A 143,856-nucleotide genomic window follows, 5' to 3' on the forward strand; every position below is an offset into this window, starting at 1 on the left:
CTCCCATCTCGATTTCATTTACACAGGATTTTTAATAAAAAAATGTTGATAAAAATCAAAGCAACATAATCAAAATAGAAAAACTTGACATTTATAGATGTTGTTTATTGCTTCAGTGTTTTAAAGTATTAAAGAGGCACACCAAAATTAGTTTCTTATCGAATGTCAAATTTTCATCAAGTTCTCGCCTACAAACTATTTCAACTTGGTTCTTTGGAAGCAAGTTGAGTGTCTGCAGGAGAATGTGGGGGAGGGTCCCCACAGACTTTAAACGACGTTTTTCTCTGCATCATGTCCCCACTGACAAAATGATTGTCCTGTTGTCTTCCTAGTAAGCTTTGAGAAGAAGTCAGCTTTTCTGGTTCTTTTTTTTTTCCACAGGCATAACTGTTGCTGTTTTTGTGTTTCCAGTAAAACATAAGGTAGATGGAAACTGCAGAGGTGGGAAGGTCCTCTGACCTTGGCTGAGCCCAGCTTTCTTCCAATGAATCTGAACTTGGCCCTGAACCTGCTGAGCCTTTCTGCATGTATAGCTCCCTATGCCGGGCAGAGAAAGCCGCTCTTTTGCTGGATGTAACAGCAGCCCTCGTGGGAGGAAGAAAGGCTGGAGGGTCTGAGTTCTTGGAACAGAGACGAAGTTAAACGGGCATCGGCAGGAAGGGGGGCACGCTTGGGAGGAAATGGGGTTCTTGAGGGCACAGTGAGCACAGAGCATCTAGAACAAAGCCCAGAAGTTGAGTGTGGCTGGGTCTCCCCTTCTTAAAGACGGAGGGCGGGGTTCTAGCCCCTTGACTGCCATGAACACGTTGCCAGGGGACGAGGCAGGGCATTCAGAGGAGGTGGGTTTGTAGCCATTTGGTACCACCCGTACACGCCCTCAGCCAAATCCCTTCTCCCCCGGCGTCTTAGTGTCCCAGTGACATGACCTTCCTGGTCTCTGTTTTGTCATCTGCAACGTGAGCAGAATCACTCCCCACCCCCAGCCGGAAGGCTTTCTGAGGTCTCCCTCAGTTTGGGGATCCCGCCAACCTGCAGTCAAAGCAGGCTGTGACCCTGGAGCCCAAATCTGATGGAGTCTCCCAAGGCCAGCAGAGTTGGGGTGCTCAGGGGCCAAGCTCTGAGCCTTGCTTCTCTCTCCCCATGAACAGCCCCAAGGAAAGTCTGCCTTCCAAATTCCAGAACTTTCTAAAAGGGGGTTGTCTCCTCCTCCAGAGGCACATCTCTCCACGATGCTGGGAGCTGGACAGCCGGAGGATGGAAGACAAGGGAGACAGAGGTGCCAAGAGACACAGCATTTCCAGATGATTAGAGAAGAGGAGATAATGAGACTACTTGTCTGGGAAAGAAAAAAAAAAAAAAAAACTGCTCAAACAGCTGTCAGGGAAATTTCTTCCCATCAAAGTCACAAGAAGAAGGAGACAAGAGGAAGGGGAGCCCACTAGCCCCCGGGGGTAGACAGGAGAAACGCAGCAAAGATGAAGATGGATCCCTTGGCATAAGTTGCCTCTTTGATAAACAGCCACCCTGGGAAGCCTGTGCCGAGCCCTTGGCTGCCGCCTCCGGTCTGTGGGACCCTCCAGTGCAGGCAGGGAAACCAGTGCACAAACACTGGGGTCTAGAAAGTCGCATGTCCCCCCTGGGGAAAAGCCACAGCTGAAGAGGTCCAGAGAGATGGGAACAAATGCCAGCTGGGGGGTTTAGAAAACACACTGACCCATGATTTATGCGGTGCCACAGTAATGAAATTAGAACAGGTCGGAACAAACCACACGTCTCCGTTTCCGTGACCTGCTTTCACACAGCCCTGCCTGGCTCCTGAACGGCTCAAAGCCCAGTGCTCCTCTTGCAGTCAGTGGGCCACCTTCCTCCATGATGGCTCAGGGGCCCGGGCCCCTTCTGTCTTGTGGCTCTGCCATCCCTTGGGGCATCAGAAACCTCTGTGAGCAGCTGGCTGATAGGGCAAGGGACAGTGGGGAAGGCGTCACCGTCTCAGAAACCCCAGCCTGGAAGTCACCTGCATCCCTCCCACTCAGAAGCCTTTGGAGTACGAGCTTGCGTCTATACCCGCTGGGAGCTGGAAATGGCGGCAGGTGGGAGGTGGAGACTCAGCAGGACGGGCTACCAGGAGGATGGAGCCGGAGGCACCCAGAGGGTGGAGTGCAGCGTGGGGCTGGGAAAGTTGTGGGGGCCCGGAAGCCCATGCCCAGGGACCCGAGGCTGCTCGCTGTGCCCCTTTGCCCGCCGCGCCAGGCAACAGCCTGTGGAAGTCTCCAGGCTGGGTCAGCCAGTGCCAGGGAAGTCAAGAGAGCAGTTGAGTCCTCGGGGCCGTGAATCCGCCTGCCCGGTGGGGGTGGGAGGGGCAGGACCCCCTTCTGCCACTAGCAGGGACCCTTCCTGGCCAACGTTCAGCCAGGCTCCTCTGAAGCCCCCTCTCTTCTAAGCATGGGCCTAAGAGCCCAGGCGGAGAAGCTGTGAGCCATTTAGTGAGACTCCCCGCAGCACGTTGCACCTTTGCTGTATCTGACTCACTTTCTCCCGGTAACTTTTCACCCTCTGACCCTCTCACTCTGCTCAAGGACGGCTGTAGGTCTCCGGCTGCCTCTGCTGCATTCAGAGCTCATTCCCTCACCCCTTTTGCAATAGTCTTTTTTTTTTTAGGGCCCCACTCACAGCACAGGGAGGTTCCCAGGCTAGGAGTCGAATCAGAGCTGCTACAGCTGCCAGCCTAGGCCACAGCCACAGCCACACCAGATCCAAGCTGCATCTGTGACCTACATTGCAGCGCACGGCAGTGCCAAATGCTTAACCAGTGCTGGAGACCAAAGATCAAACCCAGACCCTCCTGGATACTAGTCAGGTTCTGAACCCGCTGAGCCACCACAGGAACTCCTGCAAGAGTCTTGAATAAAGACTTCCTTGCAAGTTTTAACTGATCTGGTGCAAAGATTTCTCTCTAACCCCACCCAGCGTCTGAGACAATCTCTTCATCTAGAACATCCTTCCAGAACCTACCTTGCCTGTAAGGCGTTACAGGGCTCTGAGGAGGACTCTGGTCCGGGAGCTCGGAAGGTCATGGCCACCCAGCTGGAGGGGAGGGGGGCTTCCAGCCTGAGGAGGGGCTGTCGGGGAGGGTCTGGGAGCTGCCGTGGCTCGTGTTCCAGGTGGTTGGGGTGCCAGAAATCCACCTGGAGAAATTCTGGCCGAGCCTGAGGCTGCCCACTGGCCGGGCGGAAGGAGGGTGTGCACAGAAGGGGCGTGAGTGGGAAAGACACTCAGCCCAGGTTCCTCACCCACCCCGGAGCCCACGCTGCCCTCTGCCAGGCAGGGTGCAAGAGCCCGCATCCTCCTGCCCCACCTCCCCCTCCCACTGCTGGGGACATGACCGGGTAAGGTTCCCTGGGGAACAGGTCCCCGGGCCCTGGCATGAGAGCACTTCGGGCTGGGCACCGTGGCATCCTTCTTTGATGATTCTTTATGTTTTCAAACCTCTCCTACCCAAGTGCCAACTTGACTACTTTTGTGGCTATTTTTCAGCATCAACTATTCACCCTCGGGCAGTCCTGGCCCTTCGGAATGGCCTCATTAAAGCGTTCATCAGCAGAAACAAACAAACACAAAAACTTGGCCCCGGGGCACCCGGGTTTCTTGAGAGCTCCGCTCCCTAGTTGATCTGGCCTCCTCATCCAGGCCCTCGCCGAAGAGGCCAGCGGGGGACCTTGGCCGGCCACCGAGATCTTATTAGTGTCTCTCCCCTCAGAAACCCAGGTCTGTCTTCCAAACCCTCTGTCCCCCGGAGTTCGTGAACATTCCTTCTTTGACGCACAAATCCCCAGGCACACGGTACCCTTGCCCCTCCGCCCATCCGCCACTCCAGGGCGGGGATGGCTTCCAGTAAGTAAGTAATCACACAATGGTCCAAGGTCATGACCTTGGAAGGGGATGGGAGGCTTGTTTGTGGGTGATGGGGGTGTGTAGCTCCAAGGGCCAGGACATAGGTGGCCCCCCAGCCTCTCTGCCTTCCTGAGGACCCCCAGAGAGCTGGAGTCGGCCTGGCCCCCCGTTGGCCCCCGGTCCTCTGCCGGGTCGGACAGGAGAAACCCACGGTCTTAGCTGCCCGAGGGAGGGTTGTGGGGAGCACTGAATTTGAAGTCGAAGCCGTTTTGATTTGCTGTGGGAATTACTGAGTCAACTGTTCAAACTTTCTCTAGAATGAGGGGGAATATGAGGTGGTGAGCACAGTCCTGGGCAGGGGTGTTCTTCAGAGGAAAGAATCTGACTCCTGCGGAATTTGCAGAAGGACCAGAGGGGAGCTGGCGTGCCGTGCCAGGCCCTGTGCGGAGCACTTTCAAATGGCACGCCGTTTAATTTCATGGTCATCGCAATGATACCCACTTTCCAGATGGAGAAACTGAACTCGAAGGGTCAAGAACCCGCCCTTGGTCCCCTGCTCCTCCGTGAGGCACTCTGCTCTGACCGCGAGTGCCAGCTAACAGCTGGGGCCTGGGCACAGAGGCTTCTCTACTTCTCCAGTGACAAGTGTGACCCAGAAACCCCAGAGTTCCTAGAATGGGGCGGGAGGGGGTCTGAATTCCAGGGCTTTCCTCTCGGAGACCCTGTGGGAGGCCATCCTAGGGCTAGGACAGAGGGAAGGACAGGCTGCCTCAGGGGGCTCCAGGGACCCCCCCCACTGGTCAGCACCTGGCCTCTCTCTGCATCTCTCAAGCCCCAAACTTCTGGGTGGGGGTCCTTCGGTCTGGTGAGGAGCCACCCGTTTGGTTTGATTCCCCTCCACCTGGACACAGAGGGTCTCCAGGTCCACGAGCATCTGCTTTTCTCTGTGAGCACCTGCTCAGGCAGGGGGGCAAAGCTCTGACCAGAGAGAGTGGAATGCTGGAGAGAGCACTGGCTGCATGTTCTCTGAACCCAGCACAGGCAAATACATCACAGTAGATCCACCAGTGGAATACTACGCAGCAAGGAAAAAGGAATGCCGTACAGACAGGCAACCACACAGAAGAATCTCCAGGACCTGCTTATTGAGCTAAAGAAGCTGACCCCAGAAAAGACCATTGCCCGAGGCCATTTATACTCAAAACCAAGCGTTAGTGATGACTTCCTTGTTACGTTTGTGGAGCATATTAACTGAGAGGGGCAGGGGTCCTCCAGGGGAATGGGGATGGCTCTGTGCTTGGATGGAAGTTTCCTGAGAGTCCGTGGATGTGAAATTCAACAGCTTCACTGCGAAAAGTCTGCATTATGTCTCAACCTTTGCAAGCGCTGAAACATTTAATCCCAAGCAACCCCACAAAAGGAACAAACAATGAAACATCCCTAGGCTCTTGATGACTCCTCTCGGTCACCCACCACCACCCGGGCCTCTGAATTTTCTAGAAGTCAGCCCTGAGACCCCTGCCTCCACCAAAGAGGAGATTTGAAGTCCTGTCTCCAGCTTGGGGGGGGGGCGGATGCTCCTTCCTACTCAGGGGGCCTTAAATCTTCCAGATCCTGAGTTTCCTTGAAGAGAGCTTTCTGGAATGTCTTCCCATCACATAGGACAGCTGCTTATGTCAGCCTGTGCTATGGGAGAAAAATCATCACGCTGAAAGACTCATGCAGCGGGGCAGGGGCGGGGGCGCTGCCAGCACGGTCCCTCCCCGCCCCAGGGCCCCTGCCCTGCGACGAGAGCCATCTCGCACATCTGGACACACGCCCTCGCCGTTACCTCATGTTTTCCTCTGCAGCCTTCCAGGCTGGGGTCCCGAGCGCCCAAGACACTGCTGGGCCGGTCAGTGTCCCAAGCAGGACTTTGGTGGGGCCCCAGTGCAGAAGCAGGACCCCGTTTGTGGCCTGTGACCATGGAACTGAAGTGGTACTTGCCCCATGCACCCCAAGCTCCCAGCCCTACCATGCAAGAGGCCCCCAGAATAAGACCCCAGACCTCAGCTCTGGACGGTGTCTCCTGACATCCTATGCCAGCTCCCTCTGCTCTGGGAACCTGCGAGAGCTGAAGATTGGGGAGGGGACATGAACTTTTAGCCTCCTGGGGGCATGGGGAGATCAGAGGCTCAGAACACAGAGGTAACTGATCACTGCATCAGGCCCAGCTGGTCCCAGAGTCCAGGGCTCCTACCTCAATGTGAAAGCCCTACCCCAAAGCCCCATCTCCTCCAGCAGAGTCTACTTAACCGCCACTCCCAACAGATTCCCGTGGGGATGTGTAGACCTCCAAGTCCAGCCCCCGTTCCACAGCCTGGATGACAGATGGAGGGCAGCATGGGTCCTCGGGGACACCACACACCTGGTTGGAGCAGCGCACGTAGCATCTTCTGGCCATGTGGAGGCAGGGAGCCTGCAGGGCTCGCAGGCAGTGGGCTTGGAGCTGAACTTCTACGAGGCTCTGCTCTGCTCCTCTGTTGGCCACTAAAACCACAGCCATGCCCTGGGCATCAGCCCCTTTGTACGCCCATCCCCAACTCCCCCCAAGCCAAAGGCTAGAAACTGCCGGGGGCCGGGAAGGGGGCGAGGATCCTTGGGGAGGGCCGGGGGGCGGGGGCAGTGAGGAAGAGTCCATCGGCCTCTGCCCCCGCCAGCTCACTGGAGCTTTTCTCTAGAACCTAGACGCTCTTCCTCCCGACCGAAGTGGGTTCTAACGGGGGCACAGGCATGGGAGATGCGGCGGGTTAGATAGTGGCCCCGAAAAGACAAGTCTCCAAAGCAGAGAGTGACTGTGACCTTCTTTGGAAGCTGGGTCTTTGCAGGTGCAAGAAACACTCTTGAGAGGAGGCCGTCCTGGACCTCACTGGGACCGACTCCTGCACCCCATGTCGGGTGCCTTTATAAGGGACAGAAGAGGAGACACAGACAGAGGAAGCGGCCCTCTGGAGACAGAGGCTGAGATCGGAGTCCTGCTGCCACAAGCCAAGGGACGCTGGTGCCCCCAGAAGCTGGAGGAGGCCAGGAAGGGTCCTCCCCCGTAGCCTGAGGAAGGAGCGAGGCCCCCTCGACCCCTCGACTCCAGGCTGCTGGCCTCCAGAGCCTTTGGAAAACACACTTGGGTCGTTTTAGGCCCCCAGCGTGTCGTCATTTCTTAGGAAAGTCGCAGGACAACGCAGGAGGCCGGCAGATCGTGGTTTCGACCCAGGCTCTGATAATGATTCCTGCGGGACCCTGAAGAAGTCCCTTGGCCTCTGTGGTCGCAGCCTTCTCGGCTGAGGGCTCCCTCCCCCGTCTCCCTACGTCGGGAAGAGGAAACAAGCCGTGTGCCCTGTGGGTCCCCGCAAGCCTTTGTGCAGTGGCCTGTGCGGAAGAGGCCTCTCTGTGAAGCTGCGGCAGCTGTGCTCGTGAACTTGGGGGAGCGCTCATCTAGGACAGAGCCTTGCTGTGGCCCCACAGCGACAGCTTTCTCCCAGAGCTTGGCCGGCGGCCGCAGCCGTGGCCGTGATGGACAGCCCGGCAGGAAGATGGTTCCAGATGGCTGAAGTGATGTTTATTGTATATGCGCCATAGATACTGTCCTGTGGTCAATTAGCCGCCCATGCGGCCAGGGGAAGGGGAGACGGGGCCTCCTTCTCCGTTCCAGCCTGGCCCCGCGCCCCGAGCTGTTTGCTTGGAAAGCAAAGGCCAGTGCGTGCGGGATCGGCAGGCACGGCCAGGGCCATGTGGTCCCCGGACCCTCTTTGCTCTCAGGGAGTGGGGGGCGCAGTGAGGGTATGGAGAGTACCCGACTCTTCCTTGGACCCTGTGGCCTGAGAAAGTCCCCCCGCTTTGTGGAATCTGAGAATAAGAGCATCCGAAGGAGCTTCAGAGGCCACCTTGCCCCCTCCCCATGATTTTTCGGACAGAGAAGCTGAGACTCCGCTGGGGAAGGGGCCTTGGGGGCTACACGCAGCCAGCAAGGTCAGAGGGGCTCACAGCCGCCCCCGCCACTGGCCCTAAACACGAGGACCCAAGACCCTCAGCCTAGGCCAGGGTTCCCAGGCAGCAAGGCCTTTCTGCAGAGTCTGAGTTGGGGGTGGGGGACTGCTCTCTGCCTGGCAAGGCTGCCTGTCCATTTCTGAGAGAACAACGCCTAGTGACAGGAAGTCCTTCGTTGTACCAGCCAAAGTCCCTTTCTTGGGGACCCCTCTTCCCCATCAGCTCCACAGAGCAAACCATGTTCCCCTTCTCTGGCCTGTGCCCGTGAAAGAGACCCTGGAGGTGGCCATCTCGGCCGCTGTGGCCCCGTCCGGCCCACACCCCCTCCCCGGGCCCAGCCTCTGGACACCCTTGGCCACCTCCTTGGGCTGTTGGACATGGACCCAAGGCGAAAGGAAACCTCATCTGAACCATAGCTGTTTACGGTAAGGACGGTTCTCGTAAGCTGAGCTCATTCTCCCATCAAATGAGACGCTAGCTGGGGAAACACTTCATACGCTATAAAGAGGTTACGGATTCTTATTCAATTATATATGTCCTGCCAGATGTCCACAGAAACATTCGCCATCAGATCTTACGTAACTAATCGTGTCAGTAGCCGTGTCCAGCCTCAGTCCCTTCCTAACCAGCCCCATATGTCAAATACACACACGCTGGTAACAAGAGCTGACGCATCCAGAGCCCTCCATGGTGCGGGCCCAGTTCTCAGCCGCTGCCAGTGTTCACTCCATCCCCCCAGCACTCAGAGGAAGGGATTGCTGGGATTCCTGTTTTGCTAAGATGAACACCGAGGCATGGAGATGTTAAATCATTTTCTGCACACACACACACACACACACACACACACTCACACACCGCACAATCATGTTAGACAAACCACGGATAGGATAGCAAAAGGCACAGAGTTGTCAGATGTAGATGCGTTCATATCTGAACCGACTAATTCATTTCTTTATTTCAGGGATGGACTTCAGGAAGGGTGTGCACAAGGTTACCTAAACTATGTAGGTAGCGGCAAGGCCTGCAAAGTCCCTGCTGACACCTCTGTCCTCTTTTCTCCTTGGCTCTGGCCACATGAGTCTCCCTACGCTTTCCAGAACATTTGAGGTCTTTTCCGGGCATGAGGCTTTGTCATCCGTGGCTCCTTCTCGTGAATCAGCTCTCTTCAAAGAGAGCTCCCCGGCTTCCATTTCCTCACCACTATAAAGCAGCTCCTGTCCCTGTCCGTTAATATCACCCGTTCCTGTTTTATCCTTGTCTCAGCACTCATCACTGATGGTCTTGCTCATTTACTTGTTGTCACTAGACTATAACTTTCCTGAGCACCATCTTGCTTGGTCATTGCTATGATCCTAGCACGGTGACTGGCATGAGGTCGTGCTCAGGGAGGGCATGAAGGAGAGAAGGAATGAGCATAATGAGACACGAAGAAGGAAGGAAACACTAGGGGAAGACATGGGAAGGGGCAGCCAGCGAAGCCAGATTTGAGGCTGGGCTCACTAAATGCCTGCCTTGGAGACTTATTTGCTGAGCTTCCTGGTAGCCAAGAAGAAGAGAGACACACAATCAGTTTTATGTGAGTGAAATGATGGCAAGATGGGCCAAACCAAAGGGTCAGGAGGCACAGGGCTGTTTTCTGTCCTGAGACCAGTTGGATGCCTTCCCTAAGAGTCCTGCTAAAGGGCCCCCCACTGCAGTGGCGCCCCAGGTCTGCACCGACCTCCTCACGGGGAGCACGGGGATGTTTTGGTGCAGCTGATTTCAGCACAGACTGACAGCTCATCTCACAGAACAGTTAAGACAAAGGCAGAGGCGTCAGGGGTGACTGAGCGCATCGGAGGAGGGTGGCCAAGGCAGAGGGTACCCTGCCCACGCTCGGGGAGAGGCGGACCAGGGGTTCTGGCGAGAGCTGGGCCTGGCTTCTCTGAGTGGCATCCTAGAGCTCGGGAACAGACAAAGGGGGCTGAACACACCCCCCATCCCATCCACAGCAGCAGTTCTTGCCCTGGGAACAAAGGTTCCCACGCACCCGGGAGCTCCGGGCAGGTAGGATCACGGGGCAGGTCGTACGCGAGTCAGCCTCGCTCTGTGCTGCAGCCCGCCCCATCGGTAACGAATCCCTCTCCGGAGAGGCAGAGGCGGGGGCGGTCGATACAAACTGAAAGCAGTCTGGAGTGTTTTTGACAGATTTCTCCTCACAGTGGTAAAAAGTCTAACAAGACCTTCAGTGTCTTGGCCGTGTTGAAATCCTGTCTGCTAAAAGCGGGCACCGGGGCGCTGGTGTTGACTGCGCCGAGGCTTCCCAAGGCCCCCTTATGCCCATCACGGTCCGTGCCCTTCACCCCTGTTGTTTCCTGACTTCTGCTGCTTCCCACACATTTCTGGACCTGACCTCCTAATGAGGGAGGCAGCGATACAGGGAGGCATAGAAGGGGCAAAGGGCACCATCGGAGCAAGGCAGAGAAACCATCCCACTGAAGGTCCAAAAAATCATCCTGGTGTGGCACCATCCAGGTGTGCAGGAGATCGGAGCCCGGGGGAGCCTGCGTCTAGCACCCCCCAATGCTACAGTAACATTTGAGGCTGGAAACATGTGTTAATTTACACTTGGAGCCCACAGGATTGAAGTCTGGGGAGTGAATAAAATAGAGAGTAATTACAAGCCAGTACAGAAAGTCCCAAAGATATTCTTGCCTCAATGAAAGGGGCCAGGAAGAAAATTGACATCAGCAAGATAATGAAAGCTCATCAAGTGTCTAATCCCCATACTCACCTCTGGGCAGATCAAATGGTTTAAAAAAAAAAAAAAGAAATTGACGGTAGTTCTAAAATTGCTTATTGATGAAACCATGGAATTATGTGATAGAAGAAATCAATTAAATACTAAGAGGTGAGGCCCCTGCTGAAAGAAGCGGCTTGGAAATTAACAAAGGAAATTGACATGGGTGGTGAGAAAAGGGCTAGAAATTACCTCCCAAAGCAAAAGTAAAAATAGAAGGCTATTTTGAAAGACTCTTATCATTAAAAAGAAAAGCAGGATGGAAGAGAGAAACTTGAAAATTGCATTGACCAGAGAAGGAAGGCCTCTCAAAAAAAAAAAAGATTGGGAACACATTTGCTGACCAGGCTCCAAAACAAAACTAAAAAAAGGCACAGAGAACCACAGCCAGAGGGTCCACCCTGGCGGATCCATGCTGGTGTCTTTCAGATGGAGAGACTGAGGCCAGAGAAGGGCAGGTCCTGTGGCCAAGAACTTCCACTCCAGCCCGCCTTCCAGGGCTCCGTGGCAACGGCAGACAGTCCAATTTAGAAGTGAGAGATGGGGTCCAGCCCACGTGGTCAAGTGGAGGGGCCATCAAGCCCCTCTCAGAGGGCAAGAGCAGCAACCCCCCAAAGCCCCACGTCCCAGACTTCCTAGGATAAAAACAGAGGACCCCTCATCAGCCAGCCCCCCTACACCCCCTTCCTACTCAGTTTTCCCATTACAGCAAGTGGCACCACCACCACCCATTTTTGCTCAGACTGAAAATCCAGGCGGTGTTCCTGATGGCCCCTTGCTACTCGCATGCCATTACCAGCCTTGACTTCAAGGCATAGCCATGGCCAGAGCAGCTCTGTCCCTTGTCATCCCACAAGGCCCTCCGTGACTACCCCCTTTAGAGGGGCACCGTGCCCCACCAGCCGCGTCGCAAACGTCGCAGGTTTTGTTTTCTTCATGACATGATTGACTGTGGTCTGCTCGTCTCTGATTGGCTCATTTCTGTGCTGTTCTATTGCCTCTCGGCCTCTAGAATATCATCTCTCGGAGCCCAGGGGTCTTGTCCACTGCTGTTTATTGCCTCTTGAGATACTCAATAAGTGCTTGTTGAGTGAATAAGTGACAGCCTCTGTCTTTCTCAGAGCTCCCTCTGCAGCCTGCACTCTGCATACTGCCCCCTGTCCTTACCACTCAGTGTGGGCAGCCCTGGGTCAGCCTTATATATGAGACCCAGAACCCAGCTTCGTGCCTGGTACAGAGGAGCGCCAGGAGTTTACGGAATGTTTTAAGCTCAGAGCAGCCTGGAGGTAGGGGTGGTCTCAGAGCAGGATTGCAGGGCTTGGAGGGTTCACGAAGCCCCTCCGTTTTACAGGCGTGGAAACCAAGACCCTTGGAGCAGCCGGGGAGCTTCGGAGGGTGAGATGCTGGCACCCCTTCCACTCAGCTGAGCCAGGAGATGGGTAGCCTGTGGCCCTTCAGACACAACTGGGGGAGCCTGGCACTTTAAGAGGCGGCACCCCTCCCTCCTTCCACTCTTTCCCAGGTGAAAATTGGATCTTCCCACCGGGAGGCTCAACCAATTTGGAGCCCCTGCAGGGGCTGTTCTGCCAATAACGTCCAGCGGTCCAGCGGGAAAAGGCAGCCCCAGGCCTGAGGGCCAGCCCTCTGGGGCTGGGGCAGAAGCAGCCCCAGCTACTGTGTCCTGAGCCCCCAGGGAATGGGCAGGAAGGAGATACGCATCCTGGGGCTGGGCTGTTGCTACAGAGTCAGGACGTCCCAGGACCCCCGAGTCCAACTCAGCCACCAGGAGTCAGTCCACACCAGGTGTGGCACTTACTCCCTGGACCAGACTGGGCACGGGGGAGACACGCAAGTCAGAGAGTTGCCCTCTGTCCTGGATGCCCATCCTGGACCTCCCGTTGTGCCAGGGCTGGTGTCTGTGTGACTGTGATTCTGCCTCCCAGGAGTGCATGAGGGCTCGGAGCGGGCCCTGTGTTCCGGCTGGCTTCTCCTGTTGAGCTTAAAACTGGTATTTGAAGTCGCGTGGGACCGCTGAGGATGCAGATGGGCTTCTGTGGACCTCAGTCTTCCCATTCGAAGAATGGACGTCAGCCTCCAGGAGAGGAGGCCTCTAAGCGGTAACTCTACCGAGCGGGCTGGGACCCTCCGTCTGGGAGATGGGCAGCATCCCTCCCACCAAGCCTCACCAGGAGGCCACCTTCTGCTAAAATCGGCCTGGCCAGAGTCTCCCCAGCTCCCAGCACAGGGGGTCCAGGCATGTGGCAGAGGCAGGAGTTGGCTCAGGTCCCCCGGCATCTTTGCCTTCCCCTCCCTGCAGAGGGGCTTGGTCTGGGTCCCCTACCCACCCACGTAGTTGTAACTGAGCAGGACCCTCTGGGCCTCCAGAGGCAGGTCCTTCTCCCAGACCCTCTGCTTTAGCTTCTCTCTGAAGGACAACATGTGTCTCATTGGAGGTTTGCAGGAGCGTCACGACCAGACTCCCGTGGACAGCTCCCAGAAGAGAGGATTTCTGCCCAAGTTTGCAACAACCAATGAACCCCTCCCTGACCCTGCCTTTAAAAATGCTCTGCAGGAGCTCCCGTCGTGGCACAGCGGGAACAAATCCAACTAGGATCCACGAGGATGCGGGTTCAGTCCCTGGCCTTGCTCAGTGGGTGGGGGATCCGGCGTTGCCACGAGCTGTGGTCTGGATCCCATGTAGCTGTGGCTGTGGTGTAGGCTGGCAGAGGTAGCTCTGACTTGACCCCGAGCCTGGGAATTTCCATACGCCATGGGTGCAGCCCTAGAAAGCAAAAAAAAAAAAAAAAAAAAGAAAAAAAGAAAATGCTTTGCAGTTTGGGTCTGGAGGGTTCAGGATATCTGGGGGGCATGAGTGACCCATCTCTTTGCATGCCCCTGCTGAAACCTTTCTCTGCTCCAAACTCCGACACTTCGGCGTGTCTGGCCTCCCTGCGCGTCGGGCAGATGGCCTTACACTCACACAGCCAGGTGCCCAGCCAGCACGGTCCCTCCTGCGTCACCGCACAGCCCCTGTCCTCAGACCACTGGTGCACCTGCCACCAAAGAGAGCGCAGCGGGGTCTGGGAGCGGGGGCCAAGGCTGGTGCACGGATGAAATAAAGGGGGGAAATGGAAAGTGAAGGCCTGCGAGCCCGGACGGTGACGGCATGACCCAATCAGACGGGTATTTTATGGCACAGCAGGGAGCCTGTGTTACACAATTGATAAGAATGTTTCACGATTGGCGGGCCCGTGGGCATTTACCAAAAAAGTTTATTTTTCTTTCTCTGGTGGTGAGAACCATCTGGAGTGGATGGATTTTCTCCGTTTTGTAGGAAAGGAAACCAACATTCCAAGCGGCAGAAGCAAGGATTCCTTGAGTCTCCAGCCCACTGGTGTCTGCAGGGGCTTCAGCGCAGGTGGTCCCTGGAGGCCCCCGCCTCAAAATTTCTGGAACCAGCCTCTGAGTAGCTGGGGGAGTGGGGCAGAGGCCTTGGAAGGTGAGCTCGGGATGGAGGGGACACAGGTTTAGTCCTGATGTCTTTTGGCCACTCGGATTCACTCCCCCTGGACCGCTCTTGAAATTTGCAAGTCTTCAGCCGGAACCCAGAACCCAGACCCTCTGGGGCAGGCACCACGTCATCCCGTTTCCCGAGAGATTTTAGCTTTTGGCTCTTTCTTTGTTCTTAATGTTTAAGACTCACAGATCACATTTATTTCACAAAGGTCACTCTAGCTGGAGTATGGGAGCTCGATGCAAAGGACAGATTGGAGGGATTTTACCAAATAGATGATTCCATCTTGTGCGAAAGCGCCTTTTTTTCACTTGTGGACATGTTTTCATGTCCCTACGGCTCGACCACATTTTAATTGACTGTGTCATATTCCATTGGAGGGAAATATGATTTTATCAAATGATTCCTCTGTTGAAGAATGTTTTTTTTTTTCTCTCACAAATAACTCTCTGGCAAACATTCTCGTAAATATACCCTCACATACACATTTCTACAACTATTTCTATTGGGTGGATTCTTAGAAGCATTATTGCTTGGTTGAGGAACTGCATGTTTTATTTTATTTCATTTTAATTTTTGGCCACGGCATGTGGAAATGGCTGGGCCAGGGAATGACCCCCCCCCCACACACACACAATATTAACTGCTAGGCCACCAGGGAACTCCCAGGAACATACGAATTTACCTCCCACATCTTAAAATATGCATGTTTCTGGGAGTTCCCTGGTGGCCTAGTGGTTAAATATCCAATGTCGTTACTCCTGTGGCACAGGGGTCCAATCTCTCACAGCAGGAGGGGGCAACTCGGCTCACTGGGGTCCAATCAGAGCTGCAGCTGCCAGCCTACACCACAGTCACAGCAACGTCAGATCCTTAACCCACTGAGAGAGACCAGGGATTGAACCCGCATCTTCATGGATGCTAGTCAAGTTCATTACCACTGAGCCATGATGGGAACTCCCTGAACTTTTCTTAAATGACTTTTGGGTGCACTCACCTCTGAGATGGAGTCTGGTGCTGAGGGTGGGGACGGGGGATGGAACTTGGGGTGCTCTTGTGTGTGTGTGTGTGTGTGCATGCACACGTGCCCCTTCACTTGATGACAGCTGTGGAAGTGGGAAAGGCACAGCCGAGGAGAAAGAAAGATCAGGCTGACGCCTCCTTGAGGAAGCCCCTACGCCCCTCCCCGCCCCCTCCTGGGCTCTCACAGGCTCCGCAGTCATGAAGAGGTGGTCCCAGGGCAGCTGGTGGCAGGAACGCTCACGGCTGAAATCTTACTGACACCTCTGAGGATGGAGGCTGATCAGGAATGGATCTGGGAATTATCAAATGAAAGACAGGCCTTGTTTTGCCTTCACGGTTTGTTGACTTTTTTTTTTGGAAAAAAAAAAAAAGCCCGACCACAAAACATGAGCTCATGTGGGCATTTGCTGGAAAGGCGGCGTGCAGGGCCCGGGGGACACGGTTTGCAGAATGGATGTTTCCACTGTACCTGGAGGGAAAGCCAGGAGCTCTGAGACGGGGCTTCGTGCAGGAGGTGAAATAGAGCACGGTGACGGGGGCTGGGGTGGACCCAGTCGGATGGACGGGAGCAAATAAATAAAGTAGAAGGGTTGCAATAGACACCCTAGAATGGAAACGATACAGCAGGATGGAATGAACGGATAAAATACCTTTCGCTGAGGTCGACGGGGGAGGCTCAATGGGAAATACAAGGCGGTGGGGAGAACCGGCTGGCGTGAAGCAGGCAAAGGGAATTAGGTCGGAATTGGACAGCCAGAGGAGAACAGAAGGGCCTCGGCAAAGGACGGGCCCGCTCTCTTACAGCAGGAGGGGCGCTTGGCTCACTGAGGACCCTGAGCCCTGAGACGGGCGGGACCCCCCGTCCTGCATCTTCACTGCCAGGCCCGTGTTTGTGGTGCCTGCGGCTGTAGTTTGCAAAGTTCCAAGGTGGGGAGCACCCTGGCGGGGTGGGAGGGGATGGCTCCTTGTGGGTGGGTAGGGGGGGTAATTTATGTGCAGACCCCAGAGAAAGCCCTCACCTGCCCGGACCTCTAATTCCGCCACTGTTGGAAGAGCAGCTCTGCTAAGATGGCTTTGAAGAGCGTTCCGTCCCTAAACTCCAAGTTCCTCTATTTCACGGTTCTTGCACTTGACCGTGGGCTGCAGACCCAAAACATGCACAGGAGAAGGGCACAGAACCTGTGAGCCAGGCCACCATGGGCCAGGTCCTCATGGCTGACACATGACGTAATGGCCCAGACCCCCCGGGAGGGCCCACCACCTAGGACAGGCTGCGCTGTGCCGGGGACATTGGGGCTTGAAGCCAAAGAAAACCTCAGATGTACTGGTTCTACCTTCACTTACAATTCTGGTATTTTGTTCATCGTGGATATATTTGCATTGATTTTGACTTTTTATAGATGGTATTAAAAAGTCGTATTTATCTGGATTACTGAGTTTGGGGCACCCCTTTACATGCTGCACCCCAGGCCAGCACTACACCGGCCTCATCCTAGTCCCAGCCCTGCTGGTCGGGGCTGTCATGACCCCATTCCACAGACGAAGAAACAGAGGTTCCGAGAGTTTCCCTGACTGGTAAGATACGGAGAAGGCCTGTGGGAGGAGCCGCTTACTCTGCTGGAAGACAAGTGACAATGGCCATGCTTGGTGGGCTCACGCGTGTGGCCGTCTTCTGACACTGGGTCTTTCTGGCGCTGGGAAGACCTGAGACTCCACTGGGAGGGCACGCCAGACAAAAGGAGCAGCGTTTGCAAAGAAGCAGGGAGTTCTGGAGCCAGAGTGCAGGCCAGCGTGGCCGATGGGGGTGCGGGGTGTCGGAGCCTCTCTAGCGCCCCATCTGCCTCTTGGCTGCATCCCCTTCTTGTATCCTCTGGCCAAAACACCAGGCGTGCTTGGACGATACATGACAAGCAACTGTCAGCCGCTCCCAGCAGCAGTGGAAGTGAAAAGCCCCAGCGGAGACGCGCACATCTGGGGAAACTGCTTTCCGTGCATACACGGTCCCGGCCCCTTGGGAGCTCTGGGTTGTCAGCGTTGATGGAAGAAAATCCTTCCCAGCCTCAGCTTGCAGGCAGATTTATTTGGAATACATAGGGTTTACTCAAATCCTTGCCAGGGGCAAAGCCCCGAAATGCAAACAGGAGATCTGAGCCACGTGTTCTCTGCTCAGTTATGGGTCGAGATTGGGGATCAACAGGGAAGCCCCTGCTTCTTCTCAGTCTTGGGCAGCTCCCGAGGCTTCGGGTCATGGCCCCTCCACAGCCCCACCTGCTCAGCCAGCCCCACCTGGCCGCAGACCCCCGGGGAACTTCATCGCATCTGCAAAGCTCCTTTTCCCAAAAGAGGCCATATTCACAGGTTCTGGGGCTTCGGGTGGGGACACAGGTTTTCTTTTTTGGGGGGGGGGCACCATTCAAGCCACTGCAGCAGGGAACACAGCCGCTCCTGCCTCTGCTTCCATGGGTGTAAGTGGGAGGGAGTGACGGGACCTGCCCCACTTGGCTGCGGGGACAGGTACCACACCTGTCCTCTGGAAAGCCCCGGGGAAAGGACCTGGCAGGAGAAGGAAGACCTCCCCAAGGGTCTGTCCTGGCTTATGGAGTGGGAAGAGAAATGGGCTTTTTCTCGGTTGGTTGGTCTTCATTTATTTCCACAATCTCATGACCCTGTCCTGCAGGACACCACAGCCCTAAACCATGGCACTGCTGTAACGGAACTCGTCTTAAGGGATCTGAGACCCCAAAGCCGGGACCCTTTCCCAAGGGAGCTCAGAGCCCTGAGAGCACAAACGTGTCCCACAGGAGCGCACAGCCCTAAAGCCACTAAAGCCACAGCCCTCCTTGTAGGGAATGCATGGCCCAAATACTCCTCCCAGGAGAGTTTCAGGTCTTAGACGTCTGGACCCCCTCGGTGTTTCTCCTCGGCTGCCGCCCTCCCGCGGATGCAGGTGGCTCCCTCTGTTCCCGCCTACCCACCGCTCCCCTGTTCACCAGCGTGGCCTTCCCAAGAGTCCCTTTCTGAGCCCTGTCACCTGTCAGGCCCAGGCCATCAGCCTGGCTTCTGCTGACAACTTCGTTCACCTCCGTGGCTCCTCCCCACCGGACGGTCCCCTGAAAATGGGCCAGGTTTGGCTTTCTGCTTCGGTGGAGGGTGCAGAACATGGAAAAGAATGTTCTTCCCACCCTACTATCGAGAAAAAGCCAGAAAAATCCAACCAGCCAGTCATGTCACCTGAATTCCAGAGTGTGATGCCCTGCAGAGGAGACCCAGGCGGACCTCGCGTGGCAGAACCTGGCAGGAAGTGGTGGCCACCAGGCAACCAGGTAAGAAGAAAGCGGCTAAAATCTCAATGAGGCTTGAGTGCTAGCTTGGGAAGAGCTGCGGGGCTGCGAGGGGGCTTGAACCAGACGGGAGGGTGGCTCACGCTCACTCACAACTCTTTCTCTAGGACTCCGCCAGGTGTGAGGCAGGAAGGCTGGGACCGCAGGGAGGCCCTTTCACGGAGTGGGAAATAGATGCTTCCGTGTAGGCAGTAGGGGGAAGGCTGCTGTGGGCTGGGCGTCAAGCCCCACCCACTTTCCCAGGCTCTTCTTTCCTAAGAAGCAAAAGCCTTAAGCTGCTGGCAGAGCGGTAGCAAAATCTACCACCTCCTGGGCACAAGCGGGCATCCCTTGTGAATGGACAGAAAGAAGACAAACCTCTCCCCGGGGCGCAGGGCAGGAACCCACCTCAGGCTCGGGATCCTACACTGAAACCAAACAGAACTCGGCGGCTGCCAGAAAAGGACAGGAAAGGCCCACAGCTGGTCCATCCAGCTGTGGACTCAAGGCAGAGCTACAGGTGTCGGTTAACCCCTCGCCCAAGCCTGGGTGCACAGAGCCTGCCTGAGACAAAGATTTTGTGGGAAATCAATTGATCATAAACAGAAGGATTCCTCTCTGGACTTTCCATTCTGTTCTGTGGATCTCCGTGGCTGTCTCTGGACCAGGGTTCTCATTGCCTGGATAAGGCCATGGCTTTACCCTAAGATTTGAAATGGGCATCTGAAAGTTCTCTGTAGCAGAATGAATGTAGGTCCGTATCCTCATCCCTGACCCTGCCTTATTTGTAAAATGGGTCTTTGCAGATGTGATTACACGGAAGATCTTGAAATGACATCATCCTGGCTTCCCCAAGTCAGCTTTAAACCCAGTGACTAGTGTCCTTAAAAGGGAGGAGAGAAGAGAGATTGATTGTGCGAAGCTGGAGGCAGAGGTTGGGGTGAGGTGGCCACAAGCTGCAGGAGCCACCAGGAGCTGGAAGGGACAAGAGACATAACCTCCCCAGGCGCTCCTGACACCTTGATTTCAGACTTCAGGCCTCTAGTGTGGAGTTCCCTGGTGGTGCAGTGAGTTAAGGGTCTGGCATTGGCACAGCTGTGGCTCAGATGGAAGTTGTGGCAAGGGTGTGAGATCCCTTCTTCTGTGTGCTATGGGCACAGCTAAAAAAAAAAAAAAAAAGCAAACTTCCAGCGTCTGGAACTGTGATGAATACATTTAATGATCATTCATAATTTAGTAATAATAAATAAATCTGCTGTTTTCAAGGCACCCATCTATGGTATTTTGTTATGGCAAGCCTAGCAGACTCATACAGTATGCTCCAACTTTGGTCTTCTTTTTCAGAATGATTTTGGACACTCTGGGATCAGCTTCCGAGTTTGGGGGAAAAAAAACCTCGGCTGCAGTTGTGACAGGAATAGTGCTGAAATCTGTAGATCAGTTTCAGGAGAACCGCCACCGTCATGGTACCCATCCATGAACATGGGACACAGCTCCATCTACCCAGATCTCGAACTGCCAGCAGCCGGTTTTGTCAATTTCAGGACAAGTCTCTCACCTCTTTGACTAAATTTATTTCAGAATATTTTACGTTTCTGATGCTTCTGTGAAAGGTATTGCAGTCCTAACATTTCACTTCAGATGGTTCACGGCTAGTGTATAGAGATACAACTTGCTTTTGCACATTGATCTGGTACCTTTGCCGAATTCACTTATTAGCTCCAGCAGTTTTCTTTACAGGTTCGTTAGGGTGAGTTACACATAAGGTCATGTTATCTGCAAACAGAGAGGGTTTTCCTTCTCCCTTTCCAGTCTGGATGCCTTGTATTTCTTTCTCTTGCTTAATTTTCCTGGCTAGAACCTCCAGGTGAAGCGTGAGTAGGAGGAATGCTTGTCTTGTTCTTGATCTCAAAGGGAAAACATCCAATCTTTCCTCATTAAGGTCAATGTCAGGGAAGGTTTCTCCTAGATGCTCTTTACCAGGCTGAAAAGAGTTCCTTCACTTCCAATTTTATTCAGAAGTTTTTTTTTTTAATCACCGATGGGCGTTAGATTTTGTCAAATGATCTTTTCAGTATCTATTGAGATGATGCTGTCATTTCAATCTTTCGTCTGTTAATATAAGGTATGGCATTAATTGAATTTCTTGTTGTTTAACCAGTCTCATTTCCTGGGATAAATCCCACTTGGGCAGGGTGTCTAAGGCTTTTTATGTTTATGCCGTTGGACTCATAGTGGTTGTATTTCGTTGGACATTTTTGCCTCTTTATTCACAAGAGATATTGGTTTTCTTTTTATGTGATGTGTTTAGTCTGGTATGGGTATCAGGACAATGCTGGCAGCATAAAATGCATTGGGAAATATCGCCACCTCTTCTGCTCTTTTGGTTTTGGTTTGGTTTAGTTTGGACCAGTGTGAATTCTCCTTTAATCATTTGTTAGAATTCACCAGTAAGGTCAGCCAGTGCTTGGCCTTTCTCCGTGGGAGGTGTTGTGATTCCTAGCTCAATTCCTTTGTAAATGTATTCACATTTTCTATTTTTTCCATCTTGGTATTTTGTGCTTTCTAAGAAATAATTTCATCTAGGTTATCGAATTTGTTGTCATATGCCGTCATTCATAGCATTTCTTTATAGTACTTTTTACTTCTGTGAGTTCAGAAGTCGTGGCACCTTTCACTCCTGATTTTACTAACGTGAGTTCTCGGACTTTTTCTCTTGATCGGTCTAGCTAAGGCTTGTCAATTTTGTTAATCTCTTCTAAGAACTGACTTTGGGTTTCATTGATCGTCTCTACAGTTTTCCTAGTCTCTTGCTAATTTTTACTCTAGTCTTTATTATTTTCTTCTTCTTTGGGTTGAATTTGCTCCTATTTTTCCAGTTTCTTAAGGTAGAAGGTGAGCTTGTAGTTCTGAAATCTTTCTTACTTTTTAATGTAGCCATTTCCAACTATGCATTTTCCTTTGAGCCTTATTTATTTATTTTTTGCATCCCATAAGTTTCGGTATGTTGTGGTTCTGTTTTCATTCAGCTCACCATGAGTTCTAGTTTCCCTTATGATTTATTCTTTGACTCGTTATTTAGGGGTATATTGTTTAATTTCAAATATGTGTGAATTTCCCAAATGTCCTCTTGTCATTGACTTCTAATTTCATTCCACTGTCATCAGAGAACGTGCTTTGTATGATCTCAGTCCTTATAAATTTACTGAGCCTTGTTTTATGGCCTAGTATATGTTCTATTCTGGAAAATGCTCTGACATGTCTATAGATTTCTAGATCTAGTGCATTGACAGTGTTGTTCAAGTCTTATGTTTCCTTTTTTAAAATTAATTTATTTTTTTATTACTCAAATGAATTTATCACATCTGTAGTTGTATAACGTTCATCACAATCCAATTTCACAGGCTTTCCATCCCATAATCCAAGCACATCCCCCCACCCCCAAACTGTCTCATTTGGAAACCATAAGTTTTTCAATGTCTGTGAGTCAGCATCTGTTCTGCAAAGAAGTTCCGTCTGTCCTTTTTTCAGATTCCACATGTCAGTGAAAGCATTTGATGTTGGTGTCTCATTGTATGGCTGACTTCACTTAGCATGATAGTTTCTAGGTCCATCCATGTTGCTAAAAATGCTGGTATTTCGTTCCTTTTAATGGCTGAGTAATATTCCATTGTGTATATGGACCACATCCTCTTGATCCACTCCTCTGTCGATGGACATTTAGGTTGTTTCCATGTCTTGGCTATTGCAAATAGTGCTGCAATGAACATCAGAGTACATGTGTCTTTGCCAGTCGTGGTTTTCTCTGGATAGATGCCCAGGAGTGGGATTGCTGGATCAAATGGTAGTTCTATGTTTAGTTTTCTGAGGAATCTCCATACTGCTTTCCACAGTTGTTGCACCAATTTACAATCCTACCAACAGTGTAAATATTTCCTTGTTCCATCTAGATGTTCCATCAATTATTGAAAGTGGAATTTTGAAATCTCCAACTATTTTCGTTGAATTGTCTCTTCCCATCTTCAATTCTGAGGCTTTTTCCTTCATGTATTTTGGGTGCATAGATATTTATGATTGGTACTTCTTGATGAATTGACTTTTATAATTAGAAAATATCATCTCTCTAGTAACATTTATCTCTCTCTCTCTTTTTTTTTTTTTTTGGTCTTTTAGGGCCGCACCTGCGGCATATGGAGGTTCCCAGGCTAGGGGTCGAATCAGAGCTGCAGGTGCCGTCTTCAAGTAACATTTATCTTGGGTGATCCTGTTGTGGCACAGTGGTTAACGAATCCGACTAGGAACCATGAGGTCACGGGTTCGATCCCTGGCCTCTCTCAGTGGGTTAAGATCTGGTGTTTCCGTGAGCTGTGGTGTAGGTCACAGATGCAGCCCAGATCCCGTGTTGCTATGGCTCTGGCGTAGGCTGGCGGCTACAGCTCCAATTAGACCCCTAGCCTGGGAACCTCCATATGCCGAGGTTGTGACCCTAGAAAAGGCAAAAAACAAAAAAAGTAACATTTATCTTAAAGTTCCTTTTGTCTGATATTAAAATAGCCACTCCAGCTCCCTGTTACTAATTGCAACGTGTGTCTTTTTTCCACCCATTTGCTTTTGAGCTATTTGTGTCTTTGTATGTTAAGATGCATGTCCTTCCCAAACATATAAAACAAACCAAAGAGGAAAGGGGAGGGGAAAGCTTAAGCGTGGTGTTTGGGATTAGCAGACACAAACTACTATACATGCAATAGATAAACAACAAAGACGTACCGTATGGCACAGGAAACTATAGTCAATATCTTATAATCACCTAGAAAAGAATCTGAAAAGGAATACGTATATATATTACTCTGCTGTACACCTGAAAGTAATACAACACGTAAATCAACTCCACGTAAATAAAAAGTTTTTTTTTAGTGAACATTTTGTAGATCAAATATAGCCAGGTCTTACTTTTTTTATCCATTCCTCCAATCCCTTCATTTTAATTGGAGTGTTTAACCTACTGATATTTAATGTAAACAAATAGGATTTACATATGCCATTATCTATTTGTTTTTTTTTCTATTTGTATGCATTTTTTGTTTTTCTCTTCCACCATTTCTGATTTATTTTGTTTTAGATGGATATTTTCTAGTGTACCATTTAAAACCCTTGTCATGGAGTTCCCGTGGTGGCGCGGTGGTTAACGAATCCGACTAGGAACCATGAGGTTGCAGGTTTGACCCCTGGCCTCGCTCAGTGGGTTAAGGATCTGGCGTTGCCGTGAGCTGTAGTGTAGGTCACAGATGCGGCTCGGATCTGGCATTGCTGTGCTTCTGGCATAGGCCGGCGGCAACAGCTCTGATTGGACCCCTAGCCTGGGAACCTCCATATGCGTTGGGTGCAGCCCTCCAAAAGACAAAAAGACAAAATAAAATAAAATAAAATAAAATAAAATAAAATAAAATAAAATAAAATAAAATAAAATACACTTGTCATTTCTTTAACCGTATGTATTTATTTTCTCACTGATTACTTGCGGATTAAAAGTATCTTACTTATGACAATTTAGTGCAGATTAATGCAAACTTCTTGTCAATACGGTACAAAATATTTGCTTCTCTGTAGCCCCATTTCCTTGTCTCACCGCTGTGCTGTTATTGTCACACAAATTACAACGATACACATCGTGTGCCCGCCAGCACAGATTTGCAATTATTGCTTTACGCAATTGTCTTTTTAATTGGATAGAAGGGAAAAAATCATTACGAAGGAAAGTACGTTTATACTGTTTGTTTTTGCCTGTGTGGTTACCTCTGCTGGTGCCCTGTGTTCCTTCCTACGGATCTGAGTTACCGTCTAGTGTCCTTCCCTTTCAGCCTGAAGGTTAGTATTTCTTGTAAGGCTGAAAGGATGGCTATGCATTCTCTCTGGGAGTGCCTCTATTTTTATTTCTACTTGTTTTCATTTTTGAAAGACACTTTCGCTGAGTATAATGCTATTATTGACCGTCTTTAATTTCAACATTTTGCCGATATCATCCTTTTGTCCTCCACACCTTCCGAGGTGAAGTCAGCATTTAATCTTATTGAAGATCCTTTGTCCACGGTAAGTATATTTTTCTTGTTGCCTCCAATGTGTTCTTGTTCTCTCTGTTTTTTACTTTTGTCTGTTTGACTACTGCTGCTTTGCGGTTCGTTTTGAAATCAGGAAGTATGAGTCTTCCTACTTTGTTCTTCTTTTTACAGACTGTTTCAGCTACGTTGTATTCTGAGTCCCTTGAATTGCGTATGAATTTTAGATCCAGCCTGTCCCTCTTTACAAAGAAGTCAGCTGGGATTCTTTGAACAAGGTGTGTTGCACCCATAGATCAATTTGGGGAGTATACCATTGTAATATTATTATTAACCCTTTCAATCCATGAACATAGGATTTTTCAAAACTTTATTTAGAGCTGCCAAATTGTTTTCAACAACTTTTATAGTTTTTCGGAGTATCAGTTTTGCACTTTTTTTTTTTAAGGACCGCACTTGGAGCACATGGAGGTTCCCAGGGTAGGTGTCAAATCAAAGCTATAGCTGCTGGCCTAGGCCACAGCCTCAGTAATGCAGATCCCAGATGTGTCTGCGACCTACACTACAGCTCATGGCAACGCTGGATCCTTAACCCCCTGAGTGAGGCCAGGGATCGAAACTGCATCCTCATGGTTCCTAGTCGGATTCGTTTCCACTGAGCCACAATGGGAACTCCAAGTTTTGCACTTTTACTGGTAAATTTATTTCTAAGTGTTGTAATTTTTGATGCTATTATACGTGGATTTGTTTTTGTAATGTCATTTTTGGATTATTTTATTGCAAGTGTGTAGAAATGCAACTGATGTTTTTATACATTGATCTTTGTGCTGCAACCTTGCTGAATTAGTTTATAGGTTCTAGTAGTTTTTGGAGTGCATTCCTTAGAGATTTCTGTATACCAGAGTGTGTCTGCTGCGAAGAGAGATATAGTTATACTTCTTCCGTTCTGACATGCGTTTTATTTAATTGCCATGACTGGACCCTCCAGTATAATTCTGAATAAAAATGATGAGAACAGACACTCTTGTCTTGGTCCTGATCTTTTGAGAATGTCTCCCAGGATTCTGCCATTAAGCATAATGTGGCTTTTCACTCATCCCCTTTGTCAGTTTCAGGAAATTCCCATCTACTCCTTGTTTTGCTGAGTGTTTTCATTGTGAAGGATGATGCATTTGGGGGGGGTGCTTTTTAGGGCGGCACCCACAGCATATGGAGGTTCCCAGGCTAAGGGGCGAATTGGAGCTGCAGCTGCCAGCCTACACCACAGCCACAGCCAAGCGAGATCTGAGCCATGTCTGCGACCTACACCACAGCTCACGGCAACACCGGATCCTTCACCCACTGAGTGAGGCCAGGGATCAAGCCTGCAACCTCGTGGTTCCTCATTGGATTCGCTTCTGCTGCGCCACAATGGGAACTCTGAAGGATGCTGGCTTTTGTTATATGCTTTTTTTCTGCATATATTGAGATGATCATGTGCTTTGGGGATTTTTTATTTTATTGATGTGTATTATATTAATTGATTTTTGAATGTTAAATCAACTTTGCATTCCTGGGATTAATCCTCCTTTGTTATGCTGTATATATGTTTTTCTTAGCTGCACCTGTGGCGTACGGAAGTTCCCGGCCAGGAATTGAATCCATACCACAGCAGCGACCCAAGCCACTGTAGTGACAATTCCAGCTCCTTGACTCGTGCACCACAAGAGAACTGCATGCACATTTTTTGAAATATGTTGCTGGATTTGGTTTGCCAGTGTTCTATTGCGGGTTTTTACGTACATATTCTTAAGGAATATTGATCTAGAGTTTTCTTGTCGTCTTTTTCTGGTTTTGGCAATCAGGATAATGCTGGCCTCACAGAATGATTTTCGAAATGTTTCCTCCTCTTCTAGTCTGTATAAGAGTTTGTGAACAATTAGTTTCTTCTACAATCGGGGGAGTTCCCCTCGTGGCTCAGTGGTTAACAAATCCAAGTAGGAACCGTGAGGTTTTGGGTGGGTTCGATCCCTGGCCTCGCTCAGTGGGTTAAGGATCCAGCGTTGCCATGAGCTGTGGTGTAGGTTGCAGACATGGCTCAGATCTGGCGTGGCTGTGGCGGTGGTGTAGGCTGGCAGCTTCAGTTCTGATTAAACCCCTAGCCTGGGAACCTCCATATGCCACGGGCACAGGCCTAGAAAAGACAAAAATAAATAAATTAAATAAATAAATAAATAAAATTGTTTGGGAATTCCTGTCGTGGCTCAGCAGCTAACGAACCATGGGGATGTGGGTTTGATCCCTGGCCTCGCTCAGTGGGTTAAGGATACGATGTCGCCGTGAGCCGTGGTGTATGTAGATCACAGACTCTGCTCAGATCCTGTGCTGCTGTGGCTGTGGTGTAGGCCGGCAGCTGCAGCTCCGATTCGACCCCTAGCCTGGGAACCTCCATATGCCACAGGTGCAGCCCTAAAAAGAAAAAAAAAAAAAATTATGTGGTTCCTGATTCTTTCTTCCGAGTTCAAAGTTGTTGTTGAGCTTCTTCATTCCAGGTATTGTCCTTTTGAACCCTGGAATTTCTACTTAATTCTTTTCTTTTTTATTCCCTTTAATTTAATTCTTTAAACATAGTTTTACAAGTTCTTTGAACATATTTACACGAACTGATTTAAATTGTTTGTCTCTTAAGTCCAACATCTGGGTCGCCTCAGGGATATTTTCCGTCGGCTGCTTTCTTTCCCCAAATATGCACTATATTTTCCTGCTTCGTTGCCTGGGTCATAGTTTTTTGTTTGAAAACTGGAAATTTTAAGTAACAGTTTGTAACAGTTCTGTCATCAGCGCCTCTCCCTCTAGGAATTAGTGTTGGTGCTGGGGCTTTTTGGTGTCTGTTTGCTCTTGTTTTTCTCTTTGCTGCCTATGGGCTTAGTGGCGTTTCTAGATACTTCTGTGGTCCCTGTGGTGTGCAGCCAGAGTTCTCTGCTTCTTTTTTCTTTTCTTTTTTTTTTTTTTTTTTCAAAGTGCTTGTTTATATTTTAAAGCTTGGCTTCCTGGGGTTCAGCCCTGGTCAGCACAATTTAGTGCTCAGCCGGTGATCAATGAGAGAACCTTCCTCAACTGCCTTAACCCTTTTCAGGGTTACCTGTGAGTGTCCATAGTTTCTGCTTCCTGCCGTGCAGGGCCTCAGAGGCAGCCAGAGGTTTGCGACAGGCTCTTGGCCTTTTGCTCTTCTTATCTGGTTTTAGTACAGCCCTGCGCCTTCGCACAGCATCTGAGAGCCTCGGGAACAGGTTGGAGCCCTTCAAAGTTCCCTTTGGTTTTCAAGGGCTTCCTTTGCAATTGTTGGCCCGGCTTCTTGTTGGCACCAACTGAAATCATAGCCTCGGGCGACTGTGATGTTACCAGCAGATTCTTTTTTTCTTCAGCGACACCGTGGACATAAGGCTTTATGCACAGAGCTGAGCTCACCGTCAAAGAGCAACAGCGCCCTGGGAACAGAGAAGTTCCTGCAAATTCTTGTTCCAGGTCAAGGTGCTGACCGAGCTCTGGGTCTGAACCTTTCTCAGCACCGCGCCACCGAGCTGGGGATGGAGCGAGGATGGGAGCAGCTCCCGACTCACGGCTTTCTGAGGCTCAGTCATTTTCCTTGAGGTATTTTCAGGGTGTTTTCTGCTGAGAGTTAATTTCTATAGTTCCAAAAGGGCTGGATGTTATTGTCTGGCCAGACTTTTTTGTTGTTTTTGCCGGGGGGCTTGGGTCCCCAGCAAAGGCTTTCGAGTCTCACCACGTTGCTCCATTGATCAATTACTTGTTTCCACTGGGCACGTACCAATCCATCTTCCAGCTGAACCTCCGTTTGTTTATGCATGCACTGGTTGAGTGGTTCTTGTGTCACTTCCAATGTGGGGGGAATGAGAATCACGTGAATCACATCACCCCCCAACTCTCCCACACAGGTTTCTGCGTGACCAGACATTCAATACCTGAAAGTTAAGTTGCCAGGTGATGTAAGCATATATTTAAACCTGTGAGAAACTGCTGAACACTTTTGCAAAGTGGATAGAACAGTTTGCATTCCAACCAGCAAAAACGAGGCTTCTATGGCTTCACACCCTCTCCAGCATCATGGCATTAAGTTGGGTTTGTTTTTTTTTTTTCCTTCATTTAAAGATTGTAGCCATTCCAGGAGTTCCCTGCTGGCTCAGTGGGTTAAGGACCCAACTTTGTCACTGCTGTGGCTCTAGTTACAGCTGTGGCATGGGTTTGATCTCTGGCTCAGGAACTTCCTCAGACCAAAGGTGTGGCCAAAAAAATAAAAATAAAAAATAAAAAAACAAAGATTGTAGCCATTCTAATAAGTGCATGGCGGCATCAGATTGTGGTTTTAAGTTCCATTTTCCTAACGCTCAGTGATGCTGAATATCTTTTTTTTTTTTGCTATTTCTTGGGCCACTCCCGCGGCATATGGAGGTTCCCAGGCTAGGGGTCGAATCGGAGCTGTAGCCACCGGCCTACGCCAGAGCCACAGCAACGCGGGATCCGAGCTGTGTCTGCAACCTACACCACAGCTCACGGCAACGCCGGATCCTTAACCCACTGAGCAAGGGCAGGGACCGAACCCGCAACCTCATGATTCCTAGTCGGATTCGTTAACCACTGCGCCACGACGGGAACTCCCTGAATATCTTTATCTGTTCTTATTTGCCATCTATATGTCTTCTCTGTTGAAGTATATCTGTTCAAATCTTCTGAAAACTTAAAAATTATGGTTTTTTTTTTTTTAATTTCAAGAGTATATATTTGGGACACAAGCCATTATCAGAAATGTGCTTATCAAATATTTTATCCAAAATCTATAGCTTTTTTTTTTTGTATTAACAGCCTTTCAAATACTAGAACTACCAATTTTGAGGCATTCCAAACTATTAATTTTATTCTTTTACAAAAGTTGTGCTTTTGGTGTCATGTATAAACTATCTTTGACTAATTCAAGAAAGGCCATAAAGATTTTCTCCTCTATTTTCTTCTGAAAGTTGTTTAGCTTTAGGTTTTGCGTTTAGGTCTAGGATCCACTCTAAGCTATTTTTTGTGTGAGGTATGCTGTTTGAGGCAAGGTTCGTTGTTCTCATTTCGATGTCCAATTATGCCACCACCATTTGCTGAAAAGACAATTTTTTCCTCCATTGAATTGCCTTTGCACCTGTATCAAAGTTGGCCAGATGTGTGGCTTTATTCCTAGAGTCTCTGTTCTTCATGGATCCAAATGTCTATTTTTTTCCCCTAATACCACACCGTCTTAATTACCGTAGTTCATAATAAATCGTGAGCTCAGGCAGTATAAGCCATCCAGCTTTGCTCTTCTTTTTCAAAACTATTTTGGCTCCTCTAGTGTCTCTGCCTTCCCATAAAAATATCAGGATAAGCCTATGAATAATCTAGAAAATATACTTTGGAGATTTATAGATCAATTTAGGGAGATTTGAGGTCTTAACAGTAATTGGTCCTCCAATCAATGGGCATTATTTTATTTATGTATATCATTATTTTTTTCCATCAGTGTTTTCAAGTTTTTTTATGCGGATCTTGCACATATTTTGATAGATTTTACCTAAGCACTTCACTTTTGGATGATATTAATTATGCTGTTTTAAAATTTTCTCAATTTCCACATGCTAGTAGATAGAAATACTATTGTATTTTGGGGTTTTTGTTTTTTGGTTTGGGGGATTTTTTTTTTTTTTTTTTGGTCTTTTTAGGGCCACACCCACAGCATAAGGAAGTTCCCAGGCTAGGGGTCAAATCATAGCTGCAGCTGCCAGCCTACACCTCAACCACAGCCACGCAGAATCCAAACCATGTTTGTCTGCAACCTACACCACAGCTCACGGCAATGCCGGATCCTTTAACCCACTGAGCGAGGCCAGGGATCGAACCCATGTCCTCATGGATCCTAGTACAGTTCGTTACTGCTGAGCCACGGCAGGACCTCTATTGATTTTTGTATGTTAACCTCATAACCTGCATCCTTAGTAAATTCACTTAATTCTAGCAGCTTGGTTGTAGATTCCTTGGGACTCTCTACGTAAATACATTGTTGGCGATACATGCTTTTGTCTTTTCACTCAACCTGTATGTCTGCTCTGTCTCCCTGTCTTTCTGCCCTGAGTAGGGCCTCCAGCACATGCTGTGACTAGGCATGATGAGGGTGGGTTTCCTCGCTTTGTTCTTGATTTCAGAGGAAAAACATTCAGTCTCTTGCCCAGTCGAGTGTGCTGGTAGCTCTAGACAACGAATCTAGGCCCCGCCAACTTACATCTCAGATTAGACGCTTGTATTTTTCAGTTCTAGAATTTCCATTTTACTCTTTTGAACCATTTTCTTTTCTCTTTTGACATCCTGCATTAGTTTCCTCACGATGTAAGTATTTTTCCTTAAATCCAAAATCGTGTTCCTTATAATTTAAAACAGTTTTTTCTTTACTCATTCCATATTTAGGGGTCTATTTTGACTAGTGATTTTATGAGTCATCTTTTGCTTTTTTTTTTTTAATTCTGGACATTCTGGTGCTATTTTGCTAAATGTCTAGTTTTTGTTGTTTCCTTCACTTAAAACATTGTTTTATAATAACTATAAATGAAGTATAACCTTTACAAGTGTGAATTACTAGATTGCACCTCTGTAGCATGTAATCTTGTACATCAACTAGACTTCAATTGAATATATATATTAAGAAATAAAATAAGGAGTTCCCGTCATGGCTCAGTGGTTAATGAACCCGACGAGGATCCATGAGGAGGCGGGTTCAATCCCTGGCCTCGCTCAGTGGGTTAAGGATCTGGCATTGCCATGAGCTGTGGTGTAGGTTGCAGATGAAGCGGCTCAGATCCTGCATGGCTGTGGCTGTGACTGTGGCCGGTAGCCACAGCTTCCATTCGACCCCTAGCCTGGGAACCTCCATATGCTGCAGGTGCGGCCCTAAAACGACAAAAGACAAAATAATAAAATAAAATGTTATTTTGTTTCAATCGGTGATTAATTTTCTTGGGGATAAACTTATTCTTTTGAAGATGCTTCTTAAAAAAAAAAAGAAAGCAGATGCTTCTGTAGTCTTTACTCTGGGGCCTGGCTTGTAAAGTGCGTCCTATCCAGCATCTCCACTCCAGCCAGTAGAAATGTGTGTGAACATCTCTTAGCCCCGCGTGAGCGCTGGACACGGGCTTGCCCACGGCTGCCCCCCAGTCCTCTTCCCCACCAGCTTCGTGGAGCCTCGCCAGGCACAGGCACAGGTTCGCTTCCGGAGACCCAAAAGGATTCCCCCTTCGGCTTCCCGGAGCTGCTGGTCCACAGGAAGCCCTTCTCTCCTGAACTGGTCCTGCCAGCTCCAGCTGCCTCAGGAGCCCGGAGCTGCAGTCCTGGCCCGCTCATCTCTGGGAGACCACTGTGCCCTTCCTTGATGGTAGACCAGACCGGAAGGGGTTCTAAGCACAGAGCTGCTTCCCCTCCTTGTGTGTTTCTTTCAGGCATCACGGGCCCGCCCTGCTTCTCGACCAGAAAACCACTGCAGCAGTCACCTAGGGCTGCTGCATCCAATCGCCGCAAACTCGGTGGCTTAAAGCAATACAACAGGAGTTCCCTCCCGGACCAGTGAGTTAAGGAGCCAGGGTTGCCACTGCTGTGGGGCAGATCCAATCCCTGGCGCAGGAACTTCCACATGCCACAGCAAAAAAAAAACAAAAACAAAAACAAATGAACAACAACAAAAACCCCCAAAACAAACAAGCCAAAAACCCCACAACTGTCGTCTCCTGCACATCGCAAGGCCAGACCTCCCTAAGGCCACGGTGGTTCCACTGGGCCACAACCAACGTGTGGGCCCGCTGGAAGCTCTCGGAGAATCTGTGCCCTGGGCTCCTCCGACTTCTAGAGGCCACCTGCTTCCCCTGGTTCCCACTTCCTCCTGCACCTTCAAAGCCAGCCCTGTGGCATTTCATCCGGGGGTCACGTTGCCTGCCTTCTCTCTATCAAGTCTTCCATTCAGGAGGACACTTAGGAGAGCCTTTAGGGGTCACCTGGGTAACCCCAGCAATATGTCCCCATCTCAGGATCCTTGGGCTAATCGAATGTGCAGTCTTAGGAACAAGTCCGTGAGCCCAAGCGCAAGGAGCTGGATCAAGCTTCATTGAGGGGCCTTGAGTCTTGGTGTGAATGGAGCCATGGAGGCTGCAGGATGCTCTTTGGGGGCATATGGCTGGGAAGTGCCCGTCCAGTGAGTGCCACTCTCTCAGAACCCTTTTCCCAAGCCTGTGCTCCTCTGGGCACCTGGCCCGCCACTCATCAATGTCCCATGATGCTGACTGTGGGATCCTGGCTCCAGCCTGCTTCCCACACCCCATCCAGCCTGATTTTCAAACCTTTTTCTCCATCTTATTCCCAACCGGGTCCTTACCAATCCCCAAGGAGGAGGCTCTTCGGTGGGGAATCAGACGTGGCCCCACCAAAACTCTAATTAGACTTAGAATCGAGAAGGCTGATCCCTCCCCCAACAACGAGCTGCCTTGGAGATCCGTGAAACGTAAACAGTCTTTGGTCCTGGGATGTTTCTTTAAAACTTCCCTCTACCCCTTACCCCAAACCATTGTCAGCATTCCTAAGGAGACTGCCTCGCACTACCCCTGAACACTGACTTAGCCCAGGAACAAACCTGAGCGAAAAGTACAAACTACCCCTTTTCCTGTATAACTAACTGCTCCCTAAGCGGCAGGGAGCCTGAGTTCTCTCTCATTGCTCCTGGCCAGTCCCTTGGTCAATAAAACCCCTTTGATTTTCTGCTCTAACAGAGGCCTGTTGACCTCATGGACTCGAGATCAGCTCCCGCCCCCCAGCAGCCAGCCCCTGCCTGCCCCCGCTGTCTGCCTTGTCTGCAACCACCCGCAGCCTTCCTCGAGGGACGCCCCCCGCCCCCGCCCCCGCCATTTCCAGGCCACCGCTGCAGGGAACACATGCCCCAGACCTGGGACCACCTGTCTCTTGGCCCCTCCTCAACTTCCAGGAGCCCTTGAGGGCTTATTTCTCACTTCCCTGTGCTCCACCTCTGCGGACCCAGAGCAGGGCCCTGGGCTCACTTGCAGGTGGAAGAAGGAAGAGATTAAAGGAGAAACCCATCCAAGGAAGTAGGACCCCTCCTCGCCTCGTCTGGTCCTGCGCGGAGGGCAGGCGCTGGGTGCAGGCCGGAGGGCGGCCTGACTCGGGGGCAGTGCACTGAGCCCGGGCCCCTCCCCTCCGTGCACGCCTGCATCTCCCGGCGCAGAGGGGCCGCTGCAGAGGATGGATGTACAGGGTTCAGACCAACACGGTCATTCCTACGTGGACAGGGTGTGCAGAGCTGAGCTGGGCACCCAGGGTCCCAGCCTGGCCCTGCCGCACACCCCAGTGCAGTCGGCGACAGCACCCACCCCCTTCAGGCTCTGCAGGGTGGGTGGGGAGCAGGCCCAGGTGCCTTCTGGCCAGGACAGCCCAAGTTCAGATTCTCCGCCTGGCATCTGCCCCTTGGTCCCTCTTCTGGATGGAGAGAAGCTCCTGGAGTGAAAGCCCTTGGATCAGAACCAGTTCAGAACCCTTGGAGGGTTTCTCATGGCTTCCTCGAGCTTCAGTTTTCCCACCAGTAGAATGGAAATAATCCTTGCACCAAAGTAAGGCCTGGCTGCCAGTCTTAATTTCTTCCTTCCTCTCCTCCCCCCTCCCCCATGCTCTCCCCCTCCTCCTACCCCTTCTTCCCCCCCACCCCGCCCCATCTCCCTCTTTCTTTCTCCTTCAAGGAGGTAAGGTGGGGATTTCATTGAGGGGACCTGCCCCCTCCGCCCCGACCCACCGCGCCTCCACTGGGGTCTGAGCGGGCCTCCCCCAGGGGACAGGAGGACCATGGCCGTGAGCCCTGAACTCTGACGCCTCCATCAGAAGAACTGAGGACGGGAAAAGTGACCAACCTCAGAGCAAGAAAGACCCTGGCCAGCGAGCACAGGGAGGTCACAGCAGCCCTGGACCCCTGACTGCTCCTGACAACAGGGCCCCCGAAGCCTCATCAACCTTCCCAGAAAAACGTGGGCTGCGGCCCCCGGGGGGGAAGAGGCTGTGTAAGGAGAGCAGCAGGCGGGGGGAGGCTTGCATCCTCACTCACGGCAACTTGGGGGTCACGTTTTCTGTCTCAGACCACGGGGAGGACGCTGGGACGCCCAAGCTGCCTCCTTGTCCTTGGCGAGGGATTTTGATGGAGGCGAAGCCAGATTCAGGCTGGAGGGGCCAGTGAGTCATGAGAACAGCCCAGGGCAGCGCCGGCCTCCGTGGTGGGGACCCTGGCTGGGCTCCACGAGGCCGGGGGACCAGCAACCGCCCCCTCCCCCTCGGGGTCTCTGCTTCCCTTCCCACTGTGTCTCCTCCCACACCATCTGCCCCCTCCCCATCTCCCACCACCAGGTCTCTGCCCTCCTGCCCTTGCCCCTGCCCCCCAACAGGGAGCTCTCCCACACTCTAAGCTGCATGGCCATGGGATGGCGAGAAGGCTGGCCAGACCGCCAGGTGGTGGGCTTTCAAAGAAACAGCAAATCAGTTCTGCTGGCTGCGTCTGGTGGCTTTGCCAGCCCCAAAGAAAACAAGCTTTTTTTTTTTTTTTTTTTTTGAAAGCCATTTGGAACATGGATGGAGCTCCCCCACACGCCCCCTCTTAGCACAAGCTCCCGGGCACACGCTCGTGTGTTTCAAAACTCACTCGGAGGCTATTTTCAAAAGCTCGGTGCCAGGGCCAGCGAGCAGGGCCAATTCTTTTAGCCTTAAGTGACCCTGGGGTTCGAGGCTCCCCATCCAGGGCCTGTGGTTGGAGGGAAAGAGTGAGCAGTGGGTCGTGGGCAGGAGGAGGGCACCCAGAGCAGGGAGACCCATGGTCACCTGTGAGGGTGCCGTCTGAGAGCCTGGCCTCCGGGACCGGGGTGGAGACTGGCCTGGGCACCCCTGCTGGGGGAAGGTGGGACGTCTTCGACTTGGTGATGGAACCCGCAGGCATCCGGGCAGACTCCCCACAGGAGGGGAAAACTCACCTCCCAGGGCTGTCATCCTGAGAGGCCCAGGAGATCTGGCCCACAGGCGTCCTGGGCACACGGAGGCCTAGGGGCCTGGCCGGGAGCAGAACGCCCTCCAGCATCCAGGCAGCCTCACTGTGAGCAGTAATGGGGAGCCCAGCCGGTGCCCCCCAGCTCATGGAGAGACGCTTGGGAATACTGGAATATTCTTCCTTCGATGCAGCCAAATCTGTCTCTCTGGTACTTCACACAAGGGGCAGTCATGGAATCAGGGGTATTTTTTCAGCTGGCAGGGATCTTGCCTACCATCTGCTTCCTCTTCCTCATGTCCAAGATGGAGAAACTAAGGCCCAGAGAAGGGCAGCGACTTAGCTGTGGTCACACAGCAAAGCGGGTCCCAGGCCAACTCAAGAGCCTGACCTCTGGCCCTGAACACAGCCTAGAATCAGCAGACCCAACATGTTGGCAGAGGAGGGGCCTGAGCTCCTGCCGCTCCGTTTCTGGCCAGCTCACCACCCTGGAGGCACCTCCAGAAAAATCTCAGCAGCCCTCTGATGCAGCCAGGCCTCCAAGCCCCCCGGAGCTGCGTGCCTGGGCTCCCACCCTTCAGGTGGCCCTAGCTGGGGGTAGAGGGCACCAGTCACCTCCAGCAGCATCCTCAGGCCCCCTCCCTGTCTTCCTGCCCCCTCTTGTTACCCCAGATACAGAGCCGACATTTTTCTTAGCTGGGGCCGGCTCTTCACGGCCTGTGGCCGCTTCCTGTCGCCATGGCTGCTGGGACCCCTGGACCCTGTCCTGGGTCCCGGGGTGCAGTAGAGACCAGCTGGGGACAAACCCCAAACCGAACATAATGGGGGCCAGCTTGCTTTGCTCTGCGGGCCGGGGCGCTGTCTGACCTCTGACAGGGAACAGCTCCTCTCCCAAGACAGCAGATAAGGGGTCACCGAGCTTTGAGGTCACAAGCTCATATTCTGTGGGAAAGCAAGACGAGGAAGCAAGAATGGCCTCTCTGCACAAAGGATGGCAAACAAGAAGCACCTTTGGGCGCCTTCATCTTGGGCCTGGCCTGGGAAGGGAAGTGGTGGAGCAAGAAGACCCGGGGGCCCCCGCCAAGGATGGCCAGGCCCATGGTTGGGTTGACAGCCCATGGCAGGTGAGCCAGCTCTGTTTCCAGGGCCCGCGAGGGCCTGGGAAGGTAGGTTGGCCTCAGGGTCCTGCTTCCTGCCCCTGGCCCAGCGGACAGCATTTCAAATGAGCCATTCGGACTCTTAATTTCTTTTAATGTATGATTTTATTGTAGAAATCCCTGGTTCTTTTTTTTTTTTTTTTTTTTTAAGTTTTTAGAATGGAAGTACAATTTACATGCAGCAAAAAAGATCTCAAGTGAACAGCTTGAGGCGTTTGGGAAACGCGTACACCCATGGGTAAGTGACACACAAATCAAGACAGAACATTTCTGTCGCCCTGGAAAGTTCCCTCATCCCTTCCCAGCCAAAATACTCCCCCTCCCAGTGGCAGTCCTTGTTCCGATTTCTGTCACCGCAAGTTGGCTTGACGGGTTCTAGAACTTCCCCGGCTCCACCCATTCATCTGTCTGCTGCTGATGTCGCCCGCTCGGCAGGTTGTTTGGAGGCTCATGGGCGTGTGTAATGTTTCCTACCACGCTTCGTGGCATTTCCCGGTAGGAATGCAGCCCATGCGGTTATCCTGCTGATGGGCATTTGAGTTGTTTCCCGAGGGCATTATGCTCAGATACGCAGCTGGGAACGTTTGTGTAAAATCCTCCTGCGGATGTCTGTTTTTAACCTCTCTTGGGTAAAATACCCCCAAACGGGACTTGCTAGGTCACAGGGAAACGGTATGGTTAACTTTATAAGAAACTGTCGATTTTCCAAAATGCTTTTGCCAGTTTCCTCCCCTGCAGAAATGAAGGAGAGTTCCAGGTGCTCCTTGTGCTCGCAAATAATCGACACCATCAGCCTTGGTCTGGTTCGCATGCATCGCTGTCTAGGGCCTAAGAGCATATCTCGTGGTGGTTTTAACTTCCATTTTCCTGACGAATGCTCTGGGGCACCCTTTTACGTGTTAGCCGGCCCTCCGAATATCTTCTTTAGTGAAGTGTGTGTGTCTGAATCTTTTGCTCATTTACGTCTTTTTTATTATTATGGAATCGTAGACGTTGCTACGATATTCCGGGTCACGTTTATTTCCAGATCCTTCTTTCGCGAATGCCTCCTCCCCGTGTGTGGCTTTCCTTTTCGCTTTTTAACATTTTCTTTCGCGGTAAGTTTCAAATCAGATCGCAGGGCGAGTGCAAAGGACTGTATGCCCTTCGCTCGGATCCATGAACTGTTTTCATGTTCTTGCGGTCACTCGATTATTCTTGCCTTTCTCCCTCTTTCTCCCTCGTGTATGTGTGACGATGCACACAGGCACGTATGTGTGTTTATATGTATATCCTCACATACAAGGTTATATGGTTGTGCACGTGTAGAAAGACATAGAAAATATAACGGATAAACACATAAGCACACATACAGATGTGCGTGTGCGTGCGTGTGTGTGTGTGTGTTTCTCTGCACCGTTTGTGGGGAAGTTGGGGATATCAGGACCCCTTCTACTAGGCAATGTATGTCCCAAGGACAAGTGTTAAAACAGTATTAAAATGAAAAAATGTTGATACTGACTCTCCTCCAGGAGCCAATCCACAGCCCATATTCACCTTTCATTCGTTGCTACTATGTGTCCATGGCAGCTGCCTCCTGGCAGGTCCGCATCTAACACAGGGGTGGAGAGCAGGTGGGTGCCACGTCTCTTTAGTTTCCTGCTGTCTGGATCAGCTTCTCCGCCTTTCTTTGCCGTTCAGGTCCTTGACACTTTGATGCATGCAAGCCAGTTAATTTGTAGGGATTCTCTCAGTTAGGGATCGCCCTACGTGTCCCCACGGGTAGACTCAGCTCGTGCACTCCAGGGGGATGTTGTTGGAAAGACGTGACCTTAATGCATCACAGCCGAAGGAAGGCAAGAGGTGTTGGTTTGATACGAATGACATGGACCGGGAACTTGCTGGGACGCTGGCATTCGTCAAGCTCTCTGTTTAAAGTTATGATTGCTCCTTTTTAAAATTTAAACAAATTTTTAAAAGTTTTTTAATTTTAAAAACGTATTTACTTTTTTTCACCGTTGCTCCTGTGGCTTATGGAAGTCCCCCGGCTAGGGGTCAGAGCAGCGGCTGCTGGTCCACACCATGGTTTGAGGCAACACCAGATCCTTAACCCACTGAGCGAGGCCAGGGATCGAACCCTCATCCTCACAGAGACAAGTCAGCTTTCTAACCCCCTGAACCACAATAGGAAATCCTCGGATTGTCCTTTTTAAGTTACAAGTAGTTTGTGGGGAGACTCAGGCTGCCATAACAGGGTGGCTTAAACAGCAAATACACTGTCTCATCATCGGAAGTCAAAGATCAAGGTGCAAGGAAGTTAGATTCTCCAAAGGCCTCTCTCGTTTCGCTGGCGGCCACCTCCTCCCGTGTCCTCAAGGACCTTTTTTGTCTGTGCATGCATCCCTGGTGAATCTTTCTTGTCTGGTAGGGACGCCAGTCCTGTGGGATTAGGGCACCACTCATACGACTTCATTGAACCCCAGGGGCCCCTTGAAAGCATCACATTCTAAGGTACTGGGGTGAGGGTTTCAACACACGGATTTTGGAGGGAGTGCAATCCACGCAATAACAGAGACCCAGACATTGTAAATACTCTGTTTCTCATCAAGCTTCAGCAGGTTTAGCACGAGCCGATGCTTTTCGAGCTGCATCTTTCCTTTATGTTTATTCATTGCCATTCTTCTGAGGGAAGCGTTTTCCTCTCCCCATGTTTATTTATTTACTTATTCATTTTTAAAATAGCTCTGTGTATTTTTACTCTGTTTCATGGATTATAAACCATGTCGGCTGTTGTTTGTTTTTGTGCTCCAGTTGTCCTAAATTTGGCTAACAAGGACTCCTTGGAGCTGGGTCCTATGTCCTTTTTGACATGTGCCCATGGCTCTTGTTTCTGTTTTTCGCTGCATTTTGTAGAGCAGTTTTAGGTGCACAGCACAACTGAGCAGAAAGTTCAGGGGTTCCCATGTTCCCCCATTCCACCCCTACAAGCTCTCTATTGTCAATATTCACAACGCATGCTCCCATGGTCAATATTCTGAGTGTTTCTGCGTCTGCTCTCATTCCCTAGTCCCTTCAGCCTTGTATTGCGTCCAAGCCTTGGCGTTGTCTTCTGGCGGTATGTGTAGCAGGGAGGAGATTGTCTTTACAGGGTGTTACTTCACCGGGCCCCCCCCGAAGCAGAATTCCTACGTCTTTCTTTTGTTGTCTGAACTACTCATCTTTGCCTTCGCCTTGAGAGTCTGATCCATTTGCAGTTAATGAAATGATTCATACGGTTGGGTTCAAGGCTACTCTCTTGGTGCTTGTTTTCTATTTTCGCCTCCTTAATTGTTTCGTTTGTTTCTTTTTCCCCTACCTTCTTTTGGGTTAATTGATTACTTTTTACATTCCATTTTATTTCCTGCGATAGGTTTTCAGCTATACGTCTTTGTGTTATTTTTACTTGATTCTCTCTAGGATTATATGTATGCTTAACCCATCATAGTCCACTTTGAGTGAATAGGCTAGTTCGCATATAACATAAGATATACTTATGACAATGTAATTCCATTTAGGCTCTGGACTACTACTGTCATAATTTTTACTTCTCTATATGTTTTAAGCCCTATTGTTTATCCGCTAAACATTAATTGTCTTTTAAGGAATTAGAAAAATACTATTTTCTATTTACTCACATATTAACCTTTGCCAAGGCACCAAATGTTGGAACTTCCATCTATTATCATTGGCCTTCAGCCTAAAGAATTCCCTTTAGCATTTCTTAAGGTACGAGGCTATTGGCAATGAATTTTCTTGGATGTCACTTGTCCAACCATGTCATTATTTCTCCTTATTTTTTAAAAGATACTTTTGCTGGATACAAAATTCTAGAATGAAATATTCTTTTCCTTTCAGCACTTTAACTGCATTGTTCTGTTACCTGTGACCTCTATTATTTCTGATAAGTCAGTTCATGCTGTCTTTTTTCTCCATGTAATCAATGAACCTCTTTTCTTTGGCTCCTTTTATGGTATTTCTTTTTTATCTTTCATTTTCACAAGTTTTACCATGTTATACATCAGTGTAGATTCTTCTGTATTTACTCTCCTTTGGCCTGCTGAGATTCTTAGATCTGTGGGGTAATGCTTTCAATTAAAATTTGAATGTTTTGAAGCACCCGTTGTGGCTCAGAAGTAATGAGCCTGACTGGTATCCATGAGGATGTAGGTTCGATCCCTTGTCCCACTCCGTGGAATAAGGATCTGGCATTGCCATGACTGTGGTATAGGTTGTAGACACAGCTCCGATCTGGCTTTGCTGTGCTGTGGCATAGACTGGCAGCTGCAATCCTGATTCGACCCCTAGTCCAGGAACTTCCATGTGCTGCAGCTGTGGCCCTAAAAAAAATGTTTAGGGTTTTGCTATTATTATTTAATATATTTTTTCTGCCCCATTTGGCTTTCTTTTGCTCTTTGGACTCTGATCACATAAATATTAGATTGCTTGAAACTGTCCCCCAGTTAGTTGAGGCTTTGTCCCATGTTTTGAACATCTTTTTCTCTCTGGGCTTCAGTTTGGTTAATTTCTATGGCCCTGTTTACAAGTTCACTAATGCTTTCTTCTGCGGCATCCAATCTGCCACTCAACCCATTTTTTCTCTTCAGACATTGCATTTTCGAGTTCTAAAATTTTCATTTCTTTCTTCTTTAGAGTGTTCATTTCTCTCTTGTTATTTGCTATCACAGTGAGAATATATACACAATCAATCAATCTTTGCCTGTAATTAATATATATAGACAATACTTATTTTACAAAGTCTAGTGAAATAATTCTGATAGCTGGATCCTCTGTCCATTTGCTTCTGCTGAATGATTTTTTCTTTCGATTATGGGTCACTTTCCCTTGCTTCCTTGTATGCCTAGCAATTTTAAATTAAATAGTGCATGTCGTGTACGGTCATCATAGAGGCTCTGGATTCTGTTATTTTCCTCTGGAAAAATGTTGCCTTTTGTTGTAGTGTCAACTAAACTACCAGCAAGCCCCTTGACCTTGTGAAGGTTTGGGTTTAATCTTGGACAGGGCAAGTTTATCCCAGTTTTTCTCTTAGCCTTACAGTGCCCCCCTAAGTCCTGGGACAAGGACCCTGAGCCCAAGCCCAAAGCCTTTCTTTGGCTTCAGTTGAAGGATTAACACTGTAGGAATTGGATTTCTGTATCCCCTGAACTGAGAAGATGATTAAAGTTCTGCTTTCGTCTTAAAGGCTGCTAGCATTGCCTTTCACGGATACTTTTGGAGGGTAACCCTTGCATGCACTGATTGTGAGGCAGCCGGGTTTTGAAGAGGCACTTTCATGCACATCTCAGGACACCTCTTCCACCTCTCCTTTGCTGCATTCCCTCCCTCACTTTCCAGCTCCTCTTGTTTCTCTGATCTCAGACTTTGACTCCTCAGCCTCTGCAGACAGCCTCTTTCTGCTTTCTGCTTTCCTTGTGCCGTGTAAACTGGAGTGTACCTCCAGGGCAAAGGCCCACTGAACCTCTATCTCAACAACTGTTGCCCTTGTTTTAAGTGTCACATCCTCTCAAGTCTGAACTCACTTTTGATTGTTCTTAAGTGTCTTCAAAGAGCTGTTTTTAGGTTTTGTGCAGAGTGTACTTATTGTCAGAAAAATAGCATGGTCCATTATAAGCTAGTCCACTACTATTAGACTATTCTGCCTGTTAACTTTTTAACTTATAAAATTCTTGTAGACTCACTGGGAAGTTGCCAAAATAGTACATAGAGTCCAATATATCGTTCTCCCAGCGTCCCCTAATGGTAATAGCTCTAGCGCAATATCAAAAAAGAAAAGAAAAGAAAAAAAAGGAATCTGACATTGGCACAGTGCTGTTAACTAGACCACAGATCTTGCTTAGTTTTCACCTCTATTCATCACGGTGTGCGTGTGTAGTTCTGTGCACTGTGATCCTGTGTATAACTCATGTAACCGGTTATTACACAAAGGACTTTCTGATGCTATCCCTTCATATTCTCACAACCCCTTCTATTCTTATCCCTTGGAAACCATTAATATGGTCTTGGTTTCTCTGTCTTTGTCACTTTAATAATGTTATGTACATGAACCTACATACCAAGTGGGATTTTGAGATTGACTTTTTGCATTGAACACAATGCCCTTGAGATTCATCGAGGCTGTTGTGTGTACCAACCATTGTTTTGTTTTTTTTTTTCTTTTTAAATTTTTTTATTTTTAAAAATAAACTTTTAATTTTAGCACAGTTTTAGATTTACAGGATTATTCCCAATGGTGACCCAAAGAGCTCTCATATATCCCACACCCAGCGTCTCCTATCATTAACGTCTTAAAATTAGCATGGCAATTTGCCATAGTAATTATTCAGGCAACATTGATAGGTTATTAACTAGATATGATTCAGATTTCCTTACTTTTCCCTTAATGTCCTTTTTCTGTTCCAGGATCCCATCCAAGACACCATGTGATGCTTAGATGCCATGTCTCTGAGGGCTCCTCTTGGCTGACGGTGTCTCAGATTTTCCTTCCCTTTCCTTTTATTTTCTTTATTTGGTATCCTGGAGAGTTTTGAGGAGTACTTGCCAGGTATTTCGTAGAATGTTCCCAAATGGGGATTTGTCTGATGCCTTTCTCATGACTAGAACAAGATAATGTGTTTGGGGAAGAAGATCATGGAGGTAAAGTGACATTCTCATCAATTCATATCGAGGGCACGAAATATCAATGTATCTCATCAGCACTGATGTTGACCTTGATCACCTGGCTTAGGGTAGTGTTTGTCCGGTTTCTTCCCTGGGGGACTTACTCTTTTGACTCCCTTCCATCCTGTCTTCTTTGGAAGAAAGTCACTATGTGCAGCCCATATTTGAGGACTGGGAAATGTTCTCCTCTTCCTGAGAGCTGAATGTCTACATAGTTATTTGGAGTCCTCCTGTGCAGGAGATTGCCTGTATCCATTCATTCCATCAGTCATTCATTTATTTAGTCAATCATTTATTTACGTCCGTATGGGCTCCTGGGCATTTATTTTATACTTTAGGTCAAAGTCCAACACTACATTTTTATTTTGTTACTCAGATTGTTCCAGCTTTGACCGTTGGGAGCTTTTCAGTTGGCCACTTTATCCCGCTGACATACTGCAGGTCATCGTGAGGTTTTCTGGGTTGGTTTGGTTTTTAAGCACTTTCTTACTTTCCAGCACTGCGAGATGCTCCAGGCACATCTTGTCCTTCCTTGACTCAGTCCTACCATCAGTCATTTTCCCAAGGAGCCCTGGTTCCTTTCATTGGCTAATGTTACTAGCAGGCAACATCTGGGTGCAAGATGTGTGCTCATTGCTACTGGAGAGCACTGCCTCTTGGCTTTCTAAGAAGACAGAGTAAGGAGATAGGTTTGCTTATACCGACTCATGTATATGCACATCTATACATATCTGTATGTGACCATCTGTGTTTGTATTCCATTAAACAGGAGTTCCCGCTGTGTCTACTGTGTTAGCACATGGATCATCCCTGACTCCCTTACTCATCCATAACCTCCCACTCGAACAATGAGAAATTTGGTTTCTATCATCCACCATCCATTTTTAACTCTTCTTTTCCAGTGTATATGCACAGTGGTTTCATCATGTTTAACCTGCTTGCTCCCCCACAGAAAACAGCTCCTTGAACCAGACTATTGTGCAATTCTCTTTGCCTTCAGTCTAACAGACTCCACTCGGTTCAAAGTGACTTACCCCCACCCCATTCTCTTCAGCGAGAACATGTCAGATTTTTATAATGTATTGACAGTATTTGTCCTGAGATGCCCTAACCTCCTAAGTGATCTTTTAAAATTTGCATATATTACACTTTGCTCTTTGTGCTATAAAGTTCTATGGGTTTTGATAAATGTTTAGCCTCATGCCTCCACCATTACAATGTAATACAAAATAATTTCATTGCCTAAAATACCCCTTGTGCTTCACTTAATCAACCCCTCTCTCCAATCTCCTAGCAACCACGGAGTTTTCAGGATCCCTATAGTTTTATCTTTCCTGGAATGTCATATAATTGGAACCCTATAAGGTACAGACTTTTTAAACAACATAAATTAAATGTGCTAAATTGTGTACATTCTCCTACTTAGAAATGGGCGTTTGCTATCCATCCATGTCTTTTTGTGACTCAATAGGCCAGTTGTTTTTATTTTTGAATAATATTCCACTGTGTGGATGAAGCACAGTTTGTTCTCCTACGAAAGACACTTGGGATGCTTCCAGTTTGGAGCAATTATGAAGGAGGTTTCTACCAACATTTATATGCAGGTTTTTGTGTGGACCTAGGTTTTCAACTTGTTGGGGTAAATACCAAGGAATTGGATGGATCCTATAGCAAGACTATATTTAACTTTTTAAGAAACTTTCAAACTATCTTCCTAAGTGGCTGTGCCGTTTTGCATTCTGACTGGCAATGACTGGGATTTCCTGCTCCTCTGCACCCTCACCAGCAGTCAGGGAGGGTGTTGCATCTTGGCGACCTAATGGGCATGTTGGGATCTCCTTGTTGTTTTAATTTGCAAATCCCCTAATAACATGTGGCATTGAGCACCTTTTCGTATGCTTACTTACTAGGTATGTATCTTCCTTGATCAGAGATTCTCCATATCTTTTTTCTATTTTTTTATGTAGGTGTTCTTTTTTCCCTATTGTTAATTTTAACCATCCTTTATTTCGGATATGAGTCCTTAAGCAGATACATGTTGTGCAAATATTTCTTGTCAATACGGGGACTGTATTTCTATTCTCTTAACAGTGTTTTTCACAGAAGAGAAGTTTTCTATTTTAATAATGTCCAGTTTATCCTCTTTTCCCTTTACAGAGTATGTAGGCTGTTGGTGTTGCGCATAAAAACGCATCACCAAACCCAAGGTCAGGTGGGATTCTCCCTGTGTTTTCTTCTAGGAGTTTTATAGTTTCCTATTTTATTTATTTATTTATTTAATTTATATTTCTTTTCTCCCTTTCTTTTTCTTTTTCTTTTTTTTTTTTTTTTTTTGGCCTTTTTGTCTTTTTAGGGCCGCACCTGTGGCACATGGAGGTTCCCAGGCTAGGGATCAATTGAAGCTGTAGCCACCGGCCTACACCACAGCCACAGCAACATCAGATCCAAGTCATGTCTCTTACCTACACCACAGCTCACGGCAACATCTGATCCCCCACCCACTGAGTGAAGCCAGGGATTGAACCTGCATCCTATTGGATGCTAGTCAGGTTCAATAACTGCTGAGTCACAACAGGAACTCCTGTTTATCTATTTATTTATTTTTGCTTTTTATGGCCACACCCACAGCATATGGAAATTCCCAGGCTAGGGGTCAAATTGGAGCTACAGCTGCTGGCCTATGCCACAGCCACAACAATGTGAGATCTGATCGGTGTCTGTGACCTACACAACAGCTCACAGAGATGCCCGATCGATCCCCCACCCACTGAGTGAAGCCAGGGATTGAACCTGCATAGATGCTTCTTGGATTGGTTTCTGCTGCGTCACAATAGGAGCTCTCTAGTTTCCTATATTAAATGTAGGTCTGTGATCTATTTCCCTTTTATTCCTGAAGGATGTATTTTTTTGTTTGTTTGTCTGTTCTCTGGCTAAAAGATTTGGGGATTGGCAGTTCTCTTCTTTCAGCGCTTGAAAAATGTACCACTTTCTCTTGACTCTCTTGAGAAATCTGCCTTCATTTGCACTGGGGTTCCCCCAAATGTGGTACGTACTGCTCTCTGGTTGAGCTCAGGAATTCTTTGTCTCTAGTTTTCAGAAGTTTGACTATGATGTTTCTTGACATGGGTTTCTTTGGGTTCATCATATTTGGGATTTACTCAGCTTCTTGAATCTGGAGGTTACCTTCTGTCAATTTAGGGGAATTTTCAGCAATTTTTCTTTAGATCTTTTTTCAGCCCCACCTTGTGGTCTTCTCCTTCTGCGACTCCAGTGACATGAGTGTGGTGACATTTGTAGTAGTCTCATAGGTCATTGAGTTTCAGCTTATTTATTTGTTTCTTTTTTGTTTGTTTCAGTCTGTTTTCTCTCTGTGGCTCAGACTGGTCCTTCTTTGAATTCTGCTGATTTCTTTGAATCCATGGCTTCCCTCCTTTGTTGTCACCCATCTACCAATGAGCCCATCCAGCGACTTTAAAATCTCAGTTACTGTATTTTTCTTAATTTCAAAATTTCCCCTGACATCATTTTGTATCTTTTATTGCTTTGCTGAGATTTTTCTGTTTTTTCCTTTGTTTCAAGTGGGTTCATATTTGTTCTTGAAGCATTTTTGTGATTGCTGCTCTATAGCCCTTGTCAGATAATTTCAACCTCTGATTCATCTCAACATTGGCATCTCAACACTGTGGTGGCCCTGGTTCTTGTAGGATGAGTGCTTTTTTAAAAATTCCATCCAGGATCTTTGGGGTATTTTTAACGAGACTGTGGCCCTGTGTAGTTTGTGTTTGGTTCCCTCTGTTTAGGTGCCACATGCAGGCCCAAGGAGGGGTGAATGTTCACGTTCCTGCCTGATGCCCATAATACCACCAGAGCGAGTGATTCTCCAGTTCATGCCACCTATTGCCAGATGGTGAGGCTGGAAATTTGGTTTCACTCTCAACCCTGCTGACACATCCTTGTCCAAATCATACACTCCCGTGAACTGCCTGCTAGCCACTGGGCGGAGGTAGGGGCTCATCTCCCTGTGGGCCCCACTAGCACCAACCGGGGGGACATCAAATTCCAGCTGGTGCTGTCTCACGCTGCCTTACGCCGCCTCATTCTGCCTCATGGACTCTGAGTCAGAGGGACGTTTGGCCCTCACCTGGACCCACTGACAGTCATGGGAGATGGGCATTCACTGAGGGTTTGGGCTGCTGCTGCTGCAGTGAAGGGTCACTCCTTGCTTGCTCCGCCTGGCAGGGAGGCACCTTTTTAATTGGTATCTGGCTCCACAAGGGCTGGTATCTTCAACACAATTTCCTGTTCTGCTCATCTGCCCTGTTCCCGTTGGCTGCAGGAAGCTGGCTCTTTGGGAGCGTCTCTGTCCAGGACGGTGGATGGTGAGTGTGGTGCCAGTGCAGGATGGATGAGAGGCAGAAAGAAAGCCCAGTGACCTACTGCCACCTTGTCCCTCAGTCCCTCAGCTGTCCTTCCTTCCATCTCCCAGAATCTTCCCACCTTTCTTACATTACGTCCAGGTATTGTTTTGTTTCGTTTTCCATTGTAAAGGGAACAAGGAAGAATGGGGCCACTCCACCTTGGCTAGCACTGGAAATTCATGTTTTAACTGCTCCCCCCAAGCCTTTTAGAAGGAAATGGAGCTCTTTGCAAATAGGCCAGTGAACCCTCTCAGGGGCCACAATCCTTACTTTTATTTTATTTTATTTTGTGGCCTTTTTAGGGCTGCACCCACAGCATATGGAGGTTCCCAGGCTAGGGGTCTACCCAGAACTACAGCTGCCAGCCTTTGCTACAACCAGAGCAAGGTGAGATCCGAGCCACATCTGCAACCCACACCAGAGCTCACGGCAATACCAGATCCTTAACCCACTGAGTGAGGTCAGGGATGGAACCTGCAACCTCAAGGTTCCTGTAGGATTCCTTTCTGCTGTGCCATGATGGGAACTCCAGGGGGGCCACAATCTTTGGTACAGAAAACACTTGAGAGGTCTCTACAAAGAGAGACCTTTACAACTGGTGAAAAGTTTTGGATGGTTATTAAAAGGAACACATGTTAAAAATATTCTCTTAGAATGTGCAGGCTCCTGAAGCCCTATGCCCAGACCTAGAAACCTGGGCTTGGGTTGAGGAGTGAGATGTGGGCTCAGGTGCATGCTCCCCTCCCTCTCTCCCTCTCTCTCACTCTCCCCTCGCCAGGTCTCTGCAGCTGTTGTCTTCCTATATCTGACCCTCCTTCTGCTTCCAAATTCTGATACTTAGCTCTCCTCAATGTGGCCAAGAAGTGATGCAGACCTGGGTTCAATTCCTGCCCCTGCTGCTCACTGGCTGATAATCATCACGTTAGATCAGCAAAAACGGGATGACACCTGAACAGACCTTAGCAGGTAGCGGTGATGATTGAATTAAATGATGTAGGTAAAGATGAGACTGCAAGATCAAACAGTAGGTGCTCAACAAGAGTCTGGCACGGCAGCTGGCCTTCAACGTTGCCTCATAACCTAATACGTATTTCTGCCTGGATGCACCTTGAGCCACCTGAGAGGTCCACACCCCTACAGACCTCCATGTCACCTGTCTGGCAGCTTGAAAAGGTGTGGCATCTCCCCGGCCAAATCCCCACCCGGGCCTGAACTCTCACAGGCTGTGCTGACTCCAGGCCTGAGTAATTACTAAGTGAGGTTACAAGTTTCCTGCCGCTGTAAAATTTAACAAGTTGGAGCTCACTCACAAAAAGGGAACTCTGCCCACACAGATGTGCGAGCTCTGTGCCGCAAGCTGCATCCAGAGCTGCAGCCTTGGCCCCACCTAGCCCTCAGTTCTGGATCGTTCCAGGAACCCCGGACACAGGGTACTTTACGGTGAGGCCAGGAGCGAGGAAGGGGCTTTTCTGAGCTCGAGATTGGCAGACCCTCTTTGAACACTCTTGGACGTTGCTTTTTCCAAATGTCAGTCAGCCAGGCTAAGGCAGGAGGCCAGCACCACCCAGCCAGGGGAAGGGGGTGGACAGACTTTGGAAAAGGCCGGTTAGGAATGCCAGCCGTGTTGCTGGCCTCGTGAGCCTGCAGGTAGGGGTCAACGAGGTGCCGGCTGGCCTGCGGGCTGGCCGCCACGTGTCTGGGTGAGGGCTCCCCAAGGACAGAACTGGTGGGGGTGGTCCTTGACCGCTTGGCGTCCACCGCCCATGAGAGGTCCTGGTTTCTGCACTGCCCACGGTGATGGGGCTGCCATTTCCTCTCAGCCCCTCGGACCTGCCTATATTTGTCTACAGGCCCTCTTCCAGACCATATACACAGGGGGCTCATTTCTTCTCATTTTTTTTAAAGAAGGGGGAAATGTTGGGATTTTTTCCTGCAAAAACTACAAGCCTTGGGGGCTAGGAAAGGCAGAAGTGGGGGTGCCAGCGTTGAGCCCCAGCCTGTCCTTCCCTCTGACTCCCTGGCCACCATGCTCCACCCTCTGTCATTGTCAGGGTCTAAGAATCCATCCCCTCCCCCCACCAAGTCACATTGTGTCTACTGTGCAGGTGAGACACTGAGCACCCCCCCGCCAATCTGCCACCTCCCTCTCACCGCAGGGAGGACTTGGGCCCAGAGAAGGTGAATGACTTCCCCAAAGTCACAAAGAGGAGCAGGCCCAGAATGGAAGTGTGGATATGAGAAGGGTGGGAGGGATTGTGCTTGTTTAAAGACAGGCCCTGGACTTGCTTCTAGCCAAGAGTATGACCAAGGGAAAAGATTTTGCATATACACCTGAAGCCCCAAATTGGTTGATTCTGAGTTCATCCAAAGGAATATTACACTGGGTGGGCCTGGCTTAAGTAGGTTAAATCCCTAAAAAAGAGGTTAGGCCCTCTCCTGCTGGCCTTGAAAGCAAGCCACCAGGAGTCCCAGAGCTGCAAGGAAGTGAGGTTTGCCAGCAGCCTAGAGTCTGGAAAAGGTCCCACCTCCCCCATCGAGCCTTAGATGAGAACACAGCCCCTTGACTGCAGCCTCATGAGACCCATGCAAAGGACTCAGCTCAGTGGGAACTGGACTTCTGCCCCCCCTGGAAACTGTAAGAGATGTGTGTTATTTAAAGCCCTTAAGTCATGGGGATTTGTTACACAGCATTGATAGCTGATGCATGAGGAGGGAGCTGGCCTTTCCTCCAGGGCATCAATTGTGGAGCCAGGTCAGCTCTGTCAACTCACCAGCAAGGTGACCTCAACCTTCACCTGTGAAGTGGAGTCACTGGGCCTGATTCTCCACAGCTGCCATACAGATTAGATCACCGAAGGCAGGAGGCTGCCCAGCTGGGGCACCGGCTGTGAAGGAGGGGGGCCGTAGTGCCACAGGGTCCACAACTGGGACCCTGCATTTCCTCCCGCACCTGGACCCTCCTCTGGGGCCGGGAGCCTTGGCCACACAGGGTGTGCTGGGGGTCCTTTCCAGAACTTTAGGCCAACCTGGGCCACATCTTGCACCACGGAGTCCCAGGCCATCCCTGGCCCTCTGCACATCACGAGCCACTCCACCGTCCTTGCCTGATGTTCAAGACCCCAGCCTGGCCTTGAACATCCCGGACATGCCTGACCCAGGGCACGGTGCATGTGGTGCCATACTGTGCCCTGGAGGGTGAGACATAGGGACGCCTCAGGCCTGCCCGGGTCAACGGCTTTTTGATGCCCTGAGCCTATATACACCAGGCACCAAGGAAACCCAGGCAGCTCACAGAGATTAGTGTCATGGCCGTGCCTATGACTTCCCAACAGCCCGGACCCTTCTCTGTCCATCGCACATGGAGTCGCTTTGCCAGCCAGTGCTTCAGGGGACCAGATCTGCATGTGGCAGCAGGCTGGGCACTGGCCGGCAGGCAAAGATGTCAACACAGCCAGAACAGACGCACTGGGCCCACTGCTCTTCACCTCCTTGGATCTAACATTTCCGAGCGTGCCAGGTGGCCTTGCAGCTGCCAGCAGCTGCGTCTCTGCCCGAGGGCTCTTTTGGAAGCTGCGAATGCCTGCTGTACTCATGCACGGCTGGCCTGGAATACTGGGGGCCTGACATCACAGGGAGCAGCCCAGGCACCACAGGGCAAGTCCGCCAGCTCCCTGCCCCTGACTCCTCTCCAGTGACTCGCAGAGACCCCAGGCGGATGGTGCCCTCCTCATGGGGAGCTGCCTTAGAAATGCACCCTGCCCCCTTTCTTGGTGTTTCGGGGTTCCCCGTTCAAATAAACTGCTAGCATTGATACCACATCCAGAGTCAGCTTCTGAGCAACCCAAACTAGGAAACACCCCTGCCTCAGGAGGCCCCCCACCTGGTGGAAGGGACTGGCAGTGGCCCTGGACACGGGGGGCAGGTGCAAAGCCCCTGAGTCGCACAAGAGGCCCACTGCCCGGCTCTGGGACAAGGCGTCCCAGGCTGATGTCCCAGGGCCTCTGAGGATGTTGTCAGCAGAGTCACAGAAGGAGAAGAGTGGTGTTTCCTGGAAAACAGGCTGGCCTGCCAGCACACTAATCACAGGAAAAATGACAGTCATCCCAGCCAACCTTCGATCGTTGATTGGGGTAAACACAGTGGGATTAAAAGAAAAACCACCGAAATTCCAGCTCATTAGAGCTAAAATGTTTCTAAGCTTGAAACATCATCTTGTCAGGTCCCTCCAGACCCAGCCAGCCGGTGGAAAATCCGGCTAATTTAAAAATGAGTGTGGGAGCCTGCTCTGTCCCAGGCCCTGCAAGTCACAGATCTGGCTGGAGGGAGAGTGGGCCCCAGGCTGCCCCTGCGCAGGCCTGTGACAGCCATGACCTCAGCCAGCCTCCCCACCCCCTGCGAGAGAGGGGCGCCCACCCCCGGGAGACATCTGGGGTCACCCAGAGAGGCCCAGGGGCCAGCCCGGTGACCCAGCCATGGGCTCTTGGCCCACGTGCCAATCAGCATCCGCCCCATCCTCACCAGTGGTAGTGGAGGGACTGCCCCGCATGCAACACTACCCCTCACCCCCAACCTTCATACGGAAAGGAGTCCCCAGACTTTTCTATAAAGGCCTGGAGAGTAATCCTTTTAGATTTCGCCAGCTGCGTGTGGTCCCCGTTGCCTATTCCTTTTTATTTATTTGTCTATAAGCCCTGAAAAAATGTAAAAACCACCCTTAGCTCACAGGCCATGCAAAAGTAGATCTCAGGCAGAATTTGGCCACCAGGCTGTCATTTGCCTGACATCTGTTCACATGGCACTGATGTCTCCACTTTTGCTTCTCATAGACTCCTATGCATCCTTCACGACCCAGCTCAAATGGCCCTGTCTGCATGAGGTCTTCCCCAGCTTCTCTCCTCCAGGCACCTGCACCCTGGAACAGCCCTCAGGCCCAGCACAGCTTCAGCCAGTGATGCCACGACTCAGGCACCATCCTGATCCACCCTGCTCTCCAGCACCTGCACAGGGCATCTTCTGGGCCCCAGCCCTAGAAGGGCATGCTCAGTGGCAACACTATTCAGTCTCAACGTCACAGGTTTCCAGAAGGGCCCCTGTGCTGGAAAGCTGGCACCCATCAGCTCACACCTGAGTGATTGTCCGAGGTGTGATCCAGGGTTCTGAGAACCAAGGACAGTGTCGGGGGCTGGCGGTGGGGTGGGGGGGGGGGAAATGCAGTGACTCAGGAAAGAGTCAGTCCCAGAAAAGACTCGAGGAGGAAGGTCCATGGTGGCCAAGGCCAGGCAGGGCTGGGCTGGGGCTGGGGGAGGGAGCAAAGTCCCCAGGTGGGAAACTCGCAGTGTGGCTTCGGAAACAGTGAAACATCCAAGCAGGGCGTGGATGTCTCGGTGGGTGTCAGCCGGTCCTCAGGGGCCGGGATCTGTATGTGTGCTCATCTCTGAGGGTGCCTGGGCTCCCAGCGCGGGACCACGGCAATGCCCTTTGCACCAGGGAAGGTCTGCGCGTGCGCGGGGCGGGGAGGGGGCAGGGCTGTGTTTGGTGAGAGGCAGATGGGGGCGGGGTGGAGGTGTGGCAGCCTTGGGCATCGGCATCGCATCATCGCTTAGCTGCAGGAGGCCGCTTTGGGCAGGAAAGTGTGATGGCGGAGAAGGTGGGACAGGCCCCGTGGAGGGTGGAGAACGGCTGGAGGGTAGTGCAAGGGGCCGGCGGGAGATGGTGGAGGCGGCCAGGACCAGATGGAGCACAGGATGGAGAAAAGGGTTTGAGAATCGGGCTGGACAGGGTGTGGAAACAGGAGCTCTTCTTTGGGGGCCCAGAGCCCACAGTCAGCATGATGGGGCGTGGGTGAGGGCCTCCAGCATCCTCTCGGACCCAGAGAACCCGGCAGAGCCTGCGTGTCTGGAATCTGACCCTTGGCAAAGGTCAAAGATGTCCACTTGGCAAAGGTCAAAGATGTCCCCTTGGCAAAGGTCAAAGACGGCCAGGCGCACAGAGCAGGAAAGGGCAGCCCCCCCACCCCGCCCCGCCCCAGGCTAAACCCTGAACCTTCCACCCTGCAGACCCCGAAAAGCCACCTTCCCATCTCACCGGTGACCTTGGCTCGACCTTCCCATCTAGCAGGGTTGCGGTCAGCACCCTCCTGTGGGCTGCGTTCCCTCGACAGGGACGGAGTGAGCTCAGACCTTGCCGGGGTGGCCGGGGTGGCTGGGGACAGGGTGACTTCATGCCCGGGCCCCTCCTCCCTCCCTCCTACCTCATCAGCTGCACAGGCCTCCTCTCCGCAGGCAGAGCTCACAGCCTCGGAATTCCAAGGCAGCCGCTCAGCCCCTCCAGGACGGTTTGCAGCGGGCGGCCCTCCTGCGCCAACCCCGGATGCAAACATACTGTTAGGGCCTTAATGTAACGCATGTGTTCCCAGCTGCTCGCAGCAGGGGCCTTGGAGGGGGCCGGCGACCCCCAGCCCAGATCCAGCTGCAGCCACTCACGGGGATCGGGCCCAGCCACACCGGGGGCACGGGGAGCTCAGGCCACCCTCCCCCCACCCACCCGCACCCCTCTAACCAGGCCGACCCGATGCAGACATTATGTCTGGGGCCCCGGAGAGGGTCCAGGCTTAAAACCCGCCAGCGGCTCCCCAGGGCCTCCAGAAAACATCCCAGCCACTGAGACTAGACTTCGCAACCATCCATCCCCACTGGGCCCCTCCTACCGCAGCCTTGCTGCTGCCTTGCTTGAGAAAATCATAGGGTTTACGGAGAAAATCCAGGGCCCCAAAGATGCCTGTGTTTGGAACCTGTGACTGTGGCCTCACGTGGCAAAGGGACCGTGTAGATGGGAGTTAAGGACCTCAAGCTGGGGGGTGAATTTAGATTATCCAGGTGGGTCCAATGTCATCCCAGGTCCAGATTCAGGAAGCGGGGGGCGGGGGGGGGCAGAGTTTGAGAAGATACCAGAATGGATGTGAATTCAGAGTGACCCAGTCACCAGCCAAGGAGAGCAGGTGGCCTCTGGAAGCTGGAAAGGGCAAATGGCTGATCCTCCCACCTGCCCCCCAGCTTCCAGAAAGAGCTGGCTCTGCTGACACCTTGATTCTAGCTCCACGTGGGATTTCTGACCTCCAGAACGCTAGGATAATAAACTTCTGTGTTTCAAGTCGCTACATGTGATGATTTGTCCCAGCAGCAGTAAGGAGCTCATACACCCTCCCATCTATATCTGGTACCTGCCCCTCCAGCTCCCGAGCCCGCTGTCCCCTCCTTCTGGGCTCCCCAGGGTGCAGGCTCTGCTCCAAGGTCAGCCCTCAGCAGGCAGGTCCTCGGTCAAGGCAAGAACGTCCCCCAGTCTCACTGGTCACCTGAGTGGCTTATAGACTCCTCTTCTGCCACCATCACATCCTCAGCTCTGTCCAGCACTCCTGCCGAGTGCCAGCACTGGGATACCTCCTATGATGGGGAGCTCATCACCTCTCATGACAGCCCAACCTACCTCATCCTCCCAGGACCACACAGCTTGTTCCTGCTCAGGCTAGAGAGGTGAGTGAGGCCAAAACCCAGCTCCATGTGGCCATGGAGACAAGGGGTTAATTATCAGGCTCTAGTTTTCTAGTTGTGTCCAACCCACATCTTCCCCTTATGGAGTCCATCTGCCCTTGTCATAGAATTGCCAAATTTAGCAAATGAGAAAAAGGACCTGACACATTAAAACTTCGGATTAACCCTTTTTTTTTTTTTTTTTTTTTTTAAGTACAAGCGTGTCCCCAGTACTGCATGGATAATGTTCTATAAAACATTACTTGTTAGTTACCTGTCATTCAAACCCAGCTGGGTTCCTGTGTCTTACCTGGCAGCCCCACAGTGTCATTCTTCCAGCAAGCTGGGCGCAGGACACCATGCCCCACGGCCCACCCCAAACTGGAGCCCCAAGGGCATGGGCAAGGCACTGGGGATACCCACTGGCCCCAGAGTTGGGGTGTAGGTTCCTCTCTGATCCCCCCTTCATGGGACTCCAGAGGGTACCTCCAGGGCCGCTCTGGTCTCCATGTTGAGTGAGGGTTGATGGTCAAGTCCTGGGGGCAGCCCTCCTGGTTTGGGGGCGCCTGCCCTGCCTGCTCATCTCTCTACAGAGACCCTGCCCCGGCCCCACCCTTCCCGCTCTGCCTGGTTCCAGACCCTCCCTCGCAGCGGTGGGGGCTGGAATCAAAACCTTCTTGGCCACCTGTGAGGTTGCAGTGACCCTGTCCATTTAGACAGAACTGGGAGACTAGCATCTCACACAAGATGCCCACCCCACCCCCACCTGCCAGGCCCCACACCTGCCAGCCCCAGACCTACCTGCCCCCACACCTGCTTCCCCCACACCTGCCTGCCCCAACGTCTGCCTACCACCCACCAAGAAGGGCCATGCACTTCACATTATGGAACATTCTGCCAAAGTACCCACCTCCAGGAGTTCCCGTCGTGGCTCATTGGTTGGTGAATGCGACTAGGAACTACAAGGTTGCAGGTTTGATCCCTGGCCTCACTCAGTGGGTTAAGGATCAGGCGTTGCCCTGAGCTGTGGTGTAGGCTGGCAGCGGTAGCTCCAATTAGACCTCTAGCCTGGGAACCTCCATATGCCACGGGTGTGGGCCTAAAAAGACAAAAAAACCCACAAAGTACCCGCCCCCAGACGTGTCCCAGTGCACAGGCTGTGGACGCGTCCGCCTGCTCCACCCCACGCGCTCTCGATAGCTCTGGATGTTGGGCCACTGTCACAGGCAAAAAAAAAGAACCTCCAAAAAATCTCATCATTTCATTTTGTCATTTAAATTTCCCTGGTTGAGAAGCTTTTCAGACATTTATTGCTGTTTTTACTCCTCTTCCGTGAATTGCTTACTCAGAGTCTCTGTCCGTTTTTCTATTGAGAGCAATTTCCAATTAATTTGGAGGAGACTTTGTTTATGGAGTAGCGCCCCTTTGTCTCTCAGACACATTATAAATATTTCCTGCAGCCCGCCATTCAGCTGTTCATTTTTGTCTGCCTGTGAGCTCTTGCGATTTTCCTGGGTGGCATCTGGGGTTTTCAGTTTTCGTGGGAAGCCCCTCCCCGCCCCCAGCACCCAGCATTTTCCCTCTTTTCTGATGTTCTGGTTATTTGTGACTTGTGTCATCTTCGGCGCATTTAGGACACTGGTGGGTGTGAAGCAAGGGGCCATAGCAGGTGCAGGTTTGGGCCAGCTGGGTGACTGGCGGCCCCCGCCTCTCCCCCGCTGGTCAGGTGCTCCAGGTCCTCACAGGAGCTGCAGGCCCTGGACCAGGAGATGAGGCTGACGCACAAGAGGGAGATAGGTCTCTGGGCCTCCCCAGTCACTGACCTCAGTGAGGCTGCGGCTGAGAGAGGCTTCCTGGGGGACCATGCACCTGCTGGAGTGACCAGGCCTCAGGTCTGGGCCAAGCTGGGTTCTGAGGCTCCCTGCAGCCCCCGAACAGTTTCTAGGACTTCTCTCCCCACCGGGCCATCCTGGTCCCTGGAGTGGGGGTGCTGGGCACGGCCAGGGCCGCCGAATCTCTGCCCTCCCTGCCCTGGGCAAGAGCGCTTGCCTCCGACCAGGTCTGAAGAAAATGGGTGGTCCCTGCTCCGTGCGGGGGCTGCGGGAGACAGTCTCTTGGGTCACCGCCAGCGGGGTTGATAAAGGTGAGAAAACGGGTTCTGGGTGTGAGAATGAACATATGCCTTTTCCATCAGAGGAAGCCTTGCTGACTCCATTTTTTCCTGCTTCGTCTGAGACCCCCTCCTCCTCCCTCTTCTCCCAGGAACAATTTGTTTCAAATGAGCCAGCCGAGAAGAATGTGCGCCCTGACCCGACCCATGGGAAGGGGACAGGGATGCCACCTGCCTTAGGGATAAATGGGAGGGGGCTTCCCGCTTTGGCGCGCTTTGTGGGCACTCTCGCCCTTCTGCAGAGATAAAGAGCCTTGCCTCGATCTCCCCGTGTCCGCGTGTCTCCCTTTCCGACACTGCCGATCCGAGCCAGAGTCACTTTTCCCCAACATGGGGATCCTGGGAGGCTGCTACTGGGGATGCGAGAAGCTTCCTGGAGGAAAGAGCGTTTGCGACTTTCTGCTTTTCTTCAAGGCCTGAAGCAGACAGGGCAGAAGGAGAAGACAGCGCTGTGACCATGCAGCCCCCTCCCCCAAAAAAGCAATAACTGGTAAAAAAAAAAAAAAATAGACATCAGGATACTCATCAATGGATCACCCCCTGGAGCCAGGGGGTCACTCACCAGAAGGGAGGCGTGGCGTGGTGGTGGGTTTCTGGGGTTGCTGGCGAGATTGTGCTTCTTCATCTGGAGGGGGCTGGCTGAAGAGGTGTGCCTGTGACTTTTTGCAAGTGGGATGGGAACCCCATGATCCGTGCACTTCTCCGCGTGTATTCTACTCCAATAAAAAGTTAACGTCTGCTGGAACGTGGGCTCGGGGGACGAGAGAGTTGGAACATGAAGCTGGCGGCTGCGGGCAGCTCCAGAAGGACTCTGGGCAGTGGCGGTTCGTGACCAGAGCCGTGGTTTTGGAGGATGGATCTGGCAGGCTGTGCAGACGGATTGGGGGGGGGGGGGTAGTACCTGCCTGGGGCCGTGGCGGCGCAGGTGAAAGGTAATTCACAGCCCCCCTGAAGGAGCCAAGCGCCAGCTGTCTGGGGCTTCATTAACCACCAGAAAGAGAAATGAACCAATTTCGCGGCCCTGGTCGGTGCCTTCTCCCAGGACGCAGAGTCAAAGCCTCGGCGACTGCAGGCCGGTAGCAATCCGATTAATTCCCCTGGATAGAGCCTTTAATCTAACACATAACAGCAAATTCTTGTTTTTCCATTAAAAACAATACCTCAGCCCCCACGTCGTCCGCGGCTGCCAGGGCCTTAATGAGAGATCCCTTTCCCACCCCGGGAGGCTGAATTGGATCTCTGTTCCTCACAGCACGGGGTTCAGAAGATTGCTAGTCTGGCGGGAGGACCAGTTGGGGGGATTTGCATTGATGGGGAGCGGGAGGCGGGAGGTGACAGAGCAGCGTGACGGTCTCGGCGACCTCAGCTGAACCACAAGTTGGCCTAACTTGTTGGACGAAGGCGCGGGGAGGCCTGGGCACAGGATGAGGTGGAAAAAGCCAGGGGCAGGGAGGTCAGAGACCTGGGGTCTGTTAAAGCCACTAACTCACCTAGTCACCTTGGGCAGGTCTCTCTGGCTTCTGTCTCTTCCCACATCCACTAAGACGCCTGGCCCCTGTAGAATCAGGGTCCAGGTCGCTGGTCCCCTGATGTTGAGGGATGAACATGACCGTGAGCAGGTCTGCTGTCCAGCTCCAGGGGGCAGAAAAGGTGGGCGCAGGTCCCCTGGCACTTGGAAGCCGCTGGTGGAATCTTGATGGTGTGGCAGTGATGGGTGCCCGGGAGAATGGAGGAAGCCCGCGCCCTGGGAATGCAGCCGTTTGAAGCTGGACAGAGAGAGACAATTGTCTACAGCAAACAAGTGCCTGCAAAGATTGACCACCTGTAAAGATGAACTGGCCCCTAACTCGGTTCCTGTTACTGCACTTGCCTGGTCGAGAGCCTCAGGTCCCAACCATCCTTCCTCATTGTGCTAACTTTTCCCTTCCCTATCATTTTCCCCGCCACAAACACTCAGTCGTGGGACGCGCCCCCCGACCCCTTCCCCACACTGGGTAACCTGCCTGTCCTTGTCCTTGTCCCAAGGTCCCACCACAGACCCTCCTCTCAGACTCCCACCAGGACCCTTTGTAAGACTAGCTTCTCCTCACGGTCGGTGCTGATGCTGTCCTGGGCTCAGCCCATCCCTGTCAGATGCATGAATGCATCTCTCAGGGAGTTCCCCTTGTGGCTCAGCAGCTTAGGAATCTAACTAGTGTCCACGAGGAGGCATGTTCGATCCCTGGCCTCGCTCAGTGGGTTAAGGATCCAGGGTTGCCGTGAGCTGTAGTGTCCGTCGCAGAGGCGGCTCGGATCTGGCACGGCTGTGGCTGTGCGGTAGGCTGGCAGCGGCAGCTCCGATTCAACCCCTCCCCTGGAAGTTTCCATATGCCCCACATGCTGCCCTCAAAACAAGAAAAAAAAAGAATCTCTCTGGCTTTACCGACTTGGCCTCATGAGTTCCTCCTTCAGCAGCCCTAACACGGGAGGGGCTCTGGTGCCCAGGTTCCTGCAAAACCCCAGGGTCTGAGAGAGCCATTCCACTTGGACCCAAGAGAAAGTGACTTGCCACCAGAAAGGTGGCAGAGACACGGCCTGCCTCCAGGATGAGGGGACCACCACTCCCCTGTCTGCCCAGGACCTTCCTGGCATTAGTTCTGAAAGGTCTGCCTCCCGGGAACCCCCTACCCCGGCTCACCGGGATGTGGATCCCTCTCCTGACAGATGGCCAAACAGAATGGGACTCCCCCTGGACGCTGCCTCTTGTTGGGATGTTGGCCATGAAGGCCCAGAGGCGCTAGTGCCCTTCCTAAGCCATGGCCCCATCCTCCCCACCCAATCCTCCTTCCGTCTCTAGAGCTCCCCGTTAGGGAGATGCCCTCCAGGGGAGCCCTGGAGGTGCTGGCTTCCTGGCCTCAAGGCCCTACCTGACTTCTGCAGCCAGGCTTCGGAAGCCAGAAGGGCCAAACCAGGTGAGTGGCCCGCCTCCAGAACTTTGGCTCAGCCAGGCTGAATTCCACCTGGACATGTGCCTGTCACAACCTTGCCAGCTGGGGCCTCAGGGCCTGGCCCACCCCACCAGGCTCCCCAAGCTCCAGCTGCCTCTGCTTCCAACGTGGAGTAAGGCCTGTGGTCCCTGGGTGGCCACCAAGCCAGAGCAGAGGATCTTAGACGTGAGAAATCACTTTCGAGGGAGTGTTTTGGAAGTTTTTTGCCCAGTCATAGTTTCTGGTGCTGGAAGTCTCACCCTTGTTAACGAGGTGTCCCTGGAGAGGTGTCCAGCACAGGCCTGGGCGCTGGACGAGCAGACAGAGCCCCGAACAGATTCCACAGTGCGTGGTGCAAAGCCAACCCGGACACCGCCGATCTCACACCCGGTGGATAGAGGGAACTGCTCTCGTGGGAAATGGCAGTAAGCAGTGAGCGGTGACATCAGGAGCAGCAGCATAGAAACGTTTGTCACCAAGAAAATATGTTGATGCCTATTAGAACAACATTCTTTGGGCTCGAGTAAAATAAACATATTGGGTTGAATGTTGCTACAAGTCCCACATTTACAGAGAGGCCAGGAAGGTATGAAATTGTGGTCGGGAGTTGGCAAGAATGAAAAATTACAGTGGGATTAGCTTCTTGTGCTGTAAATTGGAAAATTCAGAGATGTGTGGCATGGCTGTGGAGGCCCAAACTTCTAAATGAAATTTATTATTTCTGTAAAATCTGGAAACAACATCTTCAGGGATAACAGAGAAAACATGATTTCTGCCTTGATATTTGGCCTCCTAGCAGACGGTTTTCATTAAAAAGGGCTTTATAAAAATGATAAAAATGTTATAGTTTGCTAAATTAAGTCAGAAACAGTTCTATTTAATAATCTGGTGCATTTTAATTGTTTTTGTGAAAAGCTTGATATATTAAAAAAAAAAAAAAAAAAACCTCAGTCTTGGGCACCACTAGAAAAAAAGAGAGAAAGAGAGTAAGAATGAAAGGAAGGAAGGAAGGAAGAAAAAAAGAAAGAGGGAAAGAAAGAAAGAAAGAAAGAAAGAAAGAAAGAAAGAAAGAAGAAAGAAAGAAAGAAAGAAAGAAAGAAATAAGGAAAGAAAGAAAGAGGGAAAGAAAGGTGGAGGGAAAGAAAGGTGGCGGGAAGAAGGAAGGAAGGAAAAAAGGAGCAAGAAAAGGAAAAAGAAATCATCTCCCCTCGTCTTGGCCATCTTGTTTTGCACATTTCTCAACTTAAATTTATCCTCCTCAATAAAAGTTGGTGCCAAGGTAGTAAACATCCGAGGCCCAGGGCGCCAGACCTCCAGAGCTTTTGTAGCTGTGACAAGGGCCAAATGACAATGGGTTTTCTTTGCTCTGTTTTCTCTCAGGAACCAGACTAGAAGAGGACGCCCACTCTGTTTCCATCTCTTGGCCCCACAATGTAAAACTGAGGAATGCAGGGGGGCCACGGAAGAGGTAGAAGGAACAAACCATAGTTGGAAGGCTAGTACATAGCTCTCATGCAAAGTCTTTTGCCAAAGAGCAATGGAAAGGGCCTTCCAGGGGGACCTTAGCAGAGGTCTCAGTTTTGGAGGCAGAAGGTGAATTTGAGAGGCAGCTGTGAGGAGTTATATAAGAGCACTGGGCTCAGACTACAGAAATCCAGAGCTGTGACACCATTTAAGGACAAGGATTGGCTGGATGGGTGGATGGGTGGATAGATGGATAAATGGATAGATGCGTGAATGGATGAATAGATGGATGAGTGAGTGGATAGATAAATGTGTGATAGATGAGTGGATGGATGGATGAGTGGATGATGGATGATGACTAGATGGATAGGTGGAAGTTTGAGAGGATGGATCAATAAAAGGCTGTATAGGTGGATGAATGGATAGATGGATAGGTGGAAGGATGGATGGATGGATAGATGTGTGGATGGATGGATGGATAGATGTGTGGATGGATGGATGGATAGATGTGTGGATGGATGGCTGGATGGATAGATGTGTGGATGGATGGCTGGATGGATGGATGGATAGATGTGTGGATGGATGGATGGATGGATAGATGTGTGGATGGATGGATGGATAGATGTGTGGATGGATGGATGGATGGACAGATGGATGGATGGATGGATGGATGGATGGATGGATGGATGGATAGATGTATGGATGGATGGATGGGTGGATGGATGGGTGAATGGATGGATGGATGTATAGATGGATGGATAGATGTGTGGATGGATGGATGGATGGGTGGATGGATGGATGGATGGATAGATGTATGGATGGATGGATGGATGGATGGATGGATGGATGGATGGATGGGTGGATGGATGGATGGATGGATGGGTAGATGGACGGATGGATGGATGGATGGATGGATGGATGGATGGATGTGTGGATGGATGGATGGATAGATGTGTGGATGGATGGATGGATGGGTGGATGGATGGGTGGATGGATGGATGGATGGATAGATGTGTGGATGGATGGATGGATGGGTGGATGGATGTATGGATGGATAGATGTGTGGATGGATGGATGGATGGATGTGTGGATGGATGGATGATGTGGATGGATGGATGGATGGGTGGATGGATGGATGGATGGATGGATGGATGGATGGATGGATGGATGGATGGATGGATGTGTAGATGGATGGATAGATGTGTGGATGGATGGATAGAAGGGTGGATAGATGGGTGAATGCATGGATAGATGGATGGAAGGATGGGAGTTTGGGGTCTTTAATTACCGTCATAGGGCTCATATTGACAATGTGCTGACCCTTGCCAAGGACAGAGTACAGCATCACATCATCTTGCTTTGTCTTCATCACAATGACCTCCATCTTATGTGAGAAGATAAGGGCTCAGAGGGGCAGTGTGCACGGGCAGCATGACACAGCCAGGGAGAGACTGACCTGGGCTTCCAAAGCCAGTGTCCTGTTTTGAGACACCACAGTTTTCTGTGACACTGTCCTCAAACCTGTAATTATTTTTATTGTTAATGTTTCTGATTGGTGGGAAAGTTCTAGAACTCGTCTTTCTTAACCTCCATCCTATGAATCTTCCCACAGCCTTTCTGATTATCTGGGTCAAAGGACTAGGAGAGGTGAGCTTTGATGAAGAGCCAGTTGAAGTAGCACTGGAAAGAAGTTCCAGAACACTGTGGGTTGTAAGAAAGGAGGGACAGAGCAGCTAAGCCACCAGGGCCTGATGCTGGGCGCTGGGTCCTAGGGAAAGGCCTGCAGTAGGTATGGGATCCAAGACATCGCGGTTGGAAGAGGAAGGTAGAGACCTTCTCCCAGAAGTGGAGATCCTTGTCTGGGATTTTCTTCAGAAACGCCACTGGGAAGAGGCTCAGGCACAGAACATGGCCCAGGAGGCATCAGGGTGCAGAGGGAGCAGCCAGGGTGGGAGCCAGAAGGAGTGTGCCAGCCCTGACCACATCCCCCTGCCGGATATCCCCTCGGAAAGCCACTCTACTTCCCTGGGCCTCAACTCCCAACTCCCTAACATGGCATCAACTGTGTCTACACCCTGGATCCACTCTACGGAGGGGTGAGAGTGGACAGGGTTTGTCACTGTGATGCTGTAAGGGACTCGTCGTGCAGAGAAGGGCCTGGGACTCTCACCAAGCCCCAGAGCCCACCTTTGAGAACCCACCCCCTTCTGCAACCTCCTGGCCCTGAGCACAGCTGTGGCTCAGAACCTGCCTCCTGTCCCACCTTCCTGCTGTTCTTAGACTCACCAAAGTGCCTCTCAGACCACTGACAGCTTCCGGGGCAGGAAGCAGACAGACCCCAGCTCTGGCAAGTTTGGATGAACCGACTCTGGAACAGTGTCACCTGGGGGTACTTTGGAAGGGCTCTTAGGGTAGGGGGGCCAAAACCTGGAAGGGATGACATCATCTCAGGCCAGCCCCTCCCCCACCAGAGCTCGCTGTCTTAGGGTTACCTCTTGCTGTCTCCCTTTTTTCTTTTCAACCACCTCATTAAATGTTGTTTAACTGCGAAGTAAAATTATCCCCTAGCTTCTAAGTAGGGTGTGAGTCAGTCCCCAAAAGCAGGGTGTCCTGTGGGTGGGCAGCTTCTACAAGGGCCATCCACTCTTGGAGTAGAGTCAAGGCCAGTCGCCAGGAACTGGGACAGGTCTCCCAGGACTGGTTCCCCTTCATCTCCTTCGGAGAGCCAGGGCAATGTTCTCACCTCAGTTCATCAAGGTGGAGAGTCCAGGTTCATCACCACAGGTGTAGACCTGCTCAATCCACCAGCCCACTTGTACACAGTTGGCCAGTCACCCATGAGATGAGGTTCCCTCTGGCTCTGGGCACTGTCTTCTCCCAAATGATGGGGGGAAACCACTGGACAGAGCAGGGCAGCAAGTATCCTTGGACATAGCCATGCATCTACAATTCCTTTCTGTGATTTTATGAAAAGACCCTATGTCTCCATCCTAGTTCCATGGCTGCCCCAAGGACTCTGTCAATTCAATCCCCCACTAAAAGCCAGAAATTACCTGGGTTTCTCCATCCACTGGCTACCAGTGTGGCAATCAAGTTAAAGCAGAAAACCAGCTTGATTCTTGGGGAACCCATGCTGGGTCCCAGGACCACCATTTTTTTGGCCCTGATATTCCCAGGCCCTCTGTAATAAAGTCTCTTCTGTGATTTGGTTCGGAACCATCAGGAAGCTTTGCCACATGGACCTCCTGGGATCTGTGGGATTCCTATTTAAAACTTCAACTTTGGTTCCACAGTCTTGAGACACCTGTCTTGACCTGAAAGACTCTTGTCCTTGGTGTCCAGAGCGGGTGGATCCAAGTTGATTCACCTAAGAGGGGCTCCCAGGAGGCCCCAGGGATTGGGAAAAGGGAAGGGCCAATCTGGAAGGGAGGGCCAGATGTGGGAGCCACTTTCTGAAGGAGACGGTCTCTGAGCTGAGTCTTCAGGGGATAGAAGAGGAGCTTTCTAGGTCTAAACTCACCCGGCGAACACATCTAGGCAGCTACACATTCACAGAGGGGAACCGGCCAGCCTGGAGCAGCTTCCTATAGCTGTGGGGGCAGGGGGTCGTATTCGTACAGGGTCAGCTCACGCACTCCCTGGGTGCAGGAGCTGCGGCAAAGAAGAGAATTTCCAATAAACCCCAGGGCTCTCTGTGCTCTTTGTCCCTAAGGGGAAGGCTCCAAAGAGTCACTCAGAGAAGCTGCCCCAGGAGTCTGGGACCCACCTTTACTAGAAGTTCATTTAAAAAGGGCTCCACCCTCCTACACTGTTGGTGGGAAGGTAAATTGGTACAACCACTGTGGAAAACCGTATGGCATTTCCTCAAAAAAACTAAATATAGAACTGCCACTCCTGGGCATATATTTGGACAAAACTACAAGTCAAAAAGATCCATGCACCTGTATGTTCACGGCAGCCCTATTCACAACAGCCAAGACATGGAAACAACCTAAATGTCCATCAACAGATGACTGGATTAAGAAGATGTGGTCCATATACACAATGGAATATCCCTCAGCCATAAGAGAAATGCAGTAATGCCATTCGCAGCAACATGGATGGAACTAGAGACGCTCATACTAAGTGAAGTACGTCAGAAAGAGAAAGACAAATACCATATGATAGCACTTATAGGCGGAATCTAAAATATGGAGCAAATTAACCTGTCTATGAAACAGACTCACAGGCACAGACAACAGACGTGGGGTTGCCAAGGGGAGGGGGGAGGGCGGGGCGGGACGGGGCGTTTGGGGTTCGTAGATGCAAACTCTTCCATTTAGAATGGATGAGCAATGAGGTCCTGCTGTACAGCACAGGGAACTGTATCCAGTCTCCTGGGATAGACAATGATGGAAAATAATAAATATAAAAAAGAATGTGTGTATCTATACACACACACACACACACACACACGTGTGTATACATGTATGACTGGGTCACTTTGCTGTACAGCAGAAATTGGCACAATATTGTAAATCAACTATACTTTAATTAAAAAAATATATTAAATAAAAATGGCTCGGCGTGCCCATGGTGGCGCAGTAGTACCAAATCTGACGCGTATCCGTGAGGACACTGGTTCGATCCTGGCCTTGCTCAGTGCGTTAAGGATCCGGCGTTGCTGTGAGCTGTGGTGTAGGTCAAAGATGTGGCTCGTATCTGGTGTTGCTGTGGCTGGGGTGTAGGCCAGCAGCTATAGCTCCAATTCAACCCTTAGCCTGGGAACCTCCATATGCTGCTAGTGCAGCCCTAAAAAAGACCAAAAAAAAAAAAAAAAAAGCCTCAAGTTAGTTTGTCATCAGTTGTCTGGATTTAATAAATTGTAATGAAAAACGCAAGTCCTCCCTCTCCCTGCGAGAAGCGCGCTGCCCTCGGCCCCCCATGCACGGGGGGTCGCAGCTGCAGGTGGATCGCCCTGACCTGGCCCAAGCCCGGATCCATCCTGCAGAAGTTTCTAGCTTGGGAAGGTTGTGCTGAGACGCCTCTGATTACACCGAGAAAGTCTTATTTATCTGAAGTCTATTTCATCTTTCGCCAGACACATACATATTCCCTTTATTCCATCTCCACCGAAGCAGAAGCAAAGGCTCAGCGCCTTGCAAGCAGCAGCCGGGAGAGGCTTGTTAGGGAGCCAGGCCTCTGGCTGGTATAATGAGAGGTTATCAGCAGTGGCCCCGCGGCCTCGGCATCAGGCTGCCAGCCTTGAGTGTTCCCACCATGTGCCCGGCCCCCTGCCAAGGGGCCGCGACAGGCAGTGTGGCAGCTGCTGCCTCCCGCGCGCCGGGTACCCGGAACAGGCGGGGGGTCCCAGCTGCCTGACAAGGGCAGGCCCGCAATGCCAATCAGCCGGCAAGCCCAGCTGCAGCACCGCCACCTCACAGAGCACATGGAGGTGGGAGCCTCGTGGATGTGTGAGCTCCGGAGCTCTGCGAGGCCCCTCGAGTCTGCCAGGTGGACAGAAGCGGAGCTGCAAGGCCATGCTGGGTCTGCCTCTGCAAATATCTGAGCCGCAGGGATTCTAACCCAAGCCTCCTCCTCCACCCTTCCCCCATATCCCTGTAAGGTAGGGACCCTCCAGGGCCAGGGAGCTCCCCCAGCCCGGCTCAGAGCATGAGAAGCTTCTGGAAGCAAGGTGAGACCTGACCCTATGGGCCCTAAGTGCATGCTCTGTTTCCAGGGCCACGCAGGCCGGGACTTCTGTCCATGGCAGGACAACTGGCCCCAGTGGAGCTTGGGTGCATCCAGACAGAGAGAAAGTACTGGATCCAGAGCGGCCTCCCACCCCCAGCAAGAAGGAGAAGGCACCAGGCACCCCCAGGAGCCTATCCCTGGTTCACTAACAAAGCTAGGAACCTGGGAGCAGGGGCGGGAATCCTCCTGCTCCTTCTGGAAGAAGGTGGCCCTTGACCCCATGGAGATGGCAGGGTGCTGGGAACAAGGGCGCAGTGCTGAGCACAAGGGAGGCGCCCCTGCTTCCAGAACCTTCTCTGGCTCCTTTGCCCCAGAGATTTTTCTCATACTGAACCACCCCCCCATACACACACACACACACACACACACACACCCCTTCCTCAGCCTAGACCTTAGGCTAAATACCCGGGTCCTTTAACAGATCTCTTCTCTGGACAAACTGGGTCCCCCCCGTGTGGCCCCGAGGCTGTCGCTGCCCACGGGGGCCCTCCCTCCCCTCTGATGGGAGCCTGTGGGCCCCGAGCAGGCAGGACCCGCCTCTCCGTATTTCTCTCCAAGCCGCGCTGCTCTCGGAGGCTGGAACGTGTTTTCCCAGCATATTCGCCTCTCCTTTCAAAGGGCAAGGCTGGCAAGTACAAGAAGGTTCCTCCTCGTGCACCTTCTTGCAGACGGAGTGTCTCTGAAGTTGATCTTGGGTGTCGTTCCCAAATAACTGGGCCCGAGGAGCGCGAAGGAGCAGGCGGGACAAACCCGAGCCCTGGCCGCCTTCTGCTTCCCACTGATTTTTCTAAAGAGGTTTTTGTGCAGAGGATGTTTCCTGAGCTCGGCAGACTCTTCCCGGCCGTGCTGACAGGCGTCCACGAGTCACCACATTGATCTTGGGAAGGGCGGGCCCCACCGGCTTTCCGCCCGCTCGCCGGCCGGTTCCCTGCCCAGCCCCGTGCCAGTCCCGTCCAGGGCAGATGTTCCACTTCGCAGCAACGGTGGCAGGAAGGGTGAAGGGGTGAGAGGGCTCGGGCCTGGATGCAAAGCCCAGCTCCACCCAGGGGACGGGAACGGGTGGGATCCCAGTTGCCTCATCTGCGTGGGGGACGTGACTGCAGCACCCACTTCATCAAGGGGGAGGGGTCTGCCACCGAGGGGCGCCCCCCTCCAGGCAGCTGTTGCTCTCCTGCTGGTCCTGCTGTTGCCATCAAACGGAGCCCCCGGCCCACTCCCTACCTTCTGCTTGAGGCTGCTGCCTCCTGAGCCTGCTGCAGGGTACCTGCTTCTAGGGAGGAGGGGTTATTACACCTTGTGGATGGCAGCTAAGAAGGAGCTTGTCTCTGCCAAGCCACGTCATCCCTCTAGGAACGCCGTCTGTAAAGGGGTCCCCTCTGCTGCCCCCCTCCCAGGGCCCCAAAGCTGGATGTCCGCCTGGCCCGCCCTCTGCCGGAGGCTCCAGGGGCTAGACTGAGCCAGATCATGAGCCCAACGCGCCCACCGCTACCCTGGCTCACAGAGGCCAGGGAACTCATGGCAGGGCTGGGGGCACTGAGGCTAGGCGTCCCCAGGCAGTTAAGGAGCCAAAGACAGCAGCAAAAGGGCCAAATGCAGTGTCCCCTCGCCAGCCCCTAGGGACCACGGCAGGCCCTCGTCACTAACTGAAGGTCAGACAGAATTACCCGGGAAGCGCAGAAGGCGCAGCTCCCTGAGCTTCTGGGCTAAGAAGGAGGCATATTTGATGCTATAAAACATCTCACTATTAAAGCGACCAGGAAAGCCTGTCCGGAGGCACAGCCAACAGGCTTAGTCAATTAGCATGAACACAGGGCCCCCATCCTCTCCAGGCCGCCCACCCAGGCTTCCAGAAGCCAGCAGCGGCCGGGCCCAAACCGCAGACTCCGGCGGGGAAGGGCCAGGGTGAGGGCCGGGCTCTGAGAGCCCTTGTTTTCCACCGGCCGCTCCGGCTCCTGCGGTCGCTTCAGCGCCGCGCCCTGTGCCAGGCTCTGCGTCGTCCCGGATGGAGCTGGAGAGGCTCCCGGGGTGGCTGGGGATGGGGGTGGGGCTACTAAGTGCATTGAGGAGCCACCTTGGGCCAGGGGCGTCTGGCCTGCCTGGGGTCTCCAGGGAGGCTTCCTGGAGGGGAGGACGTGATGAGAGCCGCGTGAGCGTCGGGGCTCCTGGAACAGACTGAGCCCGGTAGAGGAGTTAGCTGGAAGCTTCGGAAGGCAGGGTTTGTGACCTAGCTCAGCCCAGCACTTCCGGGAGAGGCTTATGGATCGGGATCCAGATCCCGGAGCTGCTGGAGGCAGGTGGAGCTGGCTTCTGGTGCTTGCAGCCAAGGGCCGGCCACACAGCCAGGCGCCTTCCCATCCAGGCCTCAGCCTGCAGCTCTCCTCCTGCCCTGAGCCCCTCCGTCTTCTCCCCAGACCTGCCCTCCTCCACCCTGCTTTCTCCCCACCCACCGGGCAGGACTGGCTTTCTCGAACCCTTTCCTTCCGGGCAAGCTCCCTGCCCCTCGTCTGTGTCTTCAAAGTGGTTGCCCAGCACATGGAGGCGGGGGCTTCTGTGCCAGGCTTGCTGCAAACATGCAGTCCCAGGGCTGCAGGGGCACGGGGAGGGAGCCGGGCAGGGAAGGGAGAGGGTAGAAGGCAGTGTCCAGCCTCCTGAGTCCTCAGCCCTGGTTCCTGCAGGCCTCAGAGGCCACCTGCAGAGACACCACATGACCTGGGGCTCTGGGGCGTCACCGCCCAGGCCGTGCCATGCACAGGGTGCGAGCAGGTAGGTCCTGCTGTTCTCAGCGGCAGCTCAACAGGGTCCTCTAGAAACTCTGGTCATTCAACCAGCCCCCCAGAAGGGCCACCCCAGGCAGAGCATGAGCAAGGCCTGGGCCTTGGGCACGGGGCACACCTGGCCCGGCGCATTCGTTAGGGTTTCCTCCAGCAGATGCCAAAGCAGCCCCACGGCACCGTGAGGAGACACAGTTCGGGAGTGAGCCCAGTCCCTGCCGCTGAGCCCCAGTCTTCCATTTAGTTTGGGGTGAGCCCACACCCAACCCCTGACTCCCTCCTCATCCTGCCCCTTGCCCTCCCTCCGGAAGCTCCTCTCTGCCCACAAGCCACCTTGGAGCTGAGCTGACCTGTGCTTACCTGGGCCCACCTGCACCCACTGCACCCACTGCACCCTCCTGCACTCACCTGTGCCTGGTGTGGGCCAGAGCCACTGCCTTCTCGTGCATCACCGGTACCCAGTGTTGAACCAGGAGCCTGGGATACGGGGAGGGGGCTGGAAGACCACGTTTTGTTTACATAAACTTATTTTCTTAGAAGGGGATCCGAAACACATCTGTAACATCTTTGTCCTCGGTCGCAAAGGCCCCGCCTCTGGTTTGGGACGAGCTATGCTGTTTGTCCCCGAGTTTATATTACCCGCCCTCTGGTGGGCCCAGAGCGGATGGAAAGCCAGAGCTGAGGCCAGGTCGGGGCATGCGTGGGGGGAGACCTCAGCCTCCCTCCAACTGGTGGGATCCACAGCCACGTCCTCCGCCTGGGGGCCAGCGCCCACCCTTGTCAGCACCCCCCCTCCCAGTTCCTCCGGCTGGGTGCCATTCCCCTCCGAGTTACAAAACCAGACAAGCAAAGGCATCTGCTCTTTCCCACCCCTGGGCCTTTGTGCAAGCTGTGCCCCCACTCGTTTGCAGGCTCTTTCCTCCCCTCCCCGACCCTTCCCCTTCCTGACAGGCAACTGGGGTGCCTGTGCGGCTGCTGACATTCACGCACACCAAGCCTATACCCAGGGACTCGTCTTGAGTTGTTACCATGGGGGTACTTTTCTAATCCTCTGGGTAGGCAGGACGTGAGCTCCTGGGAGGGGAAGGGGGGCCCTTCTCTAGCGACCTGCTGTGGGGTTGATGAGCCTTATGTCTTCTCATCAGCTTCGTTACCTTCCTTTAAGAGTTGGAGGGCGCAGGAGCTCAGAGAGGTTAAGCATCCAGACCCAGGTCACACAGCCTATATGGTAAGGCCAGAGCTTGGCTCCTGCTCTTGCCCCACCTCTGCTCACAGCCACCTCCTCCCACCGTGGGGGGCAGGCCAGGAAACCTCCATATGTGGCCCTGGCACGATCCGGGAGTGCCTCCTGGCACCCCTACCCCCAGATCTGGAGTGGGGGTCTGAGACTTCAAACCTGCAGGAAGCCTCCCAGGGCACACCACAGCCCAGCAACCTGTGATTAATTTTCCCGTCCTCATTAATTCCCGGATTTCGCCCTCTCATTACGAGGCGGTGGGCGGCTCGGCTGGGGCCGCATGCCTGCCCGGCTCTGAGGAACGCTTACGGGAAGGCCTGGCACTCCTAATTGCCTCTCCTGGCCTCGGATGGGCTCATTAGAGGTAATGAAATCTGGGAGCCCAGAGCTCAGGGCCCAGGGAAGGGCCAGCGTCCCCCTGGGGAGGCATGCAGCCCGCAGCTCCTCAGAAAAAACACCCCCAAGAAGCCAGCGGGTGCAGAGGGCCTGGTGGGGCTGAGCGTGGGAGGCTGGACCTGCTGGGGTAGTAGGAGGCAGTGGGCTGGTCCAGGCCCCCAGGACGTGAGGCCCGATCCTGTGTGGGGCGGGGGTGGTTCACCTCTTTTCCCAAAAGCCCAGCTTTTTCTGGGAAAAGCAGGTCCTGGATCCCCCATCCCAGCCACCCATCCCAGGGAGGAGGTCTGGGCCGCCCGCCTCCCCCTCCCCACTGCCCCATGGGCCCAGCCCATCTCCTGTTGGCCTTCTCCCTGGCTTCGGGCTCCAGGCTCACCTCCACCCCTTCCTTGTCTACCTGGAGAGAGCCCTCTAGAACCCACCTGGCTCCCAGGTATCCTGAAACAGCCCACAGCCCTCAGCTGCGCATTGGTCCTTCAGGCCAGGCCTTGGCTCTCAGGATCCCCCACAAGGCTCGGCCTCCGGCCCCCGCAAATTCCCACAGGACCTCTTCCTCCTGGGCCCTCTGCTCACACCACGCCGGCCCCAGCCTGCCTCCGGGCCTCATCCACACTGCAGACTCTGGATGGTCTTTCCTGTGCTGGCCCTGACTGTCCCCCACTGTTCTTCTCGGCAGGAGTCCCGATGGACTTCTCTGCTGGAGGTCTGGGCAGCCTCCACGTCCTCCCAAACCCAGAGCAGGGGGAGCACTTCCCTGCTTCTCAGGAGGAGCCCAAACCGTGGAGGCCGGAGTGAGAGTGGAGGTCAGGATGGTGCCCGCTGCCCCGCCCGCTAAGGGCAAGGGGCCTGGATTTGGAGAAGCTGGTGAGCGGGGCTGGGCTCCCCGCGTGGCTGGCTCCAGCCCGGGTGACAGCGACAATGGCTACTTCCCACAGACCTCGGAGGCCGGTGGCCAGTTTCCCCAGCCTCCTCCTGAGCAGGCACCTGGGTCTGCTCAGGGAATCACCGCACACTTAGCACCTGACAACAATACGCAGCTACTGCTGCAGTTCTGGAGGCCAGAGTCGGGCCCGGTCCCCTTGGATTGCATCTGGAGCTTCTAGCAGAGAATCTGCCTCCCGCCCATCTCTAGCTCCCAGAGGCCACCTGCACCCCTCGGCTCGCAGCCTCCTCCACCTCACAGCCAGCACAGGCCGGCCGAGTCTCTCTCATGTCCTGCAGCTCTGACCCTGACCCTCTGTCTGTCTTGGCCTCGTGAGAACCCCTGCGACGTCACTGGGCCCACGAGGACAATCAGGATCACCTCCCCATCTCGAGATCCTTACATTTCAAGGTCCCTTTGCCATGAGAGGTAACAGCCACAGGCTCAGTAAGTAGGTGTGGACGCCTTGGGGACGGCAAGCTGGCCCTGCCCTGGAGGCTTGAGGAATGCGGGGAAGGGCCTGCCGGCGCACATAGGGGACAGACCCAGCCCCCCCGCACGTCGGAGGTGGCACCCGTGTGGAGCAGCAGGGCGGGCAGAGGCCCCCAGGGGGCGCCACGTGGGTCCTCTCCCCCAGGGCAGTGAGGAGGCAGGTGACAGAGAGTTCTGGTCTGTGCAGCTGGCCGCAGCCGTGTCTCCTGGCTTGAGAGCGATAGCTGCCCCCAGGCCAGTGGCTGGCAGCTGAGTCAGAGGCCTGCTGGGAAATCTGGGGCGCTGGTCCCCCCGTCGCCGCAGCCCTGCCGCCGCCTCCGCCACGTCACTCCTCTAGTCCGCGGTGACCAGTTTCTTCCGACTCCCATTTGTGGTTCACAGAGGTCAGATCCGCGCCTCCTGGCCCCAGCGCCTGGACACCAGCACCCTCCAGGGATCCAGCTTGATCTCATGTGGAGCAGGCACGGCATCCAGATGGGTCCAGGCGGTGGTCCCGACAGTTGACCGCAGGCCAAGCTCACGGGCAGGTCCGTCACTCGGCCTAGAAAATAGTCACCAAGGCAGACAAGTGAGGGCCGTATTTTGGGGGTAACTTCCACTCCTTCTCTCACGGACCATTGAGATGGCCCATACGAGCCATACGAGATGGCTCTGGCTCATCTCGTCCCAGGGTCCCCAGAGCTCCTCCCCTGCCTCTGGTGACTCCCAGATGGCTTTGCTCTGCCTGCTGGACCTTCCACCGCCCCCGCCGGCCAAGGTCACACATGGCCTGGCTCAGAGGGGATACCCGGGATGCATTTGTAGACTGGCTGCAGAAACAGAATGTCCCCAGTGCCGGCTGAGCCCCGGGGTGGCCAGCTGAGCCTGTCCTGGCCCCTAGGGCCATGTCCTCCTCTTCAGGGATGTGTGACACCTGAAACTCTGCAGGGCTGAGACACTGAAAAGGTCGCTAGAATTGGACTGGTCACCAGGCTAGGCAGTGGGGCCAGAGCCCAAACGCCCTGCTCAGGGGCCTGTTGGACACCATCCCTACTCCATGCTCCCAGCTGGCCCCGCACTTGGCTCTCAAGACACACCCACTTCAGCGCGGGTCCCCTGGTCCTCTTCCTCTCCGTTGTGTCCTTGGTGACCGCAAGATCCAGCAGCAGCATCTTTCACTTGGAACGAAGCAAAAGCCACACATGCCAGGGCAGGAAGGGTGACGTCTCGACTGGCAGGAGTGGGTGGGGGGAGGGGCTGCTGCCACAGCCGCACTCACATCCTGGGGACCTCAGCCGATGGACATTTGGATTGCTTCCAGGATTCTGCTCTGAACCTTTGAGCGCAAGTTTTTGTGTGAATGTATGTTTTCAGTACTTTTTTTTTTTTTTTTTTTTTTTTTGGCTTTTTTGGGCTCCACTTGCAACATATGGAAGGTCCCAGGCTAAGGGTCTAGGCTACAGCTGCTGGCCTACACCACTCTCACGGCCACACTGATCCTTAACCCACTGAGCGGGGCCAGGGATCGAACCCACGTCCTCATGTACTAGTTGGATTCGCTGAGCCACAGTGGGAAGTCCTTCCGTTCTTTTAGGCGTGTACCTAGGAGTGAGATTGCTGAGCCATGTGGTAACTCCATCTTTGGGGAAATGTTTTCCAAAGAGGCTGCAGCATTAAACATCCCCGCTAGAAGTATACGAGGCTCCCGATTTTCCGTGTCCTCGCTGAAACTAGTCAGTGTGTGTCTTTCCAATGACACTTACCCTAGTGAGTGTGACGTGGTGGCTCTTTGTGGTTTTGATTGGCACTTCCCCCATGACGAATGACGCTAAGCATCCCTTCCTGTGTTTGTTGGCCGTTTATGTATTTTCTTTGGAGAAATGTCTGTTCAAATCATTTGCACACTTTTAAACCAGATTTTTACAAAGTGTTAGTTAGTTGTATGAGTTCTTTTTATATTCTGTACTCTGGAAACTTATCAGCTGTGTTGTCTGCAAATATTTTCTCCCCTTTGATGGGATTGCTTTTCACTTTCTTGATAGGACCCTTTGAAGCACATCGGCTTTTAATTTGGATGAAATCTAAGTCATCTACTTTTTCTTTGCTTGTCTTTGAGATGTCATAGCTAAGAAACTGTTATCTACTTCTAGGTCAGGAGCATGTGCACCTGTACTTGCTGCCAAAATATTGAGCGCGCGCAAAGCACAGAGACACACACACACACACACACACCATCACGACAAATCCTCACGTAAACATTGATGAGAAGGAAATGAATCTACTTTCTTCCTCAAACCAGAGTGAGTTTCGACCCCTTTTGAAGTGATCTGTGCACAAGCTGGAGAGCAGGGTGCAAACACCTGTGTTTTCTTCTAAACGTTTTTGTATAGTTTTAGATCCTTTTAAAATGTACATCTTTGATCACCTTAAGTTAATTTTGTGTATGGCATGAGGTAGGGTCCCAACTTCATTTTGTGTGTGTGTGGATATCCAGTCCTATCAGCACCAATTATTGAAAAGAATATTCCCTGAGCATTGAATTTTCTTGATACCCATCTCAAAAGTCATAAAAATACATGTAAGTGTTAATTTCTGGAATCTCAGATCTATTCTACTGATCTATATGCCTATTCTGATTCTAGGGCCACGATCTAGAGGGACTGTAGCTTTGCAGTAGGTTTTGAAATCAGGGAGCAGGGTCCTCCAACTTTATTGTCCTTTTTCAGGAGTGCTCTGGTTATTCTGCACTCTTGTGTTTCCATATGCTTTCTTTTTGTGTGTGTCATTTTAGGGCCACACCCAAGGCATATGGAAGTTCCCAGGCTAGGGGTCGAATTGGAGCTGCCAGCCCACACCATAGCTACAGCAATGCAGGATCCAAGCTCACAGCAATGCCAGATCCCCAACCCACTGAGTGAGGCCAGGGATCTAACCTGCATCCTCATGGATGCTAGTCGGGTTCATTTCTGCTGAGCCACAACAGGAACTCTCCATATGCATTTTATTTTTATTTTATTTTATTTTTGCTTTTTAGGGCCTCGTGTGGCATATGGAGGGTCCCAGGCTAGGGGTCTAATCAGAGCTACAGCTGCCGACCTACACCAGAGCCACAGCAACACCAGATCCTTAGCTCACTGAGCAAGGCAAGGGATCGAACCGGCAACCTCATGGTTCCTAGTCGATTTTGTTTCTGCTGAGCCAGGATGGGAACTCTTCCATATGCATTTTAGAGTCAGCTCGTCAAAAGAGCTTGAGAAAAGTCAGTTAGGATTTTGATAGATTACTGACTGGATGGATTTGGGGAGTGTTGCTATCCTAATCCTTCCATTTTATGAACATAGGATGTCTCATTTTATTTAGGACTTTTAAAAGGTCTTTCAACGATGTTTTTGGTTTTCCATGTACAAGCCGTATACCTCTTTTGTCAGATTTATTCCTAACTATTTCTCTTGTTGGTACTATTGCAAATGAAATCGTTTTCCTAAATTCATTTTTGGTTTATTCAGCAATACTGTATAGAAATACAATTAATTTTTGTATATTGATTTTTGTATTCTCCAACCTTGCTAAATCCATCTATTAGCTCTAATAGCGTGTGTGTGTGTGTGTGTGTGTGTGTGTGTGTGTGTTCCTTAGGATTTTCTATATGCAGTATCATCATTATCATTTGTAAGCGAAGATAGGTTTCTTTCTTCCTTTACGACAAATATGCCTTTATTTATATTTCTTGCTTAATTTCCCTGGCAAAAACCTCCAGTAAACATTGAAGAGAGGTGGTGAACGTCGGCATCCTTGCCTTGTTCCTGGTCCTTGGGGAAACTCTTCCAGGCTTTCACCATTAAGCAGGATGTCAGTTGTGGGTGTTTTTTTATGAACGCCCTAGATTAGCTCGAGAACATTCCCTTCTATTTCAAGTTTGTTGAGTAAAACAACTTTAAAAGGGTGTTTGATTTTTTTCAAATGCTTGTTGTCTCTATTGAGACGGTGATGTGGGTTTTAGCCTTTATTAATATGGTATATTACATGGATTGACTTTGAAGTCCCAGAGTCAACACCACTTTGTCATAATGTATAATCCCTTTTGAGCGTTCCTGGATTTTGTTTGCTAGTATTTCGTGGAGGATTTTTGAGTCTATATCCAAAAGGGATATTGATTTGCAGTTTTATTTTCCTGTGATGTCTTTGGCTTTAGTGTCAGGGTAATTCTGGCTCACAGAATGAGCTAGGAGGTATTTGTTCCTTGTCTATGTTTTGGAAGATTTGGTGAATGGTTGGTGTTAATTCTGCTAGTTTTGGTAGACTTCATAAATGACTCCAGCTGGGCTTTTGTGTTTCTCTTTGTGAGAAATTTATTATTGTTATTATTATTATTATCATTATTACAGTTGAAACTTGGACAGCATGGGTTTGAACTAGGTGGGTCTACTTTTTTTTCTTTTTTTTTTGCTGCGCCCGTGGCATGTGGAAGTTCCAGGGCCAGGGGTCCAACCGGTGCCACAGCAGTGACAATGCTGGATCATTAACCCACTGAGCCCCAAGGAAACTCCTGTGGGGGTCTATTTATATGTGGATTTTTTCAAAAAATATAGTACTTGTACTTTCATTGTATAAGTCTTTCCGTTAACGACATGTGGGGAGAAGTTTGCATTCGTTAAATCACAACATGTCACATCAAAAGGAATAAGGTTAGAGTCCTGATTTTACCCAAACTGTTCTAGCTTTGCTATTGGATGAGTCATTTTTCAGTTCCTTTGTATCAAAGCAGTGATAGCTGGACACAAATTTTCAACTGTTTAGGGGCTGGTGCCCCTATCCCTCTCCATTGTTCAAGGATCAACTATTTTTTTTTAAACTACTCAATGAGTTTTATTACATTTATAGTTGTACAGCAATTATCACAACCAAATTTTATAGCATTTCCATCCCAAACCCTCAGGGCATCCCCCCAGCCCCCAACCTGTCTCATTCGGAAACCATAAGTTTTTCAAAGTCTGTGAATCAGTATCTGTTCTGCAAAGAAGTTCATTGTGTTCTTTCTTTAGATTCCACATATAAGTGATAGCATTGAATGTTGTGTCTCATTGTCACTGAGCACTAGGTCTATCCATGTTGCTGCAAACGCTGTTATTTCTTTCCTTTTCATGGCCGCGTAATACTCCACTGTGTATATGTACCTCCATCTTCTTGATCCACTCCTCTGTTGATGGACATTTAGGTTGTTTCCATGTCTTGGCTATTGTATATAGTGTTGCAATGAACATTGAAGGATCAACTTTAATATTATTATTACTACTGCTATGGTTATTCTTATTAATTTAATCTATTTCTTACAAGTCTATTCAGATTTTTTTCTTCTTGAGTTAGTCTCAGTAAGTTTATATCTTTTCATACTGGCTTCTTTCATTTAGCAGACAAGCCATGTCTTTTCATGGTTGACAGCTCATTTTCTTTTTAGCACTGAATAATATTCCATTGTCTAGATATGCCACACATCTTTCGTTTGTCTGTTTGTCCGTTTATCCATTCACCTGCCAAAGAACGTCTCCACTGCTTCCAGGTTTGGGCAATTATTCAAAGCTACTATAAACATCTGGGTGCAGGTAACTGTGTAGATAAAGGTTTTCAACTCCTTTGGGTGAATAGCAAGGAACGTGATTGCTGGACTGGAGGATAAAAGTACAGTTTTTAAAGAAAACGCCAAACTTCCAAAGTGTCTGTCCCGTTCGGCCCTACCGCTAGCGATGAGCCCCTGTTGCTCCACATCCCTGCCAGGATTCAGTGTGGTTGGTACCCTAGATTTTAGCCCTTCTAATAGGGGCGTCGTGGCATTTCATTGTTGTGTTAATTTGCATTCCCTGATGACATGCAATGTGTAGCGTCTTTTCACGTGCTATTGTTTTTCTGTATATCTTCGTTGGTGAGGTTTCTCTCAAGGTTGTTGACTTACTTTTAAATGTTTAATTACGTTGTTTGGTTTCTCTTTTTTTCTTTTTAGGGCCATACCTCCAGCACATGGAAGTTCCCAGGCTAGCAGTCGAATTGGAGCTACCGCTGCCAGCCCGCACCACAGCCACAGCAACTCTGGATCCAAGGCGTGTCTGCAACCTACACCACAGCTCACAGCAACGCCGGATCCCTAACCCACTGAGCGGGGCCAGGATTGAACTCATATCCTCATGAATCCTGGTCAGGTTAAGCACTGAGCCACAAAGGGAACTCCTTGATTCTTATTTTTAAGTTTTAAGAGCTCTTTTGTATATTCCAGATAATAGGTCTTTTTTTTTTCTTTTTTCTTTCTTTCTTTTTTTTTTTTTGGCTGTGCCTGTGGCCTGCAGGAGTTCCCAGGCCAGGGATCAAAGTGGCACCACAGCAGTGACCAGAACCACAGCAAAGGCAATGCCAGATCCTTAAATACTAGGCCATCGGGGAACCGGAATAAAAGTTATCAGGTCTTTTGCAAATGTTTTCTCCCAGCCTGTGGTTTGCCTTTGTCATTCTCTTGACAGTGTCTTTCATGGAGGGGAAATTTTAAATTTTAAGGAAGTCCAGCTCATCAATTCTCTCTTTCTTGGATTTTGCCTCTGGTGCGGTATCTAAAAAGTTATCAGCAGGCCCACGGTCATTACATTTTACGCTATGATATCTTCTAAGAGTCTTGTAATCTTGCATTTTCCATTTTTGTCTGTGATCCATTCCGAGTTAATTTTCTGTAGCTTCATAGTAAGTCTGGATAACTAGTTGCCATCCTCCAATTTTGTTCTTTCTTTCAACAGCATTGGCTATTGTTGTGGTCTGAATATTTGTGCCCCCGCCCCATATTCACATGTTTACATGTTAGAATCCCCATGCCCAGTGTGACGGTATTTGAAGACGGAGACTTTAGGAGGTTAAGAATTCATGACAGCGGGCCCAAAGGAACGGTTTATTGCTCTTTTAAAAGAGATCCCGCCGACCGTACCAGTCCTTCTGCCATGTTGGTGAGAAGGTACTGATCCAGAAGAGGGCTTCACTCCACCCTGGCACCCTGCTCTCATGCTTCCAGCCTCCAAAACTAGGAGAAAAAAAAAGGTTATTAGCCACCTAGTCAATGCTCTTTTGTTACAGCAGCTCCCAAAGACAGAGATAGCTAATCTGAGTCTCCTGCCTCTCCAGATACATTGTAGAATGAGTTTGTCTATATCTACAGACTAAAGGCTGGGATTTTGATCGGAATTTCAGGGAATCTATAGATTAATTTGGGAAGCCAATAGAGTGACAATATTAACTCTTCCCACCCGTGAACATGAAATTTCTCTCCATTTATTTAGCTCTTCTTTGATTTCTTTCATTAGAAATTTGTAGTTTCCTGGCTCAGTGGTAACAAACCTGACCAGCATCGATAAGGATGCACGTTTGATCCCTGGCCTCACTCAGTGGGTCAGGGGTCCATCACTGCCGTGAGCTGGGGTGTAGGTCACAGACGCAGTTTGCAACCCCCGCCGCTGTGGCTGTGGTGGAGGCCGGCAGCTGCAATGCCGATTCAACCCCTAGTCTGGGAATTTCCATATGCTGCAGGTGCAGCTTTAAAAAGAAAAAAAGAAAAAGAAAAAAAAAAGGCTTTTTTTTTTTTTCCCAGGAAAACTCCAAGTCAGGTCAATAATGACAGCTTTGCAAACAGTGTCTTTTAAGGAGCAATCAGACTGGTTAAACAGCAAGTCTCTGCTTCTGGAGGCCTTGAAGTAGGTCCCAGCCCTGTTTCTTCTCCAGTGGCTCCGGCGCTGTTGGCCTTCACCATGAATGCGAGGCAGATTTTCAAGGCTGCGGCAAAGCTAGAGAAAGGGCGATGGGAACAGGGTGAGTTAAACATGCTACAAAGGCTGTTCTTCTGGTCAAGATCCAGCCATTTATCTGGAATACACTCCCCTGGAATCGCTGCACGCCTTTGGCCAGTTTCCAGATTTCCGCAAAAGCTGGTCCTGCGCGTTGTTGGCTTAGTCATTGTTCTCGTGGGTAGGGAAGGTTTTGGGGGTCTGTTTTCCCGCACACTGGCCCGTCTTCCTCGTACAGGGAGTCCTCCCTGGGTCCCAGGAGGAGGCCCAGGGCGAAAGCCCCGAAGATGGCCCGAGGACTCGGTCGGTGCTGCTCTCAGCCTCGTTTTCCAGAGCTGTGAAAAGAATGTTCTACACAGCTGCTCCCAGAGGCCACCTTTACCTCCAACAGCCTGTCTCTGTGCCTTTGCCTAGAGGCTTATTGAAAACAGAGGGGTCACCGCTCTATTCTCCGCAGCCCCTAAAGCAGCAGCTTTCAAATTCTATTTTACACTGACTTAGGAATCACGACGCAGCCCCTGCGCCTAGGCAGGCAGTTATCCACGTGCCTTGTGAATAAATGTGAATAAATTCCCCCAAACAATAGCTTTCGTGTCAGGGACACGCGCTGCCCTTTCTATCTTATTTTAATTTTTTTTTTTTTTAACGAGGTGCTTGTGGCCTGCGAAAAGCACTCTCCTGACCCACTGGGCATCGCCTCTGCTAACTGAAAGTCCCGGCCCTGCAGGTACCCCGTGTGTGGGGTGCCAAGTGATCCCGCTGTGCGGGAGAAGGATGATGGGCAGTCAGCAGGGGGGCCTGGGGGAGCCTGAACTCAAGCCGTGGCCAGGAAAGTTATGTCCTCAGGGGACACACCAACAGAGTCATTCGCCTCCAAATTCATGTGCCAAAGCCCCAGCCCCAATACGATGGGATTTGGAGACAGAGCCTTTGGGACATAATTAGGTCCTGAGGAGGGAGCTCCATGATGAGATGAGTGCTTTGTATTTTTTATTTTGTTTTGTTTTTCGTTTCTGTTTTTTTTTTTTTTTTTTTTTTTTGTTTTTTTTTTGTCTTTTTAGGGCCTCACCCCTGGCATATATGGAGGTTCCCAGGTTAGGGGTCAAATCGGAGCTATAGCTGCCAGCCTGTGCCACTGCCACAGCAACGCCAGATCTGAGCCACGTCTGGGACCTACATCACAGCTCACGGCAACACCGGATCCTTAACCCACTGAGCGGGACCAGGGATTGAAGCCTTGTCCTTATGGATACTGTGGACATAAGTTCTATTTGGAGCAAAATTAGGACTTCAGCCTGGGGACAGTATCTCAGGGAGCCCCGAGACACCGCTCCTGGGGGGTGAGGGAGGAGCTGGGATATACAGGAGTTTTTGCAACAAAGAAGACGGAGCAGGAACAAAAGAGGCCTGGGTCACTGAAATCGGTCCTTTGACATGCACCTCAGGTATCAGGGCCAGCATCCTGAGTTGTCACCGCCTGCGGGACGCTCACCCTTGGAGGGGACCGCATTCCCAGGTGACCACGACATAGTCGTCACCCCTAAATACCGCCAAGGAGGCAAAGGGGGAAGATGGATGTGAGACGGGCCGGGGAGGGGCAGGCAGCCAGGCACACACTTCCGGAGGTTCGTTGCTCACCTCCCGAAGGTCACCACCAGTCGCAAGGAGCAGACGTCACCACGAAGGGTTTTCGTGTCTTTCTAGATATGAGGAGATGCAAGACCTGGGCACATAAAATCTTCTCCTGCAAACATCTGACTCTCTGAAGGCCTGTTCTTCCAGTTTTTCCGGAGGACGGAGGGCCTCACAACTGACGTCCATCCCGAGCTCTGCTCAGGGAGTTGTGCGGGTCGGCAGCTGCAGTGGCTCATAAGTTAATCCATGTAGAGGCTGAGGCACGTGCCAAACTTCCATTCCCGATAGGAATTGGGCTTGTTACTGTCGAGCCATGACAGGAACTCCATGGAGGAGTGCTTTTTAAAGAAAAGGCTGGAGGTCCCGTTGTGGCGCAGCAGAAACAAATCCAACGGGGAACCGTGAGGTTGTGGGTTGGATCCCTGGCCTCGCTCAGTGGGTTAAGGATCCGGCGTTGCCGTGAGCTGTGCGCAGGTCGAAGATGTGGCTCAGATCTGGTGTGGCTGTGGCTGTGGTGTAGGCCAGCCGCTATAGCTCTGATTAGACCCCTAGCCTGGAAACCTCCATATGCTGCGGGTGCAGCCCTAAAAAGACAAAAAAGAAAGAAAGAAAGGGAAGACTGAGAGCTCTCTCTCCCCCACATGGGGACACAGCAAGAAGGCAGCCATCGGCAAGCCGGGACGCGAGCCCTCTGCAGGAAGGGAGCCAGCCCCTGGATTTCGGACTTCCAGCCTCCAGAACTGTGCGAGAGGCATGCCTGCTGCCTAAGTCCCCAGTTGACAGTATTTGTTGCAACAGTCGAGCTGGCACACCCACCCAAACCTAAATCCTGGATACATCTTTCAGGTCCCTGGATCTGGGGACTCAATAGTCCTTTCAGTCATCCAGCAAAGTCCCCACTAGGTGCAACCCCCAGGGGACCAAAGGGGAAGGAGACCGACCTTCCCCCCAAACTGGCACACATAGGAAACATCCGAGAGGTCCCCCATCAGGACAGAAGAGCGAGGAGAGACCGTGACCCTGGATTCGCCAGCCGGCAGGAGAGGGGTCTCCACGGGACACCCCACAGCGTGCAAATGCGGGCTCGGGACCCAGGACCCCACACCCTCCTCCCTGGTGCATCTGCCTCTCTGAAGGGTGACGTCCAGTGGATGAGACTCGAGGAGCCCAGCCATCCCTGCCCTCTCCCTACCCACGGATGAACTGAGGTGCCACCCTCAGCACAGAGCCCCCAGAATGTCTGCCCGAGGGCCCCACTGTCATCAGCGTCACTGTCACCCCCACCACATCGTTGTCACTTTCACTGGTATCGTCCTCTCGAACCTCCCAGGGAGACAGAAGAGGAAGCGTGGACCCGGCACGTAGTAGATGATCAGTGAACCTCACAGCCTCTTCCTCACTTCGCGGGCGCCCACCCGGGTGCCTGGCTAATGAGGTTAACACAAGCCACAATAACCACCCCTCTCGGGGCTCCCTACGCGCTAGATACGTGAAGAAAGTGCTCCCAGGCATCAATCCACCGAAAACCCGCCATCCTGCAAAGTGGAACCTGGAAAGTCTGTGGGGGATCAGGACAGACGAAGGACACCACGTCTGTTTCAAGGGCAGAGCAGCTGGGTGCTGGGCAGCTGGGTGCAGGCTCCCTGCAGCCTCCAGCTGCCAGAAGAAGACTGGAAGAGCCCCAGTGTGTGTGTGTGCGTGTGCGTGTGTCTGCACACATTTATGTACACACACACACACACTATATATATATTTATGTATATATATTTTTTCACACACACAACACATACCCTCACACACACACAATATCGGTTCATGTACACATACGACACACCAGATACACTCACACACAGACACGCATCACACACATGAAGACACACGCCACACCCTCTTAACACACGCATCATCCCACACATACTCATATACCCACATCAAATCATGTACACACAGCAGACACGTATCCATATAATCACACACACACACACACATGTTCACTTGTTCATACAGGCCCTACCCAGACAGCTGAGCCATCCACCGACATGCACACATGCATGCCACACACACAACCACACTGGGATGGTTAATTTTATGTGTCACCATATGGCTGGGCCACGGTGCCCAGATGTTCAGTCAAACCTTCTGCTGGCTTCAGTGAAGGCGTGTTTCGGATGAGAGCAACATTTAAATCAGCGCACTCTGAGTCTAGCAGCTTGACCGCTGTATCAGCTGAAGGCCCGAGTCGTTGAAAGACTGACCTCCCCAACAAGACCACACACACACACTCACACCCACCACACACACAGCTGTAGACAGATGGACACACACTCACACTAGACCTATGCACCTACCACACATCATACCCCATGACACACACCGCCACACACCCTGTGGCCATCCTGGACACTCACACCCTCCCATGGGTCATCACGGAATTAGTCCCAGGTGTGTGCTCTATGAGCCAGGATGGACCGTCCTCAGAGCTCGGGACACCGGCTGTGGGTTCGTATCATTCCGGGTGGCAACCAGACCCCACTTTTTTTTTGGCCACACCCTCTGCATGTACAAGTTCCCTCGCTAGCGACTAAACCTGCACTGCAGCAGGGACACTGCAGGATCCTTAACCCACTGAGCCATCAGGGGACCCCTAGGCCCCTCTGCTGAGGAAGGACCTGTTTCTTGTTCTTTCTGGACTCCTAGATGAAGCATGGTGTCCTTGGACAAGTCACGAGGAAGCCGACATACGAGTCTGCATATAGTCGCTGTTGTGGTTGTTGTTGGAAGTCTGCTTGGTAACGTGGGCACCAGATGGCTCCTGAAGAGCTCCTGGCCCGGCGGCTGGAGGCTCCCCTCTCTGCGGCTTGTCCTTCTCGAGGCGCTCGAGCTCCTCTACTTCAGGACACAGAGACAGAGCAGGATGGAGGATTCGGCTGGAAGAGCCTGGCCCCCTGCCCCGCTTCCCAGCAGAGGCAGGAAGTCAGCACAGGTGGCTGACCCACCACGGGTGTCACTCGGAAAGGACCCCCCGCTCCCTCAGGGGTCTCTGATCAACATCACTCAGATAGAAAATACAAGCCAAGCGACGTAGAAGCTGTTACGAAAACATCTGCAGTAAAGTCTGCTCAACACGTGGAAACCATGACAGCCTTTTCTCCAACAAAAAAAGGAATTTTGTTTAATTGACAGCAGCTCTCTTAGGAGAAGGTTCCATGATCTCTATGGGTGTCTAGCTTTCCAAGGGAAAAAACTCAGTCTCTGAAATTTCAATCAGTGGCCATCACAGCTGGCAGCAGCACGCACGAGCGGGGAGGCCACACTCCCTGAAACCTTTGGAAGACGTCATATCACCTGACGCACAGGCCCACCCAGCAGACACAGCCGCTGTGTGTGACACAGACCTGAGCAGATCAGGCCAGGACGTCCGCGGGGCGGGGGCAGCGCCAGGCAGGGGCGGCGGGGGGGGATTCCTGACTGGGCCAGTCCACCCTCCCAACCCTCCATCCAGACAGCTCCATGGAGGAGAAAAGGGAGGTTGGATGGCAGAGAACCCGTTCTGGGCAGACTGTTTAACCCTCAGCAATCCACTCTGCGGCCGATCCTATGAGCCCATTTCGCAGCTGGGCACATGGAGGCTCCGTAAGATGAGCAAGTGGTTTTGGTTAAGAAGGACAGAGGCAGCTCCTCCCCACTGTCTCCTTGGGGAGGCATCACCTTGAAAACACAATGGGTCAGAAAACAGGCTGCCCCTTTTGAGTTTACTGTGCAAGGTCCCGGCCGCCCAACCCTTGGAATTTAAAGCACAGATGTCCGAGATTATTTCTGAGTCCCCCGCGGGAGCATCCTCTTGCCTCCCCAGGAGGCCCCTTGTTCTCTCTTCCGCACCCGTGTGGACGCGATGAAACTCTGTCCAGACGCTGTAGCCACTGTCACGCTACATCACATGCGTGTAAACCCACTCGTGCCTACGATTACATTTCTTTCCCTCTCCGCTGATGCTGTTGGCACAGAAGAGCCCTTTGCTGGCAGGGCCGTCTTGCTTCCCCAACAGTAATTTGCCTAAAGCCACGCAGAGGTGACAGGCAGCCCCCCCGCTTTGTCTCTCGGCCTTCCAGCAGGAGGGTCTCGGGAATCTGAGGGATAACATCCAGAATTGGAGGGGACCACCCTTCTTTGTGGTGAGCTGACCTGCCCAAAATGCTTCTACCCGCTGCTCCGTTGGCCTGGAAGGACCCAGAAGGACCCCAAGGCTCCCAAACTCAATCCGCGCCAACAGTCTGAAGACAGCATGGCAGTGCCTACCGAGCCCTGTGCTGGGTTCCCAGCATAGCCACGGTGTCCAGCTCCTTTATTATTTATATATGTTTATTTTTATTTATTAATTTTTTGTCTTTTTAGGGCCGCACCTGTGGCCTGTGGAGGTTCCCAGGCTAGGGGTCCAATCAGAGCGATAGCCACTGGCCACAGCCACAGCCACAGCAACGCCAGATCCAAGCTGCGTCTGGGACCCACACCACAGCTCATGGCAACGCTGGATCCTTAACCCACTGAGTGAGGCCAGGGATCCAACCCACAATCTCACAGTGCTTCGTCGGATTTGTTTCTGCTGCACCACGACGGGAACTCCTATTTTTTTTTTTTTTAATTGAACTATAGTTGATTTACGACGTCAGGTGTGTGGCAATGACATCAGGGGACCGATAAAGCACTTTTGGGTCCCCAGGGTGGCTGATCCTTTGGTGACGTTTTCAAAACCCCTGTTAAGGCCTTCTCTTCATGCACGTGGAGCTCATAGCTCCAGACAGGGCGTTCCCAGCTCCAAAAAAAGAAGTGCCACGGTCGGCATCATCCATCCCCCAGAATTTTCTTCACCAGGTGGCCTGGCCGTGCACCGGGAACAGGTGCCATCCATGCAGGCTCTGGAGGCCTGAGGGCACTCAGCACCCTGACCCACCCCGCTGCACCCAGGGTCCACCTTCTGGCACCAAGAGGCTCAAAATGATTTTTAGAGAGGTATTTTTGAAAAAGAACAAAATGCATATAATAACATTAACAACATATGTATCTATAACAACATATTATTGTCAATTTAAATGGTAAATAAATTTTATAATATATTATTATAAATTTATGTACATATAAAGATGTGGATATAAATGGATATATGTCAACTGTATATATAACATAAATTATCAATTTTAAGTAACATTAGAAATTTTATGACATTAGAAATGTATATATACATAAACATATGTGTGTATAAACTGATGTATGTCAAATGTATATATAACTATTATAAATCATAAATTTATATAACATATTATAACTTTTATAACGTATGCTTAGAAATGTATATAATGTGTATGTGATGTATAGTTATACCTGAATGTGTGTATATAAATTTATATGTGTAAAATGTAGATGCCCATAACACATACTTTTATATACGTGCGTGTGCATATCTGGATACACCCACCTACCCAGCTGCCATGATCAGTGCTCTTCACAGCACCGTGTAAATTCCAATATCCCTCCTGTGTCCATGTCCTTCTGCCACAAGGACCTCTTATAATACTTTTTGTAGTGCTGCTCTGCTGATAATGAACCCTTTCAGCGCTCACACATCTCAATAAGCCTTCATTTCGCCTTCCTTCTTGAAAGGTATTTTTTGCTGGGTAGAGAGTAGAGAGTTGACAGGTTTTTTTTCTTTTCAGTACCTTGAGAGGTTGCCCTGCTACCTTCTCACTGGCCTGGATCCTGATGAGAAACCTGCCTTTGTCTTTGCCTTTGTTCCTCCGTAGGTCCTTTTTCTCCAGCTGCTTCCAAGACCATCTTATCTCATCGGCTTGAAGCACTTAGATCAGGGGGCGCCTTGGTCTACTTTCCTTCATGTGTCTGCTTTGGGGGTTCATTAACCTTCTTGGATCTCTTGGAGCCTCATTGTTTTTCATCAACTGTGTAAAATTTTCTGCCATTGTTTTCTCAAATATTTTTTTCTGCTCCTTATCACCTGCTTCATGAACTATGTTTTCCAACAGGTTGAGCCGCTGCGAGGGATCCCGTTGCTCCCTGAGGCTCTGGTTGGTTTTTCCATCTTTTCTCTCTCTCTCTCATTACGGGTAGTGTCTACAGCTCCATCCTCAAGGGGACGCATCTTGTCTTCTGCAGTGTTTAATCCTGTATTTTTCATCTCAGACTTTGTGATTTCATCCCTGGACATGTGACCTATTCTCTTTTTTCCCTTTCATGCGTCCACTTGACATGCTCAGTTTTTCCTTCAGCTTCCAGAATGCAGAGGGTGAAGGGTGCGTGTTTAGACCCTTGCTTACTGCTTCTGTCACCTCTGATTGAGTTTCCTCCTCCTTATAGGTCATATTTTTCCGCTTCGTTGCATGCCTGGGTAATGACTTAAGTTTAATTTTATGTTTCTTTATTTTTTATTGAGGTATAATTGCTGTTCAATATTCTATGTTAGACGTGTACCCTACAGGGACTCACAACTTCTAAAGTTTAAACTCCACGTATAGTTATGAGAAAACCTGAGCTCTCTTCTCCGTGTCCTACACTATGTATCCTTGCGCCTTATTTTATACCCGATAGTTTGTACCTCTGCATCCGCATCCCTAGCTCGCCCCTTTCCACTCCCCTCTCCCTGTGGGGACCCACAGGTGTGTTCTCTACCTGTGCATCTGCTTGTTCTGTGTTATGCTCCCTTGTGTGCTGTATTGTTTAGATTTCACATAGAAGTGAGGTTCTCCGGTATGTGTCTTTCCATATCTGATTTATTTCACTGAGCATAATGCCCTCTGAGTCCAGCTATGTTGTTACAAACAGCAAAATATCATTATTGGGGGGGGGGATGGAGAGTATTTCATTGTGTGTACACGTGTGTATTGTATCTAAATGTGATATATACATAACATCAATTTTATCCATTCCCCTGTGGACGGACCCTTAGGTTGGCTGCTGCAGACAGTGCTGCTCTGCCTGGGTAATTCTGGATTGGGTCTCAGACATTGCAAGTGCGTCTCTCCTACAAATATTGTTCTCAGACACAGTTACTGGAAACGATGAGGCTTCGTTTGAAGCTCTGTCCCTTGGGAGCAGCACGCGAGTTAAACTGATCTTAAGGGAGTTCCCGTCCTGGTGCAGCAGAAATGAATCTGACTAGGAACCATGAGGTTGCAGGTTCGATCCCTGGCCTTGCTCCATGGGTCGAGGATCCAGCGTTGCCATGAGCTGTGGTGTAGGTCTCAGACATGGCTTGGATCTGGCATGGTTGTGGCTGGGGTGGAGGCCGGTGGCTACAGCTCCAATTCAACTCCTAGCCTGGGAACCTCCATATGCCGCAGGGGCAGCCCTAAAAAGACAAAAGACAAATAAGTAAATAAATCGATCTCGGGGTTCCTCTTGCCCTTCTCCTGTGCCATTGTCCTCCTGTGTCCTCTACCCCCGCGCCCGTGAGCTGTGAGACGTGGCAGCCCCAGGTGCGGGAAGAGGTGCTGGTGCCAGCCCCGAGTGACCAGATGCTGTTATCCTGGGTTCTTTCCTGCCTGGGGTAGTGCGCTCACACACGGCTGACTGGTCCTCCACTGAACGGCCCAGGAGGGCCCTCTGCAGGTGTCCGAACATCCCCTCTGAGCAGCCCTCTCTTCTTCGTTGCTGTGCCTCTGGACTCCAGCTGCTTTGGCCCCTCAAACACGCAGGTCCCTCTCCTCAACCCTGGAAGACCCCCAAGCTCTGCCTGGGCTCGCCGTCCCGGTACCGTGGTCTGGAAACTCCCTGCAGGCCCTAAGCCGGTGCCATCGCGCCATCTCGGGCTCCTGGTGTCTCTCCTGTCTCGGGGTCACTGTCGCGAACTCCTTGGCATCCGATGTCTGAAAACTCTCGATCGCTGTACCTCGTCCAGACTTTTCTCCGTTTCCGGCAGGAGGGCACACCTTGCTGCTGTTTTCCCATCTTGGCCGGAGGCGAAAGTTCATCAAATATTTGCTGAATGTCAAATATTTACTAAGTGCCAAAGATTATCGCATGTCAGGCGGGCTTCAGTACGTTGAGGATGCGTCAGGGGACCGAATCCAGCATCTCTGCCCTCGGGGAGAGCCGTGGTGGTCAGAAAGTGAAAAATAAACCCAAGAAATCAGTAAATGGTGCTTCGTTTGACATTGGTTTGCTCAGACGGCCCCTAATAAACACCACAGACGGGGGGCTTGAACAACAGAAATGCATTTTCTGATAATCCTGGAGGCTGTGAGTCAGAATCCCAGGGGTCCGGGCGGGGGGTTCTCAGGAGGCCTCGCTCCGGCTCCCAGGCAGCCGCCTCCTCCCCGTGTCCTCACACGGCCTTTCCGTCCCGCGCGTGGGCCCGGATCGCCTCGTCTTACGGGACCCCGGTTGCAGGGATTAGGGGGCACCCGGAGGATCTCATTTCACCATAATCACCTCTTTAAAGGCTCTATTTCCAAATACAGTCAAGGCACGGGAATCGAGGGCTTCAGCCTGAGGATTGGGAGATGCGATTCAGCACATGACAAGCCTGTTAAAGGGAGCGAAAGTGCTGCCGGAAGAAGTAAACAGTGGAAGGTTTAGGGGGAGCGGGGAGCAGAGGAGGCACAGTTTAAATCGGACCGTCAGAGAGCTCCTGTTGTGGCTCAGCAGGCCCAGCTAGTATGCGTGAGGATATGGGTTCAATCCCTGGCCTCCCTCCTCGGGTTAAGGATCCAGTGTGGCCATGAGCTCTGGTGTAGGCCGCAGACGCAGCTTGGATCCTGTGTGGCTGTGGCTGTGGCTGGGGTGTAGGCCGGCAGCTGCAGCTTTGATTTGACCCCTAGCCTGGGACCCTCATATGCTGCAGGTGGTGGCCCTAAAAAGGAAAAAAAATTAAATTAAATTAAATTAACTTTAAAACAATAAAAAATATATAGGCCAGTTGCGTAGGTCTAACAGAGAAGGTGACATTCCTGCTCCGACCCAAACCTTAATGTAATCAGCTTCCCTGCAGAGACCTCATTTCAAGGGTAGGCTCCCTGAAAGCTGCCCCCTTGTGAGAAGGGCCCGCCGCTCCCCCAAGGCCAGGAGGAGCCTGGACGGAAGAACTGACCATTGACGGGGCTGCTCAGATACCACGCGGGCCCCGAGCCCCCTCGAAGCCTTAATGAATACATGTACACGCTCCCGGGGTTTACAAAGCTTTATTCTACGAAGCCTAGGACTCAGATCCAATGAGAACATGCATCTTTCCTGCGGAGAGCCTGGGTCCGATCAGGCCTCTAGAGAGCCGAACGCCCGTCACACAGGTCAGGACAAAGCATCTGACAGCTCATCAGCTGTGCTGGACACGAGCAGAGTCTCCGAGCTGAGCTCCTGGGAGGTCCCCTCCCTCCGCCTCCGTCCTCTTGGGGCGCTGCCTCCCAGGAGCCATGGTCCCCCACTGCATCAGCTCAGCCTCAGAACCTTCCATGCCAGTCTGTGCTCCCTCCTGGGCTGTGACGTGTGACGGGGGGTGACTCTTAGGAGAGGCGACAATCACTGTCCCATTACTGGAGCGGGCTCAGGGCACAGCACAGCCATGTCCCAGTGTCACAGGTGTCTCCCGGTCTCCTCCCTGCTCCCCACCCCTCCATCACCACGGTCGTATCTGCCAGGGGCCAGGGTGTACCCCAAAGTCCTTCGGGGCATCATGAGGTGCTGGCCCCAGACCAGGGGATGATTGGAAATAAGAGAGGGGGCTGCTCCTTCTTTGGACGTTTTGACCCCAGCCTGTGGATAGTTCTCCAAATCCGTTGCACCAGAACAATTTCCGAAAGCTGTTCCAACACTTCTCTAAAACTTTATTTTTTTTTCTTTTCAGGGCTACACCCTCAGCATATGGAGGTTCCCAGGCTAGGGGTGGAATCGGAGCTGCAGCTGCCGGCCTCCACCCCAGCCACAGCCACGCCAGGTCCGAGCTGCGTCTACAACCTACTTACACCACAGCTCACGGCAACGCCGGATCCTTACCCCACGGAGCAAGGCCAGGGACCGAACCCGTATCCTCACAGACGCTATGTTCGATTCTTAACCCCCTGAGCCACAACAGGAAATCTACTTCTCTAAAACATCAAAAAAAAATGTGCCCTCCTCTTTATCCCCAACCCACAAATTCTGAAGGACACAGAAAACCAACCAACAGGGAGTTCCCGTTGTGGCTCAGCAGTAACAAACCTGGCCAGTATCCATGAGGACACGTGTTCCAACCCTGGCCTCACTCAGTAGTTAAGGAACTGGCATTGCTGTGACAGCTCTGATTTGCCCCCTAGCCTGGTGAATTTCCATATGCCCCGTGAATGTGGCCTTCAAAAGACCAAAAAAAAAAAAAAAAAAAAAAAACCTACCCAAAAAACCCAAAAGACAAAAAACCAACCAACCAAGCTTCATCTTTGAAACCCAGGCAGCCGTGGACCTTAAAAATCAGGGCAGCTCCCAGGAGAGGACACCCCCTGCTGCGTCCAGGGCACCCAGACCTGAGGCCCATCTGCTGACCCAGGTCCCTGGGCACAACCTGAGCCTTCCTGTGAAGCGCTGCCCCCGACCCCCGCGGCTCACCCTGTCCCTGCCTGAGCCTCCTGGAAACTTCTGGAACATGCAGAAACCAAATATCCCCAAGTCCATTTTCCGCAGTAAGCTTACAGGGAACTTTCGTAAACAGTTCCGCGAATCGCTATCAGGCTCAAATTAGACAGTCAGTGCTTGTAGGGAGAGCACAGACTCTGCTTAAGGGAACAAACCAGACGGCTTAGCAAGTCCCCACTGCATTTTCCTACGCGCCTTTCTTGGCTGCAAATTCTTATGATTCCACAGGACCCAGGGTTCGCTTGGAGCCCGGAGCAGGGAAACAGCAAGGACGTAAAAACAGCAGGCTGCGTGGACATCCCAGTTAACAATCCCCTCCAGGCAGCAGGCTTCGTCCCCCCGCGCCCCCCCCCCCCCCCAGTCTCCTTGTGTGTCGAATTGTCCACAGGGCGATTGTGTAAGGTTAAAATGCAGTTTGTAGAAAGGTTTCCTCGATTCGGGGGCGGGAATGGTGGGAATATGATTTATTAACATGTGAATGTCCCCAGCGCCCCACCAAAGAAAGAGAATTCTGACCTTGCAGGCTCCCGGTCACCCTCGCTCCCCCCACCTCTCCCCCAGGAGACCGCTCTATTTGCCAGCTGGGTTTCCAGCTTTTTTATGATGCAGATTTGGGGAGAGAGGGCACAAAGAGGGGGTCTGGGGGGAGGAGGGGCGATTCTTACTGCCTGGGTGAGTTCCAGGCCTTTCCTTTGTTGTGGAGAAATATGGAGAATGGGCAATACAGAAAGGAAACAAAAAAGAAGCCAGGCTGAATCTAGCCCGTCAGAAAAAGCCAGGGCAGGGGGGCTGTCGGGGAGAGAGAGCCTGTGTGCTGAGCAGGGAGGAGGTTTTGCAAGTGCCGGGAGGAGGAAGGAGAAAGCGGAGGGACCGGGGAGGGAGAGGGGAGGTTTAGACCGGCCTGGCCGAGGCTGTGAACTGTATCTCTGAAGTATGGTTTCTAAAGACGCCAGCAAAGACTGGGACCCCTTTTGAAAATTCTTTGGTTGCTGGACAGCTGTGGCTGTGTCTGGGATTCAGTGTCAGCCGGGGACACCTGGGGCCCTGGGCGTATCCCAGTTACACACCCGTCCATCCACCTGTCTGCGCGTGTCCTCCTCCAACACTGCGCACCTGTTATAGCTCCAGCCCCGTGGCTGGTCCCGCACAAGCAGGGTGGATACAGAGACATGCAGTACGCGTGCCTGGTGAGAGGAGGGGCCAGACCAGTGTTTTCTGAATGTTTTCACTCAGAATGTTCTGGGGTGTCCCAACAGGGACAAACACAGGGTTTGGGCTGGGGGGGGGGCGGGGCGTGGACGGCGGGAGCTGTGAGGGTGGAGAGGGCAGAAGTCCCTCCTAGAGGAGCTGGGACAAAGAGGTGAGTCCAGAGGGACAAGGACCTACTGTCACGAGGTCAGGCGGTGAGGGTGGAAGGGGCACATGCAGGCGTGCTTGGCTGAGGGCACGGCGTGTGCAAAGGCCCAGGGGCCAGGATACCTGCGGTGCGTCTGGAAAGATGTGGGCACGGCGGACGCTCTCCCCTTAAAGTGCTGAGCCGTGAGAGATGAGAGTCTGGATTTTTAGGCTGAAGGCAAACAGCATCAAGGGAAGGGTTTCAGCCCAAGGATGACAACGTGCCCAGGTTTTCAGTGAGGAAGGGTGCCTGGGCAGCTTCAGGAGGGAGAACACCTGAGGGGTGAAGACCCCGCCTTCTGCGCAAAGGTGAGGTTTCTGACCTGCAGCCGCTGCCTCCAGAGGCTCAGGCACAGGTGGATGTGGGTTGGGGGGGCGGGGGGCAGGTCCAGCTCTGGGGCCTGGGGCCCGGGCGAGGACGCTGGACCAGGACCCCTCCCTCACCCGCAGACCCCTTCTTCTGTGTTCCCAGAGAAGAGGAGAAGCTGTGAGGGGCACAGCAGGTGCCCTGGGGCTGAGCCGGGACAGACGCTGCAGAAACAGCTGGAGGGGAATCAATTTGTTCTCTGCTACAGCCAGACAGAAACCAATTAGAGCGGACCCAACAGGGGCCTCGGTGTGGGGAGAGACAAACACGAGGAGGGCAAATCCAGGCATGTTAATCCTTGCTGGGACTTTCCAGCTGCCCGTGGGACAGAGCCCAGGCTCGCAGGAAGGTGGCCCAGACGGCCTCTGTCCTCTCGTCCCCTCTGTGTCCTGCTGCACCCCCGCCCCTCCTCCTCCCACCCAGACACGCAGCCTCAGGGAGGTGTGGGCTCCTGCCCCGGGTGTCCTGCCAGTCTGTCCTCCGCAGGCCGGTCCCCAGACCCACGCACCCCCAGGCGCGTTCCTCCAGCCCCACCTGCCGGTTCCCTCCACTGCACTGGACTTGGCTCCGTGGGGGCTCCAGCGAGAGCACTGGGAAGATGGGGGGCTCCAGTCTGAGCTCAGCACTGGGACTTCCCCCCACATCCGTGAGCAGGGGACCCGCACACGCAGTGCGCCTCCAGACGCCCACTCTGATCACAATGCTCCCCCCCGCACCCCCCCCCCCAGAAATAAGCCACCAGCTGTGCCCAGGCCAGAGCCTGCGGACCCCCCCCAACCGCTGCTGGTGCCTGGTGCCGTGTGGGATGTGAGAGAGCCCTGTGCGGGCCCCCTACACGCGGTGGGGTCCGGTTTGGCAGGAACCAGCATTTCGGCGTCTACAGCCTGAGAAGGGTCTGGGCTGTGCCTTCTCGGGGGGGCTCCTGGTTCCCAGCGTGGGCCTTCCAAGGAGTGGCAGCTGGGGACGGCTCTTTTCCTCCCCCAGTCTAGGATCTAGGGAGGTCCAAGGAGGGCGGTCCTATGTCCCTATGTGTGATGTTGCCACCTCCTGCCTGTCCCCACACCCAGGACCCTCGGCACCCATCGTGGTTTCTTGAGTGCCTCCTGCCTGCCAGCGTCGGGCAGGGGCCCAGGCCGCACCTTCCCAGTTTAGAGGACAGGCCATCTCGCGGGCCATGAGGACTGGTGGGCAGTCTGTGAAGGCTGCCTGGAGGAGGGGACGCTCGGGCTGGCATGGTAGGACAGTGAGGATGTGCCCTGGGCAAATGGGGGGACAGTCCTGGAGACCTCCCGTCTTCTACTCGCCCTGTGCCCCCCCGGTGCCCCGCCCTCCCCATGGAGTCCCCCCACTGCCCCTGCCACTCTGGGATGGCCTCGGGACCCCCTTCCAGGAGCCCCCCTCCCCAGCTCCTTGCAGAGGCACACGCAGCTCAGGAAGCTTATTTCAGTCTGTTGGTTTTTTTCCTTTTTTTAATCTCTCTTTCTCTAAAGGAAAAATCCATGAAGAACTTCTGGTAAATAAAATCACCCCCCCTCGTTCCGAGTGAATTGGTGAGTCAGCCACTGCTGATTTGACGTCAGTATTGACTCTCTACCTTGGGGACTCACAGGTCTCCAAGAATACACGCATGGACCTCGGGGTTCAAGTGCTAGAGTCTGAGGACCCCTCAGCCAGGCCCACAACCCCCCTCCCCACTGGTTCTGAGCCCCGCCCACCCTCAGCATCCCCCAGCCTTTCAGGCACAGTGCCTTCTCTGTCTTGTCTGGAATGCTCCCTACCCCATGTGCTGTGGGCAGCCCCTCTCCAGCACCCCCAGAAGGCATAGATGAATGTGCCCCCTTCCTCCGTCCCCCATCCCCCAGGGCCCAGCCGTTCCTTGCCCCCCAGTGGTCCCCCTCACTATTGGGGGGCAATCTATTTACCTTTGCCGCTCCCCTTCTGAGGCTGAGCTGAGCCGTAGAGCTCCGTCCCCAGATCCACCCCCAAAACCCCCACCCATGACTGCGGATGCCCTCTGCCTGAGGCGGGGCTGCTCCCTTCCCACTGAAGCCGTGGCTGGGCCTGGGCCCCCAAGGCACTTGCCCATGGCTGGCGGTGCCAAGATCCTCCTCACGTGCCATCTTCAGAGAGTCAAAGAGCCCTGGTTCCAGGGTCCGGTGCACCCCAGGAGTGCCACTAAGTCCCGAGGGACAATCTTTAAGTTTTGCAGAGCACTGCCCAGGCCCCACCATTGACAGAGGCTTTCCTGACCCAGGTGTGCAGAGCCACTGCTCTGTCCAACCCTTGGGATGGGGGAGTGGTCCTCTCAGGGATCTCGTGATCCCTGAGAGACTTGATGGGAAGAGAGGTGGGACGGCTTACCCTAAGGGACAGGGAGGACAATGGAACGGATCTTTTTTCCCTCTTCACTCTGGCTGCCGGGAATCTTAGAGCCAAAGCGAGGACTCCAATCAGGACCTACTGGCCTGTACACTTTTGGTCTGCTTTTCTCCTTGTAATTCGATTCCAATGGTCCTTTCTATTTCTGCTGGCCTGGAAACTTCTGTGTGTTCGCACTTCACTCATTTTTGCTAGATCTTACCCATACGCTGATGTAAGCCTTCAAAGAACAGAGGGTTTGAGTAAATCTTACATGGCAGGCACAGAAAGGACCCAACCAACCCACCCCGCCCCCCAAATCCCACATGGCCCACAGGTCCCAGGATCAGACCCTTTCTTTCCCCTCATCTCTCCGTCTTCCAAAGACACAGCATCTGATGCTCAGAACGTGGGTTGGATGCTATCTTTAGAGGGAGGACACATGGACTCACCCTCGGAGGGAATTTTTGACTCATGGACTTGGAGCCCAAAGGGTTGCCTGGCTCCAGGCCTTCATTCTGGGCGAGCAAAAAGCCAAGAGAGGGTGGGCGGCAGGTCTTAGGTCACACAGCACGATGGTGGTGCTCCAGGCTTTCACGCAGGCAGGACGTGCACCGGCGCACCCATTCCCCTGCTTCTAACGAGGCGATGGTCCCCTGAGCGGAGAGCCCGCAGAAACATGAGGCTAGTTTATAATGATGATTGAGTGTCACTTGCCTTGGTTAGAGGCTTTGGGGCCAGGAGGAAAAGTGCAGACGAGCAGAGGTTTCTGCCATCCAACCTGTCAGCAATGGGAAAAACGCCACCCTGAGCCACCAGTCTCCCCGTGGGGCCTGTAAACATCGCCACCGGGGCCACCATGGAGCGGAAATGGCCAAGTCCATGGAGGCACAGCTTGGCTGCTGAGAAGGAAGGGACTAGAAACTTTCAAAACCATCCTTGTTGGAGCTCAACAGGCCTTTCAGGCAACATGGACTGCTCTGTGACATGCTGCCAGCAGGTGGGTGCAGTGCACGTGTGCAGGCCTGCTCACACATACGCGTGCTAGCACACACACTCGTGAGCGCCTGCCCACGCGTGCACACACTCGAGGGCACATGCACCCATGCACACAGGCATGCATTCACACACGCACGCATGCACTCACGGTCATATGCACACACAAAGCACACACGCTCACACATACTGTGAGCACTCGCACCCGTGTGCACACGGGATCACACACATGCACACATGCCTGCACGCACAGCACATGAGAGCCCTGTGTAATGGGAGCCCAGTCCCTCCCCAAGCCATCACCAGTGATTAATGTGCATGCTTGTCACAGCTCCGGGGGCTGTTCTAAGCCCTCGTAGAGCAGCCTTCTCAGCCACAGTAGCCGGATCTGGGAAAAGCTGCGTCTCACTGTCAAAAAATATTGGCATCTGGAGAGCAGAGCTTGCAAAGCCCAGGAGAGCTGTGGCACTTTTTGGAGCTGCGACACTTTTTGGAGCTGCGGCAAAATGATAGCCGCATTGCGCCCCTGTCCTCAAGGGCTCCCTGAAAGCCCGCCTCCCAAGGGGATGTGAGGTCTCCGGAGCCCACACTCCCCCCCTGGCCCTCCCCACCCACACAGCTTCTTCCAGCGCCTTCTGGCTCCCGCCCCAGGGGCAGGGAGGGGGGCGGCTGCTAGCGAAGGTACCTGATGGGCATATCTTGTGGGGGGGGAGCCCCTCGCCCACCCCCTACCCTCCCCGCCCACCCGTGCTGAGCCATGGAGGCCCCCCTCCTCTCTGAGCCCACCCAGAATGGGGACTGAATCTTGATGGAAAAGATTGATGGCCAAGGATCGGAGCCCTGGGGAGGCTCCTGCCAGGCAGAGGCCTGGGAAAATTGAAAACATCGCATCAACAGTGTCTCCGGACGGCGGAGCTCAGAGTGGCGTCTTGAAAGAAAACACGGGTCTGGGTTACTGCATGAAGAATTCAGGGCCGGGCGGGGCCGAAAAGACCCCCTTAGCCTGAGAGCAGTAGGGGTCCCCGGGGACCTTGCCTCCCCCTCCCTGGGGCCAGCAGACTTGAACACCCACCCCAGTTGCGTGCTTTATGCAAAACAGTTCTTTACTGCAGCCCTGGGGGTGGGGGGGTAGCAGGTGCCACGTAGAGAAGAGAAGAGGAGGGGCTGCGATCCACGGCCCCCACCTGGGGGGATCTGAACAAGGCCTGACCTCCACCACTCACCCCCTCGGACCCTGGCCCCTGGCTCCAAATGAGGGCCCACCAGGCAGGCACATGTCTGTTTGTGGAAGCTGCGACCATGTTTGTCTGGACTCAACATCCTGGATCTGGGTGGGACCATCAGGGGAACAGACTCCTGCAAGGGTGGGCTTAGCCTTGAGGAAGGTGCTGTGGCAGGGGTCCAAGCCAGGAGGGGGCAGGAGCCCAGGACCCAGAAGGCACAGACTGGCTTGGCAAGGGGCTTCCCGGAAAGGCAGGACCTGCCAGTGGCCTTGACAAGGGGGCGGCTCCCCCATCAGCTCCTAGGACCCTCGCCAGGACCCCCCCGGGGTAGGCTGCTGAGAAGGGAAGAAGCAAAAGGAAAGGTCACAGTCCCGGCATTCCCAGGAGAGTATTTGGTGCCTCTGCAACCACACCCGCACCTGCTCCCCACCCCGGCCGGTGCGTGTGCAAAGCGTGTGTGATGGGGGGGTTGCACACGTGTGTGGGTGTGCATGTGTCAGTGTGCGTGATTGTGTATAAGAAGGAGGGGCTGTGATCACCCATATGAGGAAAATCCCCAGTGCCCAGGCAGAGCCCTGGCCCGAAGGCCCCCAAGGCAGGACAGCGGGGTCCTGGGCTGACCACCGAGAGGGGCTTCTCATCAGCCCAGGGTGTCGTTGCCCTCGGGCAGGGCAGGCGGGTGCATCTCGGGTGGATCCCTGCCAGGTGTCCTGGCTCACACTGCCCCCCAGTGGCCATCCTGGGTGCCCAAGGGCCTGGGGTTGGAGTGGACAGTGAGCTGGCCCACAGGGCCCCAGAGTGGCCAAGGCCATTGTCCCCCCTCTTGATGGGGGGCCCGAGCCCTGTGGCCCCTCTAAAAAATGGCAGATCTTCTGACCTGAGACCTGAGGACCTACCAAGATGGTGCCCAACGCCCTCCACCAGCCGGAGAAGGGGAGGAACCAGCCCCCTTCAACTACCTGTACTGTCCGCCAGGGGATGGACCAGCCCCTCGCCACACCCACCCAGGGCCCCCTCCCATCTGCCAGCATCTCCTGGTGGCTTCTGCTGCCTGCCCAGACCTAGGCTGCTGCATCTGGGTTGGCCCAGCTGGTGGGTCTTCATAACAGACAGCTGGTGAACTTGGGACTTGAGGGCCTGGGAGCCCTGGCATTGTAGCCCTCAGATCCCCCCGTGGAGGGGACCCTTGAGGCCCCTCTGGGGTAGGACCGTGCATCCACTGCCACAGCCGCAGTGGGAAGGGACCAGAGCCAGAAGCTCAAGCCTTTTGTTTCGAAGGGGGAGCTACAGGAAAGAGGAGCCCCTCCCCGGGACCATGGGGACACAGGCTCCCTGGGGGCCGGGGACTGGGCCCAGGGCCCCCAGCTCAGCACATTTTCAAGAGCTGCTATTTCAGGAAAGAGAATGCCCCGCAGAGAAAAGCACTTGTGAATGAGAGGCCAAGCGGTCCTGTCATGGCCAAGGTGACAGTGGGGGCAGCCAGCAGGCGGGGGTGGGGGAAGGTGGGAGGGCGCTGTTCTCCCACCGCAGAAGGGCTCCCACATGGCCAATGTCACGGTCAGAACTGAGCCTTTCTTGTCGGGTTGCCCGATAAAATGCAAGAGTTCCATGTGAGTTTCTGATAAACATGCAATATTTGGGATATACTTACACAAAGAGATGATTGGCTGTTTATTGGAGAGTCAAACATAACCGAGCATCTGTACTTTTATTTACTGATCTGGCGACAGCAGTGTGTCTCTTCCCCGGGGCTCACAGTGGCTTTTCTCTCTCCCTGGCACAGAGGAGGCCCGGCTGGGCCAAGGGTCCATCCATCTGGGCACTCCCATCTCAGACGGAGCCATCGGGCAGTGGGAGCCCACCATCCGGGGTCCCGCGGTGGCCAGCACCCCTGGGGCCCCAAACATAAAAGAACACAGGTGAAGGCCCATGCTCAGCTGCAGCCGCACCAGCCCCATGAACCGCGCGTATCGACTGGATCGATCTTTAGGCATCGAGCCGGAGGTTTCCGCGTAAACACTCTCTCTCCTCGCCAAGGGGCTAAGGACCTCCAACCGCGTGGCAGAGGGATGCTGCGGGATGTCCCCAGCCCCCTCCATCTGGCTCCCTGGCCAGTCCTGGGCCTTCCCTTCTGTGCTGTGTCCTCGCAGCCCCTGGGATTAGTCTGAGCTCAGGCCCAGGGGACATAGATGGGGTCTTGGAGCTAATTTGGGGGCTCTGTGCTGAAGAACCTGCTCTGCCCAGAGCGGGATGGGCTCTTCCCACCAAAGGGGCCTCCGACCCTTCTGGGGACCTCCCGCAAACACAGAGCATCCCCCCTCTGAGTAGTCAAGGAGGACCCCTCCACTTGCCGGCCCCAGCCACGCCCACGGGCAAGGAGCATCCTGTCTCAGGGAGCAGCATCCAGGGAAAGGGCAGGTTGGGGGGGTGTGAAGACAGACTCCAGGGGGCGCCTGACCCAGATCTGCACCCTGTGGGCAAACGGGAGCTGGGCCACAGAGACCAGGGGCTTCTGGACCGAGGGGAGGACACGTCTGGGTGTCTGAGGTCCCTCCTGGCGGGAGGCAGAGACACAAGGCGAAGTTGAGATGGGCAACGGGAGCCTGGCCTGCTTTCCCTGCGTGGGGCCAGCTGGTACGTATCTGAGGTGCCCAGGGTCCCGTGGTTCCTGTGGCAACTACTCAACTCTGCCACGAGCCAGAGCCACCGTGTGTCACCGCGTATGGACAGGCGTAGCTATGCGCCAATAACGCTTGCTCCCCAAACCAGAGGGCGGGTGGATGCCATGGTTGGCCAACCCCGCGTCTAGATGGGAGGAGGCTGGAGGGGGCGGGGGCCTGGGCGGGAGGAGGCGGGAACTCGGCCAGCCCGCCTTCCACACCCACACACTTGGGCGTCGCTGGAGGCGGACTGAGCTGGGGAGGGAACATGGGGTGTCCTGTTCCCAGCGCCCCCTGTCCCTCCAGAATGGAGGAGGGGTGAATGAGGGGTGAGGGCAAGCGTGTCCCAGGAGGGGGTGGCAGGGACCCCCGACGGAGTCCATCCTGGCAAAGCAGCTCCCAGGGGTGGTCCCAGGTCCCAGAGGAAGTCAAGAGAGGAAATGAGGGAGGAAGGCCATGGGTCTGGAAGAGGGGAAGGGAGGAGATTCTCGGTCCCAAGGCCAAGTTTTCCGGGCCACAGACAAAAGGTCAAGGACACCCTCCAGTCCGGCCTGGAAACCAGCTGCCCCGGGGACGCGGCTCCAGGGAAGAGGGCTGGCTGCCATGTTGTCACACCTTGAGAGGGACAGGGGCTCGGCCGCCACCCCTGCCCCTGGCCGGTGTCAGATCCCCGGTCCCCAGCCCTGCTCCCGAGCACACTGGCGCCCCCTGGCGGCGCGCAGCCTCTGGAACCTGAACTCCCACCATGCACCCCAAAATTTGGCCTCTCCCCAATTTCTGAGGCAGAGAGAGATGCCTCTGGGGCAGATTTGGCTGATTTCCAGAGCTCACCCTGGCCAAGGGCAGAATGCCTCTCTCCTACCCCTCTGCTGCCTCCAGGGGGATCTAAGGCCCCACCCTGGACACGGTCCCCCAACCCTCCAAACCCCAGAGTGGTGCCCGTCCTCCAGAGGACAAAGGCCAAGCTCCCTCCCTGAACAGCCTTCCGGAGTCCCACACTCCCCTACCCTCCAGGCCACCCCATCCCGCCCTCGCCTTGCATACAGACTCCTGGAGGCTCTCCTGGCCTCCTCTCCCTGTGCTGTCAGCAGCCTGGGACGGGGGCTGCCTCTCTCTCGTGCACAACTCCAGAGCTAGATCAGAGTCTGCTCACGTCCCTCTGCTTGGGAGGCTCCACCCCCGACAGCCACCCCACTCCAGAACCCCTGTGTATGCTAAGACATAGGTCCAAGGTCACCTCCCCTGGGAAGCCCCCCAGGATTGCACAGGACAGATCCATCATTTTCTCCTCTGCTGTCCACCACTCTGGGCACACTCCCTTCTTGTGGCAGCGCTTGGGAATTAGGAAAGACTAGATTTCTATATTTTCATGTAATGTATTTGAATATACTTTCATACGATATATTAATTTGTGTATTTTAATTTACATTTTATTGTTTTATATTATACGTTTTCATATGCTATATCTTTATGTTATATACTTTATTTTTAATTTTTATTTATTTATTTATTATTTTTTTTGTCTTTCTGCCATTTCTTGGGCCACTCCCGTGGCATATGGAGGTTCCCAGGCCAGGGGTCAAATCGGAGCTGCAGCCGCCAGCCTACACCACAGCCACAGCAACGCCGGATCCTTAACCCACTGAGCAAGGCCAGGGATCGAACCTGCAACCTCATGGTTCCTAGTCGGATTCATTAACCACTGAGCCACGACAGGAACTCTGTTATATACTTTAATATTTAAATTTTAATTTAACTAATACGGCATAATTCAATATATCATAAAATATGCTATATAATAATATACATATATATTTATATGTAAAAATATATGTAAATAAAAGTAAAGGATATTTCGGGAACACTTCGGTAATTTCTTTTTTTCTTTTTAGGGCTGCACCCTAAAAATGTAGAAGTTCCTGGGTTAGGGGTCGAATCGGTGCTGTGGCTGCTGGCCTATGCCACTGCCACAGTCATGCAGGATCCAAGCCGCATCTGTGGCCTACACCACAGCCCATGGCAACGCTGGATCCTTAACCCACTGACAAAGGCCAGGGATCGAACCCAAGTGTTCATGGATACAAGTCAGGTTCTTAACCCGGTGAGCCACAAAGGAAACTCCTTGACACATTTAAATACAGACTGTATATTAATTAAAATTGCACTATCAAAGTTAGAATTGTGCTTTCGTAGGAAATGCCCACATTTGCAGGAGATAAATGGCATCCTCAGCTGCCTTTGTCCCTCCAAGGGAGCAGGGAAGCCTCTGGGAAGGACAGCATTTGCGCCATGCGCCCCCCGCCTGAGGGGCTCCTGACGTCACCCAGCACGGTCCTTTCACTTGGACAGCAGTTACCACGGCGAGCTGCCCGTTACCTTCATGAGAGAATAGACAGAAGGCTTGTTTCTGGAAATGAGTGGGTGTCTTGTGGCCTGGGCCACAGTAGAAGTAGGTCCCTGAGGTTTGGCTTTGATCTCATGCAGAGGAGGAGGAGGCCCTGTTAGGAGGCCCCTCCGGGCCTAGGGGAGAGGGGACAGGGAGGCCAGGGCCCAGCGGGTGTGGGACAGGTGCCCAGGAAGGGCAAGCAGGAAGGAGGCTGATTGGAGCGACGTGGCAAGCTCTGAGTCTGGACCTGGCAGGTCAGCAAGCGACTTTACTTCTGTTCTTTGGCAAAGGAAAGCAAAGCTCAGAACCAGATGCAGGAAGTGCTAATGAGCCTCGGGCTAAAGGCCGGGCTCCCCAGTGCCTGGTGAAGCCCTGCTGCCAGTGGTGGGGGGGGGGGGTGGGCACAGTGGATGAACGGATAACCGAGACCAGCTCTGGCTTCGGCAGGTGCCTCTGCTCCAGAACCCATGCCCTGGACGGGCCCGAGAACTCTCATGGTGTGGGGGGCTGCAGGGGTCTTACGCCCAGAGCAAAGTGAGGAGGAAGCCAGAGAAAGGGTGGGCAGGACCACGGATCTGGACCAGGCCCCCGAAGGCTGGCAGGCCCTGGTGGGGATGCCGAGGGTCCCCTCTGCGTTAGTGGCCTGGGGCTGTCCTACCAAAGGCCTGAGGCCGAGTACCTTAAAGCAACAGAAATGCATTGTCTCCAAGTTCTGGAGGCCGGATCTCTGAAATCAAGCAGTGGGCAGGGCTCTGCTTCCTGGAACCCACAGGGATGGCTCCTTCCGAGCCTCTTCTGGCTTCGGGGGGTGGCCGGCCACCCTCAGCTCGCGGGCCTGCAGTGGGGTCCCCTAACCTCTGCTCTGCCGTCACTCGGCTCCTCGCTCGCGTCTCTGCGTTCACACGGCAGGCCTGCCTGCATCTGTGTTTTCCCTTCTCACAAGGACATCCGTTAAACTGGATTCCAGGTCCCACCAATCCCAGCGTGACCTCGCCTTAATGGAACGAATTGCATCTGCAATGACCCTACTTCCAAATAAGGCTGCAATCGGAAGGACTAGGAGTTAGCTCTTCGCATATCGTTTTTCGGGGGCGGGGGGGGCACAATTCAACCCAGAACACCCTCCTCGTCCATCCCCCTTCCGCCGCCACTTCTTTTTTTTTTAACAGAGAGGATCCGTTTCAAAAGCCTTTAAATGAATGAATAAATTAATTGCACGGCCCGGCTTCCTAAAAGGACCAAGCTTCCAAATGGAGAAGATGCCACCTTTGCGGTGAGAGCCAAGCCCAAGAAGAGAGGGCAGAAATTAGCTGACTTCCTCTTGATCTTTGGGCTGTGCGATCTCGTGACGGCGGGTCTCTGAGAACGCCCGTGCCCTGGGTCTGAGCCGAGGTCCACTGACTCACAGCACACAGCCCTGTGCAGCTCCAAGGAGCACTGAAGGCAGCGGTTGGATGGAGAGTTACAGCCCGGGATCCACCCAGTCAGCCCTGCGTGTGCCCAGAGCTAGGCCGGTGCTGGTGTGTGACCCAGGTTCCCCGCCCCCTTTGGGTGCCACCGTGCGCTTGATAGTTGAGACTTCGGCTGGTACTTGATTGACGCACAGTCGATGGTCCGTGAGCCTGGGGGTTCGCAAAGAGGATTAATCATTTGCTGTATCTGCAATGTGATTGTTGGCTATCAAGTTTCAAGTAAACTATTTAGGCCAAAGTGGATTCTCCAGGAACCATTTTCCAAATCACTCAGAAGGTTTACATATGCTCACCACTCGACAAGCGATGTTTGACATTTTCCCTGATGTTCTCTCTGCTCCACGTGGAGTCCTGGCTGGTGAGCGCCCACGGCTCCTGGCACGTACGCAGCCTGTAAGAAGCACTTGATGAACAGAGAAATCACCAAGGCCGCTGGTGCCAGGCTACCCTGGAGCAGCCTGCCAGCCAGGGTGCCTCTTTCCTTAGACTCTGAGCTCCTGGAGGGCGGGAACGACTTCTCATGTATCACGCAGCCCCTGGAGCTCTCAGGATGCTTGGTACATATCTGTTGAATGAAGACACACCTGCAGAATGGGTGTATTGCACTCCTTCTACAGATGAGACCACTGAGGTCCCATGTGAGACCTACAGAGCTCCAGCAATGGGGCCCAGAAGGACAAGTCCACCCTGGGATTGTGCCAGGAAGCCCTGGTTCCATCAGCAGGAGGGTGGCTCTCCCAGGCTGAGCAGGAGGAAAGTACTGCCCTGGACCCCAGCCAGTCACAGTTACGTGTGCATCATCCTGCCTTCTGCTCAGAGAGCTGGGTCCCTTGAACCACACCCTTCAAACTACAGAAAGGGAGATTTCCAAGCACAAAGGGCCTCGGGGCTCCCTGTCCTCCCCTTCCAGGGCTCAGAAGAAGCCTGAGGTGGCGGGAAGGACGGGGCTATGAAGAAAAGCTCACTGCACGCGGCCCGGGGCTTGCTGAGCTCCCTGTTTGGCACAGAAGGAGCACAGGTGTGCGGATCTTCCGGGCCCCTGGGCAGGATCAGCGTGTGCCAGCCTTTGGGCTGTGGACATACGGATACAGATGTTTCGGCTCTAGCAAGAGCCGACGTGGCACCTTGTTCTCTAGTTTCTCTTTCTGCAGTGACATCCTCCAAAAAAAGAACCGAAGGAAGCAAAGAACGGAACCATGAAAACCTCATCTACAAATCCTCCCCTCCACTTCCTCTGAGGAAGTCCGTTTCCAAAACTCGGAGATTAATGACTAAATTCATGGCACGTTCCAGCTTCCTAAAAGGATCGATTCAAAATTTACAATTCATTGGAATTTTAAACGCCCTAAAGCATTTGCATTTCACCCAAATCACCAGTGGAAACCAGGGGGCACTCCATCAGCTCCGGAGCCAGGCAGACAACGGGGGCTTGGGCCCCTGCTTTGGAGACAGGTCACCTGGGACCGTCCCCTGACTTCCCTGAAGCTCGTGTCTCTCACGGTTGAGAAGAAGAGGGGGATGCCTCCAGAAGCCGCAGTAGGAACCAGGAAGAAAACGGAGGAAAGGTCTGAGAGAGCATCTGTCGGATGGGAGCGCTCCCAGCGTCTGCTCGGAGGATGACGGAAACCCATCATCGAGTTGGAAGCTTCTGTTCCTTCCTGCTGCAATGGCCTGGCCCAAGACTGAGGAAGGACCTTGGGAACCATTTGCCCTGCCTTCCCCTGTGGGGAAACCAAGGCTCAGGCCAAGGGGCTTCTCTGGCCGACAGGATAATGACCCCCAAAGATGCTCCCATCCTAACCCCAGGGCTCCGGGAACACGTTACCTTACGTGGAAAAGGGACTTTGCAGGGGTGGCTGAAGTTAAGATGGGGTAACAGGAAGGGGTGTTATCTTCCGTTATCCAGGGGGTCCCGGCCTCATCTCAGGAGTCCTAAGAGGGGAGGGGCTCTCTTGGGTGTGTTTAGACAGAGGTGAGATGGAGGAAGAGGGTCGGAGAGGTGCTGCCATGCTGGCTTTGAAGATGCAGGAAGGGGCCATGAGCCAAGGCACGTGGGCACCTCGTGACACTGGAAAAGTCGAGGAAACAGATTCTCCCCTGGAGGCACCAGGAGGAGCACAGGCCCCCGGACACCCTGGCTTTCGTGCAGTGAGACTCAAGTCAGACTTCTGACCCCAGAGCCAAAAGATAAGAAAGGGGTGCTGGAAGTTCCCGTCGTGGCTCAGTGGAAACGAATCCGACTAGCAACCATGAGGTTGAGGGTTCGATCCCTGGCCTCACTCAGTGGGTTAAGGATCCGGCGTTGCCGTGAGCTATGGTGTAGGTCACAGACGCGGCTCAGGGCTCCAGATCCTGCGTGGCTGTGGCTGTGGGGTAGGCCGGTGGCTATCGCTCCGATTCGACCCCTAGCCTGGGAACCTCCATATGCCTCAAATGTGGCCCTAAAAAGATAAAGGGTGGGGGGTGCTGCCATGGAGTGTGTGGGGCTTTGTACAGCGGCAACAGGAAGCTCACTCCGCCTCCTACGTGAGTGACAGAGTCCACGTGCTGGGCTCCAGTTCCACGCTCGCCCCCCAGAGCTCTGCGCTCTTTCCTCCCAAAGGCAGTGGTCCCAGCAGCTGCCGCGCCCCCCCTTCCCTCCAGGAGTTTAGGGCGCAGACGCTGTCACCGTTACCCCCAGGAGCCTCGCGAGTTCCTTCCTCCATCCACTGTCTCACAGACTTCTGCCGAGTCCTCACTCTGCACCAGGAGCTGTCTAGACACAGGGAACTCCACCGTGGAGGTAACACGAAGCCACTGCCCTGTGACTCCCCTTCCCGAAGGCCTCTCAGGACTAGGGCCCGAGACACCTACCGGGCAGCCGCTAAGGATGGAGGACACACATGAGGGCATCTGACGATCCAGTGGAAGGTGAGGCAGCAGTAAACGGGATGAAGTCGTGATCCAGGCCCCGGCGCGGATGGGTGCTGACAACGTGGTGCGGAGGGAGCTGAAACCAGACACAAAAGACCACGTGTTGCAGGATTCCATGGACATGAAATGTCCAGAAGAGGCAAATCCAGAGACAAACGCAGATGAATGGCAGACAGGGGCGGGGGAGCGTGGGGAGTGATTGCTTAGCAGGTATAGAGTTAAGGAAGGGCTCTCCAGAGAAACAGCACCACGACGAAACACAGAGAGCTAGAGAGAGGGATTTATTTTTTCTTTTCAGGGCCGCACCCACAATGTATGGAGGTTCCCAGGCTAGGGGTCCAATCGGAGCTGTAGCTGCTGACCTGTAGCACAGCCACAGCCATGCCAGAGCCGAGCCGCATCTTTGACCTACAGCCACAGCTCACGGCAACGCTGAATCCTTAGCCCACTGAAGGAGGCCAGGGGTGGAACCTGCGTCCTCACGGATACTAGTGGGGTTCTTAACCTGCTGAGCCACAACGGGAACTCCGAGAGTGGTTTATCATGAAGGCTTGGCTCACCCAAGGATGGAACTGAGAAGACCCATGATCTGCAGCCTGCAAGCTGGGGGCCCAGGAAGATGGGTTGTATACATATAATTCCACCAAGAGGGTCTGAGAGCTAGAAGCATGGGCGTCAAGGGCAGGAAAGACGGGTGTCGCTGCTCGAGCAGAGAGAGTGTGACTTCATCTTTCCTCTTCCATGTTCCTCTCTGGGGGCCCTTGCCAGGCGGCATGATGGCCGTCTCTCTGGGGAAGGGACTTTTCTCTTCTCCACCCACCCCTGCAAACACTAATCTCTTACAGAGAACACAGCCAGAGATCACATTTTTACCAGTGATCTAGGGATCTGGGGGCCCAGTCAAGTTGTCACTTAAAATTAACCATCATAGGGGATTTTGCTTGGGGGAGGATGAAAAAGTTTTAGGACCCGGAACACCAGAATAGGCAATGCACACATCGGTCAAGACATCTGGTTGCTTCCATCCCAGCTGTGTCAAGGGGTCCAGGTGTGGGTTCGGCTGCAGGTCCATGCACCTGCGTATCAGTCGGCCCTCACGTCTCACCTGGATGATGGAGACGGGCACCCGGGTCTTGTGAAGTGTGTGCAGGTGTCTGCTAAGAGCCAGCCCCCAACTGCCCCTAAGGTGCCCGTCTTCCCAGAGTGCCCTCCTCAAGGAGGCTGATCAAGCCTGTCACTCACGAGACCCCACTGCCTGCCCGGTTCCACATGGCTTGGCGGTCACTCGCATTTATCTCTGTAATCCAGTAAATGTGGGAGCACATCTTAGAGCAGAAGGTGACTTCAGGCAGGAGTTAGAAGGGCGTTTGAAAAGCATAATGGACCTGTAAGAACTGAGAGAGAGCCGTGTCTGTGGCTGCCCCGCATGCGGCAGGTGAGGGGACTGTCTGAGAACCATCAGCAAATGAGGCAGCTCCATCCTCCTGAAAGGCTCAAACCCCAAAGACACTAAGACACCAAGACAACATACATTTAGGAGTTCCCGCTGTGGCTCAGCAGAAACGAAGCCGACTGGTATCCATGAGGATGAAGGTTCAATCCCTGGCCCTGCTCAGTGGGTGAAGGATCTGGTGTTGCCATGAGCTGCAGTGTAGGTTGCAGATGCGGCTCCGATTCCGTGTTGCTATGGCTGTGGTGTAGGCCAGCAGCTGCAGCTCCGATTTGACCCCCAACCTGGGAACTTCCATATGCCACACCTGCAGCCCTTAAAAAAAAAAAACAACACGTATTTCACAATTTATCCAACACTGAGCAGCATTAGGTACAACCCTTCTAGAATTTTCCTTAACCAATTTAAGCATCTGTCTACAAGAGGGACCAAAATGTTAAAATGAAGAAACATCCTTAGGGACCTGTGGGGGGAAATCTCAACCCATGATCTGCTTGAAAGGCCGTCTCGTTGGGGTTCAGGGCTTTGCCTTCCTGGGCTCCATGTCCCGCGCCAGCCTGGACCTGGGACAGACAGTCCTGTGGTCCAGAGGAGGGCAGGGCCGCCTGAAGGCTGTGGCCATCCAGACGGACACCAGACCACCCTGTCCGGCTTAAACACACACGAGCTGATTGCTTTAAATAAAGTCAGCCATTCCTCCAGCTAGCGTGAGGATGGCGGGATCAGCCGGGTACACAGAAACAGATTACTAAGCAGGTGGCTTCGGGCTAAAGATAAATTGTGTCCTCATGTAACTCAGGAGAGTGGGATGCAGATAGCTCCTAATATGCAAAGCAAGACTGTGTAATTACTTATTTCTGCGGGAAGCCCGGGCTGCGGCTTGTGGCTGCAGAAATCCCAGAAGACTCCCCCCTGGCGGAAATGTTGCTGCCGAAATTGCTACCCTGGGCTCCAACTGCGATCCGGGCCAGTTCCTGGGGTTGGGGGTCGGGTGCACAAACGGGTGACACGAGTCCTGGCCCGGGCCGTTTGTCTGCCCCCACACAGCAGACAGCAAGGAGGGCAGGGGACACGCTCTCACTCCAGGCCACATCTCATTACCAGCAGGACAGTTCTCGGGGTCACGCTCCTTACCTGTGTTCATCTCCCACGGCCACTGACCCGGGATCAGCCTCCGCGGTTGGAATAAATCTGCTCGCCACTTATTTCTCATATCCCTGCTCTGCTTGGCTTTTGTCCACGATGCAAAAGTCCTCCAGGCATCTGTCCACTCTCTCACTTCTTTTTTATTTTTCTTTTTTGGAAATAATTATAGATTCACAGAAAGTTGCCACAGTGGTACAGGGCGTCTCAGGCACCCTTGACCCAGTTCCCCGCGATGATGACAACTTGCATAATGGCAGGACAGTGTCACAAGCAGGAAACTGACCTCGCTCTCACCCGAGGACCTTATTAGAGTTGACTGGGTTTAACCAGCTTGTTCTGTGGGGGCCGCCGTAACCAAATGGACCGCTGAGCCACACAAACAGCCAACATTTATGGCTCACGGTTCTGGAAGCGAGTTCAACATCGAGTGCTGGCCGATTCAGTTCCTGGTAAGGCCTTTCTTCCTGGCGTGCAGACAGCCACCTTCCTGCTGTGTCCTGGCCAGGGGACGAGAGATGGCTTCGGAGGGGTGGGGGCAGCTTCCTTTTATTAGGGCACCGATTCTAAAGTTCACAACCTGCTCACCTCTCAAAAGCCCCACCTCTGACACATCCCGCCGGGGAACCGACTTCGACATGCGAATGTGGGGGGACACTGCCGTCCGAATCCAGAGCACACGCACGGTCACGCGTGTGGTTCCATGAATGTTACACAGACACATTCGTGCAGCCTTCCCCACAATCGTCTGTTGCCTCGAGGACCCCCCTCGTGACACCCTTAAGGTCCCACCCCCTCCCTCTTCCCCCCTCTTCCCATCTCTAGCCCCTGGCAGCTGCTATTCTGTTCTCTAATTGTGTCATTTTGAGAACCGCACGTGTCATATTTCAAGTTGGGTTTTTCTCAATCAGCCTGAGGTGCTCAAGGGCCATCCTCACGGATGTACCTGTCCTCGGCTCCTTTGCATCACGCGGTCGTGGCCCGCAGCCTGATGCACTGCAGTTTGTTTAGCTGTTTGTCATTTCAATGACGTCAGCTTATAGATCTCTAGGTTCTGGCTATTGAGGCTGCTGTGCAGCCCAGGCACAGGTTTTTGTGCAAACACACATTCTCATCTCCCTGGGATAAATGCCCAAGAAGGTAATTCTAAGATGAGTGGTACGTTTAGTCCTGGGTTTTGAAACTGTCAGACTTCCCCAGAGTGGTCGTTTTACGTCCCCAGCTAATGTATGAGAAATTCCATTTCTCCACATCTTCACCAGCATTTGGTGTTATCGCTATTCATTTTTTTACTTTTTTTACATTTTTTTACATTTATTCATTTCTATACATTTTGTAGAATGGGAGACACCGATGTTTTTCCCAGGGTTGTTACTCTTTTTTATTTTGGGTGTCCTGATGGGGCGTGTAGGGATGTCTCGCGGTGGTTTTAGTTGCATTTCCCAGGTGGCCGATGATCCCGCATGCTGTTTTTTTCATGTATCCATTTGTCATCTGTGTATCCTTTCGGGTGAAACACCCGTTCCTGCTTTTTGACCATTTTCTAATTGGGTTGTTTGTTTTTACACTGTTGAGTTTTGGGAACTCTCTAAATATTCCAGATACAAGGCCTTTGTCAAGGATATGCTTTGTCGATACGAGCAATGGTGGCTGTGGCTTGTTCTTGCTCTCTGAACAGGGTTTTTCAAAAGCTCAAAAGCTCTGAATTTAATGAAGGCCGATCTATCATTTTTCCTGGCATAGCCTGTGCTTTGGGTGTCACGCTTTCTTGTTTGTTTGTCTTTTATCTCCATAGGTTTTGCTTTTGGTTTTGCTTTGGGGGGTTTGGGTGGCCTGTTTCAGAACGTTGACCCAGCTCTTAGATTCCAAGGATTTTTTTTTTTCTCTTGTGTTTTTCTAAAGAGTTTACATTCTCCCCTGTTTACATCTGCATCTTTGATCCATTTTGAGTTGATTTTCGTGTACCGGGTGAGGTTTGGGTTGGGGTTGACTTCCAGGCCTGCGGGTCTACCACCCTGTGCTGAAACGCCCCTCCTTTTAACACGGAGACGGTTTCATCTTCCGCGCTCCCCCTCCAGGCCCATCTTGCGCCATCGATCCCTGGAACTTCCTCTCTCCTCTCCAGTCCCCCTGGGCTCCCTGCTGTCCCTTCCCCCGCTCCCCCCACTCCCAGCTGGGACATGGCAGAGCCCCGCCCACCACTGCTCTCTTCCCAGCCTGGCTGTTCTCTCCCCAACCATCACTCCTCGTGCACTTGGGCAGCCTGGAGGCCAGGGCGGCCCTCGCTCCAGGGCTCCGCCTCTGTGGCCCCTCACGCTCACGTCTGAGGATGTCCTTGCAGGCCCCCACCTGCACCCCTTCAACCCTGCACGGGCCTCCCCTGAGCCCACTCCCCAGCCCCTCCCCCAGCTTCCAGCCCCGTCCCCAGCCTGCCCCAGACTCCAAACCGCAGCCTCCTCAGGACCCTCCTTGGCCAGACCCCTTCCCTCCTAACGGCCCGTGGCCTCTTCACATTTCCCTGTAGATCCAGTCACCATTGTGGGATGAAGAGATGAAATCTGAGGACTCCCCCGACCCCCAGATCCATGTTCTCATGCCCCGTGGGCACCTCACAGGCCTGTTGGCACCCCCGTGCCTGACTTTTAACTCGTCGCCTCCTTGCCCTCCTGCCCCACTTGTCCTCCTGGGTTCCCTGTGTGTGAACAGCAGTGGCAGTGACCCTGCCACCCAGAGTAAGCACCAGTTTGAGTTTCTCTTCCCCGCCCTCTGGGCATCCCATCCATCAGCCCCCTTGAGTCTTTCCGTCTCATCTGCCCCACTCTGGCCTCAGTCCCTTCCTCCACCTCCGGCTCCAGCAACCCCATCTCCTGCCCTCTGATCCCTCCTCTATGCTGCATGCCTCACCTGCGAGGAGAACCTGCCTGGGTTTGAAGCCCACACTCCCAACCTGCCCCACAAGATCCCGTGGACAGGGCCTCCACCCGCCTCCCCAGCTTCCCCTCCCTCAGGTCCCCGAGCTCCTAGAGACCCCCTTCTGCAGTCACTCTTGGTCTTTTGTTTCCAGGCCTTCACCTATTCTGTTCCTCTGCTTGGCATGCTCTTCCACCCTTTTCGCCGGCCAGTTCTTATCAGGTCTTCCAGGCTCTGCGGAAGCGTTATGTTTCCTCCCTCCCTTCCTTTTTCACATTTTAAAATTATGGTTGATTTACAGTGTTGTGTCCATTCTTGCCGTTCAGCAAAGTGACCCGTCATCATATATACACATTCCCCTCTCATATGCTCACCCGTCATGGTCTGTCCAGGGAGACCGGCTGTAGTTCCCTGTGCTGTACGGCAGGACCTCGTTGCTTATTCATATTCTCAGTGTAAGAGCTGGAAGCATCATGGTTTGTGAAAAGCTTTTTCTGGGCCCTCTGCTTTGCCCCGGGAGACCCAGCATCCCCATCGATAATTGCTTATCGGAGTTCCTGCTGTGGCTCAGTGGGTTAAGAACCTGAATGCAGCAGCTCCAGTTGCTGTGGAGGTGAGGATTTGATCCTTGGCCCAGTACCGTGGGTTAAAGGATCTGGAGTTTCTGCAGCTGCAGCGTAGGTCACAGCCGTGGCTCAGATTCAATCCCTGGTGTGGGAACCTCCATATGCAGTGGGTCCAGCCAGAACATCGGAAAAAAAAAAAAAATTGTTCGCCAACATCTGTCTCATGACCCGGAGTGTAGGATACGTGAGCACGGGCCTCAGTTTCCCCATCTGTAGGGGGCAGAATTCGACGCAGGGTGTCGAAGGACTGTGTGTCTTCTTGGAGGTCGGGTCTGAGTTTTATTTCCCTCCATCTCCCCATGAGGCAGAGAAGGGGCTCGGGGAGTGTGTGCCAGCAGGAGGAGGAGAGCAAACCCAAGACTATTTGCCTGAAACACAGTCCAGCTTGAGAGCAGTGCAAACCCTGGGGTCACAGGGAGGGACCAAGCCAGCCAGCAGACACCCCAGATGTGATGGGATGAGGGTTCTCTGGGCTGGAGGGTCCTTGGTCAGATTCCAAGGGGCAGCCCTGGACCAGGCGGGCGGTTGGTACTGGCACTGCCATGGCCAGCCTGGCGGTCCCTCATAGGAGATGGAAACCCCAGCCCCCACCAGAAGGGCCACTGCAGCCCGCAGGCCCTAAACCTCCCTGCCCCAAAGTCCAGCAGAAAGGACCTGCCCAAACTCCCTCCCTGGATCCAAAAGCACATCTCTGGTAGATGGCGCTCCCCGACCTGGCCCTTTTCTCAGAACTACCTTACCTCAAATGCCTGCCAGAGAGATTACGGGGCTGGCTGTATCCCGGGCACCTGTGGGCAGCGAGGACAGGGGCTTAAAAGCCAGACCCCAGGCAGTCAGGTGCACCTGGCTGTGTCCTTGGCAGTGAACTGCAGGAGGAATGTGTCCTTTGCTGCCCAGGGCGCAAAGCCCAGCTGGAGGGAGCCTGGCACTGGGTGGTGGCCCCTGCGGCTCAGCCATGGCGAATTGACATGAGTTTTCATGTCTGTGAACCACCCAAAGGAGCCTTTCGTCGGTGGTGGGGGAGGATGGCACAGCAGGGGCCACTCGCTGTCCACCGCTGTCACAACCCACGGGCAGGAGGCCGTTGGGGAGGCTCTTGGCCTGGACCAGAAGGCAGCGACGCAGGGATCTGGGTCCTCCAGCAGGAGAGGAGCGATGGGCGTGGCCAAGACCAGGAGGGCGTGGCCAGGACCAGGAGAAGGCTATTGGCACAGCCGGGAGGTGTGCCGTGGATCCCCGTTCTCCGCCCTCTGGCCCCGCGCTTGGGGGTGATTTGTGAGGCCCTGCGGTACAGGGACACGTGGCGGTCCTTGTGAAGGATTTGGAGCCTGAGAATGGCTCCCCGTGGCCTGTCCCTGAAGCGGGCCCCGCTGGGGAGCCCCACGGATGGGCTTCCCTGCCTCCAGAGATGGGCAGCAGCCTGTAGAAACAGCCTTCCTTTGATGCTCTGTCCACGCGTGCGGCGCGGGGCTTCCTCACCTGCAATGCCCTCCTCTTGCGGACTCTTGGCGGTTGGGTGCCTCGAGCGGTGGAACCATCCAGACTCTGGATTTCCACTCGGGGGAAGGACCTCGGGTCTGTGCCTCAACTTTCCGTCTGTGAAGCGGGGGGATGGCGCGCCGTGGGGGCTGCCCTGGGCTGTTGGAAACAGGCCAGTGTGCCCCTCAGTGCTGCCCCACTAGGTTCCGAAGCCAGGCCTGGGGGGGCTGCGGGGAGCCCGTCCCCCTCATGCCCCGGCCCAGCCCCGGTCCTCACTCCGCGGTACTTGCCTCTCGGGTGTTTTTAACAAGGAGCCCACAGACTTGGACCAGACCCGGCTGTAACCCTGGAGGCCACCAATAAATTTTGTAGGCAAATAAAATTGACTGAAAATTAGCATAAGAAGCCTTAAATTAACAGGATGTAATTTTATAAGTATCTCACAAACAAGTCAAAGATGTGTGTCAGCCCCGGGTGAGTCAAGCCTTTCAAGTGTCTTTCATTATAAAATGCTGCTAATTTTTCTCAAATGTAAGCAATGTTTTCTTCCTAAACATTATGTTCTTTGTTCTGCAATTTGGAAAAATAAATTCCCTTAAAGTCCTGCTTTGCTCAACCACAAAACAAGGCAAGAGGCAGGATCAGAGGTGCCCTGGCCGCCCCTCCGTCTAGGAAGCCCCCGGCGGCGTGTCGGAGCCACTCATTAGGAGCAGAGGAGACCCCAAGGTCAGGGTCACAGAGGCTGGGAGCCAGGAGGCCTCCAAGCAGAGGCTGGGAGGGAGGTGGAGGTGCCCCCCTTTTGGCTGACGGCATCAGTCAGGAAAGCTGACCTTCCTCTCGCGCACGCGGGGCCCGGCTGCCTGCGCCTCAGGCTTGACACTGAAACTCGACCTGTGCTGAGCGCCTGCCTTATGCCAGGTAACAGGGGGGCCATGGCCCACACCCAGGATGCTCCCAGCGTAGCGTGACCAGAACCTCCTGGGAGAGCATGGCAGAGGCCCACCGGCCACCCCAGGGCGGAGAAGTCTTGGTCGGGCGCGGGGCGGGGGGAGGAAGCCTTGGAGAGTGAGCTGGTGTCAGCAGGAGCCGGCAAGGCTTGCAGAAATAAGTGGAGGCCAAGGGCCTTTAGGGTCACAGTGAGAGCAGCAGGGGACTGAGTGACTCCTGGGAGCGGACGCTGCAAGGGTTTCCCTCTGTTCTAGAGTTCTCCCTTGAGTTGGCCCAGGAGGCAGACCCGTGCGGCAAGTTTAGAGACTGGCCTGGTCTGGACGGGGTGGGGGACCTCAGCGTTCCGATGGCGCTGAGGTTGAGGGACCAGGTGAGACCACCCTGGGGAGATGCAGGTGGAGGGGCTGGACCAGTGTGGCTGCCGGGCAGGAGCAGCCTGGGGTCGGGTATCAGACCCGGACACGGGAGCAGCTGCGAATATACATTCATGGGTCTCTTCCCCGCCCGGCCCAGCGCTCCCCAAACCCTTGGAATTTCCAGGGTGCGGTGTGCCGGCAGCATCTCTTCTAGCCCCAGCTTGACACGGGCTCCGAAATCCCCTGGGTGACATGATGCGCCTCTGGGAGGGGTCCTGGGTGGCCCCTGGGTGGAGGCTGGTCCCCAGAACGACGGAGCCACACGTGACTAGATGCCTGGAATTTTCAGCCCCATCCCCCAACGTCCAGCAGGAGAGAGGGGCTGGAACTTGAGCTAACGACTGATCCCACCTCCGTGAGGACGCCTCCCCGCAGAATCCTCAGCAGTGAGGGATTCGGAGGGCTTCCCGGTGGTGAGAAGGAGGGTGCTGCACCCCCGAACCCTCAGGGACAGACCCTCCCGAACCCTGCCCGTATCTCTCTCCATCTGGATATGCATCTGGGTCCGCTCTCACACCCTTTCGTGAGCCGGTGACTGTGAGGAAGTGCCTCCCTGAATTCTTGAGCCATTCAAGCAAACTAACTGAACCGGGGAGGGGGTCAGGGGACCCCCCGATTTGTAGATGCACGCTGGACAGAAGCTGTGGGTGCCCTCGCCCCGCTGCTGAAAACAGTCGTGTTCTCTCATCATGACGCTCAGGCCTGCCATCTCCATCCTCCGGGTCACTCTGAATGTCCAGGACGCCCTTCTGAAGGGCAGTGGACAGTGGCGGACTTGACCGCAACCCTGTGTGTTTTTTGCCCGAAAGAGGAGCCGAGAAGGGGACAACCAGAGGGCAGAACTGAAGTTCAATTTGTCCCAGACCTCGATGGCTGCCATTTCCTTGGGCACCTGCTGGGCACCCAGGTGGCTTCAGGTGCTCCCCACCCTCCAGAAGCGCCAGGACAAAGGCACGAGCATCAGCACTCCGCCCACGGGAAGCCCAGTGGGGCCGCCCCGGGGGAGCAGAGAGGCCCGGGCGCATGCGCCCCTGCTTCGCTCACTCCTAATCTGCCCTCTGGCCCCCTGGATCTCTGGCCCTGAGGAAAACCTCCCAACAGGGAAATAAGGGCAACTCTGCTCCCGGAATGTGTCCTAGGATGCGCGCGGGAAGGCTCGTGGGACAGAGATGCAGCACACTTTAGGGAGGCAGTTGGCTCCCAAGGGCCGCATGTTGGCTCCGGTGGGGCTGAAAGGCCACAGCATCCCAGCTGCAGGGGGCTCTGAGCCGGTGGGTTTCCGGGCTGCGAGGTCAACACGAAACAGTCTCCAGGTAACTCCTATCCCGCTACCAAGGCAGGATGCCATGCAAGGCCGTGGAGTTAGCTCTGTAAACAGTTGCCCCGTCTACATTGCCACCTTCTTCCTGATTCTGTGCCAACTTGACACATGGTCCCCAGTGGCCTCCCTCAGACTCCGGGCTGCAGAACGTGCATGCGCTGCTGGTGCCTGCACACATCTGGACCACACGGCAGACGGCGTTTCTCCCTGGCAGGCTGGCATCTGGTTTTGAGAACTTGGCTCTTGAACGTTCACCTCCAGAGCCTGGATTCAGGAGCTCCCTGCAAGGCCATGAGAGACCACCTACCGGCCTCAGGGTTCATCATGGGCCTGAGAAACACATTCCTAAGCGGCTTTATTGCAAGCCCACACTCTGACTTGTCGTATTCCTTCCCGTCTTGTTCCTGTTCTGGAAAATTCCATCACAAGCCCCTGTCACTTTCAGCTTCCTCCTTGGAGGTGACACAGAGCAAAGCGGTGTGACAAGTGCAGGGCACACTGGCGTGGGGGGCACATTCCACACGGAGGACACGGGCCATCAAGTGGGCGTCTCATGCGGGAGTGGGGGGGCCGGCTGCCTCCAGGAGGAAGGAGCGCCCATGTTTTCGGACCTGTGACTAGAAAACAGATGGCCCCTTGGGGAGATGCAGCATTTGAAGGCAGGGATGGAAGTAGACAAAACACGCCCCCCCCCCAAGCTCATACAGGCAGGTTGGAGGGTATAGGCTTCCTGGAGATGCTGACGAGGGAATGGACCAGCTTGCACGGGCTGCCATGACCAAAGACCACAGACCGGGCAGCACAAACAACAGACACTTCTTTTCTTGATGTTCTGGAGCCTGGAAAGTCGGGGATCACGGAAACGGAGGGTTAGTTTCTCTAAGGCCCCTCTCCTCGGCTTGCAGGTGGCCGTCTTCCTCCGTTTCGCACTGTCTCCCTCTGTGTGCACCTGTGTCTTGACTGCCCCTTAAAAGGACACCAGGCTGACTGCATTTTAACTCATTGCTTCCCAAGGTCGCCGCCTCCAATGACAGTCACATGCTAGGTCCTAGGTTCAGGGCTTCAACATCTCTGGACGAGGGGCGGGGGGTGTGGGGGGGGAATGACACACAATTTAGTCCATACCAGGGAACGAAAAGCGTATCTGAAGACTTTGAGGGGAGCTCCTGCCGTGGCGCGGCGGAAACGAATCTGACTAGAAACCATGAGGTTGTGGGTTTGATCCCTGGCCTCGCTCAGTGAGTTAAGGATCTGGCATTGCTGTGGCTGTTGCATAGGCTGGTGGCTACAGCTCCGATTAGACCCCTAGCCTGGGGACCTCCATATGCCACAGGTGCGGCCCTATTAAAAAAAAAAAAAAAAGGCAAAAGAAAGGAAGAAAGAAGAAAGGAAAAAAGAAGGAAGGAAGGAAGGAAGGAAAAGAGAGAGAGAGAGAAAGAGAAAGAAGGAAAGAAAGAAAGAAAGAAAGAAAGAAAGAAAGAAAGAAAGAAAGAAAGAGAGAGAGAAAGAAAGAAAGAAAGAAAAAGAAAGAAAGAAAGAAAAAGAAAGAAAGAAAAAGAAAGAAAGAAAGAAAGAAGAAAGAAGAAAGAAAGAAAGGGAGGGACTTTGAAAATGAGCACAGAAGGCCAAGTGTGAACCCCCCCCCACCCCACATCGCCTTGCTCTGGGAAGGACCGACAGGGCAGGACAGCCAGACCTGGCCGGGTAATCAGCAAGTGTTCAGTGAGGCTTGTCAAATGAAAAAGGGACGCAGTTCTTATCAAGTGCGTTAATCTGCCCTGAAATCAGCCAAGTATTCATCGTGATGAGGCTGAATATCCAGGAAAATTGCATAACAGCAGCCCGGGTGGGTGGGCCTTAGTCACTGCCTCATTTTCCTGCCCTTCATGCCATCCCCAACGGCCCTCGCTCAGCTCCTCGCCCGCCACGGTGACAGCACCCATTAGCAGGGACACTGATAATGGCTCTCGGCCACGTCCAGGCATCCCAGGACGCAGACAGCTACTTCCTGAGAGCCGGGGGGCGGCTGTCACAGACCCGCACTTTCTGGCCATGAACCTTCTAGGTGTCACAGGGTCCGCAGTCATGACCCCCTCCGGCAGAGTGCGGGCTAGCCAGGAAGTGAATCTGAATATTCTCGCCTGCCCGGCCCCCAGAGAAACCTTAAAACTTTCAGGATCACAGAGAAGAGGAACTCTGGGTGGGCGCCCCTCATGGAAGCCGTGTATCAGGTAGGTCAGGCGAGGTTATGCTCTAGGAACAAGCAGAACGCGCATTTTAGAGGCACCTGTTAGCCCACATCCATCTTTGGCAGCCTCCATCTCCAAACCCAGGGCAGGCAGCTCAGCCCCCACCCCGGCATTCCTGGCCTTGAGGTCATGTCCGCGGCCACTGCAGGTATTCACGGGTGGAGAGGGCGATCCTGCCTCCAAGAGGGACAAGGGGTGGGAACAATGTAAGAATACGGCCACAGGCTGTGAGCCTGCCTCCATCTCCCCCTCCCCGGAGAGCCTCCTTCCCGGGGAAGGCACCTGGACAGAGGACAGACTCCAGCAAAAAAGGACACCAGGGGTGGGGTGGGGGGCGGGGAGACAGGGCTTTCTGGGAGTGTCCCTGAGACCCTTGGCACTGGGAGCCTCTTGGAGACCAGCCTTCCCATCTCACTACGTATATATTTTAAAATTTGGGGGGAGTTCCCGTCGCGGCACAGTGGTTAATGAATCCAACTAGGAACCATGAGGTTTCAGGTTCGATTCCTGGCCTCACTCAGTGGGTGAAGGATCCGGCGTTGCTGTGAGCTGTGGTGTAGGTGGCAGACGCAGCTCGGATCCCGCGTGGCTGTGGCTCTGGTGCAGGCTGGCGGCGACAGGTCCGATTGGACCCCTAGCCTGGGAACCTCCATATGCCGCAGGAGCAGCCCAAGAAATGGCATTTTAGCTTCAGACAATTGAGCTCATCACACTCTTTATTTGACAGTAATCAGTTATTAACTGTCTGTTATCTTCCAGGATATATTCATCTTCACCCTTTGTCTCCAGTTTTCATCTTTATCTCCGCCTTGCCTGTGAAAATGCTGGCTGGAATTGCTTCATCGCTGTTCTTAAATTCAGGCAGAGCCATGAGACACGGCAGCTTCAGCTTCAGACCCCTGCAGCAACGCGCCCATCACAATGAACAAGTCACACAGAGTTTTTGTTTTCCCAGCACGCAGAAAAGCTGTGTTTACACTGTAGGGTTAAGAAACGAACACAGGGTTCTAGATCCATTATCATCCGAAAGCCAACCAACTCCTAACCAAAGAGAGCAGACTCGTGGTTCCCAGAGACAGGGGTTTGGGGAGGGGGACTGGATGAAGGCAATCAAATCTACAAACTTCCATTTAGAAAATAAAGGTAGGAGTTCCCGTCGTGACGCAGTGGTTAACAAACCCGACTAGGAACCATGAGGTTGCGGGTTTGATCCCTGGCCTCGTTCAGTGGGTGAAGGATCCGGTGTTGCCGTGAGCTGTGGTGTGGGTCACAGACGCGGCTCAGATCCCGTATGGCTGTGGCTGTGGTGTAGGCTGGCAGCTACAGCTCTGATTCAACCCCTAGCCTGGGAACCTCCATATGCCATGGGTGCAGCCGTAGAAAAAGCAGAAAGACAAAATAAATAAATACATAAATAAAATAAAGTAAATGTAATGCATAGAATGAACGCTACTGTATGTTATACATGACAGTTACGAGATTAAATCCTAAGAATTTTTGGCACGAGGAAAAATTTTTTCTACCTCTTTAATTTTGTATTTAAAGGATATGATGGATGCTCACGAAACGTCCTTCAGTCATCATCTCATAAAGTGTGCAAGTCAGATCAATATGCTGGTCCCTTTAAATTATAGTGCTGTGTATCCGCTATATCTCAGTATAAAACTGGACAAAGAAGGCAGTTATGTTGACACCTTACCGTTAAGGATATTGATTAAGCATTCAACAGCGCTATCTCTAAAATACAATGTAGGAGCTCCTGCTGTGGGGCGGTGGGTTAAGGATCCGGCGTTGCCACATGCCGTAGTTTGCAGCTGCCACTCAGAGTCGATCCCTGGCCCTGGAACTTCCATGTGCCACAGGTGTGGCCAAAAAACACCAAAACAAACAAACAAACAAAAAAAAAGAAAAATCAAAACAATGCACACACCTTAATTAAAAAATGCTTTATTGCTAAAAATTCATAACCCTCATCTGAGCCTTCAGCGAGCTGTAATCTTTTTGCTATAGCAGCATCAAAGATCAGCATCATAAATATGAGAAAAACCTAAAAGTTTGAAATAATGCAAGAATGACCACAATGTGACACTGAGACCCAACGTGAGCAAAGGCTGTTGGAAAAATAGCAGCGATAGACTGACTGTGGCGCAGGGTGACCACAAACCCTTAATTCTGCGTTTAAAACAAAACAAACAAAAACCAAAACAAGGAGTGTCTGCAAAGTGCCATCAACAAGGTCTGCCTGTGACTATTTGACTTTGAAAAACACACGACTTGTTTTTTTTTTCAAGTGTTGTTTCAGTTGTAAGTACATTTTGTTGTGCTATAAAGCTCCTGTTTCTTACTTTTTTCATTCAACAATATGCCTTAAAAATCTGTCCGTGCTGCTCGTTGCTGGGTATGTACAGTGCTCGTTCAGCGATATTGACAATGAATTCCGCATCTTTGCCTTCATCTCACCCGCTCCCTGCCCAGCGAGGAAACTTGAGCTGTCTTCTCCACACAGAGGGCTGCAACCAAGGTCCCTTTCTGTGGCCCCCATGGGGTGCCAAGATGTGTGTGTGTGGGGTGGGAGGTGACTGAGTTCCGAGCCCCACGGCACAATGTGAAACGAGTTGCCACCTGTCCCCCAGCCAGACTCAGGGCATTAGGACCCCCCGGTTCCCTCAGCTCTCCCAACATTTCTATTCCACCGCTCATCTTTTACAAAATCCCCACATTATTATTTTTGCATTTTCCCCCCTAAATTACTAGCGAAAGCTCTTCGCATACTCATGAGCTTTCTAGGTTTTTCTTTCTTGGAATCTTGTTGTTCTCCACCGGTCGTGCACCTCTTGTGGCTTTGTCAGAGACCCTTCTGTGTTCTAGACGGCAACCTCTTATCAATTCCTATGCTCTAGATACTGGATTACGATCTGTCCCCTGGGTGTTAACTCTGCTCCCCGCGTCATCCCCGAGGGTGGCCCTGTGTAAAGGACTGTCCTTCAGAAGCGCCACCCCATCTGAAGGTTCCAGGGCAGGCGCACAGTTTTTAATAATGTTAGAGTTTTACTCGTCACACATAGTCTTTAATCCATTAGAATTGCCGTTAGATTCATATTTAACCCATTAGACTCACCACATGTGTGGTGCGAGGTGCTAGGAAACCAATCTCATACTTTCCTTTATAGAGTGAGTCAACTTTCCCTACACGGGAAGTTGGATAATTCTCTCTTCCTCTCTGGCCTCTGAGTCTACCTCTTTCATGTGCTATGTCTCCCAATTAAAGGGTATGGTTTTAAGCTCTCTAGTCTGTTATTATTATGGCGTGGTAGATGGATTTCTAAGATGGCCCTGTGACCAGGAGATGGGCACACGCCATCTGCCTCTGCATGCACTGAATCATGAGCCACTGCAGCTGCCAACCCGCAGCATCCCCTGAAAGGAGCTCCGGGTGGAGACCAGGAGTGCGGCCCTCTGCGTGCCGGGAAAACTGGCAGAACAGGCCTTCGGGTAGGTATTTTCAGGAGAAGATTGAACGAGCCCAGATCTTGCATCTCCTCATATCTAGGAAAGCACCAGAATCCTTCATGGTGATGTCTGCTCCTCAAGACTGGGAGGGACCTTTAGGAGACTGCAGCTAACTTCTGCAAAAGGTGTGCCTGGCTGCACGGACCTCCCCCTTCACCAAAATCACATCTATCCTGACATCTCCCCTGCCTCTTTGGAGCCACATCTCGGAGCCACATCCCGGCCTATAGTCCTTATTTTGCCCTAAATAATACTTAAGTCTCAGTTTTTAGGTTGTGCATATTTTTTAAGTTGACAGACCCGAGAGTTCACGCTGATGCACCTGCTATGAATAATCCCCACCCCGAGGTTCCTACAGTGGGCCGACACTCCTAAAATTCCAAACGCGAGCAGCATTGGCTGTAAGGGAGGTCCTCTGTGGCCAGCTCTGAAGGTGCTAGGCCCACATGGTAAGGAGAAAAGGTGGCCTCTAGGCACTGAGAGCAGCCTCAGACTGACCGTCAGCAAGGAAGTGGGATCTTCAGTCCTACAGCCACAAGGAACTGAATCTGGCCAACACCTTGAGCAAGTGGGGGTGTGTTCTTCCCTGGGCTCCCAGAGCAAAAAGAAGCAGCTGACACTCACCCTGAGAGACCCCCCCCTCCCCCATCAGAAGACCCACCCACAGCATGCAAGGCTTCTGACCCATGGGACTAGAAGATGACAAATTGTTTGGAGTCACTGACTTTGTACTAATTTGTTGCATGACAGTGACAGCGAATCCACTGGCTTTGTAGGATATTTCCGTCCTACAGACCCCACCACCAGCTCTTCTCGCTCAAGCCAGACTTAGCAATTTGTGGATATTATGGCTTCTACCTGTTTCAGAGGGAGTTGAAATCCATCCAAAAAATGCAGCTGGTATTTTAATACAATGACATGGAATTTATAGATTAATGTGGGAAGATTTGCCATTTTCACAATTTTAAGCACCCGTGAAAAGAGTCTCTCACTCCATTTTATTCATGTTTTCCTCTGCGTCTTTTATGGATGGGGGCAGTGTTTGGGGATGCGACTCTATGTAGGGAGATAATCAGGGTGTCACGAGGTCTTGATGGTTGATCCGAAAGATGGGATTAGGGCCCTAATAAGAAGAAACACCAGAGAACTTTCTCGCTCTGACTCCATCATGTAAAGACCCAGCAAGAAGGCAGCCATCTGCAAGCCAGGAAGAGTGCCCTTACCAGAACCCCAACATGCTGACACTTGACTGCAGACTCTGGGCCTCCAAAACTCTAAGACATACAGTTCAGTGGTTCAGGCCCCCTGCTCAGATCCCCAGTCCACAGTACTCTGTTAGGGCGGCCCAGGGAGCGTCGTACAATGCCCTTTAAATGTTTTCCATTGTTTTTCTCTCCATTTTTCATGTCTTCCTCGGTGGCCTTGCCTCTCTTAGGTTTTGATTTTTTTTTCCTCAATAAAGGTTTTCTGCATTTATTTCTGGCTTAATTTCTCAACATGTCAAAGTTTTTGTTCCTCTTGCGAAGGTCTCTCTTTTTCTATTATATTTCTAATTGGTTAATATTGGTGTAGAGGAAAGCCACTAATTTTAGTAAGTTGATCTTGCATTCAGCAATCTCGCTAAACTCTATTATTAGTCCCAATCAATTTCCTGTTCTTTCCGGTGGGTTCCTACGTACATGAGATATAATCTGTGTGTAATGACAGCAGTGGCTCTTGCCTCTTCCTTTCCAATCCTTTCATTTCCCCATCTTAGGGAATTAGCCAGAGCCTCTTGTATTCGTGTGAATAGCTGTGGCATTTCTCCTTGTCCTGTTTCCAATGTTAAAAGAATGAAAAACGTATGGTTTCCAATGGAGACAGTTTGGGGATACACTGGGGTGTGGGATGGGAATACTATAAAACTGGATTGTGATGATCATTGTACAGCTATAAATATAATAAATTCATTGAGTAATTTAAAAAAGATTAAAAAAATAATGAATCTCGTTTGTCTACAGAGTAGTAGTTTTTACAGAAACTTAATATACAAAGCCTTTATCACATTAAGAATGGTTATTTCCATTCAGCGGTTCCTGAGGATTTTTTTTTTTTTTTTTTTTGTCCTTTTGCCTTTTCTTGGGCCACTCCTGCAGCATGTGGAGGTTCCCAGGCTAGGGGTCAAATCAGAGCTGTAGCCACCGGCCTACGCCAGAGCCACAGCAACATAGGATCCGAGCCGCATCTGCGACCTACACCACAGCTCAAGGCAACGCCAGATCCTTAACCCACTGAGTGAGGCCAGGGATCGAACCCGCAACCTCATGGTTCCTAGTCGGATTTGTTAACCACTGCGCCACGATGGGAACTCCAGGATTTTTTTTTTTTCGAAGCATAAAAAGACACTGAACTTTATCAAATACTTTCTGCATCTGTTAAGAGTCTTTGTTCCTTTGGCCAATAATACAGTAAATAATATTGATAGAATTTCTGATGTTAGATTGTTCTTGCTCTCCTAGAATAAACTTGACTAGATCATTTTTCAAAATATGCTGTTTAGTTTTTTGCTGGCAGCTTCTTTGGAATTTTGCCTCTATTTTTTATAAGTGAAATAGTCCTATTATTGTCCTTTGTATCGGCCATATCAGCAGCTTGGAATAAATGTTATTTTCACCTCATAAAATAGAATTGGGCAGAATTCCTTTATTTTCTATTTTGTTTTCTGGAACAGCTTCTCTAGGAGTATTTATCTGAGTCTTAACTGTTTTGTAACACTCTCATCTCAAGCTATCTAAGTCTGAGGGTTTTTTGAAGGGAATTGCTCTTTAAATTTTCTTAAGCATTCAAGCTTATTATGCTATTTCAATCTCCTGTATCTGTGTGTGTTTGACTGCTTGATCTATGGATCCATCAGTTTATAAAGGGAAGATTTTAAATGACGTTTTAATTGTTGATTTATCTGGTTTTCTCCAGAGTTGCACTACTTGTGGCTTCACGTATTCCAAAGCTATCTTTTCAGGAGAACATATGTTCATGATTGTTATATATTTTTTCTGCAGTCACTCTTTTCATTGAGGCCTGATTTACCTGTAATTACATGCACAGATTTTAAGGAGACAGTTTGATGAGTTTTGACAAATGTGCACACCATGAACCCAACCCCCAAATCAACATACAGAATATTTATCACCCCAGATAGTTGTCACATGCCCCCTTCTAGTCACTGTTCTGCCTTTCCAGCAATAACTGCTTGGCCTGTACAGCAGAACTTTCATAAATGGAATTATACAATAGGCACTCTTTGTTTTTAGACTTACCCACTCCACACAATGCTTTGGAGATTCATTTATGTCCTTGCATGTATCAAAAAAACATCCTTTTTCCTGTCAAGTAGTAAATCACGATTGGTTTATCCATCCTTCTGTTGATGGTCGTTGGGGTAATTTCCAATTTTTAGCTCTTATGAACAAAACAAGTATGAATAATTTTATACAAGTATTTTATGTTTTCATATCTTTTAGGTAAGTACCTAGGAGTGGAACTGCCTGATTATCAACTCAGAGTCTATTGCTTTTATAAGACATTGTCCAAGAATCTTCCAAAGTGGTTGTAGCATTTGACACTTTCACAGTAATTTTATGAGAAGCCTGATTATTCTATATTCTCAGCCACACGTGATACTGTCCGCTTTTAATTATAGTCATTCTGTGGGTATGAAGTGGGTTTAACTTCACTCTGGTATTAAATTGCATTTCTCTGATCACTACTAATGCTGACTACCTTTTTATCAATATATTGGCCATTTGTATATCCTTTTCGGTAAAGTATCTATGCAAATATTTTGCTCATATTTTATAGGGCTATCTTTTTAGTTTTGATTTGTAGAAGTTCTATTTATATTCAAGATATAAGTCCTTTTTCAAATATATGTACTGTAAATATTTTCTCCCAATCTGTTGCTTGTATTTTCACTTGACTAAAGGAATCTTTTAATGAGCAGAGCAGAAATCTTTAATTTTTATAAAATCCAGTTTATCTTTTTTTTTTCTTTTAAGATTAGCATTTTTGGAACCTAAGAATTCATGCTCACATCAAGGTCTCACAGATATCTTCCAGTGATTTATCTTTTAAATTTAAGCCTCTGATCCAGATCAATATAATTTTGTAAGGTGTGATGTTGCCGTCAAGATTCATTTTTTTCCCATATGGATATCAAGTTGTTCCAGTACCATTTGTTGGAAAGAGATTTCTTTCCCCATGGAATTACATGGAGCTTTCATCACATTTCAATTGGCCATATATGTGTGAATCTATTTCTAGACTTTATATTCTGTTACAGTATCTATCTAACCACATGCCAATACCATGCTGAAATAATTACTGTCGCATTATAGCCATTCTTGAAATCAAGTGGTATAGGGTCATCAACATTGCTTATCTTTTTTTTTCATTTTTAAAGTTTTGTTGGAATAGAGTTGGTTTACAATGTTGTGGAAATGTCTGCTGTACAACAAAGTGATTCAGTTATACAGATACACACATTCATTCGTCTTCAGATTCTTGCCATACAGATTATCACAGAATATTGGGTAGAGTTCTCTGTGCTATACAGCAGGTGACCACTGGCCAGTCATTCTATATACCACACTATGCATATGTCAGTCCCAAACCCCCAGCCCATCCCTCCCTCCAACCTGTTCCCTTTGGTAACCATAAGTTTGTTTTCAAAATCTGTGAATCTGTTTCTGTTCTGCAAATAAGATCATTTGTATCCTTTTTTTTTTTTTAAGATTCTATATACAAGTGGTATGGCATAACATTTGTCTTTCACTGCCTGGCTAACTCTATTCCTGGGCATCCATCTATCTGCAGAAAACCATAATTTGAAAATATGCAAAAGATACATGCACCCCAGTGTTCATTGCAGCACTATTTACAAGAGCCAAGACTTGAAAGCTACCTAAAAATCTAAATGGATAAAGAAGTTGTGGTACATATATACAAAGGAATATTACTCAGCCATAAAAAGAATGATGCCATTGGCAGCATAAAAATAATGCCATTGGCAGCAACATGGACAGATCTAGAGATTATCATACCAAGCGAAGTTTACATTATCTTTTATATGCTTGTGTTGGCTATTCTAGGTTCTTTATATCTCCACATAAATTTTTGAACAGCTTTATTGAGATTTAATAACTGATGTACAATTAACCATATATATTTTAAGTGCACCATTTGATAGGATTAGAAATACATGTATACAACTGGAAAACCATCACCACCATCAGGAAAATGAATATATTCATCCTTCCCTGAAGTTTCATTTGGCTCCTGTGTAACCTCTATATCCCCTCTCTCCCTCCCCCCAGGAAACCACTGATATGTCTTCTGCATTACAGACTGGTATGCATTTTCTAGAGTTTATTTATATTAAATCATACTGTAGGTACACTTTTCTTGGTCTGTTGTCTTTTGTTTAATTTTTTGGAGATCCACACTCTTGGAAACAGTGAGAGAAGAAGGAGGCAGAGACAGGAGCAATAAGATCTCAAGCAGATTTATCCACCAACAGAGTGAAGGCAGGCTCTCCCACAGCTTAGGGAGTAGCTAGTTATACAGGGAAAGGGGTAATTTCTATTTTTAGGACATTCTAGTTTTAGCACAGGTTGGGGATGGAGTAAGAAGCAGGGAGGATACAAGCTATGTTGTTACAATTTACCAGTTTCTCCAGCTATTCTTTCTTTTTGTTTTTGTTTTTGCCTTTCTTGGGGGGTCTTTTCTAGGGCAGTACCTGTGGCCTATGGAGGTTCTCAGGCTAGGGGTCCAACAGGAGTTGTAGCTGCCAGCCTACTCCAGCGCCACAGCCACACGGATCCGAGCCAGATATCTGCAACCTACACCACAGCTCACGCCAAAGCTGGACTCTTAACCTGCTGAGCGAAGCCAGGGATCGAAGCCGCAACCTCATGGTTCCTAGTCAGATGCGTTAACCACTGCGCCACAACGGGAACTCCTCTGCAGCTATTCTTGTCTTGCAGCTTTGTGGTACAGTTACTGCCTAACACATACATTTTGCTACGTGTATCGGTAGTTCTTTTCTTTCATCGCTCAGTCATATTCCGTCACATGCATGTGCTAACATGTATTCGCCCACCTACCAGTTGCTGGAGATTCGGGCTGTTTCTCCTCTGGAGGTGTTACCAACAGAACCACTATGAATAGTCATATACAAGCATTGGGTTTGACACGCACTGTCTCTTCTCCTGGGTAAATATCTGAGAATGGGATGGCCGGAGTAGATGGGGGGGGTATGATTAACTTTTTAAGACACTGCCCAAGTGTTTTTCAAAGTGGTGGTGTAATTTTGCATCCCCACCAGCAATATTATGAGTGTTTCAGTTGCTCCGCATTTTGGTCTATATTTGGTTTGGTCAGTCTTTTCATTTTAGCCATACTCACCAGCATTCATTATTAGTTCGTTGGTTTATTTTTTATTTTTTTTTTATTTTTATTTTTTGTCTTTCTGTCTTTTCTAGGGCTGCACCTGTAGCACATGGAGGTTCCCAGGCTAGGGGTCGAATCACGCTATAGCCGCCAGCTTATACCACAGCTACAGCAACATGGGATCCAAGCCATGTCTGTGACCCACACCACAGCTCACACCAACGCCGGATCCATAACCCACTGAGCGAGGCCAGGGATTGAACTCGCAACCTCATGGTTCCTAGTCAGATTCGTTAACCACTAAGCCATGACAGAAATGTATTATTTCATTGTGGTTTTAATCCTGTGGTTCGCTGGTGAGTCCGATGTGGAGCATATTTTTACATGTTTATTTGCCATCTATATATCTTCTTCGATGATGTATATATTCAAATACTTTGTCCATTTTTAAAATTAGGTTGTGTTTTCTTACTATTGAGTTCTGAGAATTTTTATATATTCTAGATACCAGTTCTTTATCAGATATATGCTTTGAGAATATTTTCTTCCAGTCTATAACTTGTCCTTCTCTTAAGAGTGTCTTTTGAAGAATAGTTTTTGTCTTTTTGACATTTCTTGGGCCGCTCCTGCAGCATGTGGATGTTCCCAGGCTAGGGATCGAATCGGAGCTATAGCCACCGGCCTACACCAGAGCCACAGCAACATGGGATCCGAGCCGCGTCTGCGACCTACACCACAGCTCACGGCAACGCCGGATCGTTAACCCACTGAGCAAGGGCAGGGATCGAACCCGCAACTTCATGGTTCCTAATCAGATTTGTTAACCACTGCGCCATGACGGGATCTCCAGTTTTTATTTTTGATGAAGCACAATTTATCAATTTGCTTTTTAATGAATTATTCCTTTAACAGCACATTGCAGACATCTTTGCCGAAGTCAAAAATCGCAAATTTTTTCTCCTATATTTTCCTTTAGAAATTTATGGTGTTACAGTGTGGTACTGGTATCAAAACAGACAGACAGACCAATGGAACAGAATAGAGAATCCGGAAATAAACCCTGACACCTATGGTCAATTAATCTTTGACAAGGGAGGCAGGAACATCAAATGGGAAAAGGAAAGTCTATTCAGCAAGCATTGCTGGGAAACCTGGACAGCTGTATGCAAAGCAATGAAACTAGAACACACCCTCACACCATGCACAAAAATAAACTCCAAATGGCTGAAAGACTTAAATATACGACAGGACACCATCAAACTCCTAGAAGAAAACATGGGCAAAACACTCTCTGACATCAACATCATGAATATTTTCTCAGGTCAGTCTCCCAAAGCAATAGAAATTAGAGCAAAAATAAACCCATGGGACCTCATCAAACTGAAAAGCTTTTGCACAGCAAAGGAAACCAAAAAGAAAACAAAAAGACAACTTATAGAATGGGAGAAAATAGTTTCAAATGATGCAACTGACAAGGGCTTAATCTCTAGAATATACAAGCAACTTATACAACCCAACAGCAAAAAAGCCAATCAATCAATGGAAAAATGGGCAAAAGACCTGAATAGACATTTCTCCAAGGAAGATACACAGATGGCCAACAAACACATGAAAAAATGCTCAACATCGCTGATTATAAGAGAAATGCAAATCAAAACTACCATGAGATACCACCTCACACCAGTCAGAATGGCCATCATTCATAAATCCACAAAGAACAAGTGCTGGAGGGGCTGTGGAGAAAAGGGAACCCTCCTGCACTGCTGGTGGGAATGTAAACTGGTACAGCCACTATGGAGAACAGTTTGGAGATACCTTAGAAATCTATACATAGAACTTCCATATGACCCTGCAATCCCACTCTTGGGCATCTATCCGGACAAAGCTCTACTTAAAAGAGACACATGCACCCGCATGTTCATTGCAGCCCTATTCACAATAGCCAGGACATGGAAACAATCCAAATGTCCATCGACAGATGATTGGATTCGGAAGATGTGGTATATATACACAATGGAATACTACTCAGCCATAAAAAAGGATGACATAATGCCATTTGCAGCAACATGGATGGAACTAGAGACTCTCATACTGAGTGAAATGAGCCAGAAAGACAAAGACAAATACCATATGATATCACTTATAACTGGAATCTAATATCCAGCACAAATGAACATCTCCTCAGAAAAGAAAATCATGGACTTGGAGAAGAGACTTGTGGTTGCCTGGTGGGAGGGGGAGGGAGTGGGAGGGATCGGGAGCTTGGGCTTATCAGACACAACCTAGAATAGATTTATAAGGAGATCCTGCTGAATAGCATTGAGAACTATGTCTAGATACTCATGTCGCAACAGAAGAAAGGGTGGGGGAAAAAACTGTAACTGCAATGTATACATCTAAGGATGACCTGACCCCCTTGCTGTACAGTGGGAAAATAATAAAAAAAAAAGAAATTTATGGTTTTAGGTTTTATGTTTAGGTTGAAGACCCATTTTGAGTTAATTTTTGTATATAGTGCAAGTTGCAGGTCAAAGTTCGACTTGCGGAACGCGGGCATCCTATTGAACCTGCGCCGTTCACTGACGAGGCCTCCATTCCCCCATTTTTGCGCTCTTGCCAAAAGTCTGTTTTTGTTCTAATGTTAAACTCGCCGTACTGTTCCGTTAATCCGCTTTGGTATTAATCTGATATGGTCCGTATCATACTGCAGCTTTTACACAGTTACACTTTCTCTTGTGATGAGGGCTCTTCTGCGATCTACTCTCTTAGCAACTGCCCAAGATTCCCCGACGGTATTATTAATTAGAGTCCCCATGCTGTATATTATATCCCCATCATTTATTAATTTTTTAACCATAAGATTGTACCTTTTGACCCCTTCCCCGTTTTATCCACGCCTTCACCCCCTGCCCCTGCCAACCGCCAATCTGCTCTCTACATCTCCGAGCTTGGTTTTTATTGTCATTTTTATTATTTGCTTTTATTTTATTTTTAAATGATTTTCTTTTTTTTCTGTGATGGCTGGTTTACAGTGTTCTATCAAGTTTCTAGTGGACAGCAAGGTGACCCAGTCACACATACAGAGACACATTCTTTTTCTCACATGATCGGGCTCCATCCTAAGTGACTAGATGTAGTTCCCAGGGCTACACAGCAGGATCTCAGTGCTTAGCCATTCCAAAGGCAGTAGTCTGCACCTACGAACCCCAAATTCCCAGTCCATCCCACTCCCTTCCTCTCCCCCCTGGCAACCACAAGTATGGTTTGCTTTTAAAATTCCACATATAAGTGAGATCAAATGTTTATATTTCTCTGGCTGACTTAATTCACTTAGCATAATGCCCTCAAGGTCCATCCGTATTGTCCCAAATGGCGAGATTTCATTCTTTTTTTATGGCTGAATAATATTTTATTATTTATATATGGGGGTGTATACATATATATAAATATATATTTATATTATATTACAATATAAAAATGTGCCAGATACAACCCACACACAGTCACATTTTTTCATCCATTCATCCAGCAATGGACCCTTAGATGGTTTTCATGCCTTGACTGTTGCAAATAATGCTACGATGAACATGGGGGATGCACATATATTTTCGAATTTACTGTTTTTACATTACAGTTTTTTTGATTAGTCTTGAAATCAGATAGAGTTAGCCCCCTAACTCTACTTTTATTTTTTAAAGTTATTTTGGCCATTTTTATCTCCTCTGCATTTTTGCATAAGTTTTAGAATCAGCTTTTCCATTTCCACCAAAAAACAAACAAACAAACAAACAAAAAACACAAACAAGCCTGTTGGGATTTTTATTGTGGTTGCATTGAATCTGTAAATCAATTTGGGTCAAACTGGAATTTTAATAATACTGAGTTTTCTGATTCATGAACAAGAGGCATCGTCTCCTTCAGGGGCTCCGGCTGCATGTGTTTTAGACTTGAAGGTGTCCAGCAGCACACTGATGCTTTTCCTACTTAAAGTTTTTTCTCTGTATGTTTCCTTTTGGGTATATTCTGTTGCTCTATCTGAAAGTTCACTCTTGTTCTGCAATGTCTGATATGCTGAAATTCCATCCAATATATTTTTCATCACAGACATTGCAGTTTTCATCTCTAGATATTCAGTTTGCATCTTTTTTATATTCTCCATGGCTCTCCTTAATTTTGAACATATGGTATATTGTTAACAATAACTGCTTCAGTGTCCTTGTCTGTTAGTTCTAACGCAGTTCTGGGTTGGTTTTGATTGACTGATTATTCTCCTCATTATGGGACGTCTGTTTCTGCAAATTTGCAGCCTGATAATCTTGGATTCTAAACATTGGGAATTTTACCCTGTTGGGTGCTGGACGAGTAAACATATATTCTTGAGCTATGCTCTGATGCGTAGCTAAATTGCTTGCAAACTGTTTGCTCCTCTGGGTTCTTTGTGGTCCGTCAGGTGAGAGCACAGCAGTGTTTAACCTAGGGCGGTGGTACTCGGATGGAGAAAGCCAGCTGCCTGGGCTGCAGAAATGCAGGAGGCTCTTGTCCTCGGACTCATCCTAGTGTGGGGCCTCCAGTCTTGTGCCTCAGGCTCTCATGTGCCTTCCCCTAGTCCCAGCCCTGATAAGGGTTGATCGCTTCCCACGGCTCAGGCAAGATCTTTCCGAGTCCTTTACCCCACACCCCGTGAATTATGAGCTTTTATCCAGCCTGGCTGTTGGGAGAAGCAATATTCCCAGTTCTGTGTGAGCACCAGCACTGGGACCTCTAAGGGATTCAAGCCATTCTTTCTCCAGCCTCGGGTGGTTTCCCTACAGGAATGCGGGGGTGGATGCTCAGCTGAATACTCGAGGGGGCCTCTGCAGACACCAGACACTGGGTCCTTTCGCTGCACTGTTTTCTCCTCTCTGGTGTTCTGTCCTGGGAACTCCAGGCCCCTTGGTCTCCCTGGACCCTCATCCTCAGCTCTGTCTGCACCCCCGCCCCCCCCCCAGGACTGCACCACAGCCCCACACTGTCTCAAGGCACAGAGCGGGACAGTGTAGGGATCACCGCATTTATCTCCTATCTTTCAGGGAGCACTGCCTTCTTTTGCCTGAAAAACATTTTGCATGTTTTGTCGTATTATTTTTCTTTTCGAAATACTGTGTTTTATTTTCTTTAAATAAATGCCCAGGAGGGGAGTGGCCAGATCAGATGGAAATTCAGTTTTTAATTGTTTGAAGAACCCCCACAATGTTTTCCATAGAGGCTGGATAATTTACCTTCCCCAAATGACGCGTGAGTTCGCTTTTCTCCACATCCTTGCAAAGCCATGTGGTCCTTGTCTTTTTAATAATAACCATTCTGACAGGTGTGAGGTGATAACCTCCTTCTAGTTTTCATTGTGTGTCCCTCGTGATTAGTGACACCGAGCATCGAGTGGCCATTAATGCATCTTCTTGGGAAAAATCTCTCTTCAGACCCTTTGTCCTTTTTAAAAAACAGGTGGTTTGGATAGTTTGGTGTTGAGTTGTATGAGGTCTTTATCTTTTTGGATGTTAACCCCTTCTCAGACATACAGTTTGCAAGTATGTTCTCCCATTCTGTAAGTGTCCTGTTTGTATCGTTTCCCCGGATGGTGTGTCTTACTGTTGCTGTTTCTGCGGCAGATGAGAGAGTGCATTTGATCCCTGCTGTTGCTCCACCTTATCTGGGGGCGGAAGTCTCTTTCTACATCAATTCCAGAGTCAGCCTATCAATTGCTATTAGAAAGCTTGCGGGGACATTGACTGAGAGTAGGCTGCATCTGTAGATCAGTAAGGGGAAAATCAACGTTTTCATAACCCTGGGGCTCCTGATGTATGAACACAGCAGTGCTCCCCGTTTATTTGGGCCTTCTTTAATTTACACACACAGTTCTTAACACTCTCAATTTTTCATTTGGTTTAATCTATTCCTAAGAAGCTAATGTTTTATGTTCTTCTAAGTGGTATTATGCTTAAATTTCATTTTTCAGTTGTTTCTTGCTAGCATCTAGAAATAAATTTGATTTTTGTATCCTGGCCACGTATCCCGAAACCTTGCTAAATTAATTTATTACTCCTAGAGAGGGTTTTGGGGATTAGATTCTTTAAAGATTTTCATGTGCAGAATCATGTTATCTGAGAGCAAAGAAAATTTACTTCTTCTTTCAAAATTTTGTGTCTTTTATTCTTTCTTTGCTTGATTGCAATTGCTGTGACCCCCAGAAGAGTGTGGAATAGTTGTAGTAAGAGTGAAAATCCTTGCCTTATGTCTCATCTTGGGGGAGAAAGTTCAGTCTTTCACTGTCAAGTGTGTAAGCCCTAGAGTTTTTGGCTTTGTTTTCTTTATGACCTCACCCGAGGCATATGGAAGTTCCCAGGGCAGGAACTGAGTATAAGCCGCAGCTGTGACCTGGGCCACTGCAGCTGGATTCTTATCCCACTCCCTACAAGGTGAACTCAGGTTGTTGTTTTTTGTTCTGTTTGTTTGTTTTTGCTTTTCAGGGCCGTACCTGAGGCATATGGAAGTTCCTAGGCTTGGGGTTGAATCAGAGCTGCAGCTGCCAGCCTACACCACAGCCACAGCCACATGGGATCTGAGCTGCCTCTGTGACCTCTACCACAGCTCACGGCAACACCGGATCGTCAACCCACTGAGCGAGGCCAGGGATCAAACCCACATCCTCACGGACACTAGTTGGGTTCGCTGAGCCACAACAGGAATTCTGTTGCTTTTTCCTTTTAACATTTCCTTTTTTGTAGAAGTTTTCCTATATTACTAGTTCACTTAGGGTAATGATCATACAATTTTTCTCTTTCCTCTGTGAGTATGATAGCTCACCCTGACTGGTTTTTTCAAATGTTAAATGAAATCTGCATTCCGGAAAGAAACTTAACTTTGTCTTTATATATTATCATTTTATATAGTGTTGGATTTGATTTGCTAATATTTTGAAAATTTTTGCATCTAGTCCCTAAGCAACATTGATCTGTAATTTTTTTTCTTATATCTTTTTCAGGTTTTTGGTGTCAGTTTTACACCGGTCCTCATAAAATGAGATGGGAAATGTTCATTCCTATTTTCTGAAAAACTTTGCATAGCAGTGGTATTATTTCTTCCTTAAACATTTGATAGAAATAAGAAATGAGGCCATCTGTGCCTAAAGTTTTGTGGGCCTTAAATTATAAATTCAAGTTCCATAATAAATAAATATAGGAATTTTCAGATTTTGTTTCTTCTTATCTTAGTTTTAGTAGAGTTTTTCAAGAGAATTTTCCATCTCATATAAGTTGTTGAATTTATTTGCATAAATTTGCTCATAATATTCCCTTATTATCCTAGTAGTGTCTATAAAATAGTAGTGATGTTCCCTCTTTCACTTCTGTTTTTTTTTTTTTTTTTTTTTTTGTCTTTTTGCCATTTCTTTAGGCCACTCCCGCGGCATATGGAGGTTCCCAGGCTAGGGGTTGAATCGGAGCTGTAGCCGCTGGCCTACGCCAGAGCCACAGCAACGTGGGATCCGAGCCGCGTCTGCGACCTACACCACAGCTCATGGCAACGCCGGATCGTTAACCCACTGAGCAGGGGCAGGGATCGAACCCGCAACCTCATGGTTCCTAGTCGGATTCGTTAACCGCTGCGCCACCACGGGAACTCCCCTCTTTCACTTCTGATATTGATGATTTATTTTTCTCTATTTTAAAATGTCAATCTTGCTAGATTTTTATCAGTTTTATTAATATTTTTAAAGAAGCAACTTTTGGGTTTCTTGACTTTTTGTATTGTTTGACTATATCCTATGTAATTTATCTCCATGTTATCTTAATATAGAAGATTAAGTCATTGATTTCAAATTTTTATTATTTTCTAAAATGAACATTTTAACCTATAATCTTCCTCTAAAATGGATTTAGCGGAATCCTATATATCTTTTGAAATATTAATTTTAAGAATACTTTTAGATGGGCCAAAATGTTGTAAAGACAGTGCAAAGAGTTCCTGTATAGTCCATACCCAGTTTTCCTATTTTTATACCTCCCAGGCATGAGGTACGTACACAGACAGATATATGATAGATTTGTCACAACTAATGACCCACTATTGATGTTGTACTTTATGTGGATTGCCTTAGTCTTTGCCAGATGCCCCTTTCTGTCCCAGGCTTCCATTCAAGGTGCACACATTTTGTCATCACGTCTCCCAAGGTTCCCCTAAACGATCACCATTTTTCAGGCTTTCCTTGTTATGATGCTTTTTACAGTTCTGAGGACGACTGGTCAAGTATTTCGTAAATGCCTTCCCCACTTATTTTGATATGTTGTATTTTCATCCAGTTTGAGAATTATTCTAATTTCTTTTGTCTCTTTTTTTTTTTTTTTTTTTTAACCACTGATTATTTACACGGGTGGTGTTTCATAGCCCCACAGTCAAGGCTTTCTAGTTATCTTTCTGGTATTGATTTCTGCTTTAATTCCACTGTGGTCAGAAAACTCGCTCTTCATTAATTCTTTTGACATACGGTTCTGAAACTGGCTTTAGGACACACCGAACATTGTCTCGACGGCGTTTCACGGGCTGCAGGGAAGAACATGTGTTCTGCATTTGGTGGCTGGAAGAAGTCCACGAGTGTCAGTTACATCACTGTGGCGGAGAGGGTCGTTCACAAGTCCTCTCCTTTCCAGGGTTTTGTTCACCTTTTTCTATAAATTTATGAAAGAGGAACGTTACTGTCTCCAGCGATACTTTTGGACATGTTATTCCTCCCTTTAGTTTGTCAGTTTTTGCTTCACGTATTTGGAAGCTCTGTTTTAAGGTGCAAATGCATTTAGGATGAGTATGTCTCCTTAATGAATTGATACTTCTGGTGTGACATGTCCCTCTTCAACTCCAGTAGAATCCATTTACAACAAATGCAACTGTGGATATGGAGGGGCTTAAATAAACCACCTTGGTATCTGTTTCCTATCTGTCCTGCTGTCCTTTCTCTTTGCTCCTACTTTCCTGCCTGAATCGAATATATCGAACAATCCATTCTCTTAGTCTGGATTTTTAAGCATATCTCTTTGTACGACTCTTGGCATGGCTACCATAAGGATGATAGCATGTAATCACATTTACCTTGAATTAATACTATACCGCTTAATACACAAAAATCATTTAACCCACTCTCACTTTTGTGCAACTGTATAAATTTCATTTCTACATGTAAGAAACTCTACATTAGTACACTGCTGCATTGTTATACCAGTAGTCACCTATTTTAAATGAAATTAAAAAAGTGTCCTCTCTATTGACTACAGATTTTGACTATTTTATTGCTCTTCACGTTCTCTTCTACAGTCTTTCTAGTATTATATCCCTTCATCCTAACAAACTTCCCCGAGCATTTCTTTTTTACTTCTTTCTTTTTAAAAAAAGTTCTTATTTCAGCACTTTTTCATACTTTTATTTTTGTTTTTAAACAGCCTTATTGAGGGATATTGATACACAAGAAGCTTCCCACATTCATCATATAATCTGATGAATTTGGATGTATGCATACACCTGTGAAACCATTACCAGAATCAAGGTAATATATCCATCACCTTCAGAAGTAGCCTTGTGCCTCTGTGTGTGTGTTAAGAACTCTTAACCTGAAATTTACCCTCTCAGCAAATTTTAAGGCCACGGTAAGTTATTGCCCATTACAGGCATTATTCTGTACAGTAGATATCCTGAACTAATTCATCTTGCAAAACTGAAACTTTACACCAATTGAGCAACAACTCCCCTCTTCCCCCCCTTCCAAGCCTGAATTTTGAAAACAACAAGAGGAAAGTGACTCATCACATACAAGGCCCGCCCCCCCACCGAGACTATTAGTAGATTTCTCAACAGAAACCTTGCAGGCCAGAAAAGAGTGGGGTGATATATTAACAAATGAAAGAAAAGCTGCCAATCAAGAATACTGTATTTGGCGAAACTATCCTTCAGAAATAAAGGAAAACTAAAGACTTTCCCAGACAAGCAAAAACTTCAGGAGTTCATCACCTAGACCTGCCTTGTAAGAAAGGCCAAAGAGAATTCTTCAAGTTGAAATGAGAGGATGTTAACTGGTTACATGAAAACACATGAAAGTATAAAACTCAGTTGGAAAGGTAAATAGATAGACAAGTGTGCTCGCAATAAATGAGAAGTAGAAAGTTTTAGCAAAGGAATAGAAAAGCTCAGCAAAGAAATGGAAGATAGAAAATAAGTCCAAACGAAAACGATGGCATGAGAAAATACAATAGCCAGAATAAAAATGCTAGTGGACGTCTTCAACAGCAAAATGGGGAGATAGAAAGAAGGGTCCCTGAGCTTGAAATCGGAGGAATAGAGAGAAAGCAGTCTTTAAAAATGAAGAGAGTTTCGGGGACTCGTGCGAATAAGAAGTGAAATGTTCATGTCACTGGAATCCTGGAAGGAAAGGAAAGGGGAAATGGTGTGGGGCTGAAAACATTATTTGAAGAAATAATTAACAAAGTTGGCACAAAAATTGTAAAATTCCCAAAGCCAGCACAAAAAAAACCCACCATAAACCTAAATATTTGAGAACTAAGTGAACCCCAAAGAGATAAAAACTCAAGCAAATCCATGCCTTTGACATGTCATAATCACCTGAACACTAAAGACAAAAACACATACGTTGAAAGCTGTGAGAAAGAACATCTTACGGGAGAAAATACAACCAAAAGGAAAGTGAGTTTCTCATGAGAAACTGTGGAGACCAGAAGGAATGGTGGAGATTTTTCCAAGGACTGAGGGAAAAAAATTATCAATACAGATTTCTATATAGAGAAAATATCCTTCAGAAATTAAGCAGACATTTTAGCATCCAGAGATGATTTAAAAAAAAAAAAAAAAAACTAAGAATTTGTCACCAACGACCTACTCCAAACAATGGGGAAAAGAAATTTTCTAAGCATAAAGGAAATGATTAAAATAACAGAATCCTGGAACATCAGCAAGGAAGGAAGAAGCAACCAAAAGACAAAGAAATATAAGTAAATATGATAGACTTTTCTTCTCTTCTTGAGTTTTCCAAATTATGTTTGACAGTTGAAGCAAAAATTTTAATACCATTTGATGTAGTTTTCAGTGAATGTAGAAGAAATATTTAAGACGATTATATTACAAATAAGAGTAAAGAGATATAGAAAGAGGTAAGTTTTCTAAACTTCATCTGAAATAGTAAAACAATGACCTCAATAGACTGTAAGTTACGTATATAACCTAGATCAACCACCAGAAAGTTATACAGAGATATGCTCAAAAACACTGTGGCTCAGTGGGTTGAGAACCCAATTAGTATCCATGAGGATGGAGATTTGATCCCTGGCCTCAATCAATGGGTTAAGGATCTGGTGTTGCCATGAGCTATGCTATAGGTCACAGATGCTGCTCAGGTCCCACATTGCTGCAGCTGTAGTGTAGGCCAGCAGGTGCAGCTCCAATTCGATCCCTAAGCATATGGAACTTCCATATGCCACAGGCGCAGCCCTAAAAAGAAAAAAAAAAAAAAAACTGTAATTTTTTAAAGTGTGTGTGACATACTTAATAATAGCACAAACGAGAGGCAAGGAAATGGAGCAAGACTGCGGTAAGAATACTATATTTTCTCAGAATTAAGTTGTTATTAATCTGAAGTACACTGTGACAAATTAAAATGCATATTGCAATAAATAGAATGACTAAGAAAAAATATATAGCTAAAAAAGCAAAGAGGAATAAAACATTGCACCTTGAAAATTGCCTTGAACAATATAGAAGACAGGAAAAGAATAACAAAAACGCATGAGTCACCTAGAATACAAACTGCAAAACAGCAGCCATAAACCCAGCCACATTGATAATTATATTAAGTGTGAACGGACAAAATGCTCCAATTGAAAGATGTAGACTGTCAAGAGTTTCCTGGTGGCTCAGCAGATTAAGAATC

Source organism: Sus scrofa, unplaced genomic scaffold (genome assembly GCF_000003025.6).
Source record: "Sus scrofa isolate TJ Tabasco breed Duroc unplaced genomic scaffold, Sscrofa11.1 Contig1914, whole genome shotgun sequence".
In the NCBI taxonomy this organism is placed as follows: Eukaryota; Metazoa; Chordata; class Mammalia; order Artiodactyla; family Suidae; genus Sus; species Sus scrofa.